The 121,896-nt window shown below is 48.4% G+C and overlaps 1 protein-coding gene across 8 annotated transcripts; it reads right to left on the reverse strand.

The window, feature by feature from the left end:
• Positions 1-9,272: 9,272 nt before the first annotated feature.
• Positions 9,273-114,255, reverse strand: LYN (LYN proto-oncogene, Src family tyrosine kinase). 8 transcript variants are annotated; one of them, XM_072951950.1, is made up of 13 exons: positions 113,964-114,255; positions 64,698-64,834; positions 61,637-61,682; positions 60,715-60,820; positions 59,122-59,220; positions 58,896-58,999; positions 57,737-57,886; positions 56,276-56,428; positions 43,670-43,852; positions 42,374-42,450; positions 18,198-18,351; positions 15,661-15,792; positions 9,273-10,654 (listed from the first exon to the last, which is right to left on the reverse strand). In XM_072951950.1, exons 2-13 carry the CDS (start codon positions 64,827-64,829, stop codon positions 10,452-10,454), a joined length of 1,539 nt encoding a protein of 512 aa, XP_072808051.1. In that variant the 5' UTR covers positions 64,830-64,834; positions 113,964-114,255; the 3' UTR covers positions 9,273-10,451. The 8 variants fall into 8 exon arrangements, with proteins under 8 accessions (XP_072808051.1, XP_072808056.1, XP_006204733.1 ...); XM_072951955.1 differs by having other exon boundaries at positions 64,761-64,834; positions 113,964-114,254; XM_006204671.4 differs by lacking the exon at positions 113,964-114,255 and adding an exon at positions 112,539-112,556 and having other exon boundaries at positions 64,761-64,834.
• Positions 114,256-121,896: the final 7,641 nt, after the last annotated feature.

A 121,896-nucleotide genomic window follows, 5' to 3' on the forward strand; every position in this document is an offset into this window, starting at 1 on the left:
ACAACCTGACATTGAAATAAGCATTGGCTTATTAAACAAGGGAAATTTATGTAAGCGTTGGGTATTAAAGGTAAATAACACGATATTAACTTACAGCTTTGTAGTTTCTAGAACTGACACTCGGAATTGAGAGCTGCTGTCTTATAAGGTGTAAGTAATTTTGTAACTTTTAAAAACTGGCTATATGATTACACTTTACGTCAGTTTGTACTTCTGATAAGATAGATCTCTTTCATACTCATTTTTGGACTGAATTTTTGAAAATAGAGGTAGGCATTTTATAAGCAGAAAGCTTCTAGGCTGAAGTTGTAAATGAAACCAGATTATTTCAGTTTTATTACTCGAGTTATTTGGTATTAAAAGGACCTGTTGGGGGGGCGGGGGAAAATATGCTTCCGTGTCATTGTTCTTTTCAGGTTTGAGTTCGGATTTAAGGTCATCCCCTGCGGAACCACCGCTGGGTCATTTACGCAACGGAACACTAGGTGGCGCTGTCTCCCGCGGGATTGACTAGAATCGACCTGGTGTCTTTTTAAGCTTGTCAAGGATTGATTCGTTATTTTGCGTTTTGCAGAAGTCAGATACAAATACTCCCTTCACTTTCTGTTCTTAATGAAGCGTTGACTTTATGAATAAGCATCTACACTTGAAACAAACATGGACTTCTTGAATATGTAACTGAGTAAATGACGTAACCATGGTAGCTATGGCTTCCCAGTACCAAGAACGGACCCGTGGAACCTGTTTACCTGTTCGTTGTTGTGATTGTTAATAAACTTTATTTTAGAACAGTTTTAGATTTACAGGAAAATTTCAAAGCTAGTGCGGGGAGTTCTCCTGTGCCCTGCCTGCCTCCAGTCCTCCCATCATTAGCATCCGGTGCACTTGTCATAACTGAACTGACACGGGTAAGTTACTATTAACTAAATCCAAATTTTCTTGTTTTCCCCCAATGTCCTTCTTCTGTCCCAGGATTCCATCCAGATGCCCGCAGTACACGTAGCCGTCTGCAGGCTCCTCTTGGGGACCTTGATGGTTGGGGGATTACTGGCCGGGAAGATGCCCCCTCCCCCGCCATCACGTGTCCGATGTTCTGAGGCTGCGGCTGGGTTATGGATTTGGGGGAGCAGGACCACAGGGGTGACGGGCTGTTTCATCACACCGTGTCGGGAGTGCACTGTCGACGTGACCAGTCACTGGGGGTGGGGTGTCTGTTTGGCTTCCCCGCTGTCAAGGCACCTTTTGCCTCCCTGTCTCTACTTTCCTCCTTGGAAGGAAGTCAGTATGTGCAGGGAGCAATTAAGGAGGCACGTGACGCTTTCATTCTTTGAAGGCAAAGTATCTACGTTAAACGTCTGGAATTCTGCGTGGGAAACACTTCTCCTCCATTTATTGATTGAATTACTTACTGATACCAGCGTGGACTCGTGAGTATTTATTTTACCCTCTGGGTTATAACCCAATACTAATTTATTTTGCTACTCAAATTGTTCCAGCTTTGGCCCTTGGAAGATCTGTCCATTGGCTCCTGTGCCCTTTGACATACTTCCATCAATGTGGGGTTTTTTGGGAGCAACTTTTAAACTTTTTAATAGATTTTGTTCAGTCTACAAACAGGATTTAGCACCATTATTCTGCGAGGATGTCTCTTTCTCATTATTAAAGTAATGTACTAAGAATGAAAACTGAAAGACAGATGAAAGTAGAAAGGAAAAAAATGCCCCGTTCAATCTTTGTAATTATTTGAGTGTGTTATCTTGAAATGTTTTATTTTCTTCCTTTTCTTTCCTCATTTCTATTATTTTGCAGACTTTTTGACATCTCGTTTTTTAAAAAAATGGGTCTACACATTCTTTGTAAATAATTTTACATTCTGATTATTTCTATTTAACAATTTAACAGTCATGGACACTCTCCCATTTTATTACATAAGTATCACTTAACATGTCCTCCATAGTTCACTTAACCCTCTCCTTGGCAGTGACTGGAATTGTCTCCTGCGTATCTTCGGTGTTTTGCGTAATTCTGGATACTGAGCCGGCCTTTAATACACAGAGACTGAATACCCGATCTATTGCCAGAGCTTCAATATTTTGGAATTGTAAATAGTGATGGAATGACAGCGTTCACGTGGACAAGTTATTTAAGCATTTTTGCATTATTCTGCATATTTAAGATTTAAGCTGAGCTGGGTCCCCTTACAACAGCAGTATTTTTAAAGCTCTTGACCCATAATTAGGTTTTACTAATTATGCAAATTGAGTAGATGGTATGAGGCTCAACCCTGGAAAGAAAGGGAAAGATATTGTCTGGACTCTGCAAATAAGCAGGGGGTCATTGGTTGAGAAGCGAAGCAAAATGAGCCGATTATTAAGAAATAAGACCTTGCAGAGAAATGATGGCTGATTGAGAGCCTCGGTGACGCCCTTTCTCAGCACGAATGCTCCCTGCTCGGCTGAGATTTGGGGAAGTTACATAACTGACTTAATTCAACTTAGCTCAGGAAAGGACATTCTTAGCTCAAGAAAGCCACGTTCTGAGAGGTAACTAGTTGCCTCAGCTCTCAAGCGCGCTCATAAGCGGGCAGAAGAGTGAGGATAATTCCTATTTCTCCCTAAGATCTCCGCTGCGTCACACTGCTGTGCTGGCCACAGGTCACCCAAAGGTTAACCCAGATGCCTGGAAACACCAGAAAACACCGGAAGCTAGACACCTACATTTGAAAGGAGGTGGTATATGAAAAGAGATTTTTTTTTCTGTCATTTTAAAAAGTTTTAAAATTATTGTCTCTCAGAGGAGAGAGTCAATCCCCTGGTTTGCATCACGTGGTGCAGGAACCCAAGGGATTCACGCTCAGATGTTAAGCTGCACGCATGCTGTCGAGCGCTGGTCTGGGGCAGCGTGGCCGGTGCGGGCTCCTCACCCCGACGCTCCTGTGGGGAACCGCGGGGTCTCACTTCTTCCTGCCTCACATGTGTCTCCTCCCGGAGGGACCCCTGTTTTCTCATGCCCGGCTCCTGTCCCAGAGGTCTGTCCACGTGTGAATTCCCTTCTCAAAGGTCGTCTTTGTTACCCTGTTGATTAAGAGACAGGAAAACATTTATTCGTATTTGGTTCTTTGGAGTTGAGAGCTTTGATCTGATTTCTGAGTTTTTCACACTTTCTGCTTCTTTATTTCCCGCCACAGGCTGGGCAGCGCTCTGGAATATGGCTGGGATATTCCTAAAGCTGTTGACAGACGAGGAGCTGCCCTGCAGAGCAGAGGGGCGACGTGACTGCCGCTGGGACGCGCGCGGGGGCTGCGGGGGCCGCCCGCGGCTGCGTGCTCCGGAGAACCAAGCGCACTGCAGCTGGGCCGGCTCCCGGCAGGTGACCCGCCGCGATCAGCTGCTTGAATGAATGAATGAACAGCTGATACTTTATTGTCATACGTTTCCTGAGATGAATTCACTCCTATCTCCCATCCATGAGTTCTGGCTCCTTTAGGATGAGGAACTCATTTTAAATGACAACACCGACAATGCAATACTACAGTGTGTGAGGAGGGTGACAGGACGCAACAGGGAACCACCCTGTCTCCCTAAATAGCTTTATGTTGGGGAAAAGAGCTTGGCACACCTGCCTGCCTCCTGGAATAGTGATGCGGTGGAAGGTGATGGCTCCTGACGATGCTTGCTACCCATGTGTGTGTGCGTGCGAGCATGTGTGTGTGCGAGCATGTGTGTACGCGAGCATGTGCGTGTGTGCGCGTGCAAGCATCTGTGTGCAAGTGTGTGTGCGAGCGTGTGTGCGTGTGCGTGCGAGCGTGTGTGCGTGTGTGCGTGTACGCGCGTGTTTGTGCACGACTGTGGCTGGAAACCCACGTGTTCATTGTGTTCCCATCACAGCGACAAGCCATCCTCTCAGTGACAGCTGTCTCCTGACCTGTTGGCCTCACTATACCTGAGAAATAATAATAAAACCTGTATTTTAAGCCCCACCGCTGCCAGCTTGTCCTCTGGGCCCTGGCTGGCACCCGCTCTTCACTTTCTTTCTGCCTTGGCAGCTGCTCTTTGTCCTTCCCGCTGGCCCAGCCCCGCCTTCCTCTCTGCAGATTCTCCCTATTTTTTCTGTTTTCTGCAGCTTCCCCTTTTGTCAGCCACCCCATCATCTCACGAGTCTGCTGTGTTAACTTGCTTTGGATGCCGTGACACACAGGGCACCACACACGTGGTGGTGTGAAGGACACAGCTGCATCGTGCCCCAATTCTGGAGGCTGGGAGCCCGAGACCAAGGTGTCAGCGGGGCTGGTTCCTCCTGAGGCCGCAAGGAAGGGTCGGCTCAGGCCCCGTCCTTGGCTCGCAGGTGCAGTCTTCCCCCGGATCTCTTCGCTGAGTCTTCCCTGCACGTGGGTTCCATCTTCTCCCATAATGTTCTTTTGCTAGGGACCCACCCACGACATTATCTTAGCTTAATGACGCCCGGAATGGCCCTATTCCAAGCAAGGTCACGTTGGGAGGTCCTGGAGTAAGGACCTCAATGTGCCGTTTTGGGGAGGGCGCAGTTCAGCCCCTGCCTGTGGACAGCTCCCAGATCCAGGTCCCTACTGAGTTTCTCAGGGGTATCATTTGAATGCTTCAGTCAATGTCACAGATCGGGGGTTGTTAAAAATTTTTAAAAACACCCCGAATCTAGAGAAACCCTATCTCCGGGTGCTGGGTGAAGCCCTGGGAGAGTCCGCGTCCACAGTGGCCCCCAGCACAGGCCTGGCGGATCTGGGAGCTCAGTCTCCCTCCGTTCTCCTGCCACGACAGCCGCCGTGTCCGTCCCTCCCTCACCCTGCTGGCCAACTGGACGTCACTGTGTGCTTTTCTGACATTGCATGTCACTCAACATCTTGATTAACCAACGTTTTGACTTCACAAACACGTTGACTTGACTATGGGCCTGGCTCATAAGGAAACGTTACCGTATTTACTCCTTAAAGCAACCCTACGAGGTGAGATCTACTCTTACACCTCCGTTTGGCAGCTGAGCCCCGTGCGCAGGGCTGGGCCGGGAGGCAGGTGGTGTGACCCTGCGGTCTTCGGGCATCTGCTCCGAGCCGGACCCCTGTATGAGGCTCTCAGACGCCCAGTGCTGCCCAGCACGGCCTCACCCAGGACATCACCTTCTCTCCACGGTGTGGCCTCATCTTGGTTGACCAGGTTCCCCCACTGCTGAGCGAAGGGTGGTCCAGGACCAGAAGTGTCAGCGGCCGTTCCCGGGTTCCTCCCCAGACCTCCATCCCAGAACCTGAAGCCCTGGGGGGCCCAGGGATCTGTGATGACTCTCAAGTTTGAGAATGACGCCCTAACTCCGCCATCCGGGGGCTCTGTCCTCAATGCCCCCACACTTCTCTGCCTGGCTCCCCTTCCCTGCCTTTCTCGGAAACTTCCTGCAGTCTCCCCTCCACGGCCAGTGCCCTGTCCCTCTTCAAAGCCACTCCTGAATGTCACTAATTGGTGAAGTCTTTCCCTCCATCTCCACGCCTGTTCTTGTAACCAGCCCTGTGATCTCTCCTCAGAATAATCTTCACATTTTGTACCTAGCTTTTCCCTTGTAATACTTTTCTCGCTCTGCCTACAGCATCCCTGCTCAGGTCCCCTGAGACTAAACGCCGGCGTCCCACACACGTCCGCGACGGTTCCTGTGTGCAGGGACGTCTTTGGTAAAGCTCTGCACTGAATGACTCCTGTTCACCCGCAGAACGCCTTCTTTAAAAGTTAAGCATATGGACGAAAAAGAGATGAGGAGTGATGACCCACTCTGGCAAAAAAAAAAAGTCTTACAGAGAAAGACTGAAAATGTCATCCATTGGCAGGGCAAGTGAAATGATCTCATTCACGTCTCCCATCGAAGCATCTATGCCGTGGCTCCCACCCACAGCTTCCGCATCTGGTTGGGTCGCACGCACCGCCTTGCCCACATCACAGTGAATTTTCCAGAGCAGGTAGAGTTGAGAGTCTGCCGCCAAGTGCTCAGAGTTGAGCGTGTTGCTCCCGCACGGTCTGACTTCACGTTATGATGGCTCATCTATTTTTGCTGGTGGACTACGCGTTCCTTAACTGCATTTCAGCAACCACAGCTCACTGGGTAACTAGAACCACTAGACAGGTCTCCCCTCCTTGAACTGCTAAGTATCAGACCTCCCTTAAGTGCTTGTGATCAGAGAACGTTTTAATGACTGGCTACATTGTTCCAAAAAGATGCATAAATATTTTGCATCTTGGAACATGGCTATGTTAATCAGGTTTTGAGTAACCACGACTCCCACATCCTCCACTGGAACTGGATGCACCGCTGGACACTAAAAGGTCCCGCGCACCCTTCAGGCTCTCTGGTCCATCCTCTTTGCCACAAACATCAAAGAAAACCCCCCAAATCAAGCTTTTTAAGAACTCATTTGGTGGCAAATCTGATCTGAAGCTATTTATAGGCTGTATTCACCCCACTCATTAGGAATTCAGGCTTTTTTTTTCCTGCAGAAATGTTTTTTGAGTAAAGGTTTCTTCTCCAGTGCTCACTGAGGGTTCACCACCAAATATTCAGTGTAGTCACTGTACTGACCTTTTAAGAAAACACAAAAACAAAAACAAAGCCTTAAATCAAAACCACCGCGGACCCTGACGGCAGCAGATAAGGGCTGAGGGCCTCGTTGAAGCCCCAGCATGAGAGTAATCTAAAAAATCCACAGGCTCTTTCCTTGCTTTGTGACATGCATGGACTTCGGGTGCTATAAATAAAGCCACCTTTGATTCCGTAAGTCCAGTGTTGACCCTGCACGTTGGCCAACACCTGAACGCGTCTTTCCAACGGCCTGGAGACGGAGGCCACCAGGACGGCCCCTGTCACTTCCAGATGTCAGGGAAACACTCAGGGTCACACGGTGACCATCCTGGGACCCTGTGACATGCTGGGCACTCACTCCTACTGGAAGCATTTAGAGTCATAAGAACACAGGAAATTAAGCGGGAAGGCTTCTTTCCTACACGTCTATCAGGTTAGAGCTTTCTGGGATAAACTTCTATCAGTTTAATACAACTTCACATATGAAATGGGGCGCACATGTTATGACAGCATTTTATTCAGAATCGTAGTCTCTGTGAGTTGTCCTTTTAAGAAGGGTGAGTGGTGAGATGAATTCTTGCGTGGCTTTTCTCCCCAGATTAAAGTTACTCAGAAGAAGATCCCCCCCACACCCGTGTGGACGCCAGTGGAGCATTTTGTAAGTAATTCCTCTGCCCACTTAAAACATCCAGCTGCGTCAGAAGATTCCACTGTAGAGGTGTTTCATTTGTTTCGTTCTGTGAGAAAACGTGAAGAGAAGCCAGCCTATTCCTTGTGTGGCCTTGAACACATCGGGTGTTTCAGCTGTCCGGACCTTCAAGGGTTGTCGTGTGAGTTCAAGGTAGTTTTTTAAAAAGTGCCGAAGCACAGAAGCGAGCGCTGAGAGAATGGTGGGCGTGTTTACAGTCGTCATTCTCATCAGGAAGAATGCCAGGCCATCCTCACGTTTTCTGGGAACTTCAGGTAGTCAAAATGTAGACACAGCGCTGACGTCTCACTCAGCCCGCAGAAGCAGTGAAGGCCCTGAGGGGACGGGACAGTGGTGTGAGGTCGCCTGAGAGATGCTCTGCGCTGAGAACACAGGAAACTTGGGTGTGGAACGTGGCAGGTAAAGTCTTCGGGGCCAGGGGCCGAGCCTTCCGGTGAGCGTTTTTGAACTCAGTCAAACGTGTCAGATGCTGGTGGTTCATTACTGACAGCCTTTGAGCAGCTACTGTCTGGGTTTGTAGTTTGAGCAAAGGGAAAGCCAGCACCACAGGCAAAATCAGAAATGAGCTTACGCTTGCCTTCCAGTGCCCTGGATCCATCCCGCTGTGCAAACAAATAAATACAGTCCCTCCTTTGATCAACCCCTCCTATGCTCTTGGGACAGAAGCCGAGGCTTCGGTGGCGTAGGGCATCCTCTGCAAGAAGGCTGGGCGTGCGTTCCCGGTGGGGTTCCCACAGCACCTAGGGAGGCCAGCTTGGAGGGGATACAGAAGCTCCAAGCGTCCCCTACTCCTGGGGACCCGTGTCAGGCCTGTGAGCTCTCCTTCCTGATCCTGAGAAAGGAAAAGGCACATTTTCTCCTCCTTCCTCCTCGACTCCTACGTCCTCCTTTGGGAAACCAAACCATAAAGGGAAAGAGAAGGTCTCGTTTTGGGCAAATCTCAGGGGCGGCTCTGCAGCCCGGGCGTGCATTATACTCACCCTAAATTCACCAAGGAAGCTTTTCAAGTGCACTGACAGCTCCCCCACCGCCCAGCACCCCTCACTGCAGGACAAGAGTCAGGATCTTGGGGGTGGGGTGGGGGTGAGCATTCTGATTTTCAAGTTCCCAATCATGTCCTGGATGTGAAGCTGGGAGCCACCCTACAGACCACCAGGGACCCCAAGGTTACACAAACCCCTCCCCAGCGCGTCAGGAGCCCTAACGGTGAGGGCCGTCCACTGAGCACCACGTGGCCGGGCACACGCCCAGAGGGAGCCAGGAGGCCCAATGTGATGGGCGGAAGGGACGCCCGAAGCCAAGGAGGACAGACGTGACAGAGGGGGTAAGCTGAATGTAAAGTGGCAAAAGGAAGCAGAATTGAGATGAAAAACGATGCATTTAGTGATTTTCCAGAGGCTTCTTTTTGCTTTAGGGACTCTTCACGCCTTCTCCCCATGTAAGGTGTCGGGTCACAGGTGTGACTCTGAAGTAGAGTGTGAGCGGGTGGGTGTGTGTGGAAGACGTACCCTCGTGAATCAGGACAGAGCGCAGACGTCCCATGATGACCTAACCGTCTGCCTTTGTGAAGACGGCTCTTGTGCGTCGAAAACTTTAGGATATTTTTTAAAGGATTTTTTTTTCAAAAAAGGTCATACAGGAAAAGAAGATAAAATTTAGGGAAAAGCAGAATATTTTATGCCTTTGTCCAGGCACCCAACACCTAGCCAACAGATGCACAATGAAGCTGTAAAGGTGCCGGCTAAGCCTATTTGAAACCAAATCCTGTTTGCCTCCCGTGAAGGGAAGATCTGGTGTCCAGCCATCAACTCCTCAGTTCTCCGATCTGGAAACCCTCAAAGGATGGCTGGAGAACTTGCCCACATGTTTTTAAGTGATGTAACAAATGGAATCCCCTCTCGTTCCACCCCCGGTTGGTACTCATGTTTACACTAACAACAGTCGGAAACATTAAAAACCAGCGAAAAGCTTGAGGTGTGATTGGGCCAGGTGTATTAAAATAAAATCAAATAGAAATATTAGGTATATACACAACAGCGTAAGTGACACGTGATGTGATAAAGCATTTTCCATTCAAAGCCTAGAGGAGAAGAATCTAACAAACACAGCGTCTTGTACCCCCTGCGCCCGGCAGAGTCGAGCCTCCTTGTTACTCCTCTTCCTTTGTCTGCTCGTATAAATAGTCTCACACACACCTCACGCAATTTGGAAAAGATCGCTGAATCACGAAAATAAGCCTCAATTCGGGCGTTTCTACTTTCTAGAGAAGGCTACAATTAACATTTGTTCATGAAAATAATGTTCAGAATCACTGGAAGCAATAAAGAAAATTCTTGAGTTCTGTAAGGCCCTAGAAGGTTCTGCAAAGATTAGAATCTTTTTGTTCTCCCAAACGATATTATCCAGAAAAGTCTGTATCTAGGAAATGGTGGACCTGAAAAGCTGGGCTGTTAAGAATATTCCTTCTTAAGGCAGGGCACGTTCCTGAGGCCCCCACCCTGGGGGGCCCGGGCGGGCCTGGCCGCGGGTCCCCGGCACGCAGCACGGCAGGTGCGAGGGCCGCCCCCGCCCCCCAGCGGGGCTCTGGGCGGTCTCCCCCGAAGGGGAAGCGTTTAAGTCTCGGATTGCAGGGAGGTCACTGAGGTCTGGGAAAGACACTGAAGCTTCTGACTTCACCTGCAAAATCTAACAGGTTGGATTAGTAATTAAAAAAAAAAATTAGCTGAAGCATAAAGAAAAATTCAAAGAAGTGTCACAGCAAACATCTGGTTATTGTACTTTTATAAATGAGGTTAGTTCTGCTCCTGGTTGGGAATTACTGAAACGGCCTGTGAACCTCTGAGTCACACATCCCCGTGTAAACAAAGGCAGACGTGGGTGCATTTTGGTGGCCCGGGGTGTTTTCTTCTCGGAAGCCTGCGCCCAGATGTTGGTCTCGCAAAGCCAGATGGCCACGGGGAGCGGTCCAAGCTGCACGCCAGTGGCAATGGCTCCTGGGGGGGCAGCCTTCCCGGGGGGGAGAGCTCTTCCTGAGTAACTTAGCCTCCTGCGTGGGAAGCAGTGGTGGCAGGTGACCCCAGCACGGGAGATAACTGGTCCACCGGGGGCTGCTCCTTGCCCCGCCGTCCCCGCGGGGCTGAGGGTCTCCTGCGCCCTAGGGCTGCTGCTGGTACTGGCCCTCCGTGGCCGTGTAGAAGTCGTCCAGGACGCTCTGCAGGTAGTCGAACGTTGGCCTCTCCTCTGCCTTTTCTTTCCAGCACATCTTCATGATGTCATAGAGCTCGTCCGGGCAGTTCTCCATGCGGGGCATCCTGTAGCCCTGCGACAGGGCGGTCATCACGTCGGCGTTAGTTCTGCCTGAGAAAAAGAAAAACCGCGTACCATTTAGAAACCTGACCGAGGCTCACGCGTTGCAGTGGTGCCCACATCCTGCGTCCTCGGCTGAAAGCAAGCTTTGGAGGCTGTCGTGGGATGAACTGTGTTCCCACCCTGCAGATTCCTATGCTGAAGGCCTGGCCCCAGGACTTCCGCTTGTGACTGTATTTAGAGGTAAGGCTTTTCCAGGGGTGGTCCAGGGAAAAGGAGGCCTTTAGGGTGGGCCCTAACCCCACCGGACTGCCGTCCTTTTAAGAAGAGGAGATTAAGACACAAAGAGACACCGGGGACGCCGTGCACAGAGGAGGGGCCGGGGAGACACATGGACAAGGCAGCTGCCTCAAGCCAAGGACGAGCCTGAGGAGAAGGCCTCCCTGCCGACACACCGTGATCCCAGAACTGTGAGAAAAAATGTTTGAGCCCCTCGGCAGCTCTAGAAAACTGGTCCAGAGGCTAAGGACATTTCCGTAAGCAACTAAATACTATAAATGTTAGCACAGAGGGGCTCATGACGGCATGCAGTTGCCAACGTGAAAACAGGCGGACGTGGCAGGCAGAGCGCAAAGCAAGTTCTCCTGAACGACACGACACTGGGCTTGGCACACCTCTTGAATGAGCTGCTCAAGCGCAGTTCTGACACTTGATCTCAGTGTCTTTTCTTAGCTTTTTTCCAGCTTCATCGTGTAATGCATATACCAAAAAAAAAAAAATCACTTGCACAAACATTATCTCATACCGACGCTTTTTAAAAATCAGCTTTTCATTGTAAGTTTACTTTAAAGGAGTCAGGATCCTTAGGGCAGCTAGACTGATTCCTTAATAATCTTCTAACTGTCCTAGGCTTCAGTTCAGGCAGGGCCAGAGCTCGCCGCGCTGCGGGAAAGTGTGCAGCCTCAACCGCGCGCACGAGGGACCAAGGTGCCCGCTACTAGGAATCTACAGGGATCCTGGAGGATGGATTTACTATGTTCAGAGGTCTCAGGGCAGCTCAGAAGCTGAACTGTTGGTCTTCGATACTGAGAGTAGCTTTAAGGAAAAAAAGATCATTTTAAGAATGATTTCCCCCATTGTTAAAGTGGGTACTGAAATCGGCTCACTGAGCAGTTTTACCAGTGCTTCCCCGCATCTGGGTATTCTGCCTGTTTTTGTGGACACCTCATTCTGTAGGGTCATGCGCTCCTCTCGGGAGGAGCTGTATCTCATGCAGAATATTTTCACGTTGAAGGTGTATAATGTCTGGGGCACGAGGAACTCTGTTCATCACGACTATTTCCTCCCCACGGCCCTCCCCTCCCCACCGCCCTCTTCTCCCCACCGCCCTCTCCTCCCCACCGCCATCCACTTTACCCTGGTGGACATTTTCAGAAAGAGCTGGAAGCTTTACAGAATGTCTCTTACTAGGTTGGAAACAGAACCTTCTTTTGAATTTATTCTCTAATCCGTGTTTTTCAAATCATGAGTCACTATCTATTTGAGATCAACAAATCGATTTTTAGGGAGCTACTGGTATTTTAAAATAGAAATGAGAATAAAACAGAAGAGATCAGAACGCATGGCAGGCAGTAAAAGTCAGTGTGGTTTTGTGGAACTTCTGTTTTATACATGGGGTGGGTGTCTGTCTGTTTCTTACCATGGGTCATGATCAATGACCTCTGAACTCCTCTGCCCTTAAACTAACCTTTCTTCTTCTAAAGACACAGTGACTGAAGGTTCCTGCCTGGATTTAAACCCCTGAAAAAAAGACACATTTATTTCTGTCTTGGAAGAGCCCTTGTTTTTACAATGGAAAGATCCAAGCAGATCTTACCATCCTTAAGATCTCTTGAAAGTTGTTTACATGTTCGTTCATTTTGCTCAAGTCTACTTCTGAAACACCACCTTCGTATTTGTGGAGCTGGAATGTTCTAACTGGAACACTTCACTTGATTCTCATTGCTTGGAGCCAAGGATTCGATGTGCATCACTTTTTTAGCTGGGGTTCTGGTCTCCATAAATGATGTGGCCGCCCCGTTGCCCTGGCTCCTGAACTAGCCAAGCTCTCTTGGATAAACTGGCTTATCTCTGTGGGCACGTTCTGACCTTTTATGCAATATGGGGTTGTCCAGGAAGGAGGCGAAAGACATTCCTAACCAGGTTGGCCTTTGGCCTTTCTCGGGCTTCCTTGGCCACACTGCAGACTTTTTTCTTCCTTGTTCTTAAACGGTCTCCTAATCTGAAGAACTCTCTCAGTGATGCAGATAAAGACCAGGCGTGCTCCCCTGCCTGCGGAATCTGACTCACTAAGAGGCCTAAACAGAAGGAAATGTGACGTGTCTTTTTACGTTCAAGTCAATCAGGCAAATAAATAAGGCTATCAGCTGACAAATCTGATGGAAGAAAGAAAGAGAGGAGGAGAGAGACCCTGACCAGATCCCTGAGGTTAACCCGGTACCGGCCTGTCGCTGAAGAAAGCAAAAACGCCCACTGCTGGGGATCAGATTTAAAGAGAAGCGAGCTCATATTCCGTCCTTGCTTCTTGCAACAAGCGTTTAGTGAGTACCTACTATGGGCCACGTGCTGGCACTGAACTCAGAGAGACAAAGAGCATTAAGACGGAGCCTTGTCCTTAACGGAGCGCAGCCCAGCGGGAGGAGCCCTCAGGAGGGGAGGGGGCAGGAAGTGACAGCTAGAGTCGGGAGGGATGAACAGAGGCTTGAAGTTGGTGAAAGAGCCCAGGAAGGAGAAGAATGCAGTAGAGCAGAGACTAGAAAAGGGAAGAGATTAGAAAAGCCTCAGGAGCCGGGCACGCGGGAGCTCCAGGGACAAAGGGAGCCTGTGTGTGCGCGGGAGGGAGAACCGGCCACCACGGACCAGTCTCCCACCCAATGGGACTTCCAAAAGGGCAAATTATTTTTATTCAAGCATTTGCAGCAGGATGAGTTTCCGGATTCTGATTCACACATAGCTTAAGAAGCCTGCTGTATCTGGCAAGGAGCAGCCAGAAAAGACATGATGCTTCAGAAACTTTTGTCATTTTCCAACTTCCTTTTTCTCTCTGTAAGAGCAAAGCAAAACAAAACCGCAACCACAGAGACCCCTCTATCTTCTTTAGCAAAGTTTTCTATCATTACAATTTTGCTTTAAGGTAGTGCAGTAAGGGTTTTGGTCCCCCCTCCCCTGTCCCCTTGAATTCATCCCCAAACCAAAAGAGAACAAGAAGCAGAAACTGGAAGAGCATCTTTGATGTAAGCAGAAGACGCCCACCAGCCAGGGGCAGAAGTGGCCAAGCCTGAAGAAGGGACGTGAAACCAAGTGCCGGCCAGGGAGGGGCTGACGGTGGGATGTTTCATCAACGCACACGGGGCCGAGGTCCGTGCCACAAACGGGACTGGGCCCAGGGCCCAGCTGGCGGGAGCCCCAGGGTGACGCTAGAGTATTTTCTCATCCTGGGCACTGAGCACAGTGGGCGAGGTCTTGGGAGGCGCACGAGTCCAGGGTTCAGGAGCAGCTCCGCCAGGAGCTAGGGATGCGGTTCTGGGCAAGAGTCCCCTTCCCGGAGCCTCGGGACCTCACCTGTGTGCCACCGCGGGCATGTCATGCATCGCACAGCACAGCAGGTATCGTAGTGTATATGTGTATCATCTGAGTATGTAAGCTTTCTCTATAGACAGCTACACGGACAGATTACAGACGTGGATACATGATGCCAGACATCCGGGCTGATCAAGAAATATTTCCCCTATTTTACAGTAGTGCTGTTCATTAACTTCAGAGTCCAGAGCAGAGCGGCAGTCAGACTATGAAATCCTGGCACCAGAGGGGTTTCAGGGGATGGTCCGCCACTGTGCGGGGGTCCCCCCGCTGCCCCGCCCCGGGGCCCCGGCTTCTCCATGGCTCACCCCTAGGCAGCAGAGGGTGAGCAGGAGCATGAGGACTGCGTCCCTGCTCTGTCCAAACGCCTCCCGCTTCCTGCCGAGTCAGGAGAGAGGCTCCCGCGTGGCCTCTGGGCTCTCATCCGCTCCACCCAGCTCCGTGCCTCCTGCCCTGCTCTGGGCCCCCGGCACTGGTGGTCTCCCCTGGGCGTCACCAGCCCCCGACAGCCCCCAGGCTCCCTGTGTCAAGTCCCTGCTGCTGGGACCACTGCTTAGAACCAGCAACCCTCCCCTTCCCCGCTCCGACCACCAGGCTCCCTCATGGCGCGCTCCCCCCAGACTGTCCGCGTTGTTGGTGATGACTGCCCGGGATGATCGCCCGTCTCGCCCTGCTCGAATATTAGCTCCCAGGGCGGGAGCTGTGACCACAGCATCTGGGCACCTCCAGAGGGCCTGGCACCGTCAGGGATCTTCTCAGTGAGGAAACGATTTAAACATGAAAGATTTAATGTTAAATTGGCTGTATCCATTGACTTTGTTAAAAGCCAAACATTACCAGGAACGTGAAGGCTTTGGGGAAATCCCTCTCCTTACACGCGTGGATCCTGGAAAAAGGGAGGGTTGGCGGAATCTGGCCCCAAGGGTGTTGGGGATCCAGAAATACTGAATGATGTCCCCACATCCAGGAGGTTAAAGACCTGAAGAATCTTTCGCTCATAAACACAGGTGGTTATTTCCTGAAGAGGCAGGGACTCCAAGGTCTGTACAAACCTCTGCTTCAAAACTAACCAAAGAGCATTGGAAATCCTCACTTCTAGGTCTGCTTCCTCCTCCGTGAGGGGCCCTGCTCAGGGGAACACCTGTGTCCAATCCTCTACCCCGTCCTCATTCCGCAGCACCTGCGACCACTCAGTGGTGGAGTTAGTGAAGGGAAAGGAACACGCACTCAGTTGGACAGGAGGGCAGGGAAGTATCTGAGCACATTTTAGACCCACGTCCACTGAAGACAATCAGAACAAAGCTCCGGCACCAGCCTCATCCTGAGCTTCTGGATATGGGCTTGTCTTTTCTGCCTCCCACCGCTCGGCTTCTTTCGCACGTGTACCGCGTGACTGGAAGCAGGTGAGGAGACCATACCTGGGTAGGGAATCTTCCCATAGGTGACGATCTCATACAGGAGAATTCCAAAGGACCACACGTCAGACTTGATGGTGAAGCATCCGAAGTTGATGGCTTCTGGCGCCGTCCACTTAATGGGGAATTTAGCACCTGGGGAGATGACATGGGGGTTTTACTCGGGTCTCTGAGCAGAAACAAAAAAGCCATGGGAACATGGCCCTCACACTTTCCCTCTTTTTGGGAAAATTTTAATGCTTTGTTTTGATTGGGTCACACAGACACACAGTACAAAATAGAGATGAGACAAAAAGTTACACTCAGAATGTCTGGCTCCCTCCTCGTGGGCACTTCCCTCTTAAGAAGCAGTTTCCCGTGAGCCCTCCCAGAGATACCACTACGAGCCCACTTGAAACATAAAGGACACGACACAGACTTAGCCTGTCCATTTGTCCCTCAGCACCAGCCCCAAAGTGTGTACCCTTAGTGTTCAAATTTTCTCCAACAGCCCACAGCATGTTTACATGGAATGTATGTGTTTCTTGATGTGTATATTCTTGTGGATAAGTCTCTTGAAGCCAGTACCAACGGGGATTTACTCCAAACTGTACTGTCTCAGGCTTACACTTACAGGACCAAACATTATTCCACAGTTAGGGATCGGGCAGGGTGATGATCTGCCAGAATGAGACATCGATGAAACTAGGTTTCGCATGAGAAGCTGGCACAGCTAAGGGTAACGGAGCCACTGGGTCACATCGAGAGGCACACCTGACCCGGGAAATTCACGGGGTCACCTGGAGAGAAGCAGGGACTTGGCACAGGCTGTCACTCCTACACCTTGGAAAGGCTACAGGCTTCCACCAACGACTTTTAAATTTTCAAATATATGTGCCTTTGTGATGCCTTTGTTTCAGACATTTTTGCAGAGTCAGACCATGAGTATGTGACCCTCACACAGGGTCTCATAAGCACAGGGTGGTGCCTGGAGAGGGCGGGGCCTGCTTGGGGGCGGGGCCAGGAGAGGGCGGGGCCTGCTTGGGGCGGGGCCGGGAGGGTCAGGGCCTTGGTTGGGGGCAGGGCCGCCGCTGAGGACCTAGGGGCCCCCACAGCGCTGAACGGGTTTGAATCCCGGTTCTGCTGTTTCCAGCTGGGTGTGACCCCGGCAAGTCACTGGCTGTCTTTGTGCCTTCCTGGCACCTCCATTCACAAGATGAGGAAACAGCAGGACGGCCAGGGTTGCTGTCAGGGGTAAGGGGGCGGCCTGCATGCTCCGCACAGTGCGAGCACCGAGGCGGTAAGTACCAGCGCCTTCGCCCGGAGGTGGCCCACGGCTGCTGAACCCGAGTTGTCTGGACTAGGCCGCCCGACTCGCGTGAGACCAGTTACCTCTGTGAGGCTCTAGGCTTGTGAAGTTCTACAAAACCAAGGTGATAAATTCCCAAGCATGCACTCTGAGGCCAACCTCCTGGGGGCGAGGCCTGGCTCCCCGACTTGCTGCCGGAGCTCAGAGGCGGCTGAGCCTTTCCTTCTCCTCACCTCTAAGGTGTGGAAGAATAATAACAGTACTGATCACTTGGGGGGGCTGCACGGACGGTGAGACAAGGACTCAGGACAGCAGCTGCCAGGCTCATTGCGGCTGCTTCTCCCCACACTGCTCTCCCCACCTGCCCTTTTGCTGGAGGTGACCAAGGCCAAGGATGGATTATAATTCACCTGCAAGAACCTATGCTTGAGGCAGAAGAAGAATCACCTTAAACACAACGAACGCAGAGGACGCCAGACAAATCAAAACGGGGATTTTAATCTCCGTCCCCTCTACAAATCCCATGGACACCTTCCGGAAATAACACACATTGGGGTTATAATAATCCTTGTTTAACAGTTCTTAAGAACGCCAAGAAAGTGCTTGGCTCTTTCGGAAGAGAGAAAGCACCGTGAAAAAATTCACTCAGCGTTCACGGGGGAGACCATCCGAATCCTCAGATCATAAGCAACACGAGCGGAATGTCAACAGGAGAGGCCGGTGCAGCCCCAGGCGGGACCGGCAGCAGAGCGCAGGAGGCCGGCAGATGGATGCCTCGGAACATGGGGAAATACAGGAGCGTGTTTTCTGTAGCGTTACATTTACTTCTGCGTGTATGGTAATTTACACGTTTTAATCTGTGGTTAAAAGCCCAGGATATCGAGTACAGAATTACTGCTACCAGCACTTTCTCTATAGCTAAGCAAAGTGCACGTCATCGTGTGGGTGAAAAGTGCTAGCGTGCTACACAAGCAAAGAATCGTGATCTCGCCAAATCTCTTTCTGTTTTGCCTTGCTTAACTGAAATATGAATGAGAGCATTTGCGGATTTTATAAAAGTATCACGTAGAGTTCATCAGGCGAGTAATTTTTAAAAACAATTATTAGAATAAACCACAAACAGCAACCATGGTACATTCTGAATACTGGACCAAAGGCGTTCTTTCTTAAGTGATGACTATAGTAACTGCTTTGCTGAAAACAAAATAAAACTAAATGACAACCAAACACGTCAGGGTGGGTGGGGACGCACCTTCCCTGGCTGTGTACTCGTTGTCCTCGATGACCCGGGCCAGGCCGAAGTCCGCGATCTTGCACATGAGGGCCTCGGAGACCAGGACGTTGGCGGCGCGGAGGTCGCGGTGGATGTAGTTCTTCCTCTCGATGTACGCCATTCCCTCTGCGATCTGGAAATGAAGAGGAAAGCCAGACGCCTCTGAGTCCCTGAAACCCTTCCAGCTGTGTTATCCTGATTGTTCAAGTTTTAAACACGGGGGGAGGGTACAGCTCAGTGGTAGAGCAGGTGCTTAGCATGCATGAGATCCCTGGTTCAGTCCCCAGTCCCTCCACTAAAATAAAAACAAACACCTAATTGCCACCACCCCCCAAAAAGAAACACAAGAAAAAAAATTTTTTAGGTTTTTAAAACAATGGGTAAATTATCACCTTTTTGAGTTCTTTCTGAAATAACTGTCCCCCAAGTCTCCTAGGATGGTAATCACGTCTCAACATGATCATTTAAACAGCAGCACACCTCAGCCTCCCTCAATGCGTGCAGAGTCTTTTTAAGACTCTACTAAATTCCTGCACGTAGACATGAGGACCCCAGCGTTTCAAACGAGGGAACAGCTGGGGAGAGTGACGCGGTAACACAAGTAACATTACGGGGTGTCAGGAACAGGATGCCTGTGGTCAGCAGCAGCATCCTGGCTGTCAGGTCAGCCCACCGCCCACAGGACCTGCTCTCCACGCTCGCTCTGCACGGTCCCTCCAGGATGTCCCGAAAGCGTCCCCCAGACACAGCACCACAGCGGGAGAGAATCAATGGTTCAAACTAAACAATAAAACAGGGAGGGTGAAACGACTGCTCATTGCTCACTAGCAAGTCCGGCCTTTAAGGAGTCAAAATAGGATCTTTAAGGAAGACAGCACCACACTATAAAGGTAAGAATCAAGAAGGAAGGAAGGGAGGGAGGGAGGAGGGAAAAACCAATAGCGCATCTGGCGAGCAGGTAGAGGGAACACGGATTAGGATTATGTCACACAGGAATGAACATCTTCTGCAGGGTCGGCCTGGATCCCAGGTGGCCCGCGTGGAGGACCTGACCCCCCCCAGCCTTCTCACTGCTCAGTTCTAGGCCGGTTTCGGCCAGGCCGTGTCCCTTAGCAAAGGCTTACCTACGCAACCTGGAACACCGTTCCTCCCCGCTTCTGCCGAAAGGGCCTTCCCTGAGCTCCTCTGGGATAATTTCTCTCTAGACCCACCCCCAGCAGTCAGTTTGTACAAAAACCATTCGCACCTACTGACCACAGCTTTGCTGTGACCTTGATGCTACTCAGTGTGCTTATGGCTGCCCTGCCGTCCAGAAGCCACAGCTCACATCTTTTCTGACCTCACTTGGCTCTATTGGAAACTTCAACCGTGTCACCACACCTCTTTTCAGAGCCTGAAAAAGTTCTTTGGTAAATGTGCCGGGTTTTCCTATCACCAGGATGCTCTGTGGTTGGCCGTCTGATGCAGGAGTTTGACAGATGATGATTCTGTGGCCAGAGAGTCTGGCGGATAATAATCAGTCTACACCGGGTCAGGGTCAAAGTCCCGGCAGCCCAGAGGTTCGCGTGTGGCCAGCAGCAAGGGTGCCGTCTTGAACAGAGAAAACCAAGACTCCGGAAAAACAAAGAGTTCTGAGTGTTTTCTTTAGTAGAAATGACAATCTGATCACGGACGCCTTTTGTGATCAGGAGGCGTGGCACTCAAGCGGGGCAGGTAAAGTGGAGAAGACCTGGCCGTGTGACGCCCACCTGGTGGACTCAGGGTCCAGTCTCTGCCTGGATGGCCGGGCTGGGCCAGCCCTCACGCCCATAACCTACTACCTGAATTCTTTCTGCAAGTCCAACCAGTCACTCTCTGCACAAAACTAGCCTCCGGACAATGTCTGAACCCCTTAGCACTGCGTCTAAGCCCCTGCATGGCCGGCCCCATCAGCCCTCCACCTCCCGCCACGACCACCTCCTCCCGGACCCCGCCTTTCACACCTGCCCCCTTTGCCTGGCCGTTCACCCTGCAGGTCTCAGGGGAGACGGCCTTCCTCCGAGAGTCCTGGCCTCCCTCCTTCTCCTCTGACGTGTGCGGTCTCAGGGCCCCGGCTCCTCACCTGTTCACCTGTCTATGGTCATCACAGGAATGTAAATCCTCCGGGCACATTCCTGTCCTCGGCCCGTCTGTAACATTCCAGTGACTGTCTACAAACTGGGCCAGGAGCCTGGAGAGCTGCAGTTGGCTGCCGTCTCAACACAGGCTTGCGCCTGCAGCAGACGGTGGCAGTCAGGGACCTGCTGGACCCGCCTCTAGGGTGTGACCGACCACTCGGATGAGCGCTGGGGGCCCCAGGGACTCACATCTCTTTCACCCTTGGAGTTGGATTTGAGTGATCAGCTCATTAAAAGTGTTCTGGGAGCTTGTCGGTAAGGCGTTTATCATGCTTGCCCGAGTTCTGCATTTACACGCATCCGAATGCATTTTTTCATATGATTCTCTGAAATAACAACACACCTGCAACCAGCCCCGTTTACTCTGGCTTCCTTTCCCACGTCAGAGTGCTTTAAGGAGCTCACACTCCAAATTTTAACACTAGCATTCACCAAGACCAAGATTCGAAACCCTGGCATCCACCTGGGTGACAAACAGACATGGAGCAAAATCAAAGCTTTCAGATAAGGGCTTTTTTTGAGACCATGAAAGACCACAATTCTCTTCTTATATAAAAACTATTATTTCCCTGGTCTACATGTATTATTCTTTCTTGGTTTCTTTTTCTTTCTTTTTAAACCTTAATCCTTTTTTTTGTTTGGTTGTATTTACTTTGGGTAAAGAGAATCCGGCCCTATTTTGCAACAGCAGGAAGAAATCAGAGTGGCTGATGGAATCTAGTATCAACTTTTCTTGCACAGAATACATTCTCCCTCCCGCAGGCCACTCAGCCAACAGTTGTCAGCTCAGCAGGAAGAGCTGTCGCATAAACACGTCACTCCCAGGCTCAGCCGTCCACGGGGACCCGGAGGAGGGGAGCGCCCGCCCCCCACTTCCTAATGCTCCGTTAGCTCGGAAAGGCGGATTGGTGAAGGAGTTCTGTGGAGTTGCTCCGGTCTGGTGCGGACAGAATCTGATCCAGGAGATTGTTTTGTGCCGGAGGCATTTTATGTCAATGGCGATGATGAAAGGGAGGTGGCTGATGGACAGGTAGGTAGATATATAGATGGATGGGCAGACAGACATTAATAAGCGCTGTGTCTCCTGCCACTAATTGAGCACTTTAAGGTACCAGACACTGTTGTACACCCTTTACACCCAATTCATGTTTCATCTGAGCAACAAATCTATCAGGTTAGGTTGTATTTCCATTGTACACGTGCAAATGAGACTTAGAGAGGTGCGAGAAGACGCAGAAAGCCACAGAGTGGAGGAGAGAGTGGAGGAGAGAGCTAGGCCTTACACCCGGCCTGTCTGACCGCCACACCACACCCCACAATGTTCCATCTGCAAGAGAGCTCAGTATGGGACAGGTGCTCCTGGAACTCACATTTCTCACCGAGAGAGAATATTGTCTTACTGAGGAGAGAGAAAAATGCTTTTGACGTTTCCTCCCAGAATTCACCGTTAAGTCCAAATTTCACCCCTCAGAAAAGCTATCACAAACTCTCCTCGGGTCAAGCTCAGGGTACCCGTCTCAGGAAGGAAACGCAAGCTTCATGTGGGTTCTCTTTGTCTAGAACAGTGTTCCTCAACCTTTTTTCACTATCACCCCTGCAAAGGAGAAACATTTAATTAAATTAGACATTTTAAATTAAATACAAAGAAATAAGATTCTGTCCGGTAGGTCTGAGCTTTGGAGGGCCACAAACCATTGTAACAGCTAAGATTTTCTCATCCGCCAAGAACCACTTTCCACTCCCTTGGGGGCAATCTTGCCCCATTTTGAAATCTTAGTCTAGATGCTAAATTGAGCAAAGAAGGTATAAAACCAATTTTTCTTGTGACTCAAAAGAGGGGAGATGGATGGTGATATATTCTTGGCTTGAATGAAGTTAACACTCAGAATGAAAATAACCAGGCTAAAATTAAGTAGGGAAATATTCTTTCATTCAAATAGCCCTCTATATCGCGGAAAAAAGCAGTAACTGTCTTTCTTTTTGGAAATTTGATGGGGCCGAAAGGAGATGACTTCCCTAGAGTCAAACCACAGGCTAGTGCAATGGTTCGGAAGTGACTTCAATTTTCCTTCTATGCATTTAGTGGGTAAATTGGGTTTTAACCCTTATGACGGTATTTCTTACCTCTGGCTGTGTACCTGGGCACCTTGTCTTAACTCGGGCCTCGTCCTGAATCATCCAAACCTCCATCTCTAGGAGTGGGCCTCCCAGGCCTCTGTCACCTTCTGGGAGCTTGACTCTGACCCTGACTTATTCAATCAGACCCTGAACTTTAACAAGCTCTCTGGGCGACCTGTAGGCACACTGAACTCGGACAAGCCCTGCGTTAGATCCAGAGCTTTCCAACTCTAGCTGTTCTAGGATTTAAGGCTCTAGATGGATTGGAACAAAACCTCAGTCTCGGCCTCAGGAGCGGATGCATGGTTGTCCTCAATGCAGGGAAAAAGAAGTCCTGATGCAACTCAGCTGAAGAAAAAGAGAAGGAATCAGATGCCCCCAGGCAGCAGGAACGAGTCTGGGGTTGGCAGGGCATGGGGTGGAGGACACACAGGGGCTGGGGGGGTGAAGGGCCAGGTGAAAGTGGTACAGGCTAGTCCGAGTCCATCGGGGGCTCGGAACCTGTGTCGAGCGTCTGGTTTTCCTGTAACTTAGGGAGCAGGACCTCAGCCTCACAGCTCGGAGGTAGGGGACCTGGTGCCTCTCCCTCCCCCTCACGGCTCTGGGGTGGGGCCATTACTTAGGGGGGCTGAGAAACCGATTTCATTTTTCAGTTTTAAATCATCTGAGGGATCCTCTACCTCTCAGGCCACGCCAGCATCACGATGCCAGACTCAGTGATGTATGCACACGTGAAAAGCCTGACTTTCTAAACCACCTGCCAACGCTAAAGAAGAACCGAAAATGTCTTTTGTCTCCACGTGCTCTTTCCAGCTCTGTTACAGAGTCTGGGTGTGAAGCTGCCGGAAATTTGAAGTAACAGGCACCCTTATTACCTAAAATGAGAATAATAATCATACAAGGAGACAGTGCCGGCAGGTTAGTCTTCCGGGCTGAAAGCTGACTGATTCAGATGCGCTGCCCGTTCTCTCCAGCGCAAACAGCGTGGCCAGCGCGCACGGCCCAGTTCCTCTTTTTGTACCTTTAGTGGAAATACACGGTGACCTGTCCCCCCTTTGATGCTTCTGGGTGCATCTGTGCACGCGCGTGTGCATGTGCGTGTGTGACGCTATCCTGGGAGGACAGAGAGGAACCACTCGGTAAGTGAGTTGAACCACCGGGATCCCAATCGGAGCCAGTTACCCCACTGGGTTCTGGTGAGGCTCCAGGCATCTAGCACCCAGTGAAAGTTCTCGGCACAAAGAAGATATTAAAAGTGATGTCTCCCTGGAGAGAGGTCAGTCTTCTCTCCCCGGGCGCTAACTAAGCAGACCCCAGCCTGGGGGCATCGTCCAGGGAAGCCTTTCAACCTGCCAGTCAGCTTCCCAGCCCAGGACCCGACAGGGCTGGAAACACACGTGTGACCAAACAGACAGCTCTGACAGCAGATATGGGGGACCGGCCACTCTCACTGCCAGTGCGGAGGGGAAGTGCCAACCCGCCCATGGACGTGCCCTCAGGGACCCACAGGCACTGTTTCCTCCAAGTTGAGGTGACCCCGGCTGATGGGTGAGCTGCCTCGGGGTGGACCTCCTCAGACCCTGCTAGCATCCCAGAGGATGATCACGGACACACCCTCTACCTGGCAGTGCTGCCAGTGTGGGCTTGTTTTGGGTATATCAGTATCTGCATACATGACATTACACACACACACGTGAGCACACAGCACACAAATACACACAAACCTATGAGAAGTCTCAGAACCCCAACATTTCAAAAAGCATTACAGCGTCTGCTCCTTCCACTCGCCGTTTGCTACACGCACATGCATGCACCCACACACGCACCCACACACGCACCTACACACACACACACACAAGCATACACATTTACACAGGCACTTGTTTATGATGGGCAGGGTGGCGACAGAACCAAACCCACAGTCCTATTGCTTTGCAGATACATTTTTTTCCCAGGGTATGAGGTCAGAAATGTTAAATCAGAGCAAAGGTGGGCAGTGGGTATAGCTCAGTGGTAGGGCACGTGCTTAGCACGCATGAGGTCCTGGGTTCAATCTCCAGTACCTCCATTAAATAAATAAATAAACCAATATATGTATGTTCATGTATAGCTGGAAAATTGTGCTCTACACTGCAAATTGACACAACATTGTAAACTGACTATAACTCAATAAAAAATTAAATAAATAAACCAAATAAATAAACCTACCTTCCCCTCCAAAAAAAAAAAGTTCCCAGAAGCATTTGAGTTGAGCATATGCATTTAAATTCCCTCTCCAATATCTATGTGTAAGTAAAAAGTCTGCTCCTCTTCCCCAAGTGAGGAGGAGACACTGGGAGTGGTCTCCACCGATGTGCTCACGCACCCCTGCCAGGACCGCTCTGCAGAAGGCAACTCAGGACTCTCCTCGTTCATCATCAGATACGTTTACTGAGAAGGGAGTTTCCAGTGACCCTCCAGAGAGTCACAGGATGCTATGCTTGGGGCAGGAGATCCCTAACACCACACCCGTGGGTGTATATAAGACAGACTTATTTTATGTGGAATACAATTCTAGAGAAAATAATCTCAGTTACACTTTACACACCAAGGCAGAGCTCAAATAATCCCCCTTGTACATGAGCTTTCCTGCCGGCAGCGACCACAGAGGTCAACGCGGAAAGAGAAGGGAAATACCACATGATACCACTTACACGTGGATCAAAAAAAATGACACAAATGGATTTATTTACAAAACAGAAACAGACTCACAGACATAGAAAACAAACTTATGTCTGGGAAGGGATAAATTGGGAGTTCGAGATTTGCAGATACCAACTACTGTACATAAAATAGATAAACAACAAGGTCCTACTGCACAGCACAGGGAACTATATCCAAAATCTTGTAATAACCTATATTGGAAAACAATATGAAAAGGAACATGTATGTATAACCGAGTCACTGTGCTGTACACCAGAAACTAAAACCACACTGTAAATCGACTACATTTCAATTAAAAACAAAAAACAAAAAAAGAAGTCCCACCAGGAGCTGTGGCCACCGCATCCCACACAGCCGGCCCCAGCCTCCCGCCAGGAGCTGGGGCTCTGAGCCGCCAGCAGCGTGCCCATGCACGTGCTCCACAGACGCCTGCTCAGCGCCCGGACGCGACAGTGTCACCAGGGACCCTGTGGGACGTTCTGACACACAGCAGGAGGTCTGCTGTGCACGTGTTGCTTTAGAGTTCTGTGTACACCGGCATTCCTACCACTATTCTGAGAAACGGGCAAGGAACAGGCTATCTTGCCCAGTGAGGGGTCTTCTATCTTAATGAGAAGAACCCACATTTGAGTCAGATGATGGAAGGAATAAAAGAATGAAGGAACTTAACCGAGGGACTCGATGTGATCTCTCAAGCAAAGCTAAAATCTCCCCCAGGAAGAGAAAATCTCTCCCCCTGAATGAGAAACTAGAACTGAAAACCCAACCTGTCTTCAAACTGGCTGGTTGGAAAACATTTGTCATCGAGACAAGCAGTGAGGGAAATCGCATGTGAAACCTGCCAGAAAGCGGGAAGGTGTAAGAACCTGCGGCTCTACCCGTTCTAACAGGCATTGTTTGCCTCACTCTCTAGATGTATATTTTCTTCCTACACGTGGGAGAAGCAGACTTCAAATAACTAATCATTTTGAAAAGCTCTAGGAAGCCTACACAGTAATAATAATGCTAACATCAGTAAGTTGGAAGCAAACAAATGGGTAAAACCTGCAGTCGCCCTGGTGGGTTCTCAGGTCTCTCTGAAGCTCCTCTGTACCGGGCAGCCCCTGGGGTCATTCCCAAACTGACCTGAAAAGACCGCTTAAAGGCAACAGAAAAATAAAATGTACGATAACAGGGAGCTTTCAGAAAGAAAGTTTAAGTGAGAACACATCTCCTTGGTACTCCAAAAACGACAGCATTTGTTTAATAGCACTTGAACTGTTTATAGAAGCACTTTTCTGTCTCTTTATAGTCATTGATTCTCCATCCTGGATCCCTAACTCATTAACTCATAATTTGGATAGAGGAAGATATGGAATAGAGAGCTCATTCATTCCTTGTTATGTTTTGGGATCAAACAAAATATGTTTTAGCTTTGTTGGGTTATTAACATACTCTTCTTTATTCCTCTTTTCCAAGAAAAATTTCTAAGAAATAATGAAGTCTGTTGCTATAATGGTGATGATGATGGTGGTGATGACTGTGATGATGATGGTGATGATGATGATGGTGGTGATGGTGATGATGGTGGTGATGGTGATAGTGATGATGGTGGTGATGATGATGATGATGGTAATGATGATGGTGATGATGGTAATGATGATGGTGATGATGGTAATGATAATGGTGATGATGGTGATAATGATAACAGCTGCCATGTATGGGCTGCTTATTCTGCCCAGGCACCTTGCCAGGCACCTATAATCCTTAAAACAAGTCTATGAAGTAGCCAATATTCATAGTAAAGATGAGAAAGCTGAGCCTTGGAGAAGTTAACATTCTTCCTAAAAAGACTAGATTTGAATCCAGATGTGGCCGGTCCCACCACCTGTGCTCTTAACTATTTATCCATACTAGCTTCTTCCTTTAAAAAGAGCTACAAACAGTAGAATGATCACAAGTTAACAGCAGGAAAAAGGAAAGAAAGGAGAAATAATAACTAGATCACCTCAAAAGTGGCCAAGTTAAAGTTTGCAGTCTGCAGTACCTTCATAGCTCAAAGACGGGGGCAGATTTTGACATACACAAACTTAGGGCTGGGGAGGTTTCTGTGACTGGTCAAATTTTAATCAATCCAACAGCATGCAAGGATCCACGATGCCTAAGGGAGACACGATTTCCACAAAGACAACTTCACTGAACAATCATGTTTAAATCAGTAAGTTTCCCTGAAAGAGATTCACCTTCGTTAGCAAAAAATGAAGAAAAACTAGTCAACTAATTCCCATAGACTTTCTCTCACAAAAACTTATTGGACCAGTTCACATCCATTAGGATGGCTATTATAAAAACAAACAAAACAAAACCCCAAAACAGAAAATAAAAAGTGCTGTTGAGGATGGGGAGAAATCAGCACTCCTGTGCACTGCTGCTGGGGAGGAAAAATGCTGCGACCACCATGGAAGTCAGAATGCATGCTCCTCAGAAAATTCAACATAGGATTACCGTATGATCCATCCATCCATCCACTCCTGGGTATATATACCCAAAGCAACTGGAAGTAGAGATTTGTAAAATATCTAACAGGTATTATTAGTAAACACCTGTTCGTAGGAGCAATATTCACAACAGCCATAAGGTGGAAACAGCTCAAGTGTCCATCAACAGATGAATGAAAACACAAAATGTGGTCTATACAAACAATGGAATGTTATTCAGCCATAACAAGGAAGGAAATTCTGGCACGTGCTACAATATGGATGAACCTTGAGAACAATATGCTAAGAGAAATCAGCCCATCATAAAAGGGCAAATACTGTATGATTCCAGGTACTTAAGAGTATGAAATTCACAGAGACAGAAAGGAGAATGGTGGTTGCCACGGGCTGGTGGGAGAGAGGATGCGGAGTTCACGTGCAGTGGATACAGAGTGTCAGTTCTGCAAGATGGAGATAGTTCTGGAGAAGGATGGTGGTGATGGCCACACAACAAAGTGAATGTCACTGAACTGTGCACTTAAAAATGGATGAAATGGTAAACTTTATGTTACGTTTATCTTACCACAATTGAAAAATAAAACTACCCTGGGAACTTCCACCTGGAGCAAAGCAGTAACAGAAAGTGGCAAAGGCTGCTCGCCGCAGGGGGCGTGGCCAGCGCCCATCACGCACACCTGCGCAGTGTGCTTGAGACCAAGGAGACGGTTTGGCAGCTCGCCGCGGGATCCTGGACGGGGACGCCCATGCACACCTGGGGGGACCAAACCAAACTGGGCGGCGGTCAGGGCTCCTCCCGTATCACTTCCTCCAAGGGGCAGCTCCTCAGTGTAACCTCAGATAGACCTGGCCGCGTTGTGAATGCACAATTGGGGATGAGCAGGAAGTAGGGCGATGACTAGTGGCGATGTGACTAGAAGGCGATGACGCCTTCGAAGATAGTCAGACAGTTGTGGCTTCGATCAGAGCCTTAGATAAATGAGTCATCTTGGGTTTTATACAAAAAGGGGGCAAGTTTCTTCTCAAAAATCTCAACTTTTCCCTTTCCAAAATGGTGATAATGGCAGCGAGCTGGTAGAGCCCAGATGAGACGGAAGAGGAGACCGCGAGGCTGCACAGTGCAGGACAGATGTTAGTGATAACTATTACCAATCATAATGCTGCTGCTATTAATAATCGCGATCTGGTCCATCCTGGTGAAATGACAGGCAGGATAGCTGATCTCCAAGCCGAGGGGCGGTCGGTGGGGAGCTGCCCCGGCCTCTGTGTCCCTTCTGCTGAGTGGCTGCCATCACCCCTGGGATGTGAGGGGGCCCGGACCCCACGTCCGCTGACGAGGCTCCCTTAGACCAGCTGCCTGAGGCTGTGAAGGTGTGACCTGTTAACAATCACCCCCCCCCAGTGGATCAGGAAAGGGACCCCCACTCAGCACACCGGGACAGGGCAGTGAATAAATGACACTGCGGGGAGCAGTCTCCTTTGCTCACCGTGTGCTCTTCCACATCAGTTTCACTGCTATCATCTACGTGACCCACCCCGATCTGCGGCTAAGGAGCCACGCTTATCACCCTGAAAGGAGAAGAAGGAAGCAAAACGTCCATAACTTATCCCAGGGATGGAGAAACAAGACAAGAGCCGTTGGTTCTTCTGTCTGGGCTTTTGCGAGACAGAGGAGGTATGATGCTGAGGAGGACGGCGACCTGACAGCCGAGGGACAGTTCCTCGGACCACACGCCCAACTGTGCTCAGTGAAAACAGGCTGTGACCGTCCAGAGACTCGAACGTTCCTGCTCCGACCCTGTTACCTGGCTACGGGGGGGATGAGGAAGCAGACGCAGGAAGTCAAGCTTTGCCCACAGAAACGTTTTGCGTTGGTATTTATATTAGTGGAAAAGTGGAGATTCCCTGAATGTTCATCTACAGGGGACTGTTAGGGAAATCACGACACAGCCGTAGGAGCCGCATGTTACACTGTACAGGTACACAAGCGTTTGTGGAGAGTTTTCAGTACAGTGAAAAACTATAACACTCAGCTTGAGACATACAGAACAGCACGTACGGCACAGACACAACGAGTAATGAAAAGAACAATTAAAAAGGATGAATGATGATAAACTAATGCACAAAATGGGCAAAGAGCTTAATGAAATAGGTTCCAGAAAAATAAACGGCAAACAAGGAAAAAACATAGGAAAAGATGCTCGATCTCACCCATATTAAATGAGCACAGATTACACTATGGAAATACTAAATCTGACCTATCAGACTGGGGTAGAGAGTGTTAACAACACCCAGTTTGGGCAAGACTTTCTGGCAAGACTCTGAGGAATAGCCATCACAATTTAAAATGTATACACACTTCTGGAAATGTAGATCTGCAACACAGAATTCACCCTTCGAACACACTTGCACACGTGTACAAACACATACAGGGAAGGATCTTCACCGTACACTGTTTGTTACAGTAGAACCCAAACCAAACAAACAAAACCCCAGAAAACAACAGAAATGCCCATCAACAAGGGAGCAGTTAAACCACAGGACATCTACACAGAATATTAAAAGGCTTTAAAAGAATGAGGAGGATCATTCTATACCAATATGAGAAGACAACCAAGATAAATTAAGCTGTAAAACTGCAACATACTACAAATTGGATAATTTCATCTGTGGTGGGGGGGCAGAATCTACACTGGTATCTGTAAGGATGCATTAGAATTGTTAAAACTGGGACCAAGGAGTCGGGGTTAAACGTTTTAAATTTATAAGCTATGGTACAGTATGGCTTTTCTTCTTTTTTAATCCATTATCAATACTACTGCTTTAAAAATCACTAGGAAAATGAAATAAGACTGAAATATAGCACAAGAACGCACAAAATGCCCGTATCAGCTGCCTTTGGAATCACAGAATCTGAGGGCTATTTTTTCCAATAATTTTATAATGAACACTCATTGATTTCTGGTAAGGAAAAAAAAATCTATTTTAAAAAACGAGATCTGATCTAGATTCACATTTTCCCAGAATTTCCCTGGGCGTGAATACTTGTTCTGTGCTATGTTAACCTGGAAAGACTTCCAGGATCATTCATGAAGTATATACTCACATCTATAAAGTCGTATCAGTACGTCACAGTGAGTTAAGAGAAAACAGCCGGGGGTGAGATTTAGGGTTCCGGTTACCTGTAGCTTGACGAGATTTGCTACGACCTGAGGACACTGCGATGCATGAAGACCACAGGCCAGTGTCCCTCTGAGGCAGGGTCTTCCATCAGCCTACGAGGACTGTCATTCACTCATCATCCATGTGCAGAAAGTACCCCCCACCTGCGAGGAGCCTGGTCCCTGTTCCAGGTGCACTGGGCAGCGACACACAGCCCGCCCTGCCCCGTGTGTTTACTTTCCGGGGGGGAAGATGGATAAATACACAACAGCAAATAGACAGACCTCGTGCCAGACAGCTAAGAAGTGAGGAAAAGACACAGCAGGCACATGCGCCAAGTGCCAGCTCCGACAGAACACCTGCGAGAGCTTGAGTTCTGTTTAGGGGGAACAGTTCCCGTGCAGAGCCTGAACTCCCGCTCTGGAAATAATCCCCGACTCAGTCGTCCTGTGACAGCTGAGGAGGTCTGTAACGGGCTCTGGTCGAGCCCAAGTATGCCGGAAACAGCCCTGCTACTACTTTTATTTGCACCTGAACCCTTTGGAAATGAGTTTGCAGAACAGCGAGTGTTTCCGAAGGGAGCCGGGAGGGGCAGGGTTGTTCTCTGTGGCTGTTCGGGCATTTCCTTGTCCTGAGGATGAGGGAGGGTGGTCCTTCGAGGACACCCGTTGCAGGGGTGGGGTGGGGGGGGGAATGGAGGCAGAGGTAGCTGGAGAGGGATGTGGAAGAAACGGGGGGCTTTATGACAATTCCCATGGGGATGGCACAGAAATGAGCGGGAAACATCAGTGCAGAATTTCTAGAACGGTGTCTTGAGAGGCAAGACGGGACAGGACCTGGTGCGTAATGCAGGTGGCTGTCACATCAGGAAGGAGGACGTGTGACGGCTTCTCCTTCTCAGCGAGAGAGACAGCAGGTCATCCTCTGAGAGAGGGAAGGGGGAGGCAGGGCTTAGGTCTGGGGACAGAGGAGCAGGACAGAAACGGCTGTGCAGGAGTGTGTGCGTGGGGTCACTAGAGCGTTCAGTCACTGGTCTTGAAGAAGAGCCGGTACACCCCCTCAGCAGCGGCCACAGCTGGTGTGTGCAAATGGGGATGAAGCAGGTGAAGAGCTGATCTTGAATAAGGTCCGTGCGACAGAGGGGACACAGAAGCCAGGTCAGCAGAGAAGAGAAACACGAGGGAGTGGAGGCGTGGGGGCAGGTGAGCGGTGGATGGACAGGAAGTGCTGGGAAGGGGCAGGCACTGTTGGAGCCGGAGGAGTGGAGGGTGAGCCAGTCAGATGGGAGGCAATGGGCCGGGACGGGGATGGGGGCCAGCGATACCGGTCATAACCACGGAGTGGCTCCAGGGGCGAGGACGGAATCCTGGGGGAGAGGAAGTCAAGAGACAGAGAGCCTGAGTTTGAAGGTCTGCCTGGATGCCCACCAACCATGGCAGGAGCATCAGGGACTGGAGAGAGAGAGAGGTTGGGCAGAGGGCAACAACCAGAGGTGCCCAGGGACCCGAGGACCCTGCGGCCAGAGGGACGATGAGCTGACGGGCCTCAGAGCTGGGGTCGAGGGAGGGGGAGATGGAAGGGCCAGGACAGTGAAGAGGATGGGCTAACACACGCCGCTGGGGCTGCCTGCCGGCACGAGTGCAGATACGACCTTCACTCGTCAACGCGCAGGTAGGTCTACCCCGCCAAGCACCACCCAGACAGCTACGTCACAGACCCAGGGAGATGTGGGGAGCACAGCGAGCCGGAGCCGGAAGCCGGAAGCCCTGCGCTCTCCCAGCACGGCCCGCCAGCCCCTTCACCACTGCTTTCCAGCCCCATCACCTCCGTAGCTGGCGCAGCGCAGACAGAGGACCCTCCCAGGAACCAGAATGACCCTAGGAGAGGAGTACTTGCTCATTTTTAAATGTTCCCATTAAATGCATCCGCCACCGGCTTCAGGGTTAAACACTTCGTTTATAATTTCTCCTCCCTCCTGGCCTTCCTTATCCCACAGGGAGCGCAAAACAAGGCAGCTTTGTCTTTTCACAAAGACCCAGACATTCTACTTCCTTCTTCCTTTCTCACTTTTATTTCAACCAATAACGTAAGTTTTGTGCAGAAAAGCAAACAGCTGGGGGTGAGGGGAAGAAGGAAAGTATCAGGAGAACATCTTATGGTTAAATACACCCGAATCGTGACCCAGAAAAACACGAAAAACACATGCTCTTCTAATGGCTTGTTCAGAGCTGTGTGAAGCAGAGAATAAAGGATCTGTTGTTTGAAACTGAACGTAGGCTGTCCCGGCTCGGGTCAACAGTCATTCAGCAAATATTTATAGAGCACCTACTGCATACAAGGGAGAACTCACCCCAACATTCACGCTGCAGCACACGCGCTGAGAAACAGACGGGAGGCAGAGAGAGACAGAGAGAGACTGAGGACAAGGGTGAGCGGCACAGAGGGGTGGTCTCCAGGAGTGGGCTTGGGAGAAACTCTACAATAGAAGCCTGGTGGGCGCCAGGCCCAAGGAAGGCAGAGGCTGGGGACCTGCGTGCACATGCCATCCGGAGTTTTGAAAAGTGTGATGGAGTCCACGGAAGGTGCTCATCAGCAGGGCTGCAGACTCATCCAGCTGGTGAGAGACCTGGAGCAGTTAAATGCTTAGGGACAGGAGAGAGCAGTGGTTGCCAAGGGCCGGGGAGACCTAGGAACAGGGGTGAGCGTTTAATTGTCCGGGAAGATGAAAACGTTCTGGAGGTGGATGTCGGGGGTGGTGGCCCAACAATGTGACGCACTTAACGCCACTGAGCTGCACACTTAAAAATGGTCAAAGTGGAAGATTTTATGCTATGCGCATCTGACCACAATAAAAAATGCAAAACTAAATTTACCCAGTTGGCCCCGCCTGCTTCATGGAGCTTGGAAAGAGGAAGCGAAAGAGGCCGGCGGCAGACCCAGTGCGTGCAGGGCTGCCAGGTAAAATACAAAGGGGTGTTTCTACTCACGGATTATTCGCGGTGTATCGAAAAGTCACATTTAACTGGATGCCCGAGTGTCTGAAGCTGGCAGCACCAGGCAAGAGGCGCCGGCAAAGGCCAGAGCAGAGACGAAGGTGGGCAGAGGCGGGAGACACGTTTAGGAAGACTACGCAGAGGGGTTGGTCCAGGAGCTGCCTGCTGCCCCGGGGGCTGGGAAGCCTGCGGGAGGGCTGCACCCTCGCCCTCTGGCCACTGCAGGGCTCTGGGAGCTGGAGGCTGGGCACCTCCTAGCAAGGAGTTGGGGGAAGGGGCAAGGCCATGGGGTGGCTCCCATGGCAGGGCTCCATGTGGCCGTGGGCACTGCCTAGCTGTCCTCTGGTGGCCCCGTGCTCACTGTGGTGGCCCTCAGGCCCTCAGGCAGGACCCTAAGTTGACCACTGGGGCAGAGATCAGAGCTGAAATGCCAGTGAGGCCAGAAGCATAGCTGCCCGGAGGGTCACTGAGACTCAACCCTGCTGTGCCGTGTAGGGGCTGCGAACCTGCCTGTGGAGCTGGGAACCAACCTGGCCCCAGAATCAACTCTGAGGACACCAAGCTGCTCTGAAATAAGGGCAGGGGCCGCTTCTGGCGACTCAGTTTAAGACAAGCATTATATTGGAATTTATGTGTGTGCTGTAACACAAACATCTTGAAGCTCATGATCCGAGGACAGGGGAAGAAACCGACTTATACGGAAGGCTACAAAACCATGGTTTTTAAAAGACAGATCATTTAAAGGTCACTCAGAGTCATTTTATTTCATTTTTTTCCCCTGCGTAGAAAAAAATCAGTATAAACCTGCTTTTAAAAATTAGGACCATGGGGGAGGGTATAGCTCAGGGGCAGGGCACGTGCTTAGCATGCAGGAGGTCCTGGGTTCAATCCCCAGTCCCTCCATTAAATAAAACTAAAATTAAAAAAAAGGACCATGCAGATACACACCACTATCTATAAAACAGATAAACAACAAGGTCCTACTGTGCAGCACAGGGAACTAGACTCAATACCTTGTAACAGCCTATAATGAAAAAGAACACGAAAAGGCATCTAGGTGTATAACTGACTCACTGTGCTGTGCACCAAAATTAACACAACACAACACTGTAAATCGACTATACTTCAAGTAAAAAAAAATAAGGACCAAGCAATTTCATTCAAATAATAACAGAAATAGTTGTCTCCAGAGTGTGGCTGGGGGTGGGGTTGGGGGTAGGAACATGGTGGCTGGGGGGAGGGAGAAGGCCGAGGAGGGGATGGAGGAGGAAGAGGAGCCAGGTTTGGAGAGCGGGCTCTGGAGACAGGACAGGATACCAGGGTTGCGGAGCAGAGGAGGGGATCCTGGAGCAGGGATGGGCCCAGTGCCTGGCTTCCACCTAAATCATGGCTGGAAACCGTCCAGCCAAGTTCTCCCAGGGAGTTCCTGTTGCAAAATCCACAACAAGTTTCTCAGTTCCAATCAGCCCTGCCTCCTCCTTGAGGACCTCGTCCCTCATCCCCAGGCTGGCCTCCCACCTGTCCCCCTTGGCCCTCTCCTGGGGGCTCTGTGCCCCCACATCCCCTTAGGGACCTTGTCAACTGCCCCCCGCCCCCGAAGGGACCATCCACAGAGCAGCATCTAGAACTCCCTCCAGCTCACGCCCGCTTCCAAACCCCGGACCCTGCACTCAAGCACGTGACCACCTAGGACCTCTTGCCCCGGGCGTCCCACGACACTTCAACCCACACAGCAAAATCTATTTCCCTTGGTCAATGCCTGGCTCCCTGCAAACCCGGTGCTTACAGGGCCAACAGCTCAGCTGCCCGCCCAGACATCGGGTGTCTGGTTGGCTTTCTGCTTCTGCAGCCCATGACGTGGCTGCTCCCCTCCGCTGGGACCATGACCTCCAGCCCCTCTCCCTCCTCATCACATGGGCACACCGCCCAGGGCGACGTCCCATGTACAGAGCTCGTCATACGCCTTCCTGCTTAGACCGTCGCCTTGAAGGAGCAAATTGCCACCAAGGAACCCGCGCCAGGTTCACGGCCAGGATCTCACACCCGCCTCCCGCGGAGCATCAAGAAGCCACTGGGGGGAGGTTTAACTGTCCAGACTCAGCGCGACTCCCTCAGATTTCAGGCCCCCAGACCAAGCTGTTCTTAGGTTCCGGGGGCCGGGTGCTGAGACATCTAACTCTGATGGAAACATTTCAGGATGAGCCCTGCCCGTGTCAGGGTGCCCCCTTTAAAAAAGGATCTGGGACTGGAACACAGACGTCCCCTTCCTCTTCCACCCACCTTTCCTGGTCTCGGGTTTAGAAAACAAAACAAACCAAATGACAACAAAAACCAGGGACAAAACAGAATCCTAGGCGCAGAGGAGCGCGGCGCCCTGTGGTTCCGGCAGAGGTGGGCTGGAGACACAAGCGCGTGTCACAGTAAATACAAACAGCACCTGCAGGGTCCTCAGAGGTAAATAAACACAAAAGCATAAAATCATAACTCTCGAGAGACCGCTGGCTGAATATAACCACCTTTCTGCTTTTCTCAAATACATTTTTCCGTTATCTACAGGAGTTTGCGCCTCTTGCATAACTCAGGCGTTGACAGTACCTCCAATTTTCCTTAACGTCCACGTCTAGCTCTCAGTGTCCCTGCTCCCACTTCCTCAACACATCCCACCTGTAAATCCCCCACACCTCTTTTTTCTGCCCTTATGGACCAAGTCCACTCAGCCAGACTCCTCCCTACCTCCACCCCCCGCCCCAGCTAGCAGGGCTAGCCTTGCCTCTCAGTGTCGCCTCCTCCAGGAAGCCTCCCCTCTCACTGCTCCCTGCCCCACTGGGTTCCAGCCTGCCTCCTCGGAAGACAGCCTGGGGCGCCGGTCCCACACAGCCCTTGCCTGGTCCCCAGCGAGCCGACCCCGGCCCGCCTGTTACTTTTCTGCTTCCCACACCAGGCTGTAAGCACCTTGAGGCGGATGCATCTGCCTCCTCCCACCCCTGGCACGTGCCTGGTTGTGCTCAGCACACGTGGCGGGGTGGGGGACGAAGGGACACACCAAGAGCGGGTGGACACACAGGGCAAGCAAACTGCAAGCTCAAGACAAAGATCAGTTGTGTTGACAATCTGCAGTCCCCTTTAAGCGTGTCCACGTCCATTGTGAACTCTGAGCCACTGGTGATGAACCCTGCCTGCTCCTACACTGCTTCAATTAGATTCTCGCCTTGCAGGTTCCCTGATGGGTATCTGAAGAGGAAGTTACTTTGTGACTTACAGTAATGCTGACCAGAAGTGGCCGCCCCTGGACAAAAATCATACCCAGATAAGGGGCAGGGCTGGCACGCAAACCCTAAGTCCCAGCAGCCACCTCCATGAGCTGAAAGCTTCTTATTGGTGCTAGAAAGTTTTCCAATCAAAATCAAAACAAGAAGGGGGATAGCTCAGTAGTAGAGTGCGTGCTTAGCATGCATGAGGTCCTGAGTTCAATCCCCAGTCCCTCTGCTGAAAAATAAATAATTAAAAAAATAGATGAATGAATGAATAAGTAAATAAATGTAATTGCTCCCCCCCCAAAAACAAAAACAAAAATTAAAACAAGAAGAACTTCCTCTTTATTTGCTGTTAAACAACCTGTCATGGTTCCACTGCTTAAACATTTAAACACCCCTACCGCCCAACAGCCAAAAAAAAAAGAGTTCCTGTTTTACACTATTTTTAAATGACAGTTTCCTATTCTTTCAACTTTTTCAGAAGGAAACTGCATATGATCCACTTTTGCAATTCTGCCAGTAACTCTGCTTTCATTTGTCCATTTTGTAAGTTTTCAGGGCTGAACTTAAAGCCTCAGACAAAATTCATTGTTCCAGGAAGATAACAGCGCATTTACATGCCTGACACTGGGTACTACATTTATGTGATGCATTCATTTTCCCGTATGAAGAGCAATGTCAAAATCTTATACCATTTCATCTGGATACACTTAAAAGCATTAATTATAACTCTGGGGTGATAATTCACGTAGATATTCTAAGAAGGAGGAGATTTTCGAGGTCACGGAACAGTAGTGCCGAGGCTATGGGAAAGCTAACCTGTGGCCCCTCCTTTCACAGAAGAGGACACAGGGTCTACAGGATGATTTTCCCCAGGGTGGTCCAGGTTTTCCGACTCCTGGCTTAATGGTTTCTCCACCATTAACATCACCAATAGCTCCATTCACAAAATGACAGTGATGTTTCTCATATTCTGGAGAAAGAGAAAACACTATGTCTGTAAGGTATTTTATATTGGGGAAGGCTTCCAAGCCGTGGTTCCCCCATGATGCGCACTGGGAACCATCATATCCTGATGGCCACGTGACCTTTCCAGCCAGGGTGATACCCAGCTCAGATGATTTTGTGGAATTAATTGTCTCTGCTGTGCTGGCCGTTTCCCCCGGAGGAGGCTCTTGGGCTTCAAAGAAGAACTGGGAACGCGGGGCCTCCCTAGAGAGTCATGCGTGAGAGTTCTCGTGTGAAGAGCTGAAATTAAATATGAAGTGGGGAGGGGACCTGGCCTCCAGGATGAAATGCAAATCAAGTCTGTCCCCTGAGGTTTCTACTTGTCGCTGCCTCTGACTCAAAATCTTGATGTAATTCTTCCTCCAGTTTAGGTAAATTAAATGCGATGACACCATCACTGAAGGGTTAATGTTAATAAAGCTTTTGAAAAATAAAGTACTTGCTTCACCCTGATGTTTTGGGGAGTGGGATGTGGAGGAGCGCCTTGAGCTGGACAACGAGGCCCTGGCTTGTCTTTTAGATTCTTTACAGGGAGATAGAATGAGGAGACCCACGTCTGATGGTAGTGGCAAATACTCTAGAAACTTCAGCAGAACAGCCAGCTCCAGACACCTCAGATCCCAGTTACCTCCAACAGACCAGCAGGTTCCAACTGAGAGTTATTACAAGGGAGCCCTAGTCTGTATGACATTTTCTCAGCCAAAGGCCTTCCTACTAAACAGGCTGATCATCCAATGACCACAGACGGAGGTTTCCTACCAGCCTTATTTTTCCAATTTCCAATTAAATGTGGCTTAAACCTCAACACTAGGGGGCAAAATAAATCTTGAGCATAATCACTGTGTGATGGAAAGATCTACATCTTGGCAACAGAGAATGTTTTTGGAAAAAAACCACACAAAATATATCATTAATTCTGATAATCATAATCACAAAAGAGGGAAATGCTATCAGCGTAGTGTGAAATGATCACAGGGCAACTGTGATCATGGGATGACTGTGGGCTACAGGGGAAAGAACCAGTTACCTGGAGTCAGAAGACCCAGGGTGGAGCCCAGCAACTCTCCCCTGGACAGGTCCCAGGTCACCTCCTCATTTGTAAAAAGCATTAAATAACAATATAATGCTGTTGGGCTCAACTTAAATGATGGAGACCGAAGTGCTTTATCAGCTAGAAGGGGCGAAAGAAATGTACTTGTTGCCAAGATTATTACAACACCTTTGACTTCCCCGTTTTCCAAGGCAGTTTTACCCACAGGTAAATGTCCATTTCATTTTTTGGTCCCTTTTGCACTTGAGGGACGCTGCCTCCAAAGACTGAAAAAGGCTTTGGTTCCCTTGACCTGAATTACAGGATGATTCCTCTGACCTCCACAATGCAACTGTGACTTCCCCACTTCTTTCTCTTCTCCATTTGTCAAGTCTACAATTCTATTTCCGCTTCTGCTGAAGGAAATTCCCACAGATTTCACCCCTTCCTCCTCCAAGTTCACTTTTCTTCTCTCACATGAGGCAAAGGCTGGAAGGGAATCAGGCCAAGTCACTCTGCTTTGAAAGTATCCAACTTCCTTTGCAAAGGGGTCACTTTCCTATTGCAGCACAAAAAGCACAAATGGCTTCATTTAACACAAGAAGAAAGGCACCGCACAGAGCTGACAGCCTCATTCTCCATTAAAAGGGGAGGAAGGCGGTGGGCCGGTGGCAGGGGTGCTCAGAGATGGGCTGGGGAGTGAGGATCACACTTGGGCTCCAAAGAGACTTTTAGGACTAACTCATCCTGAGACAGGAAGTGATGAAATGAAGCCCCCACATGAACTGAGAGGCCGTCACGTGCCCTCACCCACTTCCTGTCTCGACTGGCACTGGGAGAATCGGGAGGGGGAAGTGGAGGGGAGGGCGGGGGTCGGTGGTAAGGAGAGGGAAGAAGAGGCCATGTGAGAGCCTGGGAAAAGTCCCAAGGCTGCCCCTCACACCTCCCCCACCACGTCCTTACTCTTCCGGGGCTGCGAGGAAGTAAACAGGTTTATTTCTAATCTGTCTCCCACTGCAAAAAACTGCTGAGTTTAACTATGTCCTCTTGTGAACACTCAAGTTCCCGAATCTCTGATGCTACCGCCGACGCCAGTGAAAGGAAGAAAGCATAAACACGTTGCACAGACTACTCATTGTTCGACTTCAAATACCCCCCCGGCCCCACACAGGTCTGCTGCTTCCCCCTGTTTCCAGTCACGGTCCCGTGCAGAAGCGTGGGAAAGCCTGGACTATCAGGCACCGAGTTGTCCTCCACCGCCGCGGCCGGCTTTGTTAGTGTTCACCATTCCGCAGTCATTCACTGCGGGAAAGCGGCAACGTTAACCAGCGGCGCGCGATGGCGAGGAAAAGGAGAAAACATCCAGAGATGCTTTCTTTGGAGATCATTTCAGAACGGCTCCCGGAGGCGGCGCGCGGGGTAGCACCCGAGGGAAGGGATGGCGGCGCAGTGGGACCGGGCAGCGCTGTGGTTAGCGCGGAGGATGTGGGAGGTACGCGGTCTGGGGCTGAGGCGGAGGCGTCAAGGCCCCACCCTTGTTGCCACGGTTCAGGCCCCTGCTCATGTTGTCAGTAGTTTAACGAGGAAAGCCAGGAGCAGATGAAACGGGACAATTAAGGGGCCGCAGGAGGTCTCACGAGCGCCCCCTTGAGGGAAGGGTCGGGGTGAGGCTTGCTCCCTGAACAGAAGTGGAGCCAAAAGGAGATGGAGTTCTCCTGTAAAGACAGTGAGCTTTGTGCTGCTTAGGGACTTCGTGGGTGCTGCTGACCTGGTGACCCTCCCGCAGACACTCAGCACTCCGTGCACTGAAACTAGATGTTGCACCTTTACTGCAGTGATGGGGGCCGTCGCCCCCAAGTTTTCCTCGGCGTCCAGCAGCAGCCTCTGAAGTGCCGTGTCCACGCCAGCTCGTGGGACTTGATCCCCGCAACAGCTCCTTGAAGCAGCAAGGACCATTCCCAGTTGACAGGAGAGAAAACTAACCCACGGAGGCGAAGGCCCTGCTGACAGTGGCATGGCCACCGAGCGGCAGGGCCGCGGGGCAGACCCGGTCCAGGGCGCTGGACTCCGGTTCCGCCCCCACACTCTCCTGCACAGCGCGGGTTCCACCCCTGCTTCCTCCACGCGCTCCACCTGTGGGCTAAATCATTCCTTTGGCCTCATCTTCCCAGGAAGGACTTACCAATTCCCCAACTTTTAAAAGACGGTCTGAGGAGGGAATGGGAAAGGAACGAGGACCATTAAGACCTGCCTGTTCCAGAACTTCCAGAAATCTCCTGTGCTACTTTGGGCCTGATGGGCCGTGGCCTTCCCAACAGAAACCACCCGTGAGCCATACTGAGAAACAAGCAAGGAGCTGAACGTGACTGACTAAGGGACACAATGAAACCACTGAAAGTCAGTAGTGGGCACCCTTCACCTGAGCATTTCCTTGGGACCCCAGGCACAGTCCTGGGTTTCCGGATAACTTCCCTCTCCTGCGAAGTACTCTTCAGAGAACACGATTCCAAAGTAAACACATTGGCAACAAATGCTATGAATGAATGTTTCTCAGAATCCCAAAGACACACCCAACAAGGAGGAGTGAAAGCGGGACAGAGCAGGGAAGGAAGACAGTTCTCTGTTTTCAGGAACACCGAGGACTTAAAGCGTCAGTACTTTAGATTAGGAACTCAGCCGCACACATGCATCACTTAGAAGGTGCTGGGCTTCATCACTATATATAAAATAGAGACACAACAAGGACCTCCTGTAGAGCACAGGGAACTATATTCAGCTTCTTGTAATGAGCTGTAATGGAAGAGAATCTGAAAAAAATCTATATGTATGTATGTGTATGACTGATCATTTTGCTTTACACCTGAAACTAACATTGTAAATCGACTACACTTCAATAAAAAAAAGAAGAATAAAAAAAAAGATGCTGTGCTTATACCGCGTGGAACTGCTCTTTCAAAACGCAGTGCACAGATCGGTTCAGCTGCGCTGTTTCTACCTCTTGTGCGGAAATGGATACAAGTCTAAGGAGGCGGACCTGGGTCAGAGATGGAGGCGCCCGGGTCAAACCTCACCATGGACACACTCGCTCCAAGTGAAGCCCCCATCACTGTCTCCAAGGACGCGTTCTTTGGAAGGCCTTTCTGTCACCACCACCACTGGGAAACCCTCAGCGCCAACGCCTTCTCCCCGGACGTCACCCTGAGTCAGAAGCAGGGAGGTCTGCAACCTGACCCCAGGCCGGCGTTTTCATACGTCACCTGAGCAGAGAAGTCGATCAGTTTTGGAAGCAGCACTTTGCCCCCCTCATCGCTCTTCAGGAAATCCAGCAAACTGCCTGTTGGTAGAGGAAGAGCATGTTAGTGCAGTTCAAACACACAAGAGAAAAATCCAAACAAAATTCAAGCGAGCCTTTGTGATTAAGAACACTATTAGTGGGGGGCAGGTAATAGCTCAGTGGTACAGTGCATGCTTAGCACACACAACGTCCTGGGTTCAATCCCCAGTGCTTCCATCAGAAAATAATAAAATAAATTAAGTTAAATTAAATTATTAAAAAAAAGAATACCATTAGTTAATTAATCCAAGAAATATCTATGGAATTCCTGCTTCAGCGTCTGGTCCTGAGTCTGGTTTCTGGGCTAAAACAACCTAAATGATACAACTTTTTTTTTTTTTTAACAATGTCCTTGTTTGGAAGAACTCTGAGTGATTAATATTCTGAAATAGTAACATATTAAATAAGGAAATGTAATAATCCTCTTTCTAACCTAGTCAGCTATGACATCACACTGTACTCTCCATTCTGCATGAGACGATTACTAAATCTGGGCTACAGCTTACGATTCTTTCCTTCCTTCATTCCTTCTGAAGATTCTGATTCTCTAGAAGTCATGAGGTGGTTTGTTAGTATCTCTACCGACCCGAAGGGAGAAGGATGGTGAGTCAAACTCCTTCATCTGAAGGTGACCACAAAGGTTGTTTAAAACCTCTTCTTCAGTGACTCTGTGATTACACGGGAATTCCACCTTGACAAGTTTTTAAATTATGAACATTTCTCAGTCACACCCTGAACACTGAGCGCTAACAGGAAAATGAACTGGCTGTGGAATGCTGAGAACTCACATTTTGAACACATTACAATAACACCTTATTTGAAATGCATATTTATTTGACGACCATTTACTGGGGGCCTGCTAGGTGTGGGGTACTACTCTCGGGGCTGTTCTGTGTGTACATGGAGACAAGTGCAGACAAACGAGGACAAGGATACATCACTTTGACAACAGATGCCGTCCAATGAGGTGGTTTGTGAAAATGCTCAGTGTTCCTGTATTTTCTGATTTTTTTCGGGGTGGTGAGCATGCTGGTTTACGATTTATAATTTAAATATAAATATAATTTATAGTCATTGTATTCCAAACATAAATGTAATTTTTAATTTGAGTATTCTCTGGACGTTAGAGGTCTTCCTTCGCAAGCCTAGGGCGGGCAGGGCAGGGGGCTCACCCTTGGCCATGTACTCGGTGATGGGGGTGGGCGGGGCGGGGGCTCACCCTTGGCCATGTACTCGGTGATGATGTAGATGGGCTCCTCCTTGGTGACCACGGCGTAAAGCCGCACCAGTTTGTCGTGCTGCAGGGTCTTCATGAGGTTTGCTTCCTCCAGGAAAGCCTGCACAGACATAGTGCCTGGTTTCAAGGTTTTTACGGCCACCTTGGTACTATTGTTGTAGTAACCTAGGAAGGGAAAAGAACAGAGGCCACGATTTATGAAACCAAAACACCAAAAACATCCTGCAGAATTCGAGGAAGATTCAGTTATAGATAGAAAAAACTTCTATAAACTCTCTAGAATGTTCAACAGTATCTAAAACTCTGTATATGTGACATTAGGGGGGGCTGAGTAAAGGGTGTATGCTCTTCCACCCCAAACCTAAAATTATTCTAAAATCAAAAGGTTTTTTGAATAAAACAATAGTAAAATCCCATATGAACGCCACCATTTTCTCTAGTTAGTTAGATTTTCTCTAATTAATAAAATGTTCTTTATCCAAGACCAAAAAAAAAAAAAAATAAACACCCCACACCATAATTCTACATACTCTTACACACCCACACACACTGACAATGATCTGGAAGAAAACACACTAAAATACACAGGGCACCGGCTATCTCCAGTCGTGCAATTACGGGTGATTTTAATTTTGTTCACACTACCTTGGTGATTATGATTACATACTATTCTATAATCAAAAAAAAAACTTTGCACTTGAAAAAAATTATTTACTCTAACTTTGACGTACAAACAATACTCTAGGATCAAATAAGCATTCTCCAAAGTTTTCTAAGAGACGTGGACACGGGTGATGCTGGGGGAAGGAAGGGCTCTGGGCTGAACCTTCCGGGGACCACTGCCCACGGCGCCCGCGCCACCCCGGAGACACAGCAGAAGCACGGAGAGCCCGTCAGTGAAGACGCCTGTCCCACTCGGTCGACCTCAGCATTTCCCATGCTTCCTTGACCACAGAAGACTTCTTCATGTACCTTTTCAAACCCCACGGAACGCACTTGGGGAAATACTGCTCCCTTAATGCAGTTCCCCCAAGGCACCGCTTTTCTGGGAAGTTTGAGCTTGATTTTCTCCTGGGAAAGCCTTTTCTCAGTGGTTTGCAAAGCAGAACTACAGAAAAATCACACGCTCCTTTCCTTTCCTTTCTGTTTCCACAGTTCTCTAGCGAGTGCTGAAGCAGGTGAGGAGGGAGTGGCAGCCAGTCACCACCGCGAGTCACCCTGCTGGCTACCTCGACCTGGTGTGTTACAGCTCGGCAGCACCTGCCCCAAGAAACACACAGTCTAAGAAATGGTGATGTGAACGTGTTCAGTCCCTGCTCCAGGTTACATGGTTACCTGCTACGCACAGCGTATACTCAGGGAAACTGAGAATGATGCTCTCAGGTGGCAGGATTTGGGCTGCTTTTACTTTCTTTTGTTCCTTTCTCTTTTGATTAAATTTGTGAATAAGTATGTATCTTTTTTTTACAAAAGGATTTTTTTTCTTATTTTTTATTGTAGTATAGTTGATTTACAATGTTAGTTTCAGGTGTACAGCAAAGCAATTCAGTTAGACACATACAGACATATATATTTTTAGTTTCTTTTCCATCACGGCTCATTGCAAGAAATTGAATATAGTTCCCTGTGCTCTATAATATGTCCTTGTTGTTTGTCTATTTTATATACAGTAATGTGCATCTATTAATCGCAAACTCCTAATCTATCCTTCCTGTCACCTTTCCTCCCGGTAACCAGTTTGTTTTCTATGTCCATGAGTCTGTTTCTAGTTTGTAAATATAATTTGTATTTTTTTTATTCCATATAAAAGTGACATCATATAATATTTGTCTTTCTCTGTCAGACTTAGTATGATAATCTCTAGGTCCATCCTTGCTGCTGCAGAGGGCATTATTTCATTCTTTTTAATAGCTGAGTAATATTCCACTATATACATACATATATATGTATGTATATATATGCCACAGCTTCTGTATCCATTCAGCAGTGTAGGAGGGTTCTAAAAGGAATTATTTTTACAAAGAAAAGGGAGTATGTTTCTACTTCTACACTTTCAAATGAGCAAGAAAAAGTGTTAGTATACAGCTAACAAGCAACTTAATTTTTCTTCTGATCCTTAATACTGATTTTTCAGCTAAAATTTTTCCTTTTATGTTCCCCTTTGATTTGTACCTAGTAGCAGTGTCCTACAGAAAAATGAAGAATGAGGTACATAAAATAAAGTAACTGTTACAACATACGGCTAAGACAGTAATGGAAAGCTTACAAAACACTGCCCTAGGTCATTTTCAAAAGCCACAACCTACCCGAAACAATGGAATCAAGAATATATTAAACTGATTTTCCATCTAAGTGTATAATTACAAATAATAGGATCTTTCCTATGCCTCTTAAAAGTAAATTTAAGGTAAATTCCACCAACAAAAGTCCTTTAATATTATCTGAATCAAGAAGTTTCCATTGTAAATTTATTTAAAAGCTCAGAAATGTACCCATGGCAGCACACAGCAAGATGTAACAAGAAAATACACCTTCTCTGGAGAAAAGGGAACCCTCCTGCACTGTGGGAATGTAAATGGCTGCAGCCACTACAGAGGACAGTATGGAGGTTCCTTAAAACACTAAAAATAGAGTTACCATATGATCCAGCAAACCCACTCCTGGGCATGTATCTGGAGAAAACTCTAATTCAAAAAGACACATGCACCCCAATGTTCACAGCAGCACTATTTACAGTAGCCAAACATGGAAACAACCTAAATGTCCACTGACAGATGACTGGATAAAGAAGATGAATGGATCAGCCATAAAAACCGACACCATAACGCCACTTGCAGCAACATGGATGCTCCTGGAGAATGTCATTCTAAGTGAAGTAAAGCCAGAAAGAGAAAGAAAAATACCATATGAGATCGCTCATATGTGGAATCTAAAAAAAAAAAACCCACAAAACAAAACAAAACAAAACAAAAAAACAAACAAAACATAAGTACAAAACAGAAACAGACTCATAGACATAGAATACAAACTTGTGGTTGCCAAGGGGGCGGGGGGTGGGAAGAGATAGACTGGGATTTCAAAATTGTAGAATAGATAAACAAGATTATACTGTACAGCACAGGGAAATATGTACAAGATCTTATGGTAGCTCACAGAGAAAAAAATGTAACAATGAATATATGTATATTCATGTATGATTGAAAAATTGTGCTCTACACTGGAATTGGACACAACATTGTAAAATGATTATAAATCAATAAAAAATGTTAAAAAATCCTAAAAAAAGATGAATGGATAAAGATATATAAATATATATAAAATGGAATATTTCTCAGACATGAAAAAGAATGAAATAATGCCATTTGCAGCAACATGGATGGACCTAGAGATTATCAGATAAGTGAAGTAACTCAGACAGAGAGAGAAAAACAGCATATGATATCACTTATATGTGGAATCTGAAAAAAGTGATACAAATGAATTTATCTACAAACCAGAAACAGACTTACAGACATAAAAAACAAACTTAAGGTTACCAAAGGGGAAGGCAGGGGGAAGGATAAATTAGGAGTTTGGGATTAACAGATACAAACTACTATATGTAAAATAGATAAATAACAAGGTCCTAATGTATAGCACAGGGAACTACATTCAATATCTTGTAATAACCTATAATGAAAAAGAATATATACATGTATAACTGAATCACTATGCTGTACACCAGAAACTAACATTGTATATCAACTAGACTTCAACAACAACAAAAAAAAAAACCCTCTTTGATACATACAACTGACAAAGTACTAGTGTCCAGAATATATAAAAATTCCTACAAATCAATAAGAAAAGTAGAAAGATAGGCAAAGGCTTGGATGGGCATTTTAGAAAGGAGAAATCGTAATGACTAACATGCTTGTGAGATCTTATTAGTAATCAGGGAACTGCAAGTAAACCCGCAGGGAGAGACCAGCATCCAGCAAGACCTAGATTACAAAGTGTGATGATCTTGAGTGCAGGTAGCGCCAGCCCCTCGGCAGGGGAACAGGGGCAGCTCCTGCAGGCCCTTTCCTGGGCTCTTTTCTGAGCATCACTGAAATTCAGTTGTAAAGCTTCTGCCTTCAACAGCATCCTCAAGGGATGTTGACAGAGCAGCCTCCTTGCAAGTGCAATTATCTTGAGTGACCATCCCAACGGGCTGTGCCAACATGGGGACCACATCCACCCAGGCACCACTCTGGTGTCAGGAAATGGAACACTGCGACCCCTTGTGCATGACTGGTGAGAGTCTAGCCCAGACAAGCGCCCTGGAAACTAAGCTAGCAGCATTTAGTAGAGTTGAAGATTCATACACCTGTGGTCCAGCAAATCCACTCCTGGTCATCTAGAGGAACTCACGTACCCCTGCTCCAAGCAGCTCAGAGATGCTCACAGCAGCATCGTTCATAGCCGCCAAAACCATCAATACCAACTCCACTGATAAAGAGTGAGAAACAGGCAGGATTCATTTATATAAAGTTCAGAAACAAGCAAAATGAACCTACATTGTGTGGGGACGCACACACATCCCCACATTCAAGGGTAGGAGAACTACAAAGAGAAGTCAGGAAATTGTCACAAAGGTCAGAATAGCAGCTGCCTTCGGGGCAGGTGGGGTTATGGTTGGGGAGGGGTAGGTGGGGGCTTCTGGGTGTGATCGCAGGGGTCACCACACAGGCTTTCATTAGCTGTGAACTTGAATTATGTAACTTGGTGTGGTATGCACTTTTCTGTCTGCTTGTTACAGTACATAGCAACAAAGGAGAACGAAACAAAACGAGTCTCCTTCTGTCATCATAAGAGCCTGGAGACCTGCTGAGACTTCCACGTAACATAAAATTATGGGAGGGGGCAGGGTATAGCTCAGTGGTAGAGTGCGTACTTAGCATGCACGAGGTCCTGGGTTCAATCCCCAGTAAAATAAAATAAAATTATGGATAAAGGATGAAGGAAAAAAAAATGCTTTCCAAGTGTAGGGGAAAAAAATGATCCGGAAATACTGCAGCTGCTAAAGATATTTAAAATGCTGATAAGGAGCCGGAGATCACAGTGAATAAAACAGCTGTGTCACACAGCGCCAGAATGGCAGCAGCTTCCGCTCGATGGTCCCCGAGGGCTGGGGTTTTTGAACAACAGGGCAGGTTTCCATTTGCGCTAAAGGCACGGTTTTTATTCAGCGCTAAGGATTGACTGGTCCTTTACCAAGCTATTCCCCAGCAGTGTGCAGGCTCAGCGAACGCAGCCACAGAGACTGGGGTTGGTACTACAGATGGAAACGTGATCTTTCAAAAAATCTTTTGAAGGTTTAAGTAACTCCTCCTGGGATGCCACCCTGCCACAGGTAAAGAAAGCCGATGTGACAATTTAGGAAAGTCCAACTCCAGCTGTGACCGTCTTGTTACGAAGCGCCTAACTTACTATCACAAAACGGAGAGTGGTTTACAGAAAAGATGCGTGTACTTGATTTTCAAAGTCGGCTGGTGGTTAATGTCAGTGCAGTTGGCTCCAGTGAAAATTTATCACGCAAAATCAATTCGGAATAAGTTTACTTTCTTTGACAAAGTCTCTTTAGAGACCGACTGGTAACAGGAAACATTACCCCTCGCGTCACAGATGGGTCAGTTCCCTCGGAATCCAACAACCCGTGGAGGAAAACGTGTCGCCAAGCCAGATGCCAAAGGATCACAGGGACAAGAGGAAACAGCTTGAGGGAGACACTCCTCTCTGTTATCCCTAACCCCCTGCTCCCCCCGAACAGGCCACTTCCTAGTATTTGTCCACTGTGCTTCAGGCCAAAAGAATCCAGACCACAACATGCGACTGATAGTCAAAGAACCATTTCTCACGCTTGTGAAAATCTTCACTCGCTTGGTTAACAGGGACACAATTTCTAATTTGTTGTCCGTTTTCTATCGATGAGAAAAGCTAGCCCACTTATCCCTTGAGACGTTGCGCAGACCTGGCTATACACCCGGTCCTCAGTCAGGATAAGACGTCCAGACACACGGGGAGCGGGGCATCCTTAGACCCCTGGTTCATGGCACATCACCCATCACTGTTCTTCTAGTTGGATTCCCCGTCTTCCTCTGCTTGATGCATGTGACATATTGACATGATTTCAACAGCTAAGGAGGAGGTCCCTGGCTGGCACCAAATCACAGAACCATATCCACAAAAGATCCCAGGGCAAAATTTCCTACTTCTTTCCTTTTCTCCTCTTTATTTTCCTTCCTTGCTATCTTCCTTCTTTCTTTCCTTTCTTCCCTCCCTCCCCTCCCTTTCTTCTTTTCTTTCTTTAACACAAAACTAAAAGGAGAAAAGCACAATTGAAAAAACAACTATAGGGGGAGGATGCAGCTCAGCGGTAGACTGTGTATGTAGCACGCACGAGGCCCTGGGTTCAGTCCCTGGCACTCCACTAAAAACCAAAAAATAAATAAACCTAATTACCTCCTCTCCAAGGAAAAAATTTTTTAAATTATATGGAAATTCAAATGACATAAAGTAGCCAAAACAATTAAAAACAAAATTAAAAAACTGTCAATATTAATATACTAGCAGTGATATTACACTATAGTTTGGCAAGATGCTACTGTTGGGGGAAACTGAATAAAGACTACACGGGGTTTCTCTGTATTATCTCTTCTATATATGTGATAGCTTTATTAAAGCGTAATTCAGATAGCATATCATTTCCCCATTTATAGTACACAATTCATCAGGTTCTGAATCCTCAGATTGGTGGGACCAGCACCACAATCCACCACTGAACTTCTTCATGGCCCCCAAAGAAACTCCATACCCAACAGCAGTCACACCCCATCCTCCCAACCCCCTACGTGAGGCAACCGTTCATCTACTTCGTCTCTACAGACCTGCCCGTTCCAGCCTTTTCACATAAATGGAGTCATGTCATACATGGCCCTTTGTGTCTGGTTTCTTTCATTTATCATCATGGTTTCAAGGGCCATCCATGTTGTAGCATGTGTCTTTTTACTGCTAAGTAATATTCCATTGCATGGATATACCACATTTTGTTTATCCATTCACCAGCTGATGGATATCTTGGTTATTTACACTCTTTGGCTATTGTGAATAATGCTCTTATGAACATCTGTGTAAAAGTGTGTGAGCACATGTTTTCATTTCTGTTTTGTTTCTGACAACTGCACGTGAATCTTTAATGATCTCAAAATAAAAAGTTTAATTAAAAAAAAAAAACAAGACACAGCTTATGCTGAGTGGGGAAATTCCGGGTAATTTCTCTCTTCTATTTCATAAGTCTTTGCTCTAATTTACCAGACTATCTTTATAATAAAATCAAAAATTTAGTAATAACAATAGTTCTTAAATGCTGTCAGCTGGATTAAGTGTTTACCTGCACCACCTCATTCAGTTTCTACACCACCCCTAAAAGCTAGGTTCTATTACAACCCCCATTTCAGATGAGCTTCTGCTCTCTCTCTCTTTTAAAACATTATTAGCAAATCAAACAAATGACCTAATTTTAAAAATGACCAAAGAGCTTGAACAGACATTTCTCCAAAGAAGACACAGAAATTGCCAATAAACGCATGAAAAGATGCTCCACATTACCAACCATTAGCGAAATGCAAATCAAAACCACAATGAGACACTACCTGACATCCAGTAGGATGGTGACTATAGACAAAAAACCCACCGGAAAATGAGAAGTGCTGGTGATGTGGAGAAACTGGAGCCTTTATGCACTGCTGGTGGGAATGTACACTGGTGCAGCCACTATGGAGGGCAGTATAGAGGTTCCTCAAGAAATCAAACACAGATCTGCCATATTATGCAGCAATTCCACTCCTGGGTATATACCCAAAGGAACTGGGAGAAAGGTCTCAGGGACCGCTGTGTGCGCATGTTCACGGCAGTGTCATTCACAACAGACAAAAGGCGGAAGCCGCCCAAGTGTCCATCAGTGGATGAACGGATAAACAAAATCCATCATTTATGAATCACTACGTGGTAATCTATACACTGTGTAGTTCACATTCAATGGAATAACGTTCAGCCTTAAAATGGAAGGAAATTCTGACACATGGATGACCCTGGAGGACATCAGGCGAAATGAAACAAGCCAGTCACACACACACACAAAGACATACACGGTATGATTTCACTTATTTGAGGTTCCTAGAGGAGTCACATTCATAGAAACAGACAATGGAATGGTGGTTACCTGGGGCTGGGAGGAGGGAGAGGGGAGTTGTTGTTCAGAGCTTAGAGACCCAGTTCTGCAAGATGAAAGTTCTGGAAATTGGTTTTACAATGTAAAAATCTACACCAGAGCTGAACTATACATTTAAAAATGGTGAAGGTGGTAAATTTTATGTTATATGTATTTTAATGCGTGCACACACACACTCAACAAATCTATACAAATGATGAATTTGTACGAGATTTTCACCCTTTTTCAAATACTCTAAATAAAAAGTGACACTCTGGATGGACCAGCTGCATGTTTTCCAACGTCCCATCCTCCTCTCCTCTAAGCCTCAGGTTCTCCCGGGCAGAACCTGGGTCCATGGTAAATACAAATTCTTGAAAATCAGTGTCAGCATCCCACACGTGGCGCAGCGGAAGCCCGGGGAAGGGTGGAGGTGGGCAGGAGGACGTCACGTATCTGGAACCGGAAGCAAAGAGGTTTCCTCAGTCCCAGGATGGACCAAGGTGCTTGAGCTCCAGGTGACAATTCAGCACAGGCTTGAGCCACTGAAACTGGCTCTGAGGCTCAGAGCTGAGCAGCAGTTCTTCTAGCTGTCCCCTCCGCCCCAGCACCCCAGCTGCCTCTCCCTGAGCACCCATGAGCTCACACCCGCAGCTCCTTCGGACTGGACGGACTCGGCGGGCAAATGGCACCTGGGGCACCACCATCGTGGGGCTGGCAAAGAGGTCACCAATCTACTTGCTAGGGGCCCTCAAGGAAATATTAAGAAAACACAGTGGGCTATCACAGTCTCTTCTCCCTCAAAGTGGTGACCTCCCAGACCAGCAGGTGCAGACAGCACGCAGTTCCATGCCTTTACCCTGGCTTCTCAGCCGACCACCAGGAGGTGGGACCAGGGCTCCACAGCCCACTACCCAGGTAGGGTTACTGCGTTAGAGCAGACAAGGACGCCCAGGAAGCTCCCTCTGCTTTCTCCGCAAGACAGATATGCACCTCCTTTGCCAGCAAATGTCCACAGGAAGGTCTAACTGGATTATTTATAGTTTGGACTCATGATTAAAATTGGGGGAAAATCCCCCACTGAAATGGAGCTTCCAGTGACTACAGTCAAACATGGTGAAATGAAAATAATAATAAAAATCGACTGCACAGAGCCAGACTCCACGGGAAACGCTTCAGCTACATAATCTCATTCTTCCCTTCAGCAACTGATGGCACAGTTGTTTGCCCATTTTACTGATGAGGAAACTGAGGGCAGGGAGGTCAAATCAACTTGTAGATAACTTAGCAAGTGAGAGAGTTCAGGTCTCCGAAAGGCAGGAGCAGCTGGCTTCTCCGCTGCCTTGAATGACTCTGGGAAGCTGCTTCTCTGATCAAATGGTGACAGCCGTTCCTGTCTGACAGCGAGCGCTACTGCTCTGAGTGCGGGAGATAATGGATGAAAATGCACCTCCATGGTGTAGCTGGGACGTTCTTTTCTCTCCTCCTCCCCCTCCTCTCTCATCCCCTCACTCACATGCAGGGAGGCAAGATGGGCTCGGAGACCCAGAGGACAGTGAGATGTCATCGTGAACCCGCATCTTCCTGCCAATAGGCTCAGTGAAGAGACAAGGCTGGAAAGGGGAGGCCAGGGAGGCAAGGCAGAGTCCCCGGGTCCCAGAGTGAGCCGGGGGGTTGGAGCAGACGCGTGCAGGGGAGCGAGGTCAGAGCACAGACACCTGCCGTGGCCTCTAAGAGGGCAGAGAATTCCAGTGCCAGAGAGTGCTGAAACCATCTGGGGAAACCGCTTTTGGATGTTTACACAATTTTAAAGAATCTCCACACAGATTATTCGTAAGCTACAACAGGGAATTGAAAAGTAACATTCGTAAGAGAGAAGTCTGGTGGATCTCCTCAAATCAAACAGAACACAGGCAACAACGGGACCGACTAACACTCGGTGCCCTGGACGGGCGTGGGCAGACACAGCATTGCTTAGTGCTCAGAGGCTACTCGTGCCCACGGGCACGACCTGAGCGAGTCACAGGGAACGTCGGAAAATGCAAACGAGGGGCGTTCTACAGAATGACTGATGCGCCATGAAAGATGAAGACGTGCCGGTCCAGAATCAAGGAGACTAAAGACGGGTCAGCTGAAGGCAGCCACGTGGTCCCAACACCCTCGGGACGTCGTAGGGACAAGGGGGGCAATTCGGATGCAGATTCTCTACTGGATGGGATGGATCAACGCGGAACTTCCTGACAGTGAGCCCTGTGTGTGGACGGCGGCCCTGCTCTCTGGAGATACCTGCCTAAGTACTTAGGGGTGAAGGGTCATCACACCTGCAACTTATTCGCAAGTGGTTGCACACCAACAATAAAATATGCTGTGTGTGTGTACGTATGAAAACGAGAAAGCAAATACAGCAAAATGGGACTGGTGACTCTAGATGAAGGGTATACAATTTTTTCTTTAATGGAGGTGCTGGGGATCAAACCCAGGACCTCGTGCATGCTAAGCACACACTCTACCACTGAGCTATGCAACACTTATTATACTGTTCCTGTCTCTATTCTATGGATTTGGGAAAAAATATATTAAAAAAGAAATGAAAATACCTCAGGAGAAAAAGGTGGCAATTTAAAAAAAAATGAGCAGAGAACAGTTTGACAGTTCCTTGAAAAGTTAAACAGAAATACCATATGACCCAGCAATTCCACCCCTAAGAGGATGTCTGTACCCAAGAGAAATGAAAACATCTGTCCACACAAATGCTCAAAGCAGCATTATTCACAATAGCCCGAAGGTGGAAATAACCCAAATGTCCATCGATGGATGAACAGATAAACCGTGGTACAGCCACACAATGGAATACTGTTCACCTGCAGAAGAGGAAGAAATTCTGACCCACACTGCAACATGGGTGAACCTTGAGGACGTTATGCGGAGTGAGACAAGCCAGACACAAAGAGACAAATGTCTGCATGATGCCACTTACACACGAGGTCCCTAGAGAACCACATTCACAGAGCTGGAAAGTGTGTCCAGACAGAACGGTGTCCAGGGGCCAGGAGAGGGGAGCAGGGAGTGTCTGCTTAACAGGTGCAGCGTTTCCTTCCGGAGTGATGGAAATATTCTGGAACTGGACAGAGACGATGGTTGCACAGGAACGTGAATGCAGTAAATGCCACCGAACTGTTCACGTTAAAATGACTGATCTTACGTTACATGAATGTTACTTCAATAAAACAGCACAGGGTGGACAGAGAAAAGAGAGGGAGGCTGTGAGGGTTTGGGCAGCAGAGTGTGGACGGAGACACAGCCAGAGGGGGCACTCACGCCTCTGTGTCCGCTGACCGGACCGGAAACAGTGCCAGGGATGCACGCGGACCCCCGTGGAGAATGTGCCTTGTGTAATTGTGAGTCACCTGAAATCCGCTCACAAGTTCACAAAGACACAGCGCAGTGAGAATTAATTACGTGCTGAGTCGTATTTAAACGATACTTTGGCTAAAGCAGCGACAACAGAAGAAAAACGGGCAAAGCTGTGATCCCAGGGGCCCAAGATTTTAGAAGGAAAAAACCCTCCCCCTCGCAGACCCCTGGACGTGAAGTGACCGCGTGGCGGCAGCAGGCTGAAGAGTCTCGTCTCTGCTGGGCTAGGGCGGGACAGGTTTTAAAAGCCGTCTGCCCCGTCTCTTTAGAAATCAAGTTTGCTCTCACTGACACGAAGCTGGCGCAGAAAACACGATCCACTAAAAAATAGTTCTTTTTAAAATTCTTATTACAAAAGAAAAGGGAATTCACATTCACTATAAAAACTTTAGAAAAGACAGGGGGGCGGAAAGAATTGCCCCAGAGAAAGACACTGCTAGAATTTCGGTGGACCTCTCGCCAGCCTGAGGAGGTGATACTTAACAGGGAGCAACGACTCGTTAATGGTGGAACTTTGAGCATCTTCAGAAACTTCCTTGGTGAGAAACTGCAGTAAATCTGAGGTTTCCTATTAAACCCACTAGCAAGGATGGTCCTCGCCCAGGTGTAACTTCCCCTGTGATGCACGCCGATTTCCTGTCTTCATTGCATGTATCCAGAGAATCTGGTGCTGAGAGGATCACCAAAGAGCAGGCCGAGCAACCAGAATAAACGTCCACCGCCCACTTCCTTATAAACATCCTTCCTTAAAGAGAAACCAAGTCACAAGGAAGGGGAGAGTCTCATCATGTAGATTCTGTAGGCTAGTTCTTGGTACCAGCTGGACAGAGAGAAACAGAACTAGTGATGACTCTGAGAAAACTGACAGAAACTGGCTGGAGCCCTTGTTCCTCCTGCCGCCGCCTCCAGAGTGGACCCTGGCTCCCGAGGCGCACACTCACCCATCCAGACTTCCCCGAACTGCCCGGCGCCGAGCCTTTTCACCAGTTTAATGGACTCCCGGGGGATCTCCCAGGCATCTTTGTCCCATGGCTTCTGTGGTTTGGGACTGATGCAGGCCTTCTCCAATCTTCTGCACAAGCCATCTGATTGCTCTGATTTGAAAGAGAAAAGAAAGGCGGAGAAAGTCACCCTTTGTGTTTGACCAGCATCTGCAGAGAAGTCTGAACTATTAGCCTTATCATTTCCAACTCGCCGAGGTCTGTGAATCTAAAATGCTTATGGAGGTTATCGTCTGTGTAATTGCGACTTCTGAAATTCTTAAATGAAAGACAAGTTTAAGACATGCTTGATTTTATTTATTAGTAATGCTAATCTATAAAAATAAAAACATCAACATGAACAGATAAACAAAGGCCGACAGGTTGTCACGCTTAATAAAATACGATTTTAATTACTGAGCCCACGTAAGCTCTTCAGGGCACATTGGTGGGGACATGGTCATGTCACCAGGGGTCCCCAGTCCCAGTACAGGGCCACGCTTCCGCAAGCACTCAGCACACAGGCCAGACGAATAGTGGATGGGGTAACAGAGCAGGAGGGAGGACTCCGCAAAATCTGGGGTCCCTGCACCCTTCATATTTGAGGTCCAAAGCAAATTTTATAATGTGTGTTCCCTTCCAGCAGGTTGAAGAACTAAGCAGTAACAACAGCTGCCCATCACAACTGACCTCAAACACACAGCGAATGAACCAAAAGGCTGGTCACGAACTCAGCTTAGCGGGGCCGGAGAGCTTGGGGACGGAGGACCACTGACCAGACGCTTCCAAATATTTTGCTGTTCTTGTTGTTGTTTGTTTTCTTTTACTGAGAGCACGCACTACCTTTACACGCACATACGCGTCTATACACTGGGACTCAGCTCTACAAAGCTGCATTCCTAGTCCAGATATTTAAAGATGCGTTATAAAACTATTCACTATGTGAAAATAATGTTCACTTTCCTCTTTGTAATTTTGGAATATTAACTGTCACACAGCACGAACTAGCTAGGAAGGACTAGGATAATTATTCACAAAGATCAAATCTGACTTTGAAAGTATACTTATAGATCAATTTTGAACCAATTCTAGAATATGATCCTCCAACTTTATCCAAAGGAAATATGATGCATAAAAATTTTATTCAGCATAGTGTTGGAAGTTCTAGCCACAGTAATCAGACAAGAAAAAGAAATAAAGGGAATCCAAACTGGAAAAGAAGAAGTAAAGCTGTCACTGTCACTGCAGGCGACATCATCCTATACACACAAAACCCTGAAGGCGCCACCAGAAAACTACCAGAGCTCGTCAGTGAATTCGGTAAGGCTGCGGGACACAAGCAATTTTAATATAAAAAAGTGACACCATGTATTTATCACAGTACACGTACTTTTTCTTGTCCAGCCTCGCGTGTTTACTTACTTTGGTAATGCTTAATCATGTCACTGATACAAGGAAAAGTGATTCGTGGGGAGATGTAATAACCCCCATTGTCCAGACTTCTAATTTTGTAGTGCTTAATAACGTCGCCGTGCACAGGGTCATAGTCTCTGACGGACAGAGAGAAACTGCCTGTGAGGGAAGAAGTACAAGCAAAGATTACCCTCATATTTTACAAATCAGATCGGGATTACACACACCATGGTACACATTGTGCCACAAAGATACGCAAACTATAAATTAAGCATGTATATAGTGCCTAAAGTCCTATAAAGTTCTACTTGATAAACAAAGCTAGCGTTTTGTTTGCCGTGACGCTTACCAACACTTCTCTGTGATGGGTTGTTTTTTTTTTTTTATTTCACTGAATTGGAAAGTTATTCTGATTTTTCTCTCTCTTAAAATTTCAAGATTTGCTCTAAATAATAATGTAAGAGGCTCAGTAAACATAAAGCACAGTAAAAAATGACCATAATTATGTCCGCTTCTATGTTACTTTTAGCAGCAAAACTAATCACCTGAGTTTGTTACGTGTTATATCAAACTATCAAACGTTCACTACCGGAACACAGTACCGGCATATCTCGGCGATACTGCAGGTCCTGCTCCAGACCATCTTAACAAATACCTTGATAAAGTAAGTCACACAAAGGTTTTGGTTTCCAGGTGCATACTGAGGTTTACACATATTGCAGTCCATTGAGCGCACAATTGTCTATGTCTGAAAACAATGTTTTTACTTTAACTGAAAAACACTTGACTGCCAAACACAGCTAACCATCATCTGATCCTTCAGTGAGTCATAGTAGTAACATCAAAGATTGCGGATCACGGGTCATCATCACAAATACAATAATAATGAAAAAGTGTGAAACAGCATGAGAATTACCAAAATGTGACACAGACGTGAAGTGAGCAAAGGCTGTTGGGAAAATGGTACCAGCAGGCTTTTCTGATGCAGGGCTGTCACAAACGTTCAATTTGTAAAGAAATGCAGTATCTGAGAAGCTTAATAAAGCGGAGCCCAGTCAAACCACGTCTGCCTGGAACTCTTTTATTTGGGGGGTGGGGAATTCTAGAATGCTTTCTAAGGGTGATTTCCTAGACAGTGTTTTATCAGAGGCCTTACGTGACTTCCTACCTTTTAATGTTTCACTTTCTCTGATAAGAAAAGCTCCAGCACTGTTCCCCGGGGCCAGAAGCTGCCTTTCTGCATCTTTCCTGGTTATATCCTTGAAAAACCACCTAAAAAGACATGCGAACATTTCACAGGTGTTATAATCCAGGGAAGGACAAAGATGGAGAAGAGACAAGAAACCCAACGTGACACACAAGGCCTCCCCAGACCACACCAGGCGGGGACTCACTCTTCCGTTTCCAAGGTGTTGACTTTGGCTACGTAGTTGCTGGGGATGAAGCCCTCTCTCTTGGTTGAAAGGGACTTCGCTTTCCACCATTCTCCTTGCCTGGAACAGAAACGCACACCAGAAGGGCTCGTATCCAATGACTCAAGAACTACATTGCAACTGTCTTCACGTGTTTGTTTTTGGGGGTGAGGGAGGGTGGGGAGGATCCCTGGAACCCCAGAATCCAGGGACAAAGTTCCCTCCTCTTGCTGAAATAAAGCTATGTTCAGTGATGGAAGCAAAGGGAAGCAGCCTCCCAGCTGAACTGTGGGTCGCTGTGGTCAGAGTTGCCAAACAGGAGTTGGTGAAAATGGTTTCCATCCTGCAGAAGCAAAACATTCGCAACTTCCCCTGGGATACCTGAGAAGATGCCTGTGGTTCCTTTCGGCCAAACAAGGGGGTCAGAAATGGCTATCAAGGGAATTAAGGACCAGAGTTTCCACGATATAAACTCCTTTGCTAAAATATTTAGTTTCCATAGACAGATACCATGGAAAAATGAAATAGAAAACCGTAAAATAACCCCAAGCAGGCAGGCCTCGCCACCAGGCTCTCATCTTCTGCAAGAGACACGGGGTCAGGGCTGGGGAGGGACGGATGGAGTGGCCCCCGAGAGCCTCAACTATGGTCCCCAGCAGATTCCCACAGGCAGACGGGGGCCTCGTCTGCAAGACATGGACAATCACGGCTGACGCTAGGCTGTGGTCCTCTTCATGTCTGTGCCACATCTATATATAAGCACACATGCCGTCCTCACATCAACCTCATGACGGGCATACCGCCGTTCCTGGTTCAGGAGTGAAGACACCAAGGCATAAAGTTCAAGTGGTTTGTCAAGGTCACACAGCTATCAAGTGGCAAGGCCAGGACTGGGCTCAAGTTCACACTCAACCAGTAACTGATAACTGCGCTCAGCCACTCAACACCTTATACTCATAAGGGTGTTCCTCCTCTGAACAACCAAGGGTCTCCTGGTTGGCAGGCCAAGGAGACGCCATATGCAAGATTGGTAGGGAAGGAAGCTAGGATGAGGACACTGGAGTTCCTTATTCTCAGCGTGGTCCTGAGCCCTGTGGTCTGAGCAGGAACACAGGGCTGTGAGTCAGCACGGAGGAGTCAAGGAAATGATGTCCTAGTGTCTTCACAGGGGTGAAAACTGCTTAGCAGGGACCTTCTCAAGATGACCGCTGGTTCAGCCAGGCACCCTACTGAGTCACAGCCAGCTGGACCCAACCACCCGGGCTGACTTTGAGTAAAATAGCCAAATAAAAATGGCACTAAAATAACATGCAGACTCCACATGGACTCAGACTTCTTAAGGCAGCACAGATGGGTGAGGAAAGAAACCAGCATCTGCCTTCAAAGGGGAAAGTCTTGGGAAGGGCCCACAGCAAAGCATACGAGGAGAACCCCTCTGCCTGCTCCCCCGGGGCAGCAAGGAGGCTGGAGGCCTGGTGCCGCCACAGAGGGCCCGGAGGCCAAGCGAGGGGCCCAGGCTGCAGGACCCGGCGCCCAAGTGAGGGGGCAGCAGGCGCGGTGTGCCTGGGCACTTACTCCTCCAGGACTTTCATCTTCTCTCCTTTCTTGAAGGACAGATCGTCTGGGTGGATGCCATCGTAGGGGTACAAAGCAACCACGATGTCTCCTTGCTCCTCGGGGTCTAAAAACCAAGAACGCAAGCAAAGACCTTTAGGAATCCATCCGTGGAAACATTTTAACAAACTGTCATCGACATAAAGGATGAGATGAGGTGCTGAGGGGAGGGGCAGCTGGAACGGACACGTGTTTCCTTCCTAGTGGGGCTCGGGGCTGGCGTGGCCCACAGTCAGCAAGGCAGTGCACACACCGGGACAGGGCTTGTCATTGCAAAGCATACAGACCTACGACCACAACTGCATCCAACATTATGTCTAAGAAATGAGGCACCTATGCTCAAAAGCTAAAAGGAGGAAACAATCCAAACACCCTCTGACGAAGGAAAGGATCGACCAAACGTGGTCTACACTGACAACGGAATATTACTCAGCCCCAGAAAGGAAGAAAGCTCTGACACACGCTCCAACATGGGTGAACCCTGCAGACGCTGTGCTAAGTGAAATAAGCCAGCCACAAAAAGACAAATCGTGTTTGATTCCACTTATGCGAGATCTTCAGAGTAGTCGCACTCACAGAGACAGAAAGTAGAAGGGTGGGAACCAGGGGTGGGAGGAGGAGGGGTGGGAGTCAGTGTTTAATGGGGACAGAGTTTCAGCCTTGGGAGATGAAACCGTTCTGGAGGATGGAGGTGATGGCTCACAACACCGTGAAGGTGCTTCATGCTAACGCACTGAACACTTAGACAAGGTTACAACGGTAAATGCCATGTCACGTGTATTTTTCCACAATTAAAAAAGTCAGCAAGTAACCCCAGGACAACTACTCTATTGAGGCTCTAACAGGAAAGGAAAGAAGCAACCAGGCTGTCATGAAAACGTACCTTTATTCTGAAACCTCTGTCCTGGTAAAAGCTGGGATTCCGCAACCTGCAAGAGAGTATTTGTTAGAAAAACCCTTGTCACCTTCAGCTTTTTATGCTGACACTCATGTGTTAGGTGACACCATTTTCTAACAGTAGCACATGAGGTTTAGACTGGCTAACTTACGAAGCTGGAAAGGAGAGGAGGACAGAGGAGGGACCCTGCAGGGCTGCATCCCCACCTGCACGGCCCAGTGACCGGTTCTTCCTTCTCAAGCAGCCATTGGCTGGGGCGGCAGGAAACGAACGGGGCTCCGGGCAGGGACTGCGAGCTGCTGACCCAACCATCTCCCTCCCTCTTATTTGCCAACAGAACCCTAATGCTATTCGGGGAGGCAATGTGCCCAGCTACATGCCTTTGCTTCCCGGTTCTCCAGCCTCCTACGCCGATGGGGGCGGGCGTGCAGCCGCAAGCAGGTCCTTGTGGGGCTTCGGGGCCACCTCTCCTGCCCCCGCCCTCCTCCTTCTGCTTAGAAACAGGTGACGGCAGGGGTCTCGGCAACCAGGGAAACCGGTCACCGGCGACAGCAGAGCCAAAGACGGCATGGCCTGTGGCCCCGGTGACTTTGTGGAAATGCCACCCAGCCCAGGACTGCTGATCTCCACACCTCCCAGACTTGTTTTAAAAAACTGCAATCAGGGCTCGGGGCCTAGCAGCTGAGGCCAAGTTCTGACGGACCCAGCTTCCCGTGGCTGACCCGAGTCCACCACGGGGACAGACGGCACCCCTGTTACTTCAGTCGGGAGTGAGTTATCAGGAAGGGTCTGGTGGCACAAAAGGTCACCTCATTACCTTTTAAATAAGAGTACTTCTCCCCTCGGTGACCACGGGGGGCTGTATGAGACCTCTCGGGCCTCTTGTAAGGAAGGCACTGTCGGAGGCTTTTGCCCACAAATCGTGTTTCTCTTTGATTAAATTGATTTAATGCAATAGGACCAAGACAGTTTGTACTGACACCTAAGTTTCTGATGAACGTCAGCCCATAAAATCTCCAGCTGTGTGTGTCACGGGGGAAGGGGGATCACATTTTTCTGGTATCAGAAAGTCTTGGGTCCGTCTTACCCTTATTTCAAGAAGTTTTATACTGATTTTTAAACTCATTTGGGTTTGTATAATCAGAATGTATGATCAACTGTAAATGAGTTAGAGGAGACAAGGCAAAAATGAGACACTAATGAGATCACTGCAAAAGCAGCAAGCTGATTTTCAAAGATCAAAGAGTCCTTAAATTACAAATGCTCTAAGACACTTTTTATAAGACCAGAACACGTGGGTGCACTCGGCTGCTGTCACTACTCTTGCGCTTTAAAATGTCTTTTCCGTAAAGTGCTGTTGAATTTGCATCAGTGCAGCAGCACCATCACGTCGTGTCTCCTGGAATCAGTCCAGGGGTGCATCTGGGCACACCTGGCGGGAGCCGAGCGTTACCTGCGGCCGTGGAGTGAGGCCCAGCTCCCCGGTTCATAAACATAAGCAAGGGCGCCTGTGACCAGAGGAGGCACAACTCAACACTCCCGCACACACGAGGGGGCCGAAATTCCAACATGCTAATGATGTCTGCTTTCTAACTTAAGTAAAGTTTAACCTCCTTTGCCCTTAATAAGAGGAAAAATGGTGTGTACGTTTGTATTTGTTTCCTACGCTTTTCGGAATAAAGCACATCTTCTTTTATCACTTAAAAAAAACACGACACTAGGGGTTTTAAAGCATGTAAGATCTGTAGCACACGATACCAGAACAGGCCAGATCGTTCTTACGAGCTCTTTGAAGTCTACAATAAGAAAACCATTTGTGACTCCAATTCCTTGTATCATTTCATTTCCTATGAACCATATTTACACAGTACAGCCCCATGTCTATACCTGTTTGTGTGATGTGTTTTTAAATATTATACATATTTATGATCACTAAATTATTAAAGTTATTCATAATCTTATACATTTTGAGTTTCTATGTATCAAATCACAATGTCAGTTTATCTAGAAATATCTTGTATGATAATTAATAGCATAATATATTCACCCTCCAGCTCTACTTCTTTTTAAGAAGGCCAACAGTGACTTACTAGAATCAACAATGACCTGTGACTCCGACAAAGGTCATACCTGCAGGATACTGGGGAGGTGGGGGAGAGGGCTGGCAGAGGGCCTGACAACAACAACACACTTCTAGAACGCAAGGCATTTAAAAACACGTGAGATTAGAGAAATTAGGAAAACTCTGAATGAAGGCATTTGGGCTAGCCTGGGACAAGCCACTTTCAGCTTAAATGTGGATTTAAATAAAATCCAGGCAATGGGAGATGTACATATATATTGTGAGTGAATAGATGGAAAGGACGTAAGGTCTGAAATGAAGCACATTTAAGGTTGTAATTATCCAAAGTTCGGTTCCCCTTTTGTGTGGAATGTGATACTAGTTCTTCCTTTGGCAAGCATTTTTCAAATGCATCAAAAAAACACATCATTCATATAAAAATGTTGGTAGAGATGTCTGTCCAAGGTTAGGGGGCAGAATTAGATGTGGTGTTTTCAGTCTTTTAATTCTCTATGATAAGTCATGAAGCTTCAGTGCTTCCACTATTTTGAATTAACCATAGAATGACAAGATGGGATAAAGCCGGCACAACAAAGGACACAGCGGCACCTATTCGGGCTTCTGACTTGAATCCAGCATTTTCTTCTGCTTCCAGGCGACTGCCCTAACATCACTACCTGCCCCGACTCACACGAGCTCAGGTAAGTCTTTACAGAGAAAGAGTGGGTCTTCCCACCAGGTGACTATCTCCACACATAAGAAGGCAACCAAAGGCCCCTTTATTGGACAATAGGTGGCCTGGTGATTCCTAAAACACTTATAAGCTCTTCAAAGGGTTAAATTACAAAGCATACTAAAAATTATTTGAGGCCCAGGTAACTGACAAGATCTTTTTGCATGCACATGGTACAGATTTGGCGTTTAAATTATGCAGCCGTGCTCTGATCCTGCTGCGGGAATACTCCCCTGAGACTATCTACTTACTGGCCTCTGCTGTTTATTGGACGTTGGATCTCTCACATAAATAGTTCGGTCAGTATTACGTACTGATTGAGTCTTCAAATCTACTCCGTCGCCATTCAGATTGTCTTTCCTTTTTGATTTTATACATCCCATAGTTCCTGTTGGAATAGAAAAGCAACAGCATTGTTTTACCATTCTAGAACCGGCTTCAAGCCACCAAAATCTCTCCATTAATGAAGGGTTAAAAGAATACACTTTTATTCTTCATCACAGGTGGTTTAACAAACTCAACGGTTGGCACTGCTCACAACCCGGCTGCTCGTTCATTCAGCTATTCATTCATTCAACAACTGTTTATTGAGCATGAGTTTTATGTTCGCAAGACATACTGCCTGCCCCAAAGACATTCATATTCTTGTGGCAAAGGTGCGTGAATTAAAATGACAATCCAAGGTGGCAAGTCAGTGACAGAGGATGCACAGGACATAGGAGACACATGAACTCCAGCAAGAGGAAAAACATGTGGTCGGGGAGGGGGGTGTCCAGAGGCAAATGCTGTGAATCAAAACGGGAGTGATGTCAGCCAGGTGGCAAAGTCAGCAAAGGGATTTTCCAGGAAGAAGGAACCTCACATGCAAAGCACTGGCCCTGAGACAGCATGGCCTGTTCAGGGAACTGCTTCAAGCTGACCGCTTCCGGAAACTAGTTCAGTCTCATCTCTTCAGGGAACTAGCTGGAGCTGATCCCTTCAGGGAGCAAGAAGGGAAAGTCCAGGAGGGGGGCTGGAGGGGGGCACGGCTTGGGTGCAACGTGAGGAGCTGTTACTTTTCCTTGAAGACAAGTGACATTTTGCAAAGCAAAGTGAGGGCGCCTAGGGCTTCAAAGGCAAGGATGATTAAGAGCCAGAATGCACAGAACCTGGTTCCAGCGGAATGTGGCTTGGGGTCTGGGGAAACGGTGGCCTTCACCACAGATGGAAATAAAGGAGGAGATACTGGTGTGGTCTGGTCTAGGAAGGAGGAAATGAGGGGTGCCTCCTGAAGGAGAAATTGTTCCAGGACACCTCAGGGGCTCTTCTCTGACTGTCATCCTCCCTGCATTGTCGCCCCAGCTCACCCTGCGTTTGGTCCTGAGGGCTTCCACGAGGTCCGCACCCCTCACCTTGTTTATCATTTCATTGGTTGCCTAGGAAGCCTCTAAGGACGGTCACACCTCTTTCTGAAACTAGCGAGCTGTAGTTCCCAAAATAAAGGGGAAGCAAGTGCTTCTTTGACTCAAAACAGCACTTTTTTTTCCGCATACTAAAGTTTCTGAAATGGAGATGAGTTTTCTTGTTGATCTGTGAATAAACAGGCGAGTTCTTTTTGACCAATTCTAACCCCACCCTCACCCCCCAAAAAAGCTGTACTTAACTCACCGACATTAAAACGGTGCTGCACGACCGGGGGAACGCGGCAGGGGGAAGGGCGGCCCCGAGCCCCAGGGGAGGGCCCCGCAGGGTCCCCGGGACGCGCGCGCCCGGCCTGCGCGCGCCCTTCCCCACCGCGCACGCGCGCCGGCCCCGGGCAGCCCCCGTACCCCGCGGGCTCTGGCACTTTCCAGCGCTGCCTGTTTTCCAGATCCGGACACAATGTTACCTCCCAGACAGGTCTTCGCTAACCATGCTATGGAAAAGGTCATCCCTCTGCCCGCTCCTCACACTTTACGCCCATCCTTCTTATTATGACCGGCATTCTGCTACACGCGAGTTTATTTAAGGTCGACTCCCCGGCGGAACCGAAGCCGACCCGCCCGGCGCACAGCCTCCCTCCCCACTGCGATGTGCCCAGCGCCGAGAACAGCCCTGCTCGGAGCAGGTGCTCCCAGTGCTCATGCGGAGGGTGAATGGACCGAGCGCTCTGGCTGCTGCACTGGGGGCTGCTACAAGCTCATCCGGACCCCTCTCCGGCTGGGCGAGGAAAAGCAAAAGAGACGCCCCCTGCCCCAGCCGTTGTTCTATAAGTGACGGAGAGACAGAGACCTCCAGAACTAACTTCTAGTTTCTAGAAAACACAGAGGCTAGGGGAACAAAAGGATCAGACAAATCCAGGATGTGCCCAAAGCCTGGACACTTCAAAAAGTACAGGGGAGGGGAAAGAGGCAGAACCATTCTTTACTGAGAGACAGACGGTGTGTGAACCTTGAATGAATCCTCGGTGGGGCCGGGAGGGGGAGCGGGGAGGACACGAGGCTGGGATCACTGGGGGAAATCTGAACATGTGTGAACATGGGGGTTGTGTGTTTTACAGGCATGATGATGGTTTTGCGGCCACGCGGGAGAATGTCCACATCTAAGGAGTTGCACGTGAGGTGTGCAGGGACGCAGGCTCATGGTGTCTGCAGCTTGCAACACTTCCACCAAGATGAAAAAGAGAAGGGGGGGGAGGTGGGGACAACTGTGGCAAAATACTTGTAAAATGAGTGAATCTAGATGAAGATACTCTTTTTTTCTTGTAGATTTGAAATTTTCAAAATAAAAAGTTGGAGGGGAGAGAAAGTAAGAGGATAGTATGTACAACTTCATGCAAAAATTTTTTCAAAATAATAGAAACCCCTTTGGAGTGTGTGTGTGTGTGCGCGCGCGTAGGCAGGAGATGAGATCAGAAAGGCATTTTGTGGGTGTTAGTTAACAGGCATAAAGCAAGGAATCGGTGACCCAGACCTCTGAAGGGGTGATGGCGACCGTCCGAGGGCAGTGGCCGTGGGAAAGAAGACAGAGGATGAAAATACAAAGCAGGTGGATGGGTGAGGGGTGGTATAATCCGCAGATTATCATTTATTCATATTTCATGATTTCCCCTCCTGCATCACCATGGATAATTGAGAACCAAATGTACACACTGTAGAGAAAAACAGAGGCGCCCCATATGGAGTTACCGTGGCTCTGGTGGAGCCGCCCTGCCTGACGACACCCACTGGCACTGAGCTTTGAGTTTGGGGCCCTGCAGTTCAGACACCCCAGCAAGGAAGCTCAGAGAGCATCTCCTTGTGTCATGGGATAAACAACAGCAGCTCACACCGGGTCCTCAATTCTTTACGTGGTGTGAAGGTACCAGAAAAGCACAAAACACAAGGCACCCTCAACAAACACTGAGAACATGGTCACAAGTTTGCGAGTGGTAGGAGCAAGGCTTCACCATGATTTACACGTTAGTATTTTTCAATTAAACGTATGTGATTTTCTGATCATCTCATTTAATCCTCAAAGAAACCTCACTTTACAGAGGCGCAAACTGAGGCTGCGAGAGATTAAATGACTGGCCGTGGTCACAGTGGGCACTGGATTTGCTGCAGCGGGCTTCCTGCCAGGAAGAGCCAGAGGGCAGCCTGCGTCACAGCGCTCTCACCGGGGGAAGCGGAAGCTGGCCTGGGTCCTCACTGGAAAGGGCAGCCCCTGCGTAAGAATTCTGGTTTCTTATGATGGGATTTACATGAAGTGCCATCAATGACGTAGATGGCAATGCCTTCCTTTTTTTCTTAACAGTAAATGAAGGCACATTCTACTTTGGGTTAATCATAATGATACCTGAGGGTCTCCCATGCAAATACAGCTCTGGGGTGTTCATCACATAAGCTCAACCAGACGGACTAAGACACACAGACAGCTCGGCAACCCCAAGGGACATCCTCCAGCATATCCAGAAAATGGGAGCAGGTGACTTTTCTGTCCAAAAGTTTCCTTCACTGGGACAGATAGCATTAGGGCTGCCTCATCCTCATTTAAGGGCCTTAGAAACTAAAATCCTTAAAAACAACAACAACAACAACAAATAGACTCTGGAATAAAAGCCTCCTCGTTTATCTCCCTGCTGTCTCTGGTGAGACCAAACAGCGCCCTCCAGTTTTCCATCTGCTCGGCAAAGAGGCAGCTGTTCACCTGGAATTCCCCTTCTGGGGATGTTTTCTCTTCTTCCCCTCCAGCTTTGCTGAGATATGACTGACATAAACCACGGCGTAAGTTTAAGGTGCACAGCGTGATGATTTGATATACGCATGTGTTGTGACACGATTACCTCCACACAGTTAGCTAACACATCCATCACCTCACATAGTTAGGGGGGTTTGGGGTTTGTTTTTATGGTGAGAACTTGTAGAGGATTTGTTCTCTACATACCCTGGCACGGGGCACAAGAGTGTTCACGTTAGAGTTATTTCCATTACAGACAAGGACATTCTAGATGTCCATCAGCAGGGGTAGTCCCTCACATTAGGAGAGAGAGGTGGGTGAAAAAAAGAGATGTTTATAATTTGGATGTCCCTGACCATTAATCACTACTGATTGAAAAAATTTATTTATATACATATGTCAATTGACTTATATAATCACACTTGTATCCATATATATTTAATGTGCACAGAAAAGTGTCTAAAAGGATACCCACCACCATGTTGGTCAGGTTCTAAAAACACTTGTAAGGGGCAAGATCCTATATAGATGCACTTTGTTTTTGAAGTTTCAGAATTTCCAGAATAGGAGCTTTACTTACTTTTACATTTCTTATTTCTTAATTTTTTTGGTGGGGGGAAGTAACTAGGTTTATGTATTTATTTTAGTGTAAGAACTGGGGATTGAACCCAGGACCTTGTGCATGCTAAACACACACTCTACCACCAAACTATATCCTCCCCTTTTGCAAGATCCTATATAGAAATTTTCTTTTAAAATTTCTAAAGGAAGATATTACAATTTGCAAAATATCCCAGAGTAAGAACTGTGGAATTGGACTGTATAACTCAAATCCTGGGTCCCGTCCCTCAATTGTTTAACTGTGTGATCCTGGATAAGTTGCCTAATCTCTCTGTGCTTCAGTTTCCTTCTGAACAATGGAGACAAATCCATCTAGCTCCTTAGGTTGTTACTAGGGTTAGGTGCATTAAATTAGTTAACACTTATAAAGTACTTACAAGTATACTTAAAACGGGACCCCAGGAGAGCCAGATACATGTTTGTTAAATACATAAATCAGCGTGGCCCGAATACCAGATTTCCTCCCAACACTGGGAGAGAAACAATCCCATGATGAGATGCACAAGGAAACCCCAGCTCGCCCCAAAGAGCGAACGGCCGGGGTACTTCTCCATCTCACCTTGGCTGTCATGGGCCACCTGGATGGTCTAAATGGACAAAGCGTCCCCTCTCCCCTCTTCCGGTCAAGGCACCTTAGATGGCATGTCGCTCTGCTGTGCGCTTGCACAACATGATGACCTGAAGGTAAATGCATGCACTACTCTGTGATGAAGGAAGAGAAGACACTGTGCGATGAAAGCGATGAAAAAGGTTCCTGAGTTTGCATTTGTATGACATAAATTTTGGTTAATATTTTGTTTGCTGTCATAAGTTTCACAAGCTTAAAAAATATTCCATCATATCTATTTCAGTCTAAAGTCTTACAAATTCACCTCCTTCTGGGCTACATAAAGACTTTAAAATCACCAATTTCTCATCTTCTCAGAGCTTAAAGAAATCAAAAACAGGAAATTGGATGCCACTCTCCCCTAGGGAATCTTAATCCATGTTTTAGCAGTGATTTCACACACTCCTAGATCTTAACAGTTTAAAACACAGTTACTAGAATTTAACCCCTAAATTTCTTGCCTTTACAAAGCACTACAAAAGAGCTGTTGCTACCGCGTTTTGTTTTTATGACAATTTACGCATTTTCTGCCTTTATCCTGGCAGCCAAAAAGAAACTAAAAACATTTTTCCACTTTATCACAACTTCCCAAGCTGAGTGCATACATCTGCACTGAGTTTCCCCAGCAACAAGGGCGTTTCTCGTCCAGAGGCTCACCGGGAGCTCTGAGGTCTTCCTCCTGTCTCCGCCCTTCTCTTGCCTGACCTTGCAACGTCACGCAACATCACGCGTCATTCTGGAGTAGCCAGAAATGTCTCTGGGGTGGGAGAGGGATGGAGCGTGGGAGAAAAAAGAACAAGGAATTGCCCGCTTTGTGCCTGGCTCGGTACAGACGTGGTCAACACCCCCTGAAAAGGACCTGTGCCCAGTGATCAAAGGTCCCCTGTCAAAGTAGAACTTGGCCCTTTGGCCTCAAAGCTGCAACTCTATCCACCCAAGGCCTTGTGTCTGTGCTGTGAGCTCATCTCCAAAAGTTTTCTGAATTAGGGAGCCATAGAAAGAGAAAGGGCGCCCCAAGGACATGGAGAGGGTGGTGAGGATCCCAAACAAAAGTGGTCTCGATCTTCAAAAGTAGGCTGAGTTTGGTTCAAGGGTCAATTTATAGGATGTGTCCCTAAAACAGTGTCCTGTGTGCAGTCTGGGCCCAGTTACGTATCTCAAGAGATGGACTTGGCCCCCCCAAACAGAAGCCTTTCAGACACCCTTCGAGCGTTCTCCTTCTTGCTTTACTTTCTAGAACGAGACTTTAGAGATTTTTCCACAGAAGCAGAATCTACAGAGGAGTCACGATGTCTCCTCCAAACTACCTTCCAGAGAGAAGAGGGGTGGGAAAAGCTTCACTAGCATCCTCGGGACGGCAGCAGAGGAGACAGCACCAGGGCCACACTCCACCACCAGTGTCACCAGTTCCAACTTGTTGTCTTGTCTTTGGTCAATTTTCCTAAATTCCTTTTGCAAGAGAGAGAATTGAAAAAACCCTCTTTCCTTAGGCAGCTTAGATTTTTTTTCCTTACACACAATGGTAATCATTTTCAATCATTCTCGATAAGTTTCCTCGATAAAATCACCCGAAAGCCATTGTTGTCATGGTTGGAAAGCCGGTGACCCTGGTCCATCTGGCTCCAGAGCCTGGCTTTCTTACTTGACCAGCTTCTGATATAAGGTCCCCCCAAGGTCGAAACACCATATGACCCAGCAACAGTGCCTGTCACTGTGGTACCTGGCAATCCCTGGCTCCCAGGTTTCCTCTGGGTTCCAGATCAAGTGCAAGTCGTGGACGACTTGGACCACAAGGCTGCTCCTTGGGTATGGGTGTCACCTCCAGTCTGTGACTAAGGTCACACTGGGCTCCCCCCAGAAGGAAGGGGCATGCGATTTAAAAGAAGTACTTTAGAAAAAGGTTTTTTATTGAAGTATAATTGATTTACAGTGCTGTGTTAGTGTCAGGTGTACAGCAAAGGGATTCAGATATATAAATATATATATTCTTTTTCAGGTTCTTTTTCATTATAGGTCATTACAAAATATTGGATATAGCTCCCTGTGCTCCTCAGTAGGTCTTTGTTGTGTATCTATTTATACACAGTAGAGTATGTACGTGTTAAGCCCAGACTCCTAATTTACCCCTCACTCCTTTCCCCTTTGGTAACCAGAGTTTGTTTTCTATGTCTGTGCATCTATTTCTGGTTTGTAAATAAGTTCATTTGTGCCATTTTTTTAGATTCTGCATATAAGTGATAGCACATGATATTTGTCTTTCTCTGTCTGACTTACTTCACTTGGTATGATCATCTCTGGGTCCCCCCATGTTGCTGCAAAGGCATTACTTCACTCTTTTTTATGGCTGAGTAGTATTCCATTGTGTGTATATGTGTGTGTGTGCGTGTGTATACACATCTTCTTTACCCAGTCACCTATTGATGGGCATTTAGGTTGCTTCCATATCTTGGCTATTGTAAATAGTGCTCCTGTGAACATTGGGGTACCTGTGTCTAAAAGATGTACTTTCTGGTTTACAAGAAGTGAGAGAGAGGAGCCTGAAGGCTCCTTAGAAAGACTAAGGCTGGGACAGAACCAGTGTCCACAGGGCCTGCCACCCTCCACCCTCTTTTCCTATGAAGAACCAACTGGGTGGGAGGTGGGGTGGGAAGTGGCTTCAAGAACATGCTTATCATTACAGGGACTCGTCCCCTCCCCCAGCCTGAAGGAGGCTCCCCTCTGCTCTGGGTCTCACACAGGCTGGAACAGGAAGGGAAGTGGGTGTCAAGACCCAATGCCGGAGGCTCCCCTTACTCCGTCTGCGGAAGGTTTTAAGGGGATCCAGACGTTTCTGAGAGTCCCGATGTGATCCATTTGCTCTCGGGGTGGGCGGAGGGCTAGAATAGTAGCCCTGACATCAGCCAGCGCCAGCCCTGCGTCAGCAGGACTTTCCAAGAACGTGGAAAGAGTCTGTGGCTTCTTTCTCCCCAAGCCGCACAGGAGAAACCCTGCATCTACCTACAGCCTGGAAAGGAGCAGAAGAAACGTGAAGGCCCAAGCTCTTACCGTAAAGAAACGGAATCAGGATGGGAAAGAGACTATTTAAGCTGGAAAAGACTTGAACCCTGTTGGCAGACAGAAGGCTGTTTTCCCACCTGCTGCTCTTCAGAGCTCTGAAGAGAGAAGATGTGGAGAATGTGAAGTCTTCTTTTCTTTTTGTTCTTCTTCTTTTTTTTTTTGTTGCACAGCTGAATTGCAGTGCGTAAATTCTACAGGCCTGCTATGCACAAGATGCCGTTGGTTCCAGAATTAGACAGTGGTGATGGCTTTACAGCCTCGTGAACAGACTAAAACCCACCGAACTGTACCCCTTAAAAGGGTGAACTTATGGTACGTACATGAAGTGGACCATAAAAAAATTAATTAAGAAAAATGACCCCCCCAAAAGAGACAGATGCCATGCAGTATGGCTTTTTCCCTCTTCATTACTTTTTCTTTATGCCTTTATGATCAAAATCTGATACGTTTTAATTGACCTTATGTTTGCTGATGTCTTTATCCGATTTGAAACCATTTCTTTATTTTGTGCTTTGAGACAAAGGCACAGCTGCGGGAAGACCCAGGGGTTAGCCAGTGAGCTACAGCATGAATGCGCAGCATAAAAACGTAGCGCTAACCTGATACAGAGATGTTCTGAGAAAGCGATGCGTAAACGCAGCGGACTGACTGTGCATATCGGAACTTTAACAAACCAGTACAGTTTCAGCCACTACATTTATTCGAGTGAGTCCAGAAAAGAAGCACAAGAGGATTGCAGAGGAGATGAGGTTCAAACACCTGGAGGTTTGGCGTCCAGCACAGAGAAAGTGGAGGAGACATTTGGCTCTTGCCTGAAGAGAGCAGAGAAGTTCGGAAGAAGGACGCCTGGCTGCCGGGTCAGCCTGGACAGCCCTGTAATTACGGACAAACTCACTCTCGTTTCTGCCCTCTGATGTCCTTACCATCAAGAAATCACCGGACTTGGCCTGAGAGAGTACATGATACGGTCTCTACCTTGATGACACCTGTCAAGGTCCTTTCAAGTGTATCCACGTCCTAACACAACATCAGCAGTCCCAGCAATAAACGCTGTCACACAAGGCTCCTCAGAAAAGGACTCTCGCTGTGAGACTGTAACACCGAACAATCAGAAACAGACTTGTTTGCCAAATAACAGGCCACTGGTTAAATAAATGTAGACCAGCTCTCAAAATCCGTTTCACCCAAAGCCGGTTCTCTGGGGATTTTCATTTTACAAGATGATCAATTTACCAAAATGTGCATCTTTTAACTATTTGTGAGGTTTATATAATTTCGTACTAGACAGGATGTTCCAGCAGCTTCAGCTTATGCTGTATTAGTATCAGTTAGAGTAGCTTTTAACAGCTTAAAGGTGTGACACTTCTTACCAGAAGTAATTGCTTTAAAAAGCTTTTGAAGATTTCTGTGATACTTTGTAAGGAATGTTCTATTTTCAGAAGCTAAGAATTGTTGTGTCTTCGTAGGACTATGTTAGCCTTACTTAACAGTAATTAGTAGCCTAATTATTAAGAATATGAGATAATTGGAGAAATTTGATAATTTATTGAATATTTGATGATGCTGAGGACTTACTTTTGTTTAATAATGGTATTAAATTTATGTCGAAAACAAGATTCTTTACCTTTTAGAGACTAAAATTAAAATATTTATGAATGTAATTTTAAAAACAGTAATTAGTAGCTTAAGTGCAATGAGACATGGTAGTTTCTTAGTTTCCTAGTTCATTTCCTAACTTCATTCATCCTTTCAGGATTTCAAGCTATTTTCTAAAAATTCTTTGACCTTAGTGACGTGGTGTTTTGGGTTACGTGTGAGGCTCAAGTCTTCTGCTTCTTTCTAGAAATTCCTCTATACACCCTCACTTCCCTTCCACATCTCAGGGCTGTTCTATCCTTTCATGTCAAATGATTTTGCAAACAGCTGACAGGTCGACACCCCCCGATTTCTCCCTAGAATCAGAGTTTTAGCGTGGCGTATGTGTGGGGAATGTTTTATCATTTCCAACTTCTTTCTGATGCCTCGAAACTTACATGTAAACTTAATTTTTAAGTTTTTTCACTGCAGGACCCTCAGAGTTGATATGCCATTTGATGAACTAGCAGGAGAACATTAAAAATGTACAAAGTTCTTTAAAAACAGAAATTAAAAAAAAGAAAAAACAAATAAGATTCAAGTACTTAAAAGAAATACATCTTATGGTAAATTGGAACATTTGAAAAATTCATCAAATTAGCCTTCAGGCAGCTGACTTTTGTAAAATTGATCTAGAATGGGATACCTCAACACAAAAAAATCCTAGTTGTCATTAAAATGTTGCACATGTGTATTTATTGATACAAAAAGATATTCACAATATATTTAAGTTTAAAAACAATACATACAGCCTGACACCACTTTTCTGAGGAGAAAAGATACAGACAGGAAGGAAAAAATCCAGGAAGAAATGCCCTAAAATGTCACAGTGCTCGTCCGCAGGGGGCGGGGACTGCAGGTGTTTCTGGTTTTCCTTTTTTCATCTTCTTATTGTATACATACATATATATATAATTTCATATTCACAGATGTATATATATGTACGTGTACACACACCCACACACCCCACCCAAAGTTCAAAGGATCTTAGGTCAGGTGTTTAATCACCCTCACTCTAAAATTTTAAAAGATGTTTTTCATTTTGCCTAAATTATACATAAGTTTATACACCCACACATATACAGTGTGTCTCTATGATATATATATATAAATGTAACACACACACATATATAAACTTGTACAAAAATGGATGAAAATTTTAAAACAAGAGAACTTGAACCCATGGCCAAAGGCCCTTCAAACCCGGACCACCCGTGGGAGTAAATAATATGGAGAGGATGCAGCTGGAGGCTATAGTCTTTGCTAAGATTAATGGGAAATGAAATAGAGCATGAAAACGAATATATGTACGTATACATGTGACTGAAACATGATGCTGTGCACCAGAAACTGACACAGCATTGTAAACTGACTCTACTTCAATAAAAAAAGAATGCAAACTAGACAAAGTAGGAAATGAAGTGTCAATCACGAAGATTTTTATCAGACATCAGGAGAACGGCTCAAGGTGCAGGAGATGCACCCGAGTGCGCGCTGGAGGGACGGCAAGGGCCTGCTGGCTGCCCCAGGAGGCGACAAGCACTCAGGTCCCCATGTGAACACAAGAGGCGGGGTCAGCTGATACCTACAGGCCCCCTTCTCCTCAACTCCAAGCAAGCTGGACGGCCGTGCCCGGATCCAAGGCGGGCATGGGGTGAGCGGCAGGGAAGGGGCTGGTGAGGCTGGAGTGAAGCTGGGGCTAGGCTGTAAGAGAGAAGGCCAGGGTCCTGACCGTCTGAGGACAGCAGATACACCGAAGACACGTGACCTTCCCGGGGACAATTTATGCCCAGAGCAGAGCTGATCCCCATTTGCATCACTCTTAGTTGAGCAATTTCTCACAGAGGAAGACATGGGGCATTGCTGAGACAACTGGGGGTTTTTTGGTTTTGTTTCTCTTGCCAATAAAAGGGAACACTGTGAAAACAAGATGAGCTCATGGAAACCTACGTGTCACGGGGGAACGTGTCACTGAAAGGACCAGAAGGGTTAAGTCAAAGCAGAGTCTGAATTCTGTACGTACAACTGGCCAGGAAGTATATGAAACATCCACTTTGTTTCTAGCCTCGAATTTTTAGGATCCACGAACCAGCCACCGTGACTTAGAAACCCGTAAAGTTACATATTTATATTCTACTCTAAGAGTTAAGTCAGGTTTACATCAATAGATTAACAGACTAAAAATTATGATGAAATCGAGAAAAAATGGAACTTCTCCCAAGACAGCTGAGAAGCTAAAGGTTATATCCCACCAGACATTTCTGCACAATTGTTGGACGTAGACGACAAGTCGCCAAAAGTTTAGGTTTTCCAGAGGCTAAAGCAAAGGGGAAAAATGCCCATGAATATAAATCAACCTGCTTCGCTACAGCGGGCTTTCTCGGCCTCAGCACTCTTGACATTTTGAGCCATGAAACATTAGTCATGGGGCCTGTCCAGTGCACTGTGGGCAGCTGGCATAATCCTTGCCTTCTACCTACAAGATGCTAGGAACATCCCCCGCCCCTTTCCCCATCGCCAGGTGTGACGACCAGAATGTCTCCAGACGTTGCCAAGTGTCTCCTGATGAAAGCTGCATGGTAGGAAATGATCTTAAGTATCGATATTTTCTGTTACATGCTTTGTTACTCATCAGGGAGGGGGGGTTTACTATTCCATTATAAAATGTGAAGGGCACAGCCAGAAACCTTGTCCCGCCGATGCCTGCGCTCGGGTTGTACACACAGACACAGGCTCCCAAAGACACACACAGACCTGGTGTTTGCTGGACGAGACTCAGAAACTTTTCCTTTTAATTTTTTTTTTAAACTGAAGTATGGCTGATGTGTAATATTGTGTTAGTTTCTGGTGTACAGCAGAGTGATTCAGTTATGCATACACACATGTATACATTCTTTTTCAGATTCTTTTCCATTATAGGTTATTACAAATGATTGAATCTAGTTCCCTGTGCTCTGCAGTAGGACCTTGTTTATCTATTTTATATATAGTGGTGTATATCTATTAATCCCAAACTCCTAATTTATCCCTCCCCTCCCACCTTTTTCCCGTTTGGTAACCATAGTTTCTTTTCTATGCGATTCTATTCTGGAGACCCAGAAACTTTTTATGAGAAAGCTATCGCCCTGATTCTATACTTAAATACATAATAAGCTAGTCTCATGAGATAAAGCTAGAAGAAACAGTGAGAGTGATCTAGTCGACCTGCCCCCTCTTATGAGGAGGCTCAAAGAAGTCAAACCAAGATAGTTACTAATAGATTTTATTTGCCTCGAAGGTAACAAAAAACACATTTAAAAGTACAGTGAACAAAACAAGAGTGCCCAGAAGCAGTCAGCTGATCCTTCACAAAGGAGCAAAAGCAATTCAGTGGAGAAATGGCAGCCGTGTCAACAAGAGGTACTGGAACAACTGGACATCAAAATGCAAAAAAAAAAAAAAGTAATCTAGACCCAGATCTTCCATCTTTTACAAAAATTGTGTCATCAATGATACTTCAATTTTTAAAAAATTAACTCAAAATGGGCAAATGCAAAAATATAAAAAAAAAAACCCAGAAGATAATACAGGAGAAACTTCAGATGACCTTGGCTTTGGGCGACGATTTTTAGATACAAAACCCAAAGCATGATCCGTGAAGGAAAAAACTGACCAACTGGATTTCACTAAAATTAAAAACTTCTGCTCTGCGAAAGTCACTGTTAAGAAAAAGAAAACAGAAGCCACAGCCTGGGAGAAAATCTTTTCGAAACATAAAGGACTGGCATCCCAGATACACAAAGAACTCTTAAAGATCAATAATTCAAAGACAAACAACCCAATCAAAAACTGAGCATGAGATCTGAACAGACTCGTCACCAGAGAAGAGAAGAGACAGCAGGGGAGCCCGTGGAAGAGGCTCCACGTCACAGGTCGCGAGGGAACTGCAGGTGAAAACACCGCTCAGAGTGACAGAAATCCAGCACACTGATGTCGCCAAACGCTGCCAACGTAGGACATGAGGCACTTTCATTCACAGCTGGGGACTGAACGAACGAAAAACGGCACGGCCACTTCGCGAGACAGCTTGGTGATTTCTCACAAAACTAAATCCACTCTTAACATAGGAGTCAGTCTTTCTACTACCTGGTATTTACCCAAATGAACTGAAAACTTAAGCTCACACCAAAACCTGCTCATGGATGTGGATCGCAGCTCTATTCATAACTGCCGCAACTTGGAAGCAACCAAGACATCCTACAGGAGGTGACTGGAGAAACAAACTGCGGTCCATCTTGTTTACCAATAAAAAGAAACAAGCTATCACGCCAGAGAAAGAAGGAGAAACTTAAATGCAGGATGCTAAATGAAAGAAGCCAGTATGGAAAAGCTACATATTGTATGACTCCAACTAAATGACATTCTGGGAAAAGCAAAACTAGGGAAACAGTTAAAAGGTCAGTGGTGGAGCACAGCGGACTTTCAGGGCCGTGAACTACTCTGGATGACACCGTCATGGTGGATACAGGTCATCAGACATTTGTCAAAACCCACAGAATGTGCAGCACCAAGAGTGACCCCCGATGGAAACTGTGGACTTTCGCTAATAATAATGTATTAATACAATTGTCACCAATTGTCAGAAATGTACCACAATATGTAAGATGCTAATAATTAGGGGAAACCAAAGGGGTGGTGAGCGCTGCATGGGAAACCCTCCGTACTTTCCCCTAAAACTGCTCTAAAAAATAAAATCTTTTTTTTTAAGTATATTGTGTCAGAACAGGCCTCGAGTCACATACTTTTGAGTCAGTATTTCAGAAAACGGATCCTCAGTTTGGGGAAGACCGTTGCCTTAAAAGGCTCCTGCTGAGAAAAGTTGCTTATGTCCCCGTAACATGCTCCTTCTTAACACCCAATGTTCTTTACAATTATCAAGGGTAGACTGTTACCTGCTCTGCCTTAATCATCGAGATGTAAGATACAACAGAATTTCATGAAATCTTCTTGGCTGAGTTCCCAAACGTCTACATTTTTAGCTGGGGAAGATAACTGGTAAGAGGTGGAAGCTCCGTGAATGTTTAATAATAAAGCTGTATTCCTAACAACATGCCTGCAGTCATTTACAATAAATGAAAGATACGACTGAGTTAGACGCGTAAATGGCAAGGCAAAGACCATGTGATAAGGCAGCCCTGAGTACACACAGATAGTTGCATAGCGAACAGCATTTTATCAGAAATTAGTAATCCTACAAAATCACCACTGTCGACCAATAGTTCGGTAAGTCAATTAAGTAAAAGGAGGACTATCTGGTACCCTTCAAGGGACGACTGTGGAGCGTCGAAATTGATGATAAGAAAGAGGCTGGATCTCATGAGCGAAACTGGACGGGGCATGTGAGGAAGGAGGGTAGGAGTCTGATGTCTTATGTTAAAGCTTCTCAGTTGTTTTGGTTTTGAAATTATGTGCAAGTGTTACCTGGAAAGGGAGAATTAATTTTCAAGATGGCTGAAAGAACTCTGACTAAATAAAAAATGTTTATAATGTAATTTTCGAGCAAAGTAAGACACAAATTTTATCTACCTTATTTATGATGATAGATGTAGAAAAAAGTTTGGAAAGGATTATTCAAATCAAATTGCATCAAAATGAAAATAAAGACACTTTCATCCTTCTCTGGTTTTAATTTTCCTCCCTCTCCACTGCCAAAATACCCACAACAAGCTACCTTGTTTTACTTTTATAAAAAATACAGTCGTTAAATTAAAAATCAAACACAGGGAACCACTTATGGACACTGGTCACCCCCACGCGGCTCAGCCGCATCGAGGCCCCGTGAACTGGGAGACAAGCAGCCTGGAGGTGCTGTTCCTGTCCGGCTGCCCTGACGTCAGAGGCAGCCTCAGTTCCCTCCAGTGCAGTGGGATAAGCATTGCACTCCTCCCCACGGGGTGCGCTGCAGTTGACTGTATTCAAGGACACAAAGGCAGAGAAAGTGCTCCTTCCCCAGGCCCGGCCCCCCACCAGCTTGCGGTGAAGCATGTCGGTCAAAAGCCAGGTAATAAGTCCGCCCTCGAAGACCAGACATCACAGGGCCAAGACTTCCAACACAAAAGAAGAGTGGGAATTGGAAACCATTCTTTGGACCAAGCTTGAAGACAAAGTTGTGGCTTCTCCAGTGGGATGGAAGACACTGGATGTGGATGGAGGCTGTCCCTTTAAACTGATTCCAGGCGTTTAAAAGTGAAGAGGAGACTGGAGGCCATGGCTGGGTCCCAAGCCACTTAAGACACGAGTGGCTAAGAGGTGTCTTAAGCTGCAGGAGGAGAACAAGAGATGGCAGAGACCCATCATGCACCATGGTCCCCAAACTGTGCCAAGGCACCCCAGGGCGCCACAGCGAACACACAGGGGGACCTGGGGAGACCTCATATTTTCACGGGAAGCACAATGACATTTGTATGACACTGTGAGAACTACTGGCTTGAGGTAGCCTCATATCTACATCAGCTGGTGCTGGATTCCTTTCATCAACCTCACAGGGGAAATCAGGCCTTCCGTGGTTGCTTTGATTAAAGAGCAACTATCACATGAAGATCAACATGGAACAGAAAGTGAGGAGGGTGGTGTCCAAATCCGATCCCAAGAGCTGAGAAGCCACGTGGCACAGGTGTAGACTCCCGTTAGCGCATACTTGTGTTCCTCTGAGAACAACAGAAAAGTGTTATTTTTTGCTTTCCAAGTATTATTATTTCACATGGTGCTCAGTTGTTGCAACAAATGCCTAAAAGTTGTTTGGACCTAACTCCCGGGTCAACGGTGCTGCTTCTGCTGTAGGATTGCCGTGAAAAAATGACCAAGACAGTAAGGGGGCTGTGAAGCAAGAATGTTTGGGAACCGGTGAGCTGGTAGCTTTGAAGAGCAAGCAGCAGCGGACAGCGGGGAGAACAGAGCAGGTGGGTGCTGTCAGCTGGAGCGGAGGGCGGGGCCCCCGAGGGGCGCGCAGGAGGTGGGGGCGTGCGGGAGGGGGTGCGGGGCTGCGGCCTGGGACCCACGGGTCCGCCTCCCACGCGGCTGGCACTGCTGTCAGGGGAAACCTCGATTCTCAGGAAGGACTGATGCCCTGGAGGAGGTCCCCAATCCGTTTAGGAAAACGGTAGATCACTTAAACAGCGTGACGGATATTCTGTTGAATTGCCGTTTCTCCGGGTAAAAATTTCTCATTTTTTTCCCCCTCCCCACCCTAGTCACCCAGGCTCAAAAGCTCTGTCCTCTTGGTGACCTGCATGTCACATTCCATTCTTTGGGCAGCTCTCTGTCAAGCCCTGCCGTGTTCACAGCAGAGCCGTGCTGGGTTTCTAGGTGGGAGGTGGGGTGGAGGGGAGCTGGACCATGCGAACAGTGTATTCTGATGGTTTTCTCCTGTTGGTCTTCCTTCTCTACTGAACCCTCCAGGATAGTAATTACTGAAAGATCCGCTTTGGGTATAACTATTCTGGGGGATTGTGGTCGCCTCTGACCCTCTGGCATCAGTCTTTCTCATCACATCATCATCTCACCACAGCAAGCATCCAGGACAGACATCTGTGTGTGTTGCCATGGTGACACCAACCTGCCTTCCCCATTTGGGCAAATCCCACCAACCCTCCAAAGAGAGATTCGGTGTGAATCAGGCTGACTTCTCTCCATCATCAATTCGGAACAGTTTCAGAAGGATAGGTGTTAACTCTTCTCTAAATGTCTGGTGGAATTCACCTGTGAAGCCATCTGGTCCTGGGCTTTTGTTTGTTGGGAGTTTTAAAATTACTGATTCAATTTCAGTTTGGTAATTGGCCTGTTCATATTGTCTACTTCTTCCTGGTTCCGTCTTGGCAAATTGTACCTTTCTAAGAAATTGTCCACCTCTTCTAGGTTGTCCTTTTTGTTGGCGTACAGTTGCTCATAGTGGTCTCTCACAATCCTTGTATTTCTGTGATGTCAGTTGTCACTTCTCCTTTTTCATTTCTAATTTTATTAATTTGGGCCCTCTCCCTTTTTTTCTTGTTGTGTCTGCTAAAGGTTTATCAACTTTGTTTATCTTTTCCAAGAACCAGCTTTTAGTTTTACTGATCTTTTCTATTTTTTTTTTTAAATTCTCTCCCGTAATCGATGTAGGACTTAACCACAATCCCCAGGACCTCTCTGATAGTCCTGTTTTATGTCATTCTGTAACTCTGCACCGCCTCTTGGGAATGTGGGTGGCTCGCTCCTCGACTAGACTGTAAACTCCTTGAGGGCAGATACTGTCTGTTCTGCCTCTTTGTATGGCCACCGCTTCCACCACCGAGACACACACGCCCACTGCCTGGTGACCAAGTCACCGCAACATGCCATCACTGAATTAAAGTGGAACTTGGAAACCCCATGAACCGCAGTCTGCAGTCAGAAACAATTGTGTACACATATCCCACTGCATTTATTAACCACAGTCTATCTGGTTTATAATAGGTAATCAATAAATGTGAGTTCCCCAATTGTTTTCATCTCAGGTCTGTCTAGACCGTGACAACTAGCACGAGGCGCCCCTTCCCCGAGAGTCTGTGATCAAAGAATTGGGGCTGAAATCTCTACTTACAAATAATTTCCCGGAAATGAAGCAGCCAAGGGCTTCAGGATGAGGAAATTTGGGTCCAGCCTGGTTCCTGTGTGTATTAATAGCCATACAGACATCAGCAAGTTACTGGCTTAAGTTTTTCTACACATCGGTAAAATGTCGATAGAACTCCTCCTTCAAGGGTTATGGGGAGGGTTAAGTGAGGGAGCGTATGTTAAAGGCTCCACCCCCGAAAAAGTGAACAATACATTGCTCCCCATTTTCCCTCCCTGGCCTCCCAAAATAGGGAGCTCCAGATCACAGTGACATTATCGTGCGCAAGTGAGGAGAGGCTCCTGTGACCTCTGCACAAACGAAACTGTTCAGGAAGAGTCGCTGCGGAGCCGCCGAGAGCGTGCAGCCCGCACAGCCGCGCAGGCCCCTCGGGCGCCCGGCCCCGGCGCCGCCCTCGCCCCCGCCCGCCTCCCCGGGACGCACGCGCCAGGCTCCGGGCCCTTCCGCAGCTCACGCTGATCCGCTCGGTCCTGTCGCTGTGTTTCCAGCCCCCACCCACACATCTGGCGGGAAAATGAGTTCTGGATTTGCAGCCACCTCTTGCTCAGCTGGCTTTGGGTTTTTTCTCTGATTTGGTCCCCAAGAGAGAAAAGGCGTGAAGAACTCTATCTCGGGCCTCAAGGCTCGTCAGAGTGAAGGACAAAGGAGAAGGAGGAGGAGAGGGGGAGCGCACAGGACGGGTCCGCCGCCCGGGTTCGCACGCGAGGCGAAGCTGCCTCCACGCCGCGGCGGGAGCGACGCGAACCGGCCGGTGCCTCCCGCGCCCCCTGCGCGTCGGGGACGCGCCTCCGCCAGCCCGCGCCGGCCCGAGAGGGACTCCGGGTGGACACCGTCGGCCTTCCAAGCAGCCCCGGAGGAGGAAGTTCCTCGTTCCCACGGGCCCGGGGGTTTTCTCTTTTGGGTGTGTTTTCTCTTTCTGAAACCAGGAAGCTCAGTTCGCCTAATGGTCCAACCCCAGCAGGATGACGGACTCGTCCCTCAAGCGCCCGCAGTCCTGTGGCCCGTCCCTCCGGGGGGAAGGCGCCTCGTTTCCCAGTCAGCCCGACACAGGAGCCGTCCTCGTCTCCTCGGGGAAGCCTGTCCCACTCTGCTATTTTTATGAAAAGTACTATGTTCGCCGATCATTCATATCTCTGTCTCCTCTTCTCACCAAAACCGCTGCAAGTGCGAACACTGCGTTCCATCTCCATTCCCTGAAAACACAAAGATCAAAGTGTCTTTCCTCCCGGCCTCTATTTCTTTCTCCACTTCTCGCTGAACTGCTTTTGGGTTCAGAAGCTCACACCCTGGCCCTCTTCTCAGTTCCGTCTTTAGCCCGTAACGCCCAGCAAGTTCTGCTTTGCTCACAGCCACTGACATCCTCTTTTCTCACTTACTATTTTTGCTAAAAACGTGCTCTCCCTTTGTAACACATGCAGACACGCCAGGCCCTCCCTGTCAGGGATGTATGCCCTCCCCATGCCATCACCTCCCCTGGCCTTCACCTCCAGATGGGCGGGGGGCCTCGCCCCCGCCCCCGCGCGGCCCCACAAGGGAACGGGGTGGGGGTCCCTCAGAACCAGATGACGGTAGGCACAGGCTGAGCTGGAATCCCAAGCTACTGGTTGACCTTGGGAAGTAACACTTAATCCCTTCATCCTCAGGTGGCTCACCTGGAAAATGAGGCCACTGCCCCCTCCCGACAGGACCACTGCAGGGGTGTCCTGAGCTCATCCACCCAGGGCACCATGCAAGCACCCACCCTGGGGGGGCTCGCGTCAGCATCACTCCAGTTACCCACCACTGCCTGGTGGTCCCTGAATAAACCTTTCCACACCTTAATTCAGCTGCTCCAGTTAGAGCAGCACATCCTGTATGTGTTCTAGCCACGGATCAGGCCCCAATTCTCAGCCTCAGCTGCACATGGAAACAACGTGGAGCTTCTGAGGGGAACTACGTGGGCCCGGCTCTACCCCAAACCAGCTGTGCAGGGGCCCCTGGGGTGAAGCCTGGTGCCCGCAGTTAAAACTCTCTACAGGTGAACAAGTAGCGATAAGAACTCCAGGTGGTTGATGGGTGCAGTAAAGACAAACAGGGTAACGGGGTGGGGGCGGGCTGGGGGGCAGCAAGGCCTGAGTGGGGATGTGCCTGGGGAACGGCCCCATGGAGGGGACAGCCTTGCGGATCAGGGATGGAGTGGACAGGGGATTGGGCTGGCACGGCAATGCCTGCAGGAGACACGGGGCCACCACTGTCCCCAGAGCACCCCGGCTCTCCCCTCTGCAGTCCTGCTTGCTCAGCCCTGCCTTCAACCGGGTAATTATGTGCAATACCTCAGCTTCCTTCCAACAATCCCCCATTTTTTGCTTACGCTAGCCTGAGGAGGTTTCCATGGAAACCCAAAGAACTTCTACTAATACAGTAAGTTATTTAGTTTATATGTAGAGATATAAATATATATATGTGTTTAAAACTTCTTTTTAATGGAGGTACTGGGCATTGAACCCAGGACCTCATGCATGCTAAGCAGGCGCTCTACCACTGAGCTCTACCCTACCCCGGGTTATTTAGTTTAAATTTGTCTTATTTCTGTAGTCATATCTGACAAACGTGAAACTTCAAATCAGGAAACGGAGGAATTTATTATAGCCTCGGCCACTGAGTATCCCAAACATACTCCTTAACCTTTTCTGGACCTCCCGTCTTCTCCTCACTTGTGTAACAGGTGGGGTAAAATAAATATCCATCTCTTCCAGCTCAAATTCTGTGCATCTGGGCTCATTTTCACGTGTTGAATATACTGTAAGAGGGACACTGGAGGTGTAAATAAATATATGGCGTGGGCCTCCCCTCGAGGAGCCGAGTGGCTCAGCCTTCGGGTTAATGGAAGTTAATTTCACGTATTTGGGGAACTCTTTTCTTTCCCTCCTCCCTCAGTTCATGTCACCAGCTCATCAGTGTCCCCTCCCTCACTCCCTCAACTTCATGAGCTTGACAAAGTATTATTGGTGTATTCAGCATGTAAAAATGTTTACCTGTTGATGGGAATGTAAATTGCTGCAGTCATTATGGAAAACAGTATGGAGATTCCTTAAAACACTAAAAATAGACCTACCATATGATCCAGCAGTCCCACTCCTGGGCATATGTCCAGAGAAAATTGTAACTCAAAAAGATACATGCACCCCAGTGCTCACGACAGTACTATTTACAATAACATGGAAGCAACCCACATGCCCACCGACAGGTGAATGGGTAAGGAAGTCGTGGTGTGTGCATACACACACACACGCACTGCTCAGCCATGGAAAAGAATGAAATAATGCCATGTGCAGCAACATGGGTAGACTTGGAGATCATCATTTTAAGTGAAGTAAGTCAAACAGAGAAAGATAAATATCATATGATGTCACTTATATGTGGAATCTAAAAAAAAATACAAATTTTATTTACAAATCAGAAATAGACTCACGGACATAGAAAACAAACTGTGGCTACCAGGGAGGAAAGGGGGTGGGGAGGGACAGGTTAGAAGTTTGGGATTAATAGATACAAACTACTATATATAAAATAGTTAAACAACAAGGGCCTGCTGGACACAGCACAGGGAACTATATCCAATTTCTTGTAATGAGCTGTAATGGAAAAGAATCTGAGAAAATATATATACGTATGTATGTGTATAACTGAATCACTTTGTTATACACATGAAACTAACATTGTAAATCTACTACACTTTAATAAAAAATAAGAATTTTTTAAAAAATGACAATCTAGATTTTAAGAAAAACATTTAAAGAGCAATTTCAAAAGAATAACCCTCCCTGACCTCAATCATCACCTCAAATTAACAGAAACCTCATTTTTTATTTTCCTGTCTGATGTCTCATGTACACACACATCCCACCTAAGGCAGCACTGAATTATTCTGCACAATCTAAAGCAGTGTTGCTATCCCCAGGTCCCTGGCTTAGAGCCAGAGGTCAGTCCCCGCTCTCTGCTCAGAGGTGGGGCAGTGTGACCCTCAGTACATGATGAGGGATTTATATCTTCCTTCACATCTGGTGCTCAGGCAGCACTGCAGATAGGACACCCGCCCAGAACAACTGTTCCAGTGTAACCGTCTACACCCGCTGCCCTCTGATGTAAACCCATGATGTAAACCCATGCTCTGGGATCTACACTTTGCACACACCCTTCGAGAGTGGTATCATGTTTGAAAATCAGGCATAAATCTCTCAAAATCACCCAAAGTAATCTGACAAAGTCCAGAAGAAATAAAAAATTTAGCCTGAGAAGCACTGTTTTTAAATGAGAAAACAGGACTGTTTAACAGCTTGCTCTTGGAGAAGCACCCTTGGCCAAGAAACCCCGAGAGTCCTGGCTTCAGACCCTGTAGTGAAAATGAGGACCCCCGTGCCCCGCCCACCCAGAACGGCATCCGCTGTGCGTGGGCATGACCGGCCCCTGGATGCTGACAGGCAGATGGTTTCTTAGTGAGTAAGGTGAGCTGTTGGAGCAGAGGAGCAGGACCCTGGGTGGGGAGACTGGCAGAGGCTGCAGCTGCAGGAAGGAGTGATGACAGAATTTGTCTGTGAGCATTCAGAGCAGAGGTCGGCGGTGACAACATCTACTAATGGTACAAGTCCCATCTGACGCTGGACGGAAGAGCCCAGAATCAAAAAGGCTGAACTGCAGCAGACTTAACAGGTCATTTAGATCAGCAGCCTCAGCCTCTCCTGGGAAGCGGGTAGAAACGCCAGTTCCCAGATCCCCCGGCCCTAGATCTACTTAATCAGACCCTCTGGGGCCAGCAATCTGGGTTCCAGCCAACCTGCCAATGGATTCTTACCCCTGCTGAGTTCCTACCAGTTCACTAGTCCAACTTCCTTACTTTACAGACAAGACAGTGACGCCCGAGGGCCAGCCCCGTGCACGTGGACAAGTGAGAAACCAGAATCCCAGCCTTCAGGGTCTCCGCCCAGAATCTCAGATATCTCCGTGCCTGGTTTTGCTTGCACCAAAGTATCCACTTTCCAAGAATCTAAATTTAATAAAGCACATTTAAGCAAACTACAGTTAAGATCAGTAAGCCTGGGTATCAGAGGCTTGAGGGTGTCCAGAACCTCAGAACAGGCAGAGGACAAGGAAAGTCAGCGGAAAGCAGGCAGCACCCTTCTAGAACTCAGAGAGCTCGGGCAGCCGCAGCCCAGTGTGATGGAAACTCAGATGAGAAGACACATTTTCAAAAGGAAGAGCAGACAACAGATTAGGCTTTAAGACGAAGCACAGCCTCAGTTGTCGACCCGCGGATAATACACTGTTATAAATGGAACTTTTTCAACTGATTAACAAACGCATCTGCACTCTCCGTCTAACTGGATGTCATTCAATTATCCTAATTCATAGCAGGGGAAACCCCAGATGCAGGAGCAGAGGGCTGAGCCCCTTCCAAGTCCAGCCGGACCTGGACCCCCGACACGAACGCACCTCCTCATTCATCTTCCCTGTGTGCGTTTGAAACCTGGCTCCCCTGTTACCATCAAAACGAATGAGGCCAGGGGGTGAAAATACAGCAACTTCCTTGATCTCTCTTCCTTTACCAAGTGGGTAAATCTGCGGGGTCTTGTCCAGAAATGGTGCTTTCTCACGGCTGGGAGGGGAGAGCCAGGCTTGTGGGGAAAAGATACAAGGCCACCCCCACCGCCGCGGGACGCGGTTGTCCGGATTCCCACCAAGTTCCTGGATATGGGGCTTGGGCTGGCGGCTGGAGAGCATGCAGATGGTCCGACGGGGACCCCATCAGGGCAGCTGGTCAACGTGACCCACCCATGTGGTCCCTCCCTGAGCCCCAAAGGGACCCAACACTTCTCACACCAGGAAATAGGGACATTCTGGTTTTTTCTTCTCTGCTCAAACTGGAAGGAACATCTGACCCTAAGGTGTGGGGTCATCGCAGCATAATTCATGTTAATGCATAGAATGCTTCTGGGGAGCAGAGGGCTGGCCTCCTGAGGACAGCTTCAGTTGCCATGCTGGGTCTTATAGTTGGAGCGTTAGGTCTGATTGCAGTGCTAGATTTTATAAATGTTGTGACCAAGACACTTCTACACCAGTTTATCTTGTCTGTCCTTGGTGGCCCACGTAACCACTTCACTGCAAAAACCATCTTGTTTCACTATGCCTCTCAATGCAGCCTTCAAGACACATTGCAAAAGAGGAGCACAGAAATCCATCGCACAGTGAAATGGAAAGGGTCTTCAGTCCAAGTCCTAGGAAGTACATTGAGTTTTCCCACCATTTCTCTTAGCAGCTGCTTAGCTGGGGTTTAAATAACCATTTACAAAATAGCTGGTCCCAGTTGCGCTGTGTTCTGAACTGCTTTTCTCTCTTCTACTTGAGCAGAAGACACTAGATCGGGGAGGGGGAGGGGAGACGGCTGGAAGGGGTGGGAGTGGACAGTGGGATGCGCCACGAAACGTCCCAGTCTCAACGTCAGGTTTACATGCCCTGAAATAAGACTTGTCCAGGGGGGACAGTATAGCTCAAATGGTAGAGCTTAGTATGCACAGGGTCCTGGGTTCAATCCCTGGTACTTCTCTAAAAAGAAATAAATAAACCTAATTACCTGCACCCCCCAAAAAAAAAATTAAAAAGAAAGACCTGTCCACAACACACACATCACCCCTCCCCTCATCTGAGGTTGGAAACCGCAAAGTTATCCCAGATTACTCTTATTTCTCACTCCCCAGATCTGACTCTTCGGCAAGGTCTTTCCATGGACACCCACAACCTGTCCCCAGTCTTTCCATGGACACCCACAGCCTGTCCCCAGTCTGAGCACCCCCAGCTCCACCCCCACGGCCCCCCACTGCCAGAGAAAATGCAGGACACCCAGTGACACCGGCATTTCACAGAAACAGCAAATCCTTTTTTAGTATAAGTACGTTCCGAATATTGCATGAGACATACTTAAACTAAAAAAAGTATTCACTGCCTACCTGAAATGTACGGTTCATCTGGCAGTCTGTATTTTTATTTGCTAAAGCTGGCTACCCTGTGTCCCCCTGCACTCCCCACACAGCCAAATCTTTATCTGTTGATGAGAGCCCTTGCACAACTCTGTTTGGAAGGAAGATTTAAGACCTTTACCAGGGGCTGCAGGGCCCGTGGCTGGAAAAGACAAAGAGGCGGGAGAGGCCCTCTGCCGGCCTCCACCTTCTCTAGTCCTCATGCTTCAGCCCTAGGAGACCTTTCTTCCCTGTGGACACCCAAGCGCATCCCCGCCTCAGGACCTTTGCACCTGCTATCTCTGCAGCCTAGAGCCCTCTCCCCCTCTGTATCTTCCGCACCTTTCAGATCAGAGCTCAGAAACCCCGGCCCGGGCCAGCCTTGCCCATCTGCCCTCCATCTCATCACTCAGCCCACCCTTCCTCAGAGCCCCTCACCCAACCCAAAAGCAGTTACTAGTGTGCTGCCTCTTGGTCCCGACCGGCAACACCTGCACTGGAGAGCAGAGCCTGACTCTTGCTCATTGTCCCCAGAGCACCTAGAGCTGACCCTGGCAACGAATAGTCCCTCAACACACATCTGCTGATGAACGAGTGAGTTTCCCACCCGTAAAATGAGATTTCCTTAAATTCGAAGCAGTCTTCACTTTTGCATGTTCGACTTTTATGACAGAATGTTGACATCCCTAAACAGCCGTTTCTGCGCCAGACTCAGACTTCTCCCCATGAAACAGCGAATGCTCATTTCTGCCCGCTGCGCGGTGCTGCCGCCGCCCCTCCAAGTTCAGAGTCCCCAGGAGCCATGGCTTAGCACCGGCGATAGTTGGTACAGTTAGTTACTTGAGCGTCTCAGTGTCTTTCACCGTAAACTGGTCATTTAAACATTTTAGTAGGAAGCCAAAAGACCAAGGTGTGGGCAGGGAATGCCATTAAAAGCAGGGGTGCCGTAAGCCCAATTCAACGGCAGCAAGTTGAAAATTACAAGGCAGGCTGAACACAGGGACACTACAGCTCGAAGCAGAGCACTCTTCGCGGTGTATGCTGCTCACCTGATGGTGAAGAAAACGCGTGCGGTTAGAGACCAAGGACGAAAGGCTGAACACACTGAAAACTGTCTGAACGGGGCACACAGTTTTGAAGTGGTCCATGTTGTCCGGCTGGTGGGGAACGGAAGCCCTTGTCACGCCGGACTCCCTTCTGGTCTGCAGGCTTCGGAGAGGGAGAAACGGCTGCTGCGGGCCGTCTGCTGCGCAGCTGAGAAGCACGGCGGCCAGGTCCCCACCAGCAGTCTCTGGTCACCCTCCCTGTTATTTTGTCTTCCTCCTTATTCCTGGGAACGGCTGGAGTTTCTGAAGAATAAAAGCCTTCAGCTTTCATTTCAAATCTTCTGAGCTGCCGGGAGAAGAAAGTATTCGCAGTGGCTGGTTGTCCAGGCCCTATCGTGCTGTTTAGATGGGCAGCTCGAAGGTGGGATGGGAAACCACAGGGCACGGGAGGAAGGGAAGTGCCTAAGGCCCCGGGCTGGGCTGGCGAGCCTGTGGGCGGACCCGGCAAGAAGGAGGAGAGAGACAGACACAGACTGAGGAGAAGGACTAGATTCAAACGATTGCAGTAACCTACGCTGAAAATCTGACAAAATATGTATGTGTAGAACTGAATCACTGTGCTGCACACCAGAAACTAACCCAACACTGGAAATCGACTAGGCTTCAATTAAAAAAAAAAAAAAAAGCAACAGTTCCAGGAAGTCAGATGAAGTGTTCCCCATTTCAAGACTCTAAATTCTCACATGGTTTCTTCAGCCACTTTACAGATACAGCTGTGAAAAACACAGGCGCAGATTTCCTTGGAGAAAGGAAACAGGCCCAGTCAGCCCTGCCGTGGGGACCACTTGGCGCTCAGCAGGCGCCCGTGGAAGCCTTCCTGACACGGATGCCAGGCAAGGGCCGTGAGCAGGACCGTCTCCACCCTCGGGCGCTCGGGGCCAGAGAGAGAAACAGGCAAACCAGGGCTGACGCTGATGAGATCCGACAGGTGCCACAGCTCCGGGGACACAGGGAAGCAGATGGCCCCGAGTGTCGGGGCCGGCTTCCCGTACGCAGGAGGCCAGACCCTTGGTTACAGCCTGACTGGACCTCGCCATATGACAGTGTTTTCAGTTTGCTTTCCTTATGTCCTGGAGATGGATGGTGACGCTAGCTGCAGGGCAGTGTGAATGTACTGAACGCCACAGTACACTGAAAAATGGTGACGATGGTAAATGTTGTGTTAGGTCTATTTTACCACAATTTGGGAAAAAAAAAAGAAGAAAAATAAATTTTGATTATTCACCTCCCAAAATGTAGATACAGGGTAATGCACAGATCTTAAATGCCATGCGACATGGGTTCTGATATACGTCCCCACCCACATTCACCTTCCGAAACAAGACACAGAACATGCCTATCAGACAGTCCCCGTGTGTCCTCTTCTAAGGCACCCCTCCTGGTGATCCTTGTTCTTGAACTCTGGGGAAAGGAAATCACACAGCATGTATTTTTCCGTCTGACTTAACTCACTTAATAGAACGCTTTTGAGATTCAAGGAGTTGTTTGTTTGAATAGCCCCATGTTATGATTCTATCATCCAAACTGACTGAACCACTCTTCCGACGGTGAATATCTGAGACACTTCCAGGGTTTTTCTTTCTAAACGCCTATTAAGGAAAGCACTGTGATATACATCACTGTATAAGCTCTTTGTGGACACGTGTTTTCACTTCTCTGGTGTAAATGCCAAGGAGCAGGACGGCTTGGCTGTGAAGCATTTGTAGGTTGAGTTTCATAAGAAACTGCGGAAGGGCTTCCCGTACCGGCTGCACCATTTTCCACCCGTCTCCCTGCATCCTCACCAGCATGCTGGAATTGTCCGTGTCTTTTTTAACCAGCATGAGTGATGCAGAAAGGGCATCAACCCTCTGCCGGGGCTCCTGGTCTCCCAGGGGGCTCCTGGTCCCCCGGGGGGGTGCTCCTTCCCTCGCAGGCAGGAGGCTACCACCGCCGGCTCAGCTGGGGCTTAAACGAGGCTCATTTCATTTCTTTCCTTTTCTTTTTTAGCAAACCACTTTCACGCACCCTTTCACAACCAATCCTGGTAAGGAATTCTAACAGATGGCGGAAGAGCAGCTCAGACATGGGGTGATTTGCCCAGAGCTCACCAGGCAGACCTCACCATCCCAGCACTCCAATTGAGCAGGTGCCTCATTTCTGAGCCTGCAGCTGATCGGTGTGTGTGAAAAGAGAAAAAACAACAACTGCTGAAAGAGTCAAGACGGCACTATGCGACTTCCTGCTTTCCCACCACGTGCTCCCTGCTCGCTCACGGGTGGCTTTGATAGAGCCTGGCTCTGCAGAAGTCTGGAGGGACGGGCGACCCTCAGAACCTCTGTGTCCCAGGGAGAGGGGAGCAGTCCCCTTGAGCAGAGGAGATACTCCAGGCCTGAGTGTGAAGTCCCCGGAATGGGAGGGGTCCTGTGTACCCCACGCAGCTCACAACACAGCCAAGACGTGCTGCTTGGGACAGTGAGGCTCGCCCAGCAGGTGGGGTGTCATGCCCAGATACTTCTCAAATGTATGGGGAGACTGGGTGGAGCAGGCACTCTAACCCCAGGGGACTCTCCGCCCTTCTCGCTGGTGCCCAGTGCAGTTGCCTCTCTTCAAGGGGGCCTGGAGGTAGCTTTCTAGCTGGGTAGCTATTCTGAGCACATCTTGGCACTCAGGACATTGGATGTTCAGGTGGGCACTGACCTGATATTAACAAGACCATCCAAATTCACTGATCTGGAGCTTCCTATTGAAGCCCAGAGATTCCATGATGGCTGGATCTGGTGAAATGGTTTAACCTCGGTACACAAGCAGAGTCTCGAGGAGAGCTCTACAAAGCATGGACGCCTGGGTTCCCCACGATCCCCATTTCATGGCTGGGGTGCAGCTTGGACTTGAGGAGCTATAAATGCTCCCCGTCGACTCTAGTGAGCAACCAGGGTTAAGAACAACCAGAAAAACCCTACACTGCAAACTCACCTGCTTTTGAAAAAGAATTCACGGTCCAATAGTATTGGAAACCTTTTATCAAATAACTGAACTCCACGTCAGAACTGAAATCAGAGCCACGGACGCGCATACATGGCTTGACTTCAGGCGCCCTGTTGGCTAACTGCCACGGAAACCCCCCCGCACGGCACTACACACCATGCCTTCTTCAAGAGCGGGGGCTGGCAACCTAACCCCATACCTGAACTCAAACCAGAAAAGATGCTCAGGGAGGAAAAAAAGCTCTGACAAATGGAGCCCACTGTTGAAAATGTGCTGACACACAGCAAAGTTGACTTTCATATCATATTTCGGCTTCTGTGAACTTTATTTCTGTTCTATAAACCTGACGGCCCCAAATGAAGTGTTACTTAGTCCTAGATTTGGTTATATTATGATTGTATTATATTTGGTTATACTATGATCATAGGGAAAATGGTAGCATTTACACAGTATTAGCTTTGGGGTATATTTTATAAAAAATATAATTCACTTATATTCATCCAGATTTATCTATTATAAAAACATCAGCATCATTTTCCTTTATTTCAAGAGTCACTCGACCTTGTTTACAATCAATGCTCAGAGAACAAAGGTTTACGACTGATGGAAGCAACGCTCCTTCACGTTTCAAACCTCAAGATTTATATCAAGGATAAAACACTTTAAACTGCACATAAACAAACAATGATCATAAATAGATAACAAATCACACACAAATGAGAAAGTCTCAATAAACCCAATGAATTCAGATGAGACTAGCAACATAGAAACAGAAACAACCTGAAGTGAAGCAGGAAAGAACTCATGCTCTGATCTTAAAGGTAAAACTTAAGAACCGCAGACAGTTTTCAACCTGTTCATTTCATGAAACGCTGGCAACCAAAAACATTAGAAGCACCTTGAACAAGATGGGGGCTAGGGGTGCTGACCACCTTGTAGTGGAAAATCCGCGTATAACTTTACTGTCAGCCCGCGGATCCGTGTTTCCACATCCACAGACTCAACCAACGCTGATCACGTGGTCCTGTTTCAGCCAGTACTGAGAGAAATCCAGGTCTGAGCGGACCCGCGCAGGTCAACCCCGGGTTGTTCAAGGATCCACTGTAATTCAACTCATTATACTCCTCTTGTTGAGATTTGGTTCATCTTTTTCAAACTTTACCCGACAAGTCTGGCCTACAGGAGCCCTAATAATTGCCACTGTTCCCTGCAAACTCATGGGGATCTCCTGTAGACTTTAAAGAAACAGTCAAAGAGGGGCTCCATGCGAACATTCACCCTACTGCTTGTAGGAACATGAGACATTTTTTAAATGATGATACAGCATCACTCACTCCTTCGGCTTTGCTCACCCGAGATTCATTCTTGTGTCTGCCCAGGCATGAGCCCTTATGTCCCCGGGGTGGTATATTACCCAAACCATGGTCTTAATGCCCTTTTTGGCTTAGAGTCTTCTCTTCTGTTTATCTTCGGTTGATCCAAGAAGTGCAATTAGATAATGACTTCGTGCAAGCAAGCTGCCCAGCTAGGAGATGTCCCCGGCTGCACCCAGCTCCGCCTCCAGGGGGTCTCCAGTGAGTGGCTGGTCCAGGATGGAGCAGCGGTTCTATGGCCCAAAGGTTCTGACAGGCCCGGCAATGGGTCCAAACTGTCAGTCAATGGGAAACTGTCAGTCAGCGGGGTTTATTGAAGCATATGACCCATGTACCTCTGGATCACCATGAAAAGTATGGATCCGAGGCTCCCCCAGCTCCACCCTCGTCCCCACAGAAAGCAAGAACGACACACCACCTCTGCCAATGCCCAGCCTTAAGCTGCCATCTTTGGGAGATATTAGTCCAGGGAAATCACCAGAAGTGGTTCTGGTGGGGCCGCAAGTGTCCCAAAAGACGGTCCCGCGAGAGTCCAAGAACGAACACACAGACTAACGTCAAGATTAAGAAGCTCCTTCTACGTTAAGGTCAACGTCAGACACTTCTGTTTACACCAACTTCACCAAGCAAGACAAAATCGGGGTTTTACTTGAAGCTCCAGGAATGAAAGGAAGCAGAGGGGTCCTAAGACATTTTCCCTTTTAAAGAAAAACTTAATCTTATCTACTTTTCTTTCTTCAAAAAATTTTTTACTGAAGTGTAGTTGATTTACAATGTTAGTTTCAGGTGTACAGCAAAGCAATTCAGTTATACATGTAAATACATACGTATTTTCTTTTCAGATTCTTCTCCATTATATGTTATTACAAGAAATTGAATATAGTTCCCTGCACTATACAGCAGGTCCTTGTTGTTTATTATTTTATATGTAGTAATGTGTGTTAATTTTTTCTTTTAACTTCTTTTCAGGGAGCTACTGTTCAGAAATGGAAATAGGTATTTATGAACCCTCCAGGAGACATCCCGTTATGGGGTACCCCAGACCTGGGAGAAGCCCTGGCCGGAGAGTTGACACGCTTCCCAGGGAATAAACTGGCTCAGCTCAGGCTTAACCACCGACGATCTTATACACTTCACTGCAAATGCCACAAAGAACAGCAGAGGGGAACAGACCAAGGACAGCTCTGTGACTCACCTGGCCTGTGTATTCTCTGCCTATTACCTGACCCTTTGCCATGAGTAACCTATTAACTACAATCTTAATAACTTTCCAAAGTCCAAGGCGTTATGGCTGCATTTTAAAGACTTATGAGGATGTCACATAACGCTTAGTGGGGAGAAAAACACAAACTGGATAAGTCTTTAGCAAAAAGAAAGATGTGAGGCGCCTACTGGAGAAATGGCTAATTTAGTCACGATTCAACCTCAGCCCTGAAGCAAACGATTGCTTTGCTTTCCTTTGCCAGCAGAGGAAAATCGTTCTTTGCCAACAAACGGTGACCCCAAAAATGGAGATCAATGGAGCTGCCCGCTGAAGTCAACGCAGACAAGTTCAGCCGGCTTGTCCTGACCACGCTTTAACCTCTTGGTTTCACGTTTAAATTTTCAGTGCGACATCCATGCATTTTTTTTCTCCTTGTCTTTGCAAGCTGTGATGACAGGAATTGTGACAAACTGTCAAAACGGGGGCTCGCTCTTGCCTTGGCTATACTACTGGTTTTAAGCGTCTGGGTTTTTTTCTCCCCCGAGTCAGAGGCTGCACCTTGGATTCATGTGGGGGTAGAGCCGGGCTTGAGTCAGACTTCCTGGGTTCGAGTTCGCGCTTCGCCTCGCAGGAACAAGATACTGAGCAAGCTAACTAACCTTTACCTGATAGAAGGGGATGATAACTGTACAGAGTTCCTACGGTTGTTGTGAGGATTAAGTGAATAGAAACTTAACAGGTCTTCAGAATAAGGAACCGCCCACAGTGTGTGCTTAGTAGGTGTTTGCTTGTTCGCTGCTCCGTATTTATTATTAGTTTCCCAGAAACAATCACATTCCTGTATTTACATTTATGATAACGTATAAAGTCAACATGGTAATCTCTCAAGGATATTACCCTTCACATGGTATAATAATGATTTTTTTTAAATAACCTTTCGAAGTTAAGTAAAACACATCAACTTGGGAGTCAAACTGGCTCACATTCCATTGACTTAGTAGCTAAAGGACAAACTGTTTATTATCTGAGCCCTGGTTTCCTTATCAACACCAACAATATCAGTAACACACCTAGTAAGGAACTGGCCGCCTAACAGGACACGCACTCGGTAAGTGACTGCTGTTTTCATTATATTTTCTGTAAAAGGTAATTGTCGCCTGACACAAAAGTAAAACACGGCAACTGTGCTGGCATCATTATAAGACTCTTCCAACTCTTCCAATGTTTGTGTTGGGTTTTTTTGGGGGGGTAATTAGGTTTATTTCTTTAAGTGGCAGTACTGGGGATGGAACTCAGGACCTCCGACATGCGCTCTACCCCTGGAGCTACGCCCTCCCCCCAAGATGCTTCCATTTAAGAAAGAACTTTGCTTTCCCTTCTGTGCCCAACCTAACCATTCCCAGCTCCTCTCCCCCTTGGTCCTCATACGTCAATTAGTCTTCTGCCTGCAGGAAGTGAGTTCAGACTGGATTCTGAGGCGTGTCGTTATCCAGTCTTCAGTAAGACTGTCCGGCTTAGGAGGCCTAAGAGCCAGAAAGGTCCCTCAGGTCCCTTCAGACCCTAAGCAGCAGGAAAACCTAAGTCATCCAGGTATGGCTCCTCCTCTGCCCATCGTCCATCCAAACATTCTTTCCCTTTCAGCGACACACGGTGCTTCTGAGATTTAACAAACATTTCAAAACGCACTTCACACTCAAGTCCAAACGTGCATCCAAGTTCAGACTACCCCAGCCTGTGCAAACTCTTCTCAGTCATTTCCATATTGTTGTGCAGAATGAGCCCCCTAAAGACTCTGATGGCCAAACATGATTATGTGGGCAAAAAGAAAAGCAAATAGCAGATATGTGTCACACCTCTATTGTGTTTCAAGTCCATCGACATGAATAATCACAGCTGAACTTGAAAACCCTTCTATTATGAGTCTCCACGTAACAGATGGTCACCAGGTGTCATCGAGAGGTCAAGTGACTTGCCCAAAATTATACCTCCCACAGCGAGAATTCAGACCTCGGAAGGTGGAGTCAGGTCACGTGACCAGGTCGTCTGTCTGTCATCCCTCCAGGACATTCCTCGCACAAAGAGGAGGAAAGGTACAGGCTCAAATGATCCCATCTCACCTGATGCCTGCGAGAGCCCGTGAGAGGCTGTGGTCATGTCCCTTCTCTAGGTGGGGCACCTGGAGCTCACAGACACCGCTCCCCGAAGTAACCCTGAAGGTCAACGTCCTGCCATCATCCCCGGCAGTCAGCAGGGACATGGGCAGCAGAATACAGCAGAATTTACAACTCAGCTTCCCAGGACTCCCTCCCTAATAATGTCCATTCCAGGTGTCATAACACTGCCCTTTACTGTCTCAGAGGACTCTCATGGAGAGGATTTTTTTTAAGCAGAAGATCTAAAAGAGAAAAACTACTATGAGTATCTTTCTTGATAAAATACATCATAAAGTTCCCTCCCCCAGCAACATTGCTGTATGATAAACGACATCGCAAAATTCTGCAAAGTCAAATTAATAAACTTGGAAGCAGTTCAGTCTGGGAAATATCAAAAGTCATGCACAAAATACCATTAAAAACAGGTGCCTGGAATCTACAGACACAGAAAGTGGATCCCTGGCTGCCTAGGGCAAGGGTTGGGGGGAGGGGTTGGGGGATGGAGAGTGACTGCTAATGGGTACAGGATCTTGGATTTTGGGGGAGTGGGGGTGATGAAATGTTCTCAAATTGACCCTAGTGATGGTTGCACAAGTCTGTGAACATACTAAAAACCAACGAATTGGACACTTTAAGTGGGTGAATTCTATGGTGGGTGAATTGTATGTCAATAAAGCCATAATGTGAAAAAGGTCCCATACAATATAATTCTATGTAAATGACATTCTGGAAAAGGCAAAACTATAGTGACAGAACAGGTTAGCAGCTGCCTGTCGGGGTGGGGGTGGCACATGGGAGTTTTGGGGGGAGGGTTCATAGAACTTTTCTGCATCCTTATGATGGTGGTTAAATGAATATATACATCTATTTAAAATCAAAGAATTGCATGACAAAGTTTTAGAAATCAATTAAAAACTTCAAAACCCAGTTGTTTCAACAAGGTCCTACTGTACAGCAAGGGAAACTGTACTGACTTGTAACCTTACAGTAAAAAGAATAGGAAAAAGATCATGCATGTATGTGTGTATAACTGAATCACTACACTGTACACCAGGAACTAACACAACACTGTAAATTTAAAAAAAAGTTGTTTGTTAAAATCAAATCTACTTTCACTTAAATTTTTGTTACTCTTTTTAAAAGAAAAAATAATTTACTAACCTTAAAAAGTAATTCTGGTGGCCTAGAATCCTACATCCCATCCCTAAAGGGATTTTGAAATATTTCAGAGTGCCTGCTAAGCAGTAGGCTTTCCACTAAGCTAGGGGGGTAAATCGAGAGAGAAAAGGCAAATTTAAAAGTGAAACAGATGGATCACCAGCCAAACTGTTGTTAGAACTCGGGGTCCTCTGCAGTCAACCCCTTGGAAACAGCACAGGTGAAGTCGGAGTCTGAAAGGTGGGGTCCTGCCCTTCAAGGTGTCTTCAACCTAGTAAGGCCTCAAGCATCGTGTAATTTATTGTGGGGCAGTGGTTGGGGGTGGGGAGTACCTTTTAAGATACAGCAGAGATAATTTTACTTTCCTTAATCTAAAATCTGAATTTTCATTCATATGGCATGAAGAGTCACACAAATCCAAGCTCTCACGTACTAATGTTCGCTCATCGCCTAGTCGGGAGCAGACAGGCCAAGATCGTTCCGAGGTGGATCCGAGGATGTGGGTGGACGACAGCATCCCGTTGCTCTGGCCAGGGGCCCCGGCCTCCATCCAACTAATCACCAGGGTGTGGAAATCCAGGCGAGGGGGCCTGGGGCCCACCTCCACCAGATGAGGTGAGGTCTTTATCCCCTCTGTTTCTTTTCCTACGAAATTAGCGCTGTTGTTAACTGCTTAAGGACCAACAGATAATAAAAGCAAATGTTTTCTCTTTGCCTTTTGCCTGAACATTTTAAGAAGAATGAACTTGTGTCTAGTGTGTCCACCCAGGATGGGTGGGAAGGTCTGAGTGAACCCAGTCAGATCAGGCCAGGGGTATGATGAACGGGGTTGGGGGAGACCCTACCAGGGGGACCCTCCCAAACCAAGAAAAGGCTGGAGGTGCTAAAGTTTAACCCAGAGCAATAGCCCAAAGTGTATAATGTGTTAGATTTCTCCGAAACCTCTCAGGTGTGTTACTTCATTTAATCCTTGCAACAATGGGATGTTACTCCCATCCTGTGAATTAGGAAAAGAGTTTAAGGGGCTTCCTCTAACACCCCAAGACTAGTGCATGACCAAGCATGCATTAGAACCCCACCCCAGACTCTCGGTTTGCAGATGACATGCTGCTGCTCCTCGGACACCTCAGCTCGTCACACGGAAACACAGCTCTCCCCAGACGGGTACCAGTGCTCCCCCGCCTTCTCCAGTGGGTAAGTAAGGAAGCCGGCTAAGTTGTTTCTGCATCCTTCTTTTTTTATTCTCAACTCAGGAATGCACTTCCTCCCTGGAAAACCCCTCCCCCCTGCTAATCTGCCCTTCCCTCCGTTCCCAGCTTCCCCCCTTGTCCCAGTCTTTGGAGCATCCAGCGGTGAAAACTCAAACACCAAGCATCAGACACCGTGGCCAGAGGAAGGTGAACCTGGGGCCGGGGCTGCGGGCAGTCACATCGCGGGCTCAGCGACCCCTCTGGGGTGTGGGTCACTCCCAGCCTTGACCTCTGAACCACAACGGGCCCCTCCGTGCTCTGCGGCCTGCGTGTGTTCCTCGTGTTTCATGTGAAACAGAAAGAACCCTCTTCATCCTCCTTGAAGAAGTGTTCTAACTTCCTCAGCCCGGAGGGGACGGTGCTGCTACCGCGAGCTGCGGCCGGGACGGGCAGCCACGCGCGGGCACCTCCACGGCCGCGCGAGGCCAACAGACGTTTCCTGAACGACGAACAGCTGAAGCCCCGCCGGAGGGTCCAGGCGCCCCGCAGGCCGAGCCCGGCGCTCTCTCACCCCCAACAAAAGCAACGGTCAGCACTGCAAGAAGCGGAACAAGCGGGCCCACAGCGGGGCCACAGCGGGGCCACAAGGGGCCGTGTTCCTCCGCACCAGAAAAATGAGTCCCCTTGCGTGAAGACTAACCGACCTGAATTCACAGAGCCAGCGAGGACGTTCAGATGGCTGCACGCACACTGGCTGTCACCCAGCAGGGTGTTTGCTTACCGGCGGGTCACTGGAAACCACCCTTATCACACCCACTTTGATAAATTTGCATTTATACATGTACTCAGCTATGCAGAGATGGGTAGAAAAACAAGCTATAAATGGCCAGTGCCATCTAATTTTACTAACTAATGGTTGGATAAACAGGTATTTAAATGAGGCTCTGATCAAATTCACAGTGTGAGAATTTTAGCAACTGAACCCAACCTGGGCAAGGACTCACCCTCCCTCCCTATGAACTGCAGCAATTCAACACAGAGATGCGGGAACCAGCCAAACCCACAGCTTGAAAATCTGTTTATCTGCCAAACCAAATGGCTTTGCACTGCTTTTCAGGTGCTTATACTTTATTGTGAAAAAGCTGACATTGGAAACTAAACAAAAACTCGGAGCAGGATAGTAGACGCCTTTGAGAGCCAGTACTGGGGGAGGGGGAGGTGTGCACCCGGAGGCGCTGGGTGTGAGCACCGTTCTGCTTTTTGATCCAGGGGAGGTCATAAGAGGGCCCGCTTTGAGCTAGGTTTGTCTGTTTTTTCATATTTTGTGATATGCACGTTACACTTAAAAGAAAAAACCATCCCTGCACTGGGAAAGCTTAAAAAAAAACTCTCCTTCAAACAAATATTCTTTCCTATCATGTAATCTGGATCGCTGGGTAAGTGGCCAGAAACAAGAGAATTATCGAATCAGAAAGCGCCTCTTAGAGCCATCTGGTCCACTTTTTCTAAAAGGTCCTGCAAGAGATTCCCTTACCCTGTGCTTATAAGCTTTTAACTTCTACAGGAGAAGGGCTTCACACCCCAGCCGGTGGGCAGCAGCCAGCTTTGATTGTTAGAAGCTCCTCCTTCATCTCCAATCCACAGTCTCTGCCTTCATAAAAATTCTCCATTACCAAACTCACAGCACAGCCATTTCAATACCCTATTGGCCATCAATCCACATGGCCCTGGATTAACACAGAGTTAGACACTCTGTCCCCTCAACCCCCACCCCCTGCAAACAACTAAACACCAGTCAGCTAGGTGGGCAGATCCCCAGTCAGAATAAGGGCAATTCACCAAACTCAAGGAAATATCCTCTTGACCCCCCCCATTTATTTGTACACATTTCTGCTTTTTAAAAATAATTTTTAATTGTAATAAAATACACATACAAAAATTTACATCATAACAATTTTAAGTGTAGCGTTCAGTGGCATTAAGTACATCTATATTCTTGTACAGCTATCACCTCCATTTCATTTCCCGAGCTCTTCATCTTGCAAAACTGAAACTCCAGACCCTTAAACAATACCTACCACCCCCCTCCCCCAGCCCCTGGCAGCCACCATTCTACTTTCTGTCTCTATGAGTTTGACTTCTCTAAGTACCTCATACAAGTGGAAACATACAGTATTTGTCCTTCTGTCCTTCTGTGGACAAATACTTATTTCTCTTAACAGTCTGTTCTCAAGATTCATCCATGTTGTAGCCCATGCCAGAATTCCCTTCCTTTTTAAGGCTGAATAATATTCCATAGTGTGTATAGACCTCCATTTTGTTTTTCCATTCATTTGTTGATGGACACTTGAGTTGCTTCCACTCTTGAGCTCCTGTGAATAAGGCTGCTATGAACATGGGTGTACAACTATCTCTTTTGAGACCCCACTTTCAGTTTTGGGGGTTATATCTCCAGAAAAGGACCTGCTGAATCACATGGTAATTCTAGGGTCAATTTTGGGAGGAACTGCCACACTGTTTTCTGCAGTGTCTGCACCATTTTATAATCCCACCAGCAGTGCAGAAGGGTTCCAGTTTCTCCACATCCTCACCAACATTTGTTATTTTGCAGTTTTTGTTGGTGGTGGTGTTTGGTTTTTGGCTAGCAGCTATCCTAAGCAAGTTTCTATCAGTACTAACAGTGACTACCATTGGCTTTGTGCGTCTGTGGCTGGCTCGGAATCCATTACGTCCTGGAATCCTCACAACAAGCCTCTGAGGTTAAAATAACAGGACTCTGATCCAGCAAAGCCAGCACCGTGTGCCTAGAAAGGGTCAGGCCTGGAAGCTGAGCCCAAGTGTGGTTAACTCCATATCCTGTGCTCCAACCACCTCCACACTGCCTTCCTTCTCACCAGAATGACTGGTTTCTGTGCGCTGATTCAGATGTCCAGAGATTCCCTGAGCAATGCTACTGACCCACCCAAGACCACAGCAGATTAATGTGTCAGCCTCTGGTGTGTGAACAGCCCAGAGAGAATGGAGCGCAATAAACCCTTTAGGACAGGAACCGCACACTTATTAAGGCTTATGCTTCCGCCAGGACCCCACGACAATGCCGAACACACAATACTCAATAAATATACATTCAAGAAAATAAATTGTGATTACAGAAGCCCAATTATCAGCGTGAATGCCACACCAGTCAGGGTGACTAGAAGACAACCACACGCCATCTAGATTACAAGTTAGTAATCAAGATAATTTACAGTGTTTTCCTTCCAATTTCTTGCCTTTCACATAAGGCTCTGTATTTCTTCCTCCTTGATCCACGTCTCACTTTCCTTCTCTCCCGCACCCCACTCCTTTTCGACTTGTATCTTAGACCATCTAGGAGCTTTACTTTTTTCACTGATCACTGTCCAGCCCAAAGTAGACTCATTTATGCATCACTCATTAGCAAGAATAGGTGCCTTTGACCAGTCAGGGCCACCCTGTAGATGGGGACGTGGAAGATTTGTGCAGAAACGTCAGTGGAGAAGATGGATCTTACAAAATCCGGTTTCTGGTAGGAGGAGAGGCGGAGTAGAAGCACTGGTGGACAAGTTATCAGTAACGTCCCTACACGTCCTGCGCTTAAAGCCACAGTGAACGGATGTTCAGTCAGTCCAACAGTGGCCGCCGGCTTGAGCTGCGTGAGAACAGCAACGCACCAGAACCAGCAAGCAGAAGCTACGGAAGTAAAAGACATTAGAGAGAAAAGGCTCTCTAACATCCACAACTGAACAGAAATGAGATGGGCCACTTTGAGCAACAGGAATATCCCTGTCACCCTGCTTCTCACAACGTGACCCCCTTTACCTGTGTGAGAATCACTGGGACAGACCCTAACTTTTGAGACTCCCTGTTCAAGGGACAGTGACTCCCTGCCAGGGCCTGTGTGTGGGGGACATACCACCCAAATCCCCTCCTTCTCTCAGATTCTGTGGTTCTCAGGCCGGACACCAAGGTAGGCAGGTGACACTATCCATGAGCCTGGTGGCTGACACGTGACACCAGAGGGGACAAGGCCTCTGTTAATCCAGCTGGACAGTTGCCTTAGTTGAAGACATGACTGCAGCAACCACGTAACCATTCACCAAAAGTTTCAGAAATTTTCTTCTACTGAAATCTTGAAAGGTTATCCTCTGGTGAAGGAATGTATGGAAAATGACACTTAAACCCTCCTTTAGTAGCGATCTTAATTTATTTAAAACTTTTTAAATAGAAGAAAACCATAAAGTAAAAGAGACACAGGCAGTTATGAAATTTAACTTGTGGAATTTTCTTTTTTTATATACGTTTGGCATCCATTAAATTGAAAATAACTGGAGAAGCCAATGTGGTCCAGACAGACAGAAACCAACTCTTACGGTGTGTGTTGGATTATACTGATGACCATAAGCTCTGTAGTAGACATTTATTTGGATGGGGAGAGGGTACAGCTCAGAGGTTGAGGTTGAGTGCATGCTTAGCATGCATGAGGTCCTGGGTTCAATCCCTAGTACCTCCGTTTAAAAAAAGAGAAAGCAAGGAAGGAGGGAAGGAAGGAGGGAAGGAAGGAAGGGAGGAAGTTCTTCTGAAGCAGGGACCACATCCACTACTGTCTTGCCTGCCACTCCCCGGATGACAAAGCCTCTTGTTGTTTCAGGACCCCTCCCTCTAAGCTGGTGAATTCCTCTCCCCCCACCAGACCCAAGCATTGTGCCCTCACTGCCACCAAGAGCCCTGCCCTCCTGTTTGCAGAGCACTCTGTACACACGTCTAGGACAGCCGTGGTCAGACTCTGAAAACCACGTTTGTGTCCCCATGTCCCACCACCGAGGGCGTCTTTGAATGCAGAGACCATCCTGTTCACCCCGTGGCCTCTGGCAAGCAATTCCTGGTACCTCACAGGCAGATCAGAAGTTCAGCTGACCAACACCCGTTGCCTCCAGCCCATGGCAAACGCTGTCCTGGGAAGGATGGGTTATGGCCGGCCCCCCTACCAGGCTCTGAGACAGCACAGAAGAACATACTCGGGATGTCCGCCGATGGAAGGAACAATCAGGGTCCCTCTCTCCAAGACAGAAGCACCTCGCTTTGATTCTGTGCCTACCGTGTACCAGAAACAATGTAAGAGACTACAAGTTAGCTCCGCTCATCACCACCCTGCACCTGAGAAGCGGGTATGGTGCCGTCAGCATCACGTAAACGAAGAAATGGTGAGAAAGAGTCATCTGCCTAAAGTCACAAGTGCTGGAACTGACACTGGAGCTGAGATCTGTCTAACTTAGAGGCCTGTTTTCTTTCCACCATGTCACACTGCCTCCCCTCAAGTTTAAAACGGATAATCCCTATGGGCACTGGACACAGCAGATCTTCAACCTGCCACGTCCGGTTCTGCAGGCGCGTTACTCACGTAATCGCCAAAGGATGCCACTTCGTCCAGCTCTCCCCATTCCTAGTTGTGGGGGTGCTTTTACTTTTTTCCATTTAAAATGTATTGCATTAAAAGAAAAAGAAACTCTTACAAAACAAAACAGAAGTCTAAAACCTAAACTAACTCAAAGACAGAAGATTATTATCCAGGTAAAACTAAACCCCTCCCTGCAAAAAAGAAAAAAAATCTTACATTAAAAAAACCCAAAAGAAAACAGAAATGCCAGCTTCAAAAATATTTATCCAAAGAAGTGAGGCATCCTGATGCTGCTCTGAATACACCAGTTTGCACGTGATGAGAACACTCCCAACACCAAGCTGCTGCAGGACGACGCAGGCTCCAGCTAAACCCAGCGGAGAACTCTGACAAGCCCCGGGACTGAGACCTCCGCTCCCAGCTGCTCGATCTTCAGCAGCGGTGTCTCCTCAAGGAGACTCAGATAAGCATCTGCGCAAGGAAGTCACATGCAGGGTGGTTACCAAGTACCTGCTCGCCAGCGAGGAGAAGGCTGCGGTCTGACGTCATGCAAAGCAGCCGTCCACGTTACTTCCTGGCCCCTCGTCAGTCACTGTGGAAGCCCCTGTTCCTCCCCGGGTTCGCCGCCCACCCAATCAGAGCAGTAAATGAGTAAGTGTCTCACGGTCTCCCCATTTTGGGGCTACGTCATAAATACCTTATTACAAAAAGGTCCAGGCAAGAAGTTGATTGTGATGGGAAAAAATGGCTTCCCCTTAAAAGGTTCCAATGATGGACCTTCGTTTACACAGAGAAATCCAACACCTGAGTCCTTGGGACCAGGGGCCTGCAGGCCTGTGCGGCCAGCGATGGGCGGGCGGGTGGGTCTGCTGCCCCCAGGGCTCCATCGCCCCCCTACCCCCGGAGTTTCCTTGTGAGGCTGTGTCTGAGTCCCAGAAGGCTCTCAGGAAGCTCACTGCTAAAGCTCAGTATGAGAAGTGGACACTTCTTTGAGAAAATACTATCTCTGCTTACAACATTTGCCGCTCATGAGTTCCTCCAGGGGCAGGTCTGCCTACAGTTATAACTACTCAACTGTCAAAAGGCCACTTTTGCCCCAAAGTTTCCTGATGGCTCTACCCTCCCCTGCAGCCACACTGGTTTATTACATGTCATTGGCCATGACACTGCTGTTCTAAAACCATGTAAGCCACGCCCTTTTTAACAAAATATAAATGCACTGAAGGAAGAAAGAATTCCGCACTCACCCAGCACCCAGAAATAATGAGTATTAATAACTTAAGAAATGAAGATAGAGAAAAACAAATATCACATGATATCAATTATAGGTGGAATCTAAAAAAACTTTACAAATGATCTCATTTACAAAACAGAAACAGACTCTCAGACAGAAAAAAATCCTTCGGGTTACCAAAAGGGGAGGGATAAATTAGAAGTTTGGGACGAGCAGTTACAAACTACTGTCTATACAATAGATAAACAACAAGCTCTTACTGTACAGCACAGGGAACTATATTCGATAGCTTATAATAACCTATAATGAAAAAGAATATGAAAAAGACTATATGCATGTATACCTGAAGTACCATGCTGTACCCCAGAAACAAACACAACATTGTAAATCGACTACACTACAACAGAAAAACCCTTCACTATAAAGAAGTATTCATATGCATAACTATGTGTCACATACTAGTATTTTATTCCAGATATGGTGACGTACTACTTTTCAGCTTGTGTTCAGCTCTTTAAAACACCTTGCATATCAGTAAGTGTAATTTAATTCTCTTTTTAAAGATATTTACAAGGTATACCATGCACTGTATGGATGTATCTTAATTTGTGTTTGTTTTACTAAACCTCCCTACTGGACTGGAGCTTGTGAAACTGCTGGGCCCACCCCTGTGCATTTTAAACTCTGCCAGCTCTCAGCGAGCCGGCCTCAGGGGACAGCGTGGGGTCATGCTCCCCAGCAAGTTGGGTGGAAAGGCTCTTGCACCAAATTTCGTTTCTTTCTTTCTTCTTCTCTTTGTTTTTTTTTTTTTTTTTTGGGACATGGATCCTGGTCCAAGAAGTTTGAAAGTCTCTGCTCTATCCTCTGTCCCCAAAATTTAACAAGATGCTTCAGCCTAAGTGATTTTTTTAAATAGCCCTGAAGCACTGAAGTCAGGATTAAGAAATTATTATGATGCCTGCATATGAAAAGATTGCAAAACACCTGCTCCGAGTTTTGCAACGGTTTCCATGATGGAGAATTTCAAAACATCCATCTTCCTGTGGCTTAAACATCCAGCTTGGCCGCCCTGAGCTCCACGAGAAAACACTCCACCCTGATCACTAGATTCGGCCTTTCCCCTCCCCCCTACCCCAAGGACAAACTGAAAACAGAACAGAGCTGAAGGTGGTAGAAAGAACCCGGAGGAAAAAGCAGGGCTGGGCGGTGAGGAAGGTGGAGCTGCAGGCAAATGACGAGCCTGGGGCCTTCGAAGCAGGAGGAAGTATCACTTCCTCGCCAGCCTCCTCCTCTCTCCGGCCTCCGCGCTCCGCGACCCCGCTTCCCCGCGGAAAGCAGAAGTGGGCCTCACTCTCCAGACAGGCTCCTGCGGCAAGCCTCTGCACCGGCCTCGCCCCCGCGGGGGTTAACGTGTACCAGAAGGCACCCAGGAGGCCAGATGCCCAGCAGACCTCCCAGCTGCGGCCGGAGGCAGCGAGAATCCAGACCCAGCTCTCCAGCCCCTCCCGTGCTGTCACCAGAGGCTGGACCAACGGACAGAGGACGGGGAACTGGGCAGGACGGACAAGGAGCCAACCACCAGTGCGAAGCGGGGTCCGTCAAGAGGGTGATGGCAGAGGCCCACAGAAAGCGGGGCGTGTGGGCTGGCCCAGCAGTAGTTGACTTTGCCTCAAGTATGAACTGTGAAAAAGGTAATAAGACACACTTAGAGGCCCCCCGAGCACCACGAATGAGGACATCTTCCCTGTGCTCTACGAGCCATCAAGAGCAGAGCTCTGAGAAACACACGCTTAAACGGACTCTGGGAAGGTAGCCCCACCCGTGTAACTTGACAGAACCTCATGTGTGCGTCTTAGCATCGGGAAGAACGAACACAGTTACAGTGAGACTAACCAACGAGGGTTGGCTCCGATCACACCCGCTTGTGGCCTGAAGGCTCTGGGATGGAGGGGAAGACAGATTCAAATACGTGATGGTAACAAAGCACAGTTAGATAGCCAGCACTTTGGAAGAGTTCGACACAAACGAACTCTTCTGTCCTGGGTGTCTGGATAACTTTCAAGAAGTAGCTTTGCACTGAGCTCAGAGCAAGAGTGAGGAAGAAGCCCAAGAATAAAGGACGAAGGCCGGAGGAGGCCCCTGCAACTTGCCCACAGGGACGAGCCTTTCAAACACACCACCTCAAGTAAGCCCTCAACTTGCTATTCCAAATTACAAGAGACCCCTTCCAGCCAACCCGAGCCAAAGACACCTAAAAGAAGGCCCAAGTCTTTATAAACAAGTCTTTCCCCAAAATTCGAATCCCTCAATTGGCAGATTTCCATACTATTTTCTACACTTGGGCTTCTCCCTCAATGGGAACTTACTCAAAATCAATGTTAGAAATGATGAGAGAATGAACTCAGAGTTTCACAACTTAAGTATCAGGAAACTGGGCAGCTGTAAGAAATCTTTCAGTATTTCTGATCAACTTCCTCTTCCCTGTCCTCCCCATTACCAATCTTAAAACCCGGCAGGCCACGTCTGCGTAGCGTAGGCTGGGCTCCGGATGACCGCGCTGCGCGCGGCAGGGAATGGGCCACGCGTTTCCACGTCGCCTTATTTTATATTTTCGCCTCGAATGACACCTCTCACTGTTTCAACAACCACACAAGGAGGCTGGGAGGACTGATCAAGACACACTTCTAGCAGAGGCTGGAGGGCATCCCTTTGTAAAGTATTAGTGGGGCACATCTGTCCCAACCAATGAACACCAGTCGCTGGAGCTGCTCAGACAGCAGCCAGGAAGGTGTCACCTTGGCAGTCCTCAGAGCTCCCCTCCCCGAGCAGGAAGCAGAGCTGAAGGCATAGAAACTCAGCTGCCCAGTCCCGCCCCCGTGCCCCTGCTCCACGGTTCACTTAGCTCTCGTCAGCCACTAAGCTCAGGCAACTTCCAAGTGACAGAAGAAAACCACCTGTGATTCTCCGCCTTAAAAAGGTGTATTAAATGATACATTCATTTCTTTACTTTAAAGTAACTGAGTACCAGCCACAGGTCCAAAGGTAGACAACTGGGGAAGCTCTAAAGTTGGGGCCAGGAAACACACCTACTGTGCCCAACAGTGCCACTTCACTACTCATGCGACCTTGGACATGCCACAAACCTCTTTTTCGGCATCTGTCCCTGCCTACCTGGGAAGTTCATGAGAGGAGCAAATGAAATCAGAGTTCAGAAGGCTTCAGAGTCCTGGATAAGCAAAAGATGTCAGCACCATCCTGGCCAGATGAGCCCAAGAAAGGTCTCAGGCCATCTCTGCATTCAGTGTCCCAACTAAAGGCTGCAAAGACCTTTCAAGGTCAACACTATCTACGCCTGAGGACGTGGAGGTCATTGCCACCAGCAGTGTGAGTGAGCTGCAACAGTGTCCCATGCAAAGGACAGACACACACTGTACTCCTATTTATATAGATTTAAAATTAATCTTGGCTTGTTTATGGAAAATAGGGTTTAATTTTGTTAAATTACAGCTCTATACATTCACTTGAATCAACTGGCATCTCCAATGTTTCGGTGTTTTTTTTTTGGTGGGGGCAGGCAATTAGGTTCATTTTTACTTATTTATTTAACGGAGGTACTGGGGATTGATCGTACCAGGATCGTCCGCACGCTAAGTACACTCTCTACCACTGAGCTGTACCCTCCCCCGGGGATTTATCTCTGAATACAAATATAATGAGACTAAAAGGCTTCGAAAGACATGAAATCACAAAACTGCTGAGACACTTTTCTGCTAAGAGAATGCCATGGTCGGGGGTGGGACACAGCTATCACAAGTTCTCTACCAACCATCCCAACACCAGGGAATCTCAGATGAAGCACGTCTTTTTGATGAAGGCTTTGCAGGCCCCATCCCACCACTCCAGATGCAGACTCCTCTCCCAGTGGCACAGCACAGTAACCAGTCCTGGGTGGAGATGCTCACTTACAACACGAGCGCAGGGATAACCTGACAGTCAGGACAGGCCCTCCAACTTCCTTTTTCAGAAACCAGATAGAGAGGCCCATGGGCTGCAGATGCCTTAGGGGCCAGCCCTGTGCTGTGCCTGGGCCTTGCCCAGGGCCAGGCTCAGGGCACACTTTGCTTCCTTCTTCCCAGCCATCTCGACCATGTGACAAGCACCAGGACTCGAGTTTTGGACAAGCCAGACAACGCTTTTTCACGTCCATTCGTTGTAGTGGTGAATACAGACCATAGTTGTGTGGACAAATCATAATATAACTCTAGTTACTGCTGTGATGGAAATGTTGGTAGAATTAATGGCCCAAGTAATTTATCCAAAATCACAGCTCTGGTAAATGGTGGAGGACCCCCAAACTCAGATTTTCTGGCTCCTCTTTTCTCCTTCTTTACATCCACTGCCCTCTTCCCTGAAGGGAACTCAGGAAGAGGATTACCCAACTCTGCACCCAAAGAGGCCCAGTCACCAAAAGCCTCTTGTGATCAAAATAAATTTCTTCAAGCCTCAAAATACTGACCTCCTTACTTCCAAATCAGAGCCAGGAACTACCAGCATCCCACTCTTCCAGCAGAGCTTACCTTATCAGGAAGGACTCTGACTACTCAGTAAATTCCTGTCTTCTTTCAGTGCCTCTTCCCCCTGCACTGCCTTAGGTGATGCTGGAGCGAGAACACCCTGCCCTCCTGAACCCTACGGACAGAGGGCGGCCAAGAAATCAGAATCATCCTCATTGGCTGGTACTTCGGGTGAGTCAGACTCCTGGGTCCTGCTCTGGGACAGCAAATCTCTGGTATATTTATTATGCAGATTTACTAGTAAGGTCAGGTGGCCAAATTAGACATGCAGCCTTGGGTTTAAAACCATCAAATTGCAAAGAAGCAGGGAGCCTCGTTTTCATGGAGAGAATTATTTGCAATAATAACAGCGCCGTTTATGGAATGCCCAGTATGTGCTTGGGGCTTTATAAGCAACACATATCTCAGAAGGTAGATACGTTCGGTTAGAAATGAGGAAAGTCCAACTCAGAGTTTCAGAGGCCCAAGTTCACACTTAGCTAGGGATTGGCGAAGCCTGGATTCAACCCGAGTTTCTGAGATGGCAAAGAAGTTGGGTGGACTGGGGGGAAATTAAGAGAGACAGAGGCAGACAGGCAGACAGACAGACAGACACACACACACACACACACACACACACACCCACACCCACACACCACGACCACGCCCGCACTTAAAAGGAGTATGTCAAACGCTCTGCTCCCATAAGACTCCACAGTCGGTCAAGATAACGCAGGCAAGTGGGAACTGACGCTTACTCCCTTCCCCCAAGGCGAAGGAACGGCAACCCCTGAATTCTTAAAATAACTCTCGCTTCCTCTCGGCCGGGCCGCCGAAGGCTCGGGACCACTGCTCTGCAGGCCGGGAGGCGCCGGGCTCAGCGGGAGGGTGCGCGCCGCCCCGCCGCAGCCCCTGGGCGGGCGGCTGTCCCCGGGCCCGGGCCGAGCCGCCGCGCTCACCTCGGGGGCCGCGGTTCGGAGGGGAGGCCAGACCGCGCCGGCGAGCAGCGCCCCCGGGATCCCCGCCGCGCGCCCGCTCCGCGTGGACAGGGGCTTCCCCGCCGCGCGCCGGGAGCGGCCCGAGCGGGATCGGCATCCGGCCCTCGGGGCGGCGCCGGAGGGACCCGCGGGGCGCCCGCCCCCGCGCCCGCAGCCCGCGCCACGCCCCTGCGCGGCCGGGCGGAGGAGACACCTGCGGAGCCGCCCGCCCCCGCGGCCTCGCTTCCCCGGGCCGGGTCACCCGGGGCCGAAGGCAGCTGGGTGGCCTCACCGCCCGGCCCGGCGCCGGTCGGCCAGGCAGCCGCGCGCGCCGCCCGCTCCCGCCACCCTTGCCGCCCCCCAGCTCCTGGCTCCGGGCCCCCCGCCCCGGACTCCGGCGGGAGGCACAGTCGTGCCCCTGCCCGGCCCGCCCGGTCCCGCGCTCAGCCCCCGACTGGCGCCTAAAACTCACCAGCTCCGGGTGCAAGTCGCGGGGCGGCGGCGGCGGCGCTCCACGGTGGCCGGGCGTCAGAGCGGGGGTCGCGACGGGGTGGCCCGGCGGGGCCGGCGACGGAGGGCACGCGGCTCGGGGTGCGGGCTCGGGGCCCGGGGTGGCGCGGCCGCCCCGCCTGCCGCGGGCTGGAGGCTGCAGCGCGTCCGGCCCGGAGGCGCCACGGCCGGGAGCGAGCGGCGACGGCCCGGAGCGGCGGCGGAGGAACTGGCCGTCGCCGAGCGCGGCCGAGAGGTCCCAGCTACTTCCTGGTGCTCGGATTTGCATACCCCTCCTGGAGGGCGGGGAAGTGACCGCCTGGCCCCTGCCCAAGGTTTGGGTCTTCGGTGTGGCTGTCGCGCGGAGCTTTGGAGGCAAAGAACCTGCGTCCCGGCGCGCAGCGTGGGAGAGTGGAGCCGCCTGGGGCCCGGCATTCTCCTGCAGGGACGGACGCAGGAATCTTCCAGGAGATCTTCTGGCGCCTGGAGTCCTGGCCCAGCGACGAAACCTCTCGTGTCTTCTTTCCTTCCCTTCCCACCTACTCCCTGGAGTGTTAGGAAGCGGGGTGCCCCTGGCGGCAGAGGAGGCGCACTTTGATCCCCCCAACACTTGGAGTTCTCTAGAGAGAGGATGGGCTGTGCCCAGCTGAGGCTCAGGGTCTCCTGGAGTTCTTGATCACCAGTAGAGTAGCTCCTTAAGGGTGTACACAGGCTCAAGGTATTGATAGAGGCGGTGGCGGGGTGGGGGTCGGGGGCGCTGTGGAGTTATATGGCCTGGCAATTTCTCAGCCCCTCGAAACTTAAGTATCGTCCCGGAAAAATGGGGACAGGATGCTTCTGGGAGGAGGAACTGCCGTCTGGGCAGGGCTCGCACTGTCCAGCGCACAGTAATGGTCGCCATTACTCTTTGGTTCCTGCCATCTCTGTATCCCCGTCTGTAGAGCTTGGCACACAGAAGGTCCCTGACTAGTGTTTGCTGAACGAATGACTTCATCTTCGAGCTCATGTTTCAACTCAGTAAATGCCCGTATAAATCCAAGACAGAGTATCAGTCTCAGGCACCTTGGATGCCCGCCTGTTCTAAGCAAGATTGCGCTCGCTGGGATTCCAGCCTAGAATTTACAAGGAAACAGCCCTCCAGGGAGGAGATTTGGACTCAGTGTTTATAATAGGTAATAGCAGACATTTACCTAGGGTCTACTGGGGGCCAGACGAGCCCTAAGCTCGTCAGACCCATGACCTTTTTTTTTTTAGCAATTCTGGCCCCCTTACGAGGCTGCACCCAGTCCAGAGGACAAGTCAGCCACCCTGTATCATGATCCATAGAGCAGTCATTTGTTACTAGTAACAGAGGACAAAGGTTTGCAAACTACTTCCTTAACAACAGACAAGTCGGAAGGTCTGTACCTAGATGCTCACTGGTCTGCGGCTGGTTGGTCTCCTGCTGGAGAGGAGGGGTTGGGTTACCTGTTGGAAGGTGTTGCGTGTGTGAGTGAAATCTGTCACGGTCCTGTGGAGCTACTCACTGCCCGAGGGCCATTTTCTGGACTTCCCTGCAGAATGTGCTCTGAAATATCTTGACCCTAATTGGAAATATATACTATTTACCAATGGAGCCTTGAGGCATCTGGCAAGTAAGCATGGGACACCAAATGTCTGGTGTTGCCTAGGCTGTCTGGAAGGTCCTGTCAGTGTTGTTTTGGTGAAGTGGCTCTTGGAGTAAGAAACAAAGCCTCACCAGGCAGAGCTGGGCTTACAGCAAGCTCCCCCACTTCTAACTCCTCACACACACCAACATCCTAACCAAGTTCCCCTCTAGTCGTCGAGAGCACATACGGTGTGTGTCATTCATCTCACACTAGACCGGGCTCTTGTAAGCATTGTTTGCTTGTGTTTCACATGTTAACTTGCTCTCCTCGACTCCTGATGAACAGCAGACCCCTCTTGGGAAGGCATTGCTTTGGTGTTTCTCTCTTTCTTACAGTCACTCTCCACAGTTCACGTAGGTGCTCTGAAATACTTCATTAGCATCGATTGGCTCATTGTTCGATGGACTGCGTTGTCTCGACAGTATTCTCTACTGAGAACTGAGCACAGGATGGAACGGTCAGAGGCAGGCTGCACGTCAACGAAGACCCCGTTGACAGGGTAAATGGGCTTCTGACGGAGGGGAGGGCTGTGACTGAGGGCGCCACAGGAGGAGAAATAGTGGAAATGGCCTCACTATGTGTAGACGAGCCTCATTTTCTCAGATTCTGTGCAAATCACCTGACCTGCTCACTAACAGTTATTAGTAACCCCAGAATCAGTCTGCTCACAGCGCTTTCCCAGTCACCGGTGGATGTGAGCGTGGCCGGGAAAGCTGGAGGCGCCGGACGCACCTGTCCCCGGCTGAGGCCAGCAAAGCGCCTCTCCGCCTTCTAGTTTCAGCTCGTTCTACAAACATGAGCCCTTGTGCGATCTGTTTAGTGCCATGTATTTGCATTTTTGTGGGTGATTTCACCATTTAAAATGACCCCGAGCATAGTGCTGTCTGGCGCCCTAAGACAACAAGGCTGGATTTGCCTTACAGAGGAGACACGTGTCCAAACAGAAAAGCACACAAAACAAGGTTCTCTTTCAATCGATGGAAATGTGGTGGCCAAAGGCACGCAGCCACCTTACTCCAAAGTCCTCCTGGCCACAGTGGCTCAGTATTCACTGACTCAATTGTATGTGGTGACTGTCGAGACCAGGACTCCTGTGATTAATGAGAATTGACTGTAGAAACAGCCCATCATCCAGTGAGAGCAAGAGGAAAGGCCTGACTGCAAGGAGGTTCTCCTCCCACACGGACCTTCAGCTTCATCTGCCTGATCGTGGCCCTCACGGCTGAGATTGGTCATCTCTGCATACAGTGTCACTTCCACCCGCCCACCTCACCAGCTGGAGTGCAGCTCACCCACTGCCACAGTGTGGACTGTCCCCAGTGCCCTCCCACTCCTCTGGGAGCCACCCTCCAGGGGGTCAGACTCCTCAGCTCAGCTCAAGGACTCTCACGGGTTGTCTGCAGAAGCCCCCTGGTTGGCTTTAGGGGGAGGAAAAGAGTCAAGGCTGAGACTCTCCATCTGACCCTTGCAAACATGGCCACAGACCTGAGCAAATAATGCAGAGTTCTCACCTGCCGGCACCTGAGGGTCCCTTGTCCCGGCCCTTCCCAGACCTTTAAACCGACCTCTGGAGGGTAGGATGTGGGGGGACTCCAACCATCAGAGATTCCAAAGCTCCCCAGGTCATTCTAGTGAATAGCCAAGATTAGGGGCCACTGGGAAACAGCCCCAACCAAACCTGGGAGAATTTGGGGCAAATCTGCCAGACAGAGGGGCTTCTACTCATTGCCAGCGTTCGCAGTAGAAGACAGTAGAAGGCCTTCATCTGACGCACTTGGGACCGATGAATCAAACAAGTTATTTGAAGTGAGGGAATTATAAAAATGATGTAAATGTGCCTTCCGCGTTCTCCTTGAACTTCAGGCTGAGGTGCGTTCGTTCACCCCCTTGTCTGGTGTCACGCCAGGGCGTTTCCAGATTCCCCTTGCTGAGGTGGTGGGCGCTGGAATCAAACCCCTGACGTGAAAGCACAGCTCCAGCCCTTAGACCACAAGAAGCTCAGACTTCTCCGCCTGAAACCCCACAGACACAGCACAGAGCCCAGGAGCAAACGGTGACATCCAGGCCGAGTCGTCCTCAATTCCTTTACGTTTATGAAGGAACGCCTGAGCTCCCTGAGCAAGAAATTATTAAAACCAAGCTAAACAGAAATAGTCGTAACACCAGTAACTTAACTGGGATTGAACTCTGGTCAAACGTACAAAGTTAATCTCCTCAGGGAGACACGAGGTGGTTCTACATGGCAACGAGACCAAAGTCGTAAACGATGCGTAAGAAATTGTGCCCTGTGGTCCCACTGGGGGCTCCTGGGGTCCAGCGGGGAGGACTGCTTCTGACCTCATTTCGGTTTCCTCTCTGAGGGAGGAGGCCCCAGGCCACATCTCCTGCCGCCCGACCTTCAGCGAGGAGGCCCAGCCCTCAAACAGAGGTGGTCTCGGGACCCTGTATCTGCCCTGTCCCCAGTTCTCATTACTAGAGGTGCCAAACCTGTTTTCTGGGGGCTCCAATGGCACCTAGGAACCCATGTATTTAGCTTTTCATAATTTCAGACTCAGCAAAAAGTTTTCAAAATAGCACAAAGACTCTCCAGATAGCCTTCAGCCAAATTCTTCAGCTGTCCACATGTAACCGTCTTTGCGCTCCGTCTGTCTCTCCTGTAAATTTCCTGTCCTCCATCAAACTCTTACCCACCGGCATGAGTGTCCACTGACCGTTCTTGCCTGGGTCGATTATAACTGTGGTGGTTGCCAAAGGCTGTGTCTTATGACTTTTGAACAAAAAGAACTTTCTGGAATTGGCTGCATCAGTCAAAGGAGTTAGGAAGAACTTGGAAAAACACGAGGCAAGATAAAACAGCAGGGCATAAAACCACTTAATTTTCAGAGCAGTTTCATGATGTAGTTTAATCAGGGAGCTTTCTTAAGTTCTATTGGCATTAAGACTCGGGCAGTTTGGATGGAGACAGGGTGAGAAGGGTCACATGGTACCCAGGACATCATGAACGGAGGTGGGCTTTGGGGGGAGTAAGTCAGTGCTCTCCAGGCAGTGAGGTTGGAGCCTGAGGGAGGTGTTGGGTGGGAAAGGGCTGCAGAAAGAGACCCCTCCCAGGGGGGCAAACGGCCTGCTGCTCTGGGAGTCCAGGGGTGCATCATGAAGACACTGGTCTTGAGAGCTGACTGTGCAGCTTAATTCCTCCTGGAGGATGCAGCTCCACTGATCACTGGTAATGATCACAGCAACAAATGAGTCAGTTAACAAAGGGGCGCTAGAAATAAAAGCAAAAGTAAACAGATGGAAACTAATTAAATTTATAAGCTTTTATATAGCAGAGGAAATCGTAAAAAAATAAAAAGACAACCTAAGGAATGGGAGAAAATATTTGCAAACAATGCAACCGACAGGGGCTTACCTTCCAGAATATACAAACAGCTCCTACAACTCAGTAACAACAACAAAAAAATGAACAACCCAATCAAAAATGGGCAGAAGACCTAAACACACATTTCTCCAATGAAGACCTAAGGTGGCCAACAGTCACAGGAAAAGATGCTCAGTATCGATAATTATCGGAGAAATGCAAATAAAAGCCACAGTGAGGTATGACCTCACACCGGTCAGGCTGGCCATCATCAAAAAGTCCACAAAGGCGTGGGGGAGGGTATAGCTCAGTGGTAGAGTGTATGCTTAGCATGCACGGGGTCCTCCAGGACCTCCATCAAAAAAAAAAAAAAGTAAATAAATAAACCGAATTACCTCCCCCCAAAAAACAAAAAGTTCACAAACGATAAGTGTTGGAGAGGGCATGGAGAAAAGGGAACCTGGTGGGAATGTAGCAATGCAGCCATTACGGAAAACAATATGAAGAGTTCTTAAAAAACTAAAAATAGACTTACCGTATGATCCAGTAATCCATGCCTGGGCGTATATCTAGAGAAAACTCCAATACGAAAAATACAGGACCCCAGTGTTCACAGCAGCACTATTTACAATAGCCAAGGCATGGAAGCAACAATGTTGTGTTAATTTTTGGTGTACAGCATAGTGATTCAGTTGTATATAGTCTTTTTCATATTCTTTTCCATTATAGGCAATTACGAGTTACTGAATATAGTTCCCCGGGCCATACAGTAGGAACTTGTTTGTCTATTTTACAGAACAGACAGACTCACAGACACAGAAAACAAACCTATGGTTACTGGTTGGGAGAGCGGGGAAGGAGGTGGAGAAGGATTAATTGGGAGTATGGGATTTGCAGATACACTGCCGTTGTCTGAATTCGGATTCAAACGAATTCAGCGTCTGCTGCTGGCCTTGGTTGGCGGCCTCAACAGGAACCCCCAGATCTCAACACGGTTTGGTGATTACGCGTCTGCACACGTGGCCGCCATTGCTGTCAGACAAGCATTTCACCAGACTCCAGGATTCCAGCTGCGTGCGAAGGGGCGTCGCTGAGCTTCCGTCCGGGCCCCACTGGCTCACCTTCGCAGAGCAGGTCAGACGGACAGGCGGGAGCTGCCTGGTGCCCCGTGCAGGGCTGGGTGCAGGGCTGGGTGAGGGCCCTGCGGCTGCCTCGGAGGCCCCTCCCCGCCCCTCCCCCACCTCCAGGCAAGCCGGGAAGGGCAGGGGGCTCCTCCAGGCCTCTCAGTGAGGTCGCAGCCACCCTCTAAAGGTTCCCTCCGGGCTGGGTTTCTGCTTTCCTCCAGCTCCGGGTGTGCCTTTTTGTCGCTCTAAATAGTTTACATACGTCTGTTCCTCGGAAGTCCTGTTTGTTTGGATTAGTTTTTGTTAAGCGCTAAGAGTACCTCTGCCCTAAAAACACAACCTGCCCGGAGATCGGGCGTCTGGCTCTTCCTTAGGGAATTCTTCAGATTCCCAGTTACAAGAGGAAGAAAGCCACGTTAGTAAAGTTAGAATTTAAGGCTGCGTTTATTTACCTTACTGACCAGCAGGAGAGTTCTGATGGACTGAATGTGACTTTGGATCTGAACTGTTCAGCTCCGTGACCCAAGGATGTCAGAAGAGGCTCTTCTGTGGCTCCCTGGGTAAACTGCACTTAATCTGACTCTTTGCTCTTCTGCAGAGCAGGTCATGTGGGGCTCACACAGGCACTGTGGGGGCGGTAAAGTGACCGGTTTTCCTGATCTCTGCAGAGGGTAGTGCTGGCCTGAGGCGGTGGGGGCGGGGAGGGAAAGGAAGAAGGAGGAAGAGAAACGCAGCAAAGGCTTTGAGGACAGAGGATACGCAGGGTGTTTCTCTGTGGCTTAGGCCTTTGTGTTCACACGTTCCCCTTCCCCCGCATCTTCCCACGGCCAGCTCCTACCCACCCTCTGGGGGCCAGGTCAGGTGCCACGTCAGCAAAGAAGCTTCTTTAGAGCCATTGCCTCTCGTCCTCCCTTGAAATCCCACGGAAAGTCACCTCTGGTTCTTGTGGACACTTTACACCTTTATTCTAGTGCTGTTATTTACCGACGTGGCGCTGCTGCACGGGATGGTGACCTGAAGGAGCATCCAGGCTGCCTCTCCTGCTCTGTTTTTGCTGGTGGCTGTTACTCTAAGCACTAAGCACGGTGCACCCCTCAGGGGCTCAGGAGGGTTGCCAAATGAAGAAGAGTGAGTGTCCGATGAACCTGCCACCACCCACCGTTAGTCGTTTTGGGTTGAATTGTGTTCCTCCCAAAGATATTAAAGTCCCGATCTCCATCCCTATGAAGGCGACCTGATTTGGAAACAGGGTCGGTGCAGGTTATCAAGTCCAGAGAGGCCATTAGGGTGGGCGCAACTCCACGGGACTCTGTCCTTATTAAAGAGGAAAATTTGAACAGGGATAGACATGCCTGCACACACACAGAATGCAGATAAAGACGGAGACCGAGGTCACGGCGATGCACCTACCGGCCAGGGAGCACCAGGTGTGGCTAGGAAACCACCAGATGCTGGCACAGAGGCTGGCTGCAGGTTCTTCCTCACAGCCTCAGAAGGAACCAGAGTCCTCATCTCCCTGATCTTGGACTCCTGGCCGCCAGGACTAAGTGACAACAGGTTTACATGAGCTGTAGCACTTTGTTACAGCAGCCATCATAAACTAATGCAGCGCTCGCGTCCCCAGTCGGCCCGGGAGCCGGGGACTCACACACACCATGGATGTGAGCCTCACCTTGATGACTGACGCACACGCTACTGGCTCTGTCTTACACCCAAGGAGGCCGAGTCACTGCGGGGTTAGGGAGTTCTCCAGGAGCATACAGATCGCTAACCGCTGGTGAGTGA

This window comes from Vicugna pacos, chromosome 29 (assembly GCF_048564905.1).
Source record: "Vicugna pacos chromosome 29, VicPac4, whole genome shotgun sequence".
Lineage (NCBI taxonomy): Eukaryota > Metazoa > Chordata > Mammalia > Artiodactyla > Camelidae > Vicugna > Vicugna pacos.

Bases quoted from the DNA above. Each gene is read 5' to 3' on its own strand.
- LYN (XM_072951950.1), bottom strand. From the start codon at position 64,829: ATGGGATGTATAAAATCAAAAAGGAAAGACAATCTGAATGGCGACGGA. The intron at 43,853-56,275 runs GTGAGTGTGCGC...TTCCCTTCCTAG, and splicing joins GTTCGGGGAAGTCTGGATGG to GTTACTACAACAATAGTACC. The intron at 10,655-15,660 runs GTATGGTCTCCT...TCTTTTTCTCAG, and splicing joins TGGGAAGATTCCCTACCCAG to GCAGAACTAACGCCGACGTG.